Source organism: Castor canadensis, chromosome 2 (genome assembly GCF_047511655.1).
Source record: "Castor canadensis chromosome 2, mCasCan1.hap1v2, whole genome shotgun sequence".
Lineage (NCBI taxonomy): Eukaryota > Metazoa > Chordata > Mammalia > Rodentia > Castoridae > Castor > Castor canadensis.
In genome coordinates, this window is record NC_133387.1 from 89,373,431 (window position 1) to 89,516,435 (window position 143,005).

The following is a 143,005-nucleotide window of genomic DNA, read 5'->3' on the forward strand; positions in this document are numbered from 1 at the left end:
CCATGTTTATTTACAGTTCACGTGGGAAGTGGGTCTTCCCTCCTCTCCTGTGGAGTTTTCCTCCCTCTGCCACTCTCACAAGCTTTCCCGCTCCTGGTTGCTGGGCGCGCGCCCCACTCCCACCAGAGGCTCTCCTGACCGCCCGGCTTGTTTATTTACAGTCCCGGGAAGGATTCCCTTCCCCCAGTCTTCAGCACTCAGGGCACCCCACCCTCTTTCCAGCGTGTCTTAATTGTTCTTATTGCTTATTACTCAGTTTCTCTTTTTTTTCCCTGGGTGGAGGTCAGTCTGTCCAGGGGGTTATGCTGCTCTGGCCCAGGCTTGTCTGTGGGAGTACTGCAGTACCACGAAGCACACCTGGTCCGCGTCTTCCCAAGCCGTCTGGGTGGTGGCCACTGGCGGCCCCAGGGGCCCTCCTCGTTTCTCCGTTTAACTTGAGGTGGAGATTCTCTGCGCCGGCAGGAGATTGGAGATTCTCTGCGCCGGCAGGAGATGTGGAGGGGTCAAAGTTATGCCTTTTCTCAGTGATTATGCCTGCAAAGTGTGTCTCCAGCGTCTCTCCAAGATTTCACTATAGGAGGCTCGCTTTCTGCTTCCTACCTCTAGCCGCCGTCTTGGAATCTCTCCTGTTTTTTCTTTAATATCGATTTTGTCTTCAAGTTCTGAGATTCTGTCTTTCACTTATTCTAGTCTGCTGTAGTGGCTTTCCCTGTATTTTTATTTAATTTAAGAAAGTTTTTATTTCCAGGGTTTCTGGCTAACTCTTCTTTTGCTGAGGTTTTTCATATCTTTGTTAATTTCCTCTTTCATATTTTGTGTTGTCTTCTTTATTTCACATATCTCTTTTTTTATAGTCTCCTTTGTTTCACTTTGGAAAATTTGTTGAAGTTGTCTCTGAGTTCATTTAGTTTCTGTGGCTTGTCAGGTTCTTTCTTTGTGGTATCTTGATATCGAGTTCATCTTATACTTTCTGTTTAACTATGCCTTATAGCTTCTCCATTACTATCTCAATGATGTCATTCATAATTTCCTCTTTGAGAGATTTTTTTATGGACATCATTTGGCTTGTTGCTTATAATTAGCATCATTCTGTTGAGGTCAGGAACTGGATATTCATTTTCATCACTTCCCACTAAATCCTCTATTGAATTGTTGGTCTTTTGCAGGGTAAAATTTCCTGGACTTCTTCGCCCCATGCTTCTATGATGTGCTGTGCTTCTGTGCTGTTGAGTGGCTAATTGAGGATTTCACCTGTTATCTTCCCTTTGACTCAATTACTGTGCCATGACTGGCTTAGTCATTAGCTAGGTTGATGTGGTATTTCTGTTTCTTGACTAGGCAGTATAAATTAGCAATAAAAAATTCACTGATCCAATGCTGGACCAGTTATTTACAACATATGTAGGGAGCCCCTTGATGATATCATCTATAAGCCATGGAGATTGGGAGGATATTGGTGGTGTGGATAGAGGTAGATACTTAGGTATTGAAAGAGCTGGTACTGGAGAAAGGGTCAGAAAGGGGGGTATGGGATAGGATATGGGGGGAGGGGTATGAGATGTGGGAGTTCTAGGGTAGTAAGTACCTAGTGTGTGTTCAGTTGTGGAAGAAGGTGCTATTGTCAGGGATTGCTGAGGGATAGGAAGGATGGGGTAATGTGTAAAGTTGGTATAATAGACTATTCAGTGGGTGGTACATTTTGAGGAGTTTGAAGTACTGGGGGAGAGGGAGGGGAGGAAAAGAAGGGGAGGAGGGAGAAAGGAAGGGAAATAACGTGGAAAGAGATGAGAAAGAAAAAATTGGAGTAGAAACAGGAAAGTGGGGCAATAGAGGGCTGAGTGAGTTAGTGTTGGGACAGAATGGAGAAAGGAGGTAGGTAACAGTAAGATGGAAGAAAAAAAGGTAGAAAATAAATATTAAAATTAAAAATTAAAAGAAAAGATTACATTAAAAAGAAAATAAAAAGGTATATATATAATCAGTTTAAATAATGTTCTGGACTCTTTCCTCTGAATTTAGGTTGAGGTGGTGACACTTTTTTTTTTATAGGGGCTTTGGCCAAGACAGTCCCTTCTTAAGGCTGGTATGTTGAGTTGCATGGCAATGAGTGTTGCTCTTCCCTATCAGACAGCTTTGGGGGTGCTGATCTCTGGGTGCTTGCGCCCAGGCTTCCTTAGTGGAGTGAGACCTCTGGAGCAGGTGGGTTCTCAGAAGTGGTCCTGTGAGGAGTTGGTAAATGAGCAGTCACCAGCCCCTTCCACTCACAGGGCAAGCCTGTGAGTTAGAGATGAGCTGTTCTCTTGGTGAGACTCTCAGTTTCAGCTTGCTCCTGGTTTCTCCAAGACACTGCACTGCCCCGTGGCTTTTCCCATGGTGGTTGCTAAGTCGCTCCATCCCCCTACCTGCTGTTTCAGCTCCGCGTTGTGCCCCTCTCCCCCAGGCAGAGGGGATATATTCCCTCCATGTATTTCGTCACCAGTTTTGTTCAAAGGTGGTGCAATCAGCTCCCCAGCTGTGCTAGAACATGAGGTTCCCTCCCAGTGTGTTGTGCTCACCTGGTGGGTTTGCAGATTCACTTGGTTGAAAATGGATCAGCTACAGGGCAGCGCAGGCAGGTGGCAGACAGAGGTTTTGTGTCCTCTGTGTTTGGCGGGCCCCAGTCTTCCCTGATGCATGCTGCTCTGTTTGTGCAGTTCTCTGTGTTGCATTATTGTTGACAAGGTTGCAGACACACTAAGGAGGAGAGAGATCTGTGCATGCAGGCAGCAGTAAGTGGTTCTGTGTCTGTGTGTATCATGGAAGGTCCAGTTACTCCCAGATGCTTGCAGGTCTCTGTGGTTCTCTGTGTTGTGTTTTAGCTTTACTGACCCACGTGGGAGGGAATTAAGAGAAAGAGAAGAGGAAGAAGAAAAAAAAAAGAAGAAGAAGAAAAAAAATCTGACCCAGCTCCCAGTTGCTCCCAGCAGGTAAACAGACAGGCTGGCCTGGCAGTAGCTGCCTGACCCTGCACCAGGCTGTTATGTGCTTTAAAAGGTTGGTTTAAGGGTCAGTCAATGAATACTATGTGTCCCCGATGTGTTGGTAGTATATTGGTTGCCTAAAAAGTAGAATTACCCAATCTTTGCTGCCACGAAAAATCTGGAGTATTTGTTTAAAATCATGCAGGTCAAGTTCCCAGGGTCCATCAGCTATCTGCCATCTTGACAACCCCACCTTCCCCCAAAGTTGTTTCTGTCAGGTATTTTGTCACAGCAACACAAAAGTAGCTAACTGTTATGGTCAGTTGGTTACCCGGTTAATGTATATAGTTAGTGTTAATGTTATATGTAATGTTATATAACTCTGTTATCCAACTTTCTCCCTTCTCCACCATGCATGGAACATTTTTTTACTTTGTAATTCAGAAATATCTTATAGAGAGATACTTTGAGACTATATAAAGATTGCATATCTACTAGAGTTAGCATCTATTGATGATTTTTAATTGAATGAATTATTGCTATTATTCTGGTATTATTCTGGTGATTTTCTAATTCCACTGTTCTTTCCACATTCATTGGCTGACATCCAAACATGAGGAGGAGCTTTCCATTCTTCATTTATTCAGTTATATAAAACAGACTTACAGGTTTTAATTTTATTCAGCAGATTGTAATCTATCACTCTCATTACTTACTTCTGTGCACATTTTTGGCCAGTATGAGCCATTTTAAGCTGGGTAGTGCTCTTTTGACTTGTCCCCATTGTTCTTTGAGTACTTCCTTGCTGAGTCACTTTTATTTGGGGTTTTCTGTCACTCTCAAATAAACCTAGTGTTTACTAGGCCTGGGACAAAGAGAAGGGCAAGGGCTCTAGGGTTGCCTTCTTCAACTCTGTGTGCAGAAGCTTAGCATGTTTCCTGCCAGGGGCATTTGTGATCCCTGAAGCAACCAGCTCTACATCAGAGTTGAATGGGGGAGGCACCGATTGTAGCCTTTTCCAAATGAAGTTGCCTTTAGAAAGGTCCAGGCTAGGGAAACTGATAGGAAGTAAATCCTCTGATGGTCCTCAAGCACTGCCTTAACTGAAGGCAGACCACATTACCTTTAGGAAGCTGAAGTAGGGGAAGCCCCATGATCATCAGCTCAGGTGTGTGCAGCTTAGACATCCTGACCATCCTGAAGGCAAGTGCCCTAGTCAAGTCATCAAACAAGGTATCCAGGTTTTTTCAGAGCTGTGGACTAAGGGGTCAGAGAGCCAGGGACTGGTGAGAATAAGTGGTGCCCTAGGGTACCTTTGATGTCAGGGCACACAGAGAAAATGCTAATATTTATGCAGCAGTTTGAGATAATTGAAGAGATGGCTCCTGGTTGATGGCCTGGGATGCCTGGCCAGACAGGTTTCTTTGAGCTGTCATGAGGCCTCAGGAAACTGTGGTCCCAGCTCACCTGGAACCAACCTGCAGCACATCAATGTGGACACTCATTGCCTCTGGGATACTCTGGTCTAGCACAACTTGGGACGGGGGGTGGACACAGGGTGTGGAGCAACTGCTCAGAGTCTAAGTTTGCCCCAGAGAAGCTATATTTACCTAGGAAGCAACCAAGGAGCTCTGTTCAGAAACTTCCCAGGTCCATTTCTTGGGGATCGTCTAGCAAGGCAGAGAAACAGAACCAATAATGTGTGTGTGTGTGTGTGTATGTGTCTACAATTGGTGTATATATATGTACACATGTATACATTATGTACATATATATATTCAATTGGTATCTCTCTCTCTCTCTATCTATCTATCTATCTATCTTCAATTGAGTCTGTTGATTTATTTTAAGGAATAGGTTCACATAACTGTGGAGGCTGGCAAGTCTGAAATCTGCAGGGCGTTTTGGCAGGCTAGAGCCCCAGGGAAGAGTTCATGTTGTAGTTCAAGTCTGAAGGAAGTCTGCAGGGAGAATGCCTTTTTTCCTTTTGAGACCTCAGTCTTTTTTTTGAAGCTCCTCAACTGATTGGATGAGGTCTGGCCACATAATGGAGGGCAATCTACTATACTCAGAGCCTTCTATTGAGATGTTAATCTTATCTAAAAACTACAGTGACATCTAGACTGTCATTTGACCAAATAGCTGAGTATTGTGGCCTAACTCAGTTGACATATGAAATTAACCATCACCTGTGAAGAATTACACATCTCTCTTGGTTAAAGTGGACGTGTTCCCCAAACCCCATGATGCCTCTGCTTCCCTCTCACCTCTGCCTGGATGGCTTCCATGCACAGACCTACCTGTATAGACAGTGGCCCCATCACTTCTGACAGTGAGGAGGTGGGAAGTGGAAAGCTGTCCCATCTTATCCTGTAGGGGTCTGTAGGGCCTGGGACCTACTCCATCTCTAGGCTCATGTTGGTGGCCCTGTAGGTGCAGCCAAGGAGCAGAGATTGTGAGGTGGCTGGTGTGAGAGGGCCATGTGGTGAGAGTCTGGATGAGCTGGTCCTTCATGTTGCCTGGAGAGTGGTTTAGGCTGGACCCCTTGTTCTGGCCTCTGGAGATGGTAGCCAGACACCTGGGAAAGTCTGAGGGTCAAGTCACTTGCAGGACTTTCACAATGTCCTTTTAACCTAGCTGGTCCAGACATATCATAACTGTCAGCTTCATGTTTCCCATCCCCTTGGCCTTGGACAGGGCATGGCTATGGGATCAAGAGTTTATGCTTCTGTTCTCTGGAACCCCATAGCCCAGATAACTACCCAACTCTGCCTTGCCCCTCAAGGAGCCTTGGGTTGGATGGGGTCCATTCAATCAGTCCCCTCTCTAGACAAACCTGGTAGAAACCACCTTGATCCTTACCCTGTCACAAAACACCTGTCCTCAGGGTGGCAGGTCTCAACTTCCTGTTCTAAGTCTTACAACATACCTGAAACATCTTGCTGCCAGAACCAAATAGGGCCCAGATGGAATTTAGGGGGCTCTGAAAAACCCTGTGCTTAGACTCCCATAAACACAGGAGCTTACTGATTCACATGTGCACCAAGTTTCAGCCACAGAGAGAGGCCTATGATTTTATACACATGCCACTCCTCTTCTCTGAAATCTGTTACATCAAAACCTAAATTGTCTAAATTGTCTAAATTGTCCCTGTAATGTGGTGGCCATTGGATTTCTCTTTCTTCCCTCCCTTTCTTTTGATTCTTGGGGCACAGAATTAATGATATACTTTGGTTCATGACATCCTGTCATTGGTTCTGCAAGGCCATCTTTTATTAACTAGAGTTAACAGAAACAATAAAACAAATGCATGTGAAATGAATGTCCTAACAACACCAGAACACGAATAATTACTTACATTCACTTACGTGTTCTCCACTGCAACTGATCTCCTAAATCGGGTCAGCTTCATTCCCTTCCTTTTGTTTTTGAAAGCTTTACCAAAGGTATACTTTCCTGCAAATTATAATTCCCCACTTTAAGTTGCTTTTAAGTTTGCACAAAGATGTAATGTTGTCTATAGTCTTTGGGAGTTTTCACATAGAACTCCATTGCTAAGATTTGTCATATAGTCAGTCCCCTGAACTTCTGAGAAAGTGAGTGAAAATGACGCCAATGCCTTGTGAGGCCAATGTCCACCTTGGTTAGATCTGGTTTAGAGTCAATGTGTGCCATGGAGAAATTGTATTTTCTGGGTACTGGACAAGAATGCGCTATAGTTCTTATTTATTTAGCAGAGTCTATGAGTTTATCCCTGGAATCTGAAAAAGCTTTTTTCTTTTTAAATGATTATTGGTATTTATAATGATTGGGCCCTTATTGTGATGATCTTGTTGTGTTTCCAGTGTGCTTTTCATAAGAATTTGTTTAATGGGGCCCTTGACCAACACTCACACCAGGCAAGAGAGCAGGGCTTCTTTACAGTGCCCTGTAGGAGTGCTCCAGCTTAGGAACACACTGTAGAGCAGTCAAATTGACTTTCAGGGAACCTATGGAAATGAGTGGGATACCTGATGTAATCCAGTTTCTCCCTAGATTTCTGGAAGAGTGGCTTTTGGCCTTCCCATGCTAACAAGACTGGCCTTTTTACTTGGCATCTTACTTGGTTATTGTATCCCTGGAAACCAGCAGTATGTTCTGGAAGAAGCATGCATCCCTGAACTTCTCTTGCTTCAACACACACAAACACACACACACACACACACACACACACACACACACACACACACGCTGGCTTAGGGCCTTTGCACTGGCTATTTCCTTTATCTGGAGTGCTCTTCCTCCAAGCCTCTCATAGCCTTTCTTCTTCAAATTTTTGCAGAAATATTACTAAGTACTCTTGCCTAATGAACTTTAAAAAATGTGACCTCTGCCCACCAAAAGCTCTCCTATAATCCCTCTGTGCTTTTTTAAAAAATCTCTTTCAAAAATAACTACTTTGCTTAGTGTTTTTCTTATTTATTTTTGTCTGTCTCCTGATACCCATCTCTTTCCTCTTCCTCTAAGAAGGCATATATTTTACAGTGTTAAATCTGCAGTCCCTGAACACCTGGCACATGGGAAGGTGCAATACACTTATTAATGGATGAATGAATTTTTTCTCTTTCCCCCAATTTCATCTTGATCTGCCTCTATGAGGGGACAATCTCTTTCCTTAGACTCATTACACAACTCCTAATATCTGTGATAAACTGTCTTGTGTTATTCTTTTATTATTATGCACCCATTAGGGTGTCTTGTATCTGGGACACCAGATCCCTTGGACAAGGATCATGTGTTTTCTACTGCTCCCCACTCCAACCACATACTCAGTCTCATGCAGCACTCAGTGCTCAAGAGAGTCTTCTCAGAGAGCTGTGGTGGGTTAGAGAGAGGCCACCCAGAGATTATAATGTAGTCTGCCACCTTACAGTGATGTCTCTGGGAGGCTCAAAGTGCAGTAAGTGTGGCACATGGGGTCTTGGTCATGAAGTGATTTTAAGGTGAATACCTTCCTTTCTGGTTTTATATTCATTTTAATGGCTATTAGAGATTTAATAAACATATTGAACACTTGATTTTGTGAGAATACTTTTCTTCTAAAAGAAATTTAGTAACACATATGTCAGTTTAAAGGAAAAACATAGGTAAGCTGGGACCCCAAAATTCATGTTGAATTTTTAATGCCTCATAGGTCAGAATATGGTATTTGGAGATAGGTAAAGAGGTAATTGAGTTAAAATGAAGTTATTTTGGTGGGTCCTAATCCTATGTGACTGGTGACCTTATAGAGGGAAGAATTTGTAAAGGCACAGAAAGAAGATGAGCAAGGAGGGAGGACTCAAGAACCCTGACAACACCTTCATCTTGGATTTCTAGGCTCCAGACTGCTGTGATAATAACTTTGTTCTTTAAGTCACACAGTCTGTCATTCCTTGTAAATTAACACAACAGGTGAAGTGCAGAGGTGACAAAGATGAAGAAGGACGTATCCTAGTGACTGAGTATGGGGAAAACAGTACTAGGCAAAGACACAGGCTATACCAGAATACTATGGTTTCCACTTTCCAGCTGGTGGTGTTCAGAAAAATCTTCGCCTTTCTGAATCTTAGTGTCTTGTTTTAAAGAATAACAGATACTGAACACCTGGCCAGGACAGTTGTGAGGATTAAAGATGAGGAACTGTGTGCAAAGTTCTTGGTGCACACCAAGAACTGCCGTCTTCAGCTTGGAGGTGTGGTTGAAGTGGTAGAACACCCGACTAGCAAGTGCAAGGCCTTGAGTCCAAACCCCAGTACTGCATGGCAGTACTTCTCCAAGGGGGACCTTGTCATTTAACTTCAGCTCTCAAGACGCAGAGTCCAGGCCATCAAGAGCAGCACAGCACTGAGCTGAAGTGGCCTTGCAGGGCCACTTCACTGCGGCTTAGCTCTCCAGGAACAAGAAGACAGACACATTTCCTATTTTATGTGTAGGGCAAGGGAGCCTGGGATTGGAGCGATTCTTGTCCTGGGTCACCCACAGGGGACACGGCCAAGACCAGAGGTAGCCGGGTGCAGTCTGCAGGAGGCTCCGCCCACTGCTCCCGCCCGGGGGAAGGGGAGGAGTTTTCACTAGCGCCGACGCCGCCGTCGCCACGGCAACGCGGCCATACTGGGCGCAACCGACTACTGGGCCCCGGCTGTGGCCGGCGTGGCTCGTGGGCGGCGGCATGGACAACCTCTTCGTGGAGGAGGTGGCCGCCTCGCTGGTCAGGGAGTTCCTCAGCAGGAAGGTAAGGGGTCGTCCCTGGAAACCAGGCGCTGCTCCAGTCTGGGGGGCAGCCTGGGCCCTGGCGCCTTCGTGGAGAGCAGCCCTGGCCCGCTGCCTGCGCACGACTGCCGAGCGCCCCTTTTCCCTCGGGAGGGGACGGCGTGGCCACTTCCGCCGTGGGCCGGCCAGGCCTCTCAGGCTCGACCCTCGGGGTGGGCTCCAGCGGCCCACGGCCATCCCCGCCAGGCACCCCCGCCACGCGTCCCACTGGAAAGTATTCCCCTCGAGAGGCCACGGGGCCCATGGAAGTTCTTCCCATGCAAGCCTTTCGGACATTTTAGTCAGCAGTGAGACTCCCAGCTTCTTGAAGGAGAATTTTGTTAGGTTCTCCTATTGTCTTGTCCCAGGAGAGTTTGGGAAGTGTTTACAAGTTGAGGAGGACCTTAGCTCTTGCTCACCTGTGGCAGTGGACTTGGGTGAGGGAGGAGTTGGGGGTCATGGGTATGGAGCAAGGGGGTGCAACCACTGATGTTCTACACCAAGTGACTCAGGTCTGTGCGCTGTGGGTTCTGTGCTTCCATGTGATTTACTGAGCTGGGGCTGGGGCTGAGGCATTCGTTTGAGATGGAAACCCTTCCCGCCCCCTCCCCCCCACACATACACAAACACAGTGTTCTGAATGGAACAAAAAGGAAGGACTTTGAAGTTACATGGAAGTGGTTCAGCTAGCAGTGGGAGCTTGGGCACGTTACTCACTGCCTCGGTCTCCTTGTCTATAAAATGGAAAAACACCCATCCTTTGCAGATTTATGGTTGTGGTTAATAATACTATGATGGGGAGCTCCCACACATTGAATCTGTGGCACAGATACAATGTATTCATAGGTATTCAACTTTGTACCTCCTTCCCCTTCTCTGTACCTGTTTGGAAAGTGTCTTTGTGTACCTTTTCTAATTTACTTCTATTTTGAAAAAATTTAATGCGTTTAGCCTCATTGTGTCTGCTTTGATCTTCCATCATTGAGTTCTGTAGCATGTTGGATGGGAGTGACGCTCTGGAAGCTGACCACTACCATCATTTTTTAAAGTCTTGGCACTGAGCAAAACTGCCCTTCCTTTCCTGAGTACTGACATCCATGGGTTCCCTATAGCCTGCCTTTCCACTCTCATTTCTAGATTCTCCCCCATGTTGTCCCTGGTCTACGAAGGCCCATCTCAAGTCCTGTTTCTTTCAGACTTCTCATATGACTCTAGTAGGTACAGTCCTTGGCTCATGTGTTTGTTCATTGGTGCTCATGTTACAGTTAACACGTCTGCCTGTCTCACCTCTCTGACAGGGTTTCAGAGCTGACCTCTGAACTGGGTAGTACCTTGGAAATCATCTAGTTGCCTAGCCTCCTGTGCCTCCATGTTTTATTTGCACATACTGAGGCCCTGAGGGCATAATGGAATTGCCTCCAGTCACTGAAAAAGTTGTGAGAACTGGACTCATGGTCTCTGCTGAGCACACAGACTGGTGCTTCTGGCAGCACTTTGCGCAGGCAGGTCCCCAGCAGTCATGACCATAAGGGTTCCCACCCTGGTGCTAGTACCTTCTAGATGCCTAGTCATTTCCCCAAATCTTTTTAACAGTCTTGAACAAGGTATACTTGTATTATTTTCTTTTATGTAAGACTGCTGTGGGACCAGGAGGCCAAGAAACTTGCCCAGGATAAACAGACCAGATCTTGTCATCTCCCATGCTCAAAACCCTCCTCTGGCATGGTGTGGTGGTACATGTCTGTAATCTCAGCACTCTGGAGGCTGAAGCAGGAGAACTGAGAGTCTGAGGTCAGTCTGGTTTGCATAGTGAGAACTTGTCACAAACAAACAAACAAAACAACAACACAACCAAGCAAACTAGACCTTCCATTGGCTTCTCACCATCATTAGACCACAAGACTCTCTATGACCCTGCCATCCATTTTATCTGATTTTTATGCCTCCATCATCCTCAACTCTTCAGCTACATATGTTCCTTTGATCTTAATAAGCATGGCATGCTCTTAGGAGATCAAGATAGCCTTCTGGTGATATCAGGGTCCACATAGGTGACTCTTCTGGGACCCTGGCCTCCTGGGTCATGAACCCTCTCTCGCAGTGACTCATCCCCCATCTGACATCTGCCACCTTTTCCAGTGTCACCAGCACTGCACCATTTCTATCATAGCAATTCCAAGTGCCCTGTCTGTCCTCATTTGCATCTCATCCCCCTCCTTGGCCCCTCAAAATTATTCTTGAACTTTTTCTGCATCTACATACAGTCTACTGTTCTTGTCAACTTTGCATAGTGGCCTCAGCCCTACTGTAACCCCTCTCCACATCTTACTTACTCTTTATTAGAGTGTATGTGCTTGACTCCCTGGCCTTTCTTTCCCTTACCACACTCCATTATCTGGTAAAATTACTTGGCTGCCTCCATGCCTGTACCTGCGGAACTGGATGAGATTGGAGAAGAACCCTTACATGTTGACAGCATCATTACATCTATGGGCACTCACTTTGTGGTGCCTTAGGGGACCCTGTCTACCTGGTTATACCTCTCTAGCCTGTTTATACTCTCCAGTGCCGGATGACTGATCCACACCTTCTTTCTCCTCTAACCCCAAAGTTGATTTCACTGAGAAAACAGAAGCAGTCATGAGGAATGAGAAATGTCCACCAGCTCCCACTCTCACTTTCTAACCTTCCTGGGCCTGAACCATTCACTCCATCCTTCTTCATGGTCCTGTGAGTGGATTCTCCATCCTCTAGTTAAAAGGCCTGTCTCACCATGGGTCCCTATCCTGTCTTGCAGGCTCTAGGACATGGCCCTAGTTATCATCCTCACACATCCCTGCTCTGCACATCTCCCCTTCTGTGCTAAGTATTCTGTCAGAACATCTGCCTGCTTCTGTAGGATCCCACCTCAACCCCCAAGCCAAAATAGCCACTAGTCTTTCCTTCTTCCTTTTTGCAAAGTCCTATGAAAGCTGTGTGTATTCTGATTCTAACTCTGTTCCTTCTTTCTCAAACTCCTATCAGGCTTTTGTCCCCCTAACCTAGAAGACTGCTCTTGTCAAGACCATCACTGACCTCTGATTTTCACTCCTTGTCCTTCTTGATGTAGCAGTTGTATTTGTCATAATTGATTACTTTCTTCTTGTCTTCTAGTAGACCACCTACTCTTGGCTTTCTTCCTGTCTTTGTGGTGGCTCCTTTCTTGGAGTCTTTGCTGGTCTTCCCTCCTTTCCCTCACCTGTGCATGCTGGGGGGATTAAAGGTTCAGTCTGCAGCCCTCTTCTGCTCCTCTCCACTTATTCTTGAGGCATCCTAGCCAGTGTATGGGTTCCAGTACCATCTGTATGCTGACAACCACCAAATGCCTAATCTCTAGCTGACCTCTCCCTGAATTCTTGAATCCTTTCCACCTGCATGTGTTACACTTCCACTTGGTTGGAAACATGTCTCTGATAGTGTTTATATTCACACTTTGGGCACAAAATGTGTGGACTCCTCCTCCTCCCCCCAGAAAAACCCAACCAGGTCTCTTTAATTCTTTGTGTACTAGCTGGGTGTCCTATGATTCAATTCAGTTCTGACACTACCTAGAGTTAGTGCTGACTTTATAGGTAAAGGCTGGTCTCCTCTTGTGTACCTCCCATCCAGGCTATCAGCTAATCTGTTGGCTTTACCATCAGAGCATATAGAGAATGAGCTATTTCTAATGAAGACACTCCAGTCCAAGTCTCCACTATCTTTCATGCGCATTGTTCAGTGGCCTCCTAAATGGTTTCTGGTTAATCTTCTGCCTTCTACATCTATTTCCACCCTAGCAGCCACCCAATCCTTCAAAAATTTGTTAGTCACCCACACTGTTGTTTTCACATTGTCCTGTAGCCCTTCCCTCTTCACAAAAGCCAACACAGCTTTTCCATGGCTCCAGGTGACCTCTTTGACCTCATCTGCCACTTTTCCCTGGCCATGAGATTCTAGATGTACTGGCTCTTTGCACTTGCTGTTCCTTGCTTGGAACATTGTTCCCCTAGGTGTTACACGGCTCGTCCCTCACTTCTCTCCATTGTCAAATAACCACTCTTTTTAAAAAAATATTTTTTATTTATTTGTTTTTGGTGGTACTAGGGCTTGAACTCAAGGCTTCATGCTTGCTGCGCAGGTGCTCTAACACTTGAACCACTCGACTAACTCAATAAGTACCTTTTCTAAAATAGCAACCCTTCCCCATACCCTCTCTGGCTCGCTCTCTGTCTCCGTACCTTAACATATGTATATATTTCCATAGCATATTAGACTTGCTGTCTTTTCCTGTAAAGATGTAGGCCCTTTGAGAATGGGACTTTGATTTGTTCACTCATCTGCTTCTAGAAGCTGGACTAGGAGACTAGTGGTTCTCCCTAAAAGTCATAGGTGGGGAACCAGAAGACAAGACTAAGCACATGGATGATGCTCCACAAATAGCTGAATATCTACACTAGTGCTCCTGTCTTCGCATTTGCTTCCTGTTTGCATGCCATGCATATTAGCAGCTGCCAGACTGTACATTTACCCTTCATTATGGTCTGTTCCTCAACAGGATGTTAGCTCTTTTTCCTTCTGCATCTCCTGCATCAAGAACGAGAACAGAGCCTGCTACTTAGTGGGTGCAGGGCACACATTTGTTGAGAAATGAAGATTAAGCAGGCTGGATGGGACCAAGGACTGGTTGGTTCCTGAGGGCATTCCTGGATCCCTCCCCTTTGGTTTTCAAATGCTGGTATGCATCACAATAGTTGGGGGAGTTCTTAAATGTTCCAAGACTTGGTGACTGGAACTAATGACAGATATAAAGAGATGTCCATCAGAGAGGGCCCCTCATTATGGAATGTTCCATATCACTTTGATGAGCCCAGAGGAAATACAGGTGGTTGCTTTTGAGTGCCACCTCTCCTGCCAATCCACTCTCCCCAATGCATCTAGTCTGCCTTTTCTCCAACACACACATCTTTTTCTGTGCTCCTTCCCTAAAATCTTTTTCACTCTCTTCTATTCAAGGCTAGGTGCCTACCTCTTGTTTCCGAGATTGGCCTTCCTACCTAAGTTCATGACAGGCAGCTTTGGTCTTGTTTTCCTAAGCAGTTAGGGTACTTAATTCTGAGCACAAAAGGTGGAAAAGTTGACACCTCTCTAGCACTGTGGGCCTTAATGCACCTAGATGTCTTTAACACAGGCTGAGCAGTAGAGAGGTGTCTTCTCCCCTTGCAGTCATTTGGTATCATGGTGGCCAGAGAGGGGAGCAGCTGCTATGGTTGTCTTTCAAATGAAGAAAAGAACCTCAGTCATTGGACTGGACTGATGGTCAGTGGCTTTGCTGGTGACCCAGCAAACATTTACCACAGGGTGGGTGATCAGAAGCCCCTGCCATGTGACTTCTCTCTGTATCCCTGGGCAAATCAACCCTGTCTCCTGGTTTTCCCATCTGAGAAATGAATATTAGCCTTTTATTTGTATTTTTTTCTCTTGTTCATTTTTAAAGCTTCATATCCCATGACTCCAAATCTAGGGCAAATTAAGGGCAGACAAGCTGGCTTTGGGTGAGTCTGTTATGAATTTCACTCCTTATCTATAAAATGGGCTGATGAACCAGCCTTAGGGGACCCCACAAGACTGCTGGAAGAATAGGAATAATAATTGTGCAAGTGATGGCAAATTTAAAGATTATATGAAAATGACTTATTTTTTTGTGGTGATACTGAGAGCTGAACTCAGGGCCTTGTGCTTGCTAGGCATGTCCTCTGCTACCTGAGCCTCCACCATCCCTGAAAATGAATTCTTAAGATAGCTTTTCGCTCTTGCAGTTTCCTTGTAAGGAAGGCCAGGCAAAAACGAGCATAGTGAATATCAGCAGTCTCTTGTTTACACTGCGTCATAGAAGGGAAGGTTTTGATTTAAAATGGTAAACAGTGATTCAGACTTCTTCTCTCAGGGCTTAAAGAAGACATGTGTGACCATGGACCAGGAACGCCCACGCTCTGATCTCAGCATAAACAGCAGAAACGATCTCCGTAAAGTTTTGCATCTCGAATTTCTCTACAGGGAGAACAAGGTGCGTGCTTTTAAGATGTGGTGTTGAGTCCTCGCACCGAGTCTGGTTGTGCCAAAGCACTCATGGCCCTGCCAACAGTGTCAGGAGGCTTGGGGGGACTCTTGGCCAGGCCCCCGCTGCAGTGGGGAGAAACATGCATTCAAACGCCCCAGTGTGAACTGGTTCTCAGCCTCTGTCAGACCAACACTGCTCATTGGCAAGTTATGTGTGTGTGTGTGGATGCTTTATGTTCACTTTGAACCTGTGCCTATGGCTGTACCCAGCCTCTGGTAGTTTTTCATGTGTTCCCTCCTCCCATATAGGCTAATTTTAGTGAGAACTTAAGAATATAGTATTCAGCAATACTTAAAATTTCCATTCCCTGTCTGTATAAGATTCTTTTCCTGGGTTCTGAGTGATACATGGACTAAGGCGTACTGTGACTTATAATTCAGCAGAAACAGGAGCTGAGAAAGCAAATGGAACACCATTCTTCCAGTGGAGAAGGTGTGCCCTATTCTTTCGACATTCATGATACTCTGTAGCATTCTTTGCTGTTTGTCACATTTGTCAGAGTATATTTGTGTGATTGCTTAGTGTCTGCTTCTGCCACGGCCTTGGACATAGTGAAAGTCCAGAGACTGTGTCTTTTTTGTTTACTATTAATTGAATCCCCATACTTAACACACTGCTGACATAATGAGGAGTTCACACACATATATATTTGTGGAATAAATGAGTGAATGGCTGGGTGAATAAATATGTGAATGAATGAAGCCACAATTCTGACTTGGTTGCTCTTTCTGCTTAGGAAGATAGAGTCCTAATTTGATGAAAGAATGGGCTCCAACAAATGTTGCCTGTGATTGTGCCTGTTGTCAGAGTCAGGAAGAACTTGGTGATTGACCATGTAGTACCGCATTTTACCAGAAGTTAAAAAGCAAGCCAATAAAATGATATCTCATGCAGTAGTCTAATATGCTAAGCAGAAGGGAAGCACACTTTTGGAAGGAGGAGGAGAAGGCCTTCTTGGCCTTTTGGGCCAGCCACTCAGAGCCCAGTGGAACAGCTTTGCAGCCACTGATGTAATGGGATTCCATGTTGTGAACCAGAGAAGAGTGACTGTCTGAGGTCTCAACAATCAGTTACAGGATAGAAATTCTGATTCCCAATCCCATTGTAAGAGTGATGGTTAATCTTATTTTTTAATTATAACTCTTTTCAAATGAAGTCTTGGCAGATTGCATTGGTATAGAGGTGTGACCAAGCTATTTCTGAAACACCCAGTGGTATCTCCAGTCCACCTGAAAACCATTCAGATAAATATTTTATAGGTCAAGGAGGACCCTAGGCCAGGTTTCCCTCTATGAGGTGAAGGATGGGATGACCTCAACCAACTGCCCTCAAACCACAGGTGCACCATACTTGCTGTAAATTCTTGCATTCCCCCTTGAAGAGAGAGAGAGGCCATGGTAGCCAAGTGAAGTAGGACAGTTGTCCTCTGGAGCTGGGGTGACATTCAGCCCCTTGTTCCCTGTACCCCCTCATGCATGCAGTCCTGGAGAAAGAAGACTGCTGATCTGGCAGTAGATACTCTGTCTCTTTTGGTTGTTGGATTCTGAGGCAGGAGGATGGCTTGTACATTTAGGGAGATTTTCCACAGGGAGTGAGATCTTTATGGAGAAAATTCAGTGAACCATTCTGGTACATTGGGTTTTTATGTAAAATCACCTTTGCCTAATTTTCCAGAAAATTACTCAAATTATTTCTGTTTCCACTTTCCCTAAGGTAACTGTTACCTTAAGCCATTCAAGATACTTTCATTAGACCTTGATATGTACCTGATTACTTGATTTATGTAGTTATTTGCTGCGATATAATGAATTGGAGCCTATATTTTATGGAAAAATGTGCTTATTAGACTGTTTCATGATAATCTTGACATTCTTTCAGTCCAAAGCTAGCAGAATTCTAGGATAGCCCTGTAATTTAATGTTAATACTCCTAGTAACCTGTTTTTCCCCATAGATATACAGTAGATTAAAATGACAATGTAAAATTGAGCTTTTGAAAAACGATATCTTGATTCAATAAATGTTATGTATGACTATTGTGAGCCAAGTGGTGTGAAAACCTTAAGGTGTAATCCAGACAGTCCGAACTCCATATTGCTCCTATTGACAGAAAAAAACAAGAAGGCTGAAATAAATTATCTAATAGCCTTCCCTCAACTCTCTTCATTGTAAGTTTCATTTAGACTCAGACAGAAAGTTTATCTTGGCCCCATACTAAAAAAAAAAAGAGAAAAATAGATCATCCCCTGATTTTTACTATTTGATAAGGCTGCTGAAGTTTGTCATCATTCATGGGCTGTGGTCTTGGTGTGAGAGCTCTGCAGCATAGATCAGAGGAATATCAGGAGAAGGACTTAGCATGCCCGGAGGACCTACTGTGCACTAGATTCTTTGTCAGCTGCTTTGTGACTCCGACTGCAAAAATCAATGCATGCATGAATGCATACAGGGGATAAGGTGCTGAATGTGACCCCAGCCCCAAAGGACAACTGTCCTACTTCACCTGGCTGCCATGGCCTCTTTCTCCTCAAGGGGGAGCGCAAGAATTTCTAGAAAGGAGAGAGCACCTATGGGTTGATGGCAGTTGGTTGAAGTTTACAGATTTGTCTTGAAATTCCATGCTTCACTTCTTTGAGAGAAACCAGGCCTAGGGTCTTCCATGGCCTGTAATACATATCTGAGTGGTTTTCTGATAGATTGGAGGTTCCCCTGGGTGTTTCAGAAATAGCTTGATCACACCTCTATACCAATCCAATCTGCCAAGACTTCATTTGAAAAGAGTTACAATTAAAAAATAAGATTGATTGACCACCTTTTCTAATTGACCACAGCTCAGCAGGACCTTGGTGTTTCTAGGCAAGTGGGGTAGGAACTGACATATGGCCAGGTGCCTGAAGACAGCCTGTGAATCCACTTGATAACCGTGCCTGCCCAAATTACTTGAGGTTGATTTTAGGAGAAGTTAAGACTCTGATTCTTGCTTTTTGCTTTACATGGGAATCTGTATTTAAAAAAAATTTCTAAAGAGAATATTTAGTGCAGGCAGGTCTACTGACAGCACTTATTTCTACTACTGAAGAATTTCATCTACCTTTTAAATTAGGGTTAGGTATAAACTGAGTCAATCCTTATTGTCCCTCTATACTTTTCATATTAATTTTCTGCTCCAGTTGTCTCTATAATTGCTGGTGTTCAAAGTTAAATGTTGATCTTACTCAAATCAAATACTCAGGCCCCAAGTACTTAGGAATCTATAGAATTGGTGGTGTCCTACAGACTTTCTTTTTGGTGATACTGGAGTTTGAATTTAGGATTTCCTGCTTGCTGGAGCCATACCCCTAGCTCTTTTTTTGCCTTAGTTATTTTTTAGAGAGGGTCTTGCATTTTTGCCTACCCTCAGGCCTCAGTCTTTCTACATGTGCTGTCTACATAGCTGGGATTACAGGTACATTCCACCATGCCCTGCCTCAGACTTACATTTTTTAAAATGAAAGGATATATATTTTATAAAGTTGTTCCTAAGAGGAAAAAAATCCAAGAGGAGATTGCTTAGGCATTGCTCTGTTCATTTCATATTTTTTTATAATTGTTCATTGAGTTGCATGATCCATGCAGTGGGTGCCAATTCTTTTAGGATAGAGATTTTGTTATTTTTGTGTTTCTGCCCAACACAGTGCCTGGCACATAAAATATGCAACCAGTGTGTATTTGCTGAAAGCATGTATTGTGAGTGAGAAGTTGGTAAACTTATGTCAAAGAATTAGAATAGCCATCTTTTTCACCTTTATCTTGAGGCTGGACATATAATTTTTTTTTATTATTTATATGTGCATACAAGGCTTGGGTCATTTCTCCCCCCTGCTGTACATATAATTAATGATTTTTTTTCCCTTTCTCCATGATAGGCAAAGGAAAATCCTCTAAAAACAAATCTTGAACTCATTACCAGATACTTTTTGGATTACATTGGAAATATGGATAACAATTTAACTCAAGAAACCTCAATCCCTGCCCTCTCAGTTCCAAAGAAAAATAACAGATTTCCATTGAGATGCTCAGAGACAAAGCTGGTAGATATATATGACCTTTCAGATGAAGATGCAGGATGGAGAATATTGCTGTCAGAAGCAAGCAAAGCCAGGTATCTGTCTTTTCCCATTTACTCTGCATGTGAGTTTGCTGTGGTGACAAATCATTGTGTACCTAGTGGCTCTATCAGTAAGCCTTCTCCAGAGGAATAGAGCCAACATCATATACAGAGGCTCCTTCCTTGGCTTATGGTGGGGTGATGTCCTGACAAACCCATCCTCAGTTGAAACGATCCCTTCAAAATGCACTGAATTTAGTGAACTTTATAGTACCCTGGTATAGCCACACAGCACACTGTGGAGTCAATTGTTTCCTCTTATGATTATGTGACTGACTGGTAGCTGCTGCTCACTAGCACCACCGAGAATTGAGAGAGGGACAGGGAATTGCCTATCACTAGAAAGGATCAAAATTCAAACTACGGTTTCTACTGAATGCACATTATAGGCTAGGGATGTGTGTGTGTGTATGTGTATTTGTGTACGTGTATGCCAAATATATGTATATATAAAGAAATTTATTTTAAAGAGTTGGATCATCCAATTTGGGGGTTGGCAAATTATAATTATGGAGTAGGTCTGAAGGCTGAAAAGTCAGACAGGATTTCTATGTTATAATCTTGAGGAAGATTTCTTTCTTCAGAAAACCTGAGGTTTTGCTTGTAAGGCCTTTTATAGAGTGAGGCCTACCTACATCATTGAAAATAACCTGCTTTACTTAAAGTTAATTGGTTGTAAGTGCTAATCACCTTTACAAAATACCTTCCCAGAAACATCTAGACCGATATTTGACTTAATACCTAGGCATCACAACTTAGCCAGGTCAACATATGAAATTTAAACATCAGTGCTTTGAAGCAATGTACCTCTTCTGGAGGTCAGGAGTCCAGAATCAGTCCCACTAGGTCAAAGGCAGGGTGTCCTTAGGGTTAGTTCCTTTTGCAGGCATGAGGGGAGATCTACTGCCTTTCCTTTCTCAGCTTCTAGAGGCTCCCTGTGTTTCTTGGCTCATGGCTCCTTCTTCAACCTTACAGCAACGTCCCCCAAAGCTCTGCTCAAATTGTTTTATCTCCTAACTTCACCACTAACTTCGGTACTCCCGTCTCTTTCTAAGAAAGACACCTGTGATTACAGTGGACCCACCAGATAGTCTATCATACTCTTCCCACCTCAGGATTTTTAATTACATCCTCAAAGTCCCATTTACTGTGTAAGGTGACATTCGCAGATTCCAGGGGTCAGGATGTGGACATCCTTGGGGGTTATTATTAGCCAAGAGGCCACAAGAATGGACTACTTTGTGATGGAGCATACTTACAATTCAAAAGGTTTATTTTACATTCTATGATTCTTAAGGTTCATGGGCTTGTTTTGTTGGGTTTTTTTGGAAACAGGCCTGCAGTAGAGTAATCTAAAAGGCAATAAAAGACCGTAGAATGCAAAAAATCTGAGAGATAAGTTCTTTTGGAACTCTCAGGAAAAAGATGATTTCGTTTTCTTGTTTGAACCTCTGTAGTCTAGAGAGCAGTTATGTTAATTTACAACTGTCCTACCCTGCATGGGGTCACCAACAATGGGTTTAATTCACCACCATCATGCATGCATGCTGTCACCAGCAGTGGGTTTAACTTCTAAGAAGTGGGCCTTTTCTTCTGCTTGGAAGCAAAGCATTTTCTTTGTGAGGGTGGCTTAAGCTCAGGGCATGGGTGTCACATGAAGAGTGAGACCATTACAAATCCCAAGCTCAAGGCCTCAGGTGAGGGTGATGTGAAAGTGGCCCCCCTTCAAAGGCACCTGCTGCCTGGCTGCCTGGCTGCCTGGCTGCCTGGCTGGGAAAGCAAATATTTCTGGTACAGTGGAAAATGCAGCAGTGAAGCAGTTGGAGCTCCCGAGTCTCACCCAGTTCCTCAAGGCTTATACCTGGGTGTCCTCCTTCATTCCTCCTTGCCTTTTATTTTCTGCATCTTTGCATCTTGTCAGCTCTTTGTTGTTAATGACACTAGATACCCTCTCCTGCCCTGATGGCAAGGGCGTCAGTTCAATCCCCAGTCTTCTCTTCCTGTATCATTTCTGTGGGCACTGCCCTATTCCCCAGGCCTCTGGTCAACTTCTTCATGAATCCACCCTTGACCTGAGAGTATAAGCTTGCCACAGAACAAGTCTGGCTGGCTGCTCCTTGCTGAAAGGACTAGGAGAAAACTCAAAACTCCTTAAGATAACTTGAAAACCCCATCCATGACCAGCCCCCACTGCTCACCCGAACACATCGGCTTTGTAGATCTTTGTGCTCAGGCCTGGGGTGCTCCTGGGGGATCCCATGCCTACTCAGTCTCTTGATTCAATGCAGTCTTGGTTAGAGGCCCTTCCGGATGTCCCAGGTTAGCTCTGGACCCTTTCTCTGTTCGACATGCCTCAATTATAGTAAATGTAACTGCTGCCCCTCTGGACCCTGCTGTGTGATCCATGGCTTGGTGGGCTGTATGGCATAAAGTAGGTTTTAGTACCCATCTATGCCAGAGTCCAGGGGTAGGAAACAGGTAAGCTGTCAGGGGAGTGCTGGCTTCTGACTAATCCCATGTGAGGTTTCTTTTTACCTGGGTCTCTTATTCTTTCTTGGGCTCAGTCTTTGTCTTGTTCTTTATCACTCCTCACCTTCCTTCATCACCTCCCATTTTCTTTTGCTTTCTCTTTCTCTTACTACCCCTGCCTTTCCCACTGTTCCAAAGAAAAGAAGTCATTGGCATTCCTGTCTAGCTTTACTGCAACAGCAGGTTGTGCCAAGTTTGTCAGGAGTTTTCTCTACTGGTCTCAATGGTGTTGCAGCAAGACTGAGCGTCAGGGTTCTGGTTTTCCCTGATCACTCTGGTCTAGAAGACCAAGGATGCTCTTCAGTCATAAGCACTTGAGGGATCCTGTTATGGAACCACCACCTCTGATTCTGTTTGCTGGTCTTATTTTGTAGGCTGGACTTACCCTGATACCAAAGTATTTTCTGTTCCTTACCTTTTGTGACAAAACATCAACTTGTCAGGAACATCATATATTTATGAATGGGCTTGCTTTGAGTGGCCATTGAATGTGGAATTTATTATCATGTTGCTAATTCCTTCTGGGGACTCTTGTTCTAATGGAAGTATTCCTTTTTTGCAGACATGACAATCTTGATGGGGACATGCTTGATAATTTTGTATCGTCTAAAAGGCCTCTGCACAAAAGCAAGCCCTTGCCTACCAGCCCTAGTGAAAGCCCAGCTTTGGCATCCATGTGGGAGAAGATGGATCAGCTTCCCTTGTCGGAGCCTTCCATGGATGGAAAGAAGCCAGTGGACAAGACCAGGCCAAAGTCCGGCCTGATTGTCCGTGGCATGATGGCTGGACCCACCGCCAGCTCTCCACAGGTGGGGCTTCTGCTCTTTCTGTTGTTTTTAGACAGGGCAGTGGGAACTGGGCTTGGGGTACCACTTGTTCTTGTAGTGGACCTCATAGAATAGCCCCTGAAGTGGGGAATCTGTGTGGAGGGGCGGGGAGATTGTGTGCCTCTGCTAACAGTGACCCCTCGTCCTTTGGCAGGCTTCATCATCCTCTCTGCATTCATTTGTCCATCTTGTCAGTGAGATGGGTGCCATGGTTTATCTGATGAAGACATGTATTCCCGGTTGTGTTTTTGCGGTACAGGAGTGGGGACCTGTGCAAGTCTAGAGAACATCTTTTTTTTTTTTTAAACCATGGTAATTAAAAGGGAATTACTATAGTCTCCTTATAGTCTCCCAGTTGTCTCATTTGTTCTTTCAAAAATTAGCATCATTGTTTAAGGTTTCCTTTAAAGAAGGACCATGGTGTATCTCATTTGGTGGGGACTAAGCCAAGTGAGGGAGCAAGTATGAAAGGAATTTGCAAAGCAATGAACAAAGCAAAGTAAAATCAGACAGAAAACTCAGAGTGCAGTGTCAGTCACTCAGGGAGCATGAGCAAGCCTGTGATAGGTTGTCTGCGCCCACATCACCTGCCATCTCACTTAGTTTCATGTGCTGGGATGTGGACATAGATGTCAACACTGTCCTAACTCATGTGTGTCCTCTCCCTGCTTCTGCCAGGATTGTGTGGGATCTTTAGTCAAAGTTTTGATTTCTCTTGACTGTGCTCTCTTGTTAGACAGTGGTCGGAAACTCCTTTGGGCATCCGGGATTTCATTGTACTTAGTCACACATCTTGCCCAGGTGAAGGGTGTGAGTCTTCTTCCTCTGTGTGGTTCAGGTCATAGTGTGATGCCATGTCCCATCCTAGTTGTCTTATTAAAGAAGGACATTCATCAATTGGACCATGCCCAGAAGAAAGGGGATGGGAAGGCAAAGAGTTTGGAGAAAATTCTAAGTATTAGAGATGTTTAATGTGAATGAGATGTTGTGAAGAGAAATCTTGTTGGCAGAATGTGAGTGATTTCTTTAAATATGAAGGTAGGAATAGCTTAGTCCCAGGATGGCAAATATGTGGCTTTCAGACTGCCAGTCTGTGATGCTGTGCCCATGGCAGACATTACTAGTTGATCTCAGTGTTCTTTTTTATCTATGAAGCCTGCGTGTGACTTCAGAACATCCTGGGCATCTTGAATAGTTAATGTCTGTGAATAGAGCAGCATCTGAATGCAACTCAATTAGCCAACTTGGACTGAGCCTGTAAGCCTCTTGAGAGCAGGGGTCTCTGTCATGTTTGCACTTAGCATGTGTGCTTGCTGGCCTTTGCTAGATTGAGTGGTGTAGACTTGCCTGTGGGCTCCACAGGGCACAACTGGCTCCCACGTTTAGAGGTTGGTATGAGAAGCTGTCAGTCAGGGCGACCTCATCAGTGAAGTAGGCTGTTTTTGAAGGAACTAGATTAGTTGTGTTGAGGGAAAGCTTGTTACTCCATCTGCTGGGGATATGGCAGAAGGGAGCTTATCTGACTGAGAGTTGAGACTATGGCAGAGTCTCAGAATCTCTTTATGGTCTTAAATTACTGAGGAGCCCAAGAGCTTATGTTTATGTGGATTGTAACTATTGACATTTGCTACTAGAAATTAAGACTGAGAAATTGAAAAATGTTTACTTACTAAATCATTAAACTTAAAGTAGTAAGCTCATTACACTTAACAACTTATTTTTAATGAAAAAACTATTTTTATAAAACAAAAAACGAGTGAGATGAGTAACCCTGTATTTTTTTTTCCCGTGACTCTCTTCAGTATCTGGCTCAGTAGAAGACAATTCAGGTCTCACTTTTGCTTCTGCATTTAGTCAGTCTATTGCAATATGGTGATTTAATTGAAATGTATGAAGAAAATCTGGCCACAGATTAGCAGGGAAAAGGAAAATATTTTAATAGCCTTTTCAGAAATCTAGGGACATTCTTTTTTGATACTATCTTAAAACTAGACAATTTATAGTTTCTTAATTCATATCCTTAAACCATATGAATCAACTTTTTGTACTTTATCAGTTTCTGTCAGTTTGCCTCACACTTTCAATCTTTTACCCCCTCACAATTTACAACATGATGCATTCGTTATTTGGAAAATGTTGGTTGCTGAGCTATTCAGTACTTTCAAATGTGGACACATTCGTCTTTATCTGTATCACATTTGTTGGAGTCACATTGGGTGTAACCATCTAGTTCCTCAGAAGAAAAATTTAAGTACTGCAAAGCCCTCCAGCTCACAGTGGAAGATGCATTTTCCAAAATTCTGGTTTTTACCCAGCATCTTGTAATTTACCACTGACAATAATGCACCGTTTGCCTCCCTTGGCACGACAGGTTTGGTTTATTTTAAAGAAATGCCTGCCAAATACCCAAGTCTGAGTCACCATGGCTTGTCTTTCTGTGGTTCCATGAAAATAACAGCAATTCACTCATAGGTTAGGCAGTTGCAGAAGCTCTGACTCCATCCCTTACACTCAGCAGAGTGCATGTATGTACCTCCCACTTTTGTCACATGGAATATTGAGAAGGTATGTACTGTTCAGTCTCAAGTGAATAAAGTTAATGTTTATGCTTTAGCCTGGGCAATTTAAGTAAAATTAGCATTTTTATTGCAAGTGAATGGTGATGAGGAATATCTAGAATACCAGTGAAGTTTAATGTTGCTACCTTGATTCATGCTCTAGGCCAGCAGTTTTCCCCACTATTGCTTTGCATGCAAAGTCAACACTGTGGAAAAGGCAAATTGGGTCATAGTCAGCTTTCTCTTGCTGTAACAAAATACCTGACCCTGGGAAATGTGTAAAGAAAAGAGGTTTCTTTACCTCACACTTTGGAGTTTGAGAGTCCAAGATTGGGTGGCCCCATCTACTTGGCCTCTAGTGAGGACCTTCTGGCTACATCACAACGTGGCAAGTGGGTCATGACAGGAGCACATGCGAGACTGGCTGTGTGTGTGGAACAGGAATTCAAAAGAGTGGCCAGGCTCCCTTAATAATAACTCATTCTTGGAAGAACTAATCCAGTCCCATGAGACCTGCATTGATACCTTCTGAGGGTGCTGCCTCTGGACTTAATTACCTTCTGCTGGGTCTCACCTCTTTAAGATTCCACCACCTCAGGACCTCCACACTGTGGGCCAGGCTTCTAGCACATGAACCTTTGGGGGACAAATCATACCAAAACCATAGCAATTCCTACAAAGATAGTTTTGAGTTCCCTAAAAGGGTCTGAGGACTCCCACTGGGCCAGATGAATGCCTGGATCTTTTTCTGCTGTGACATTCAAATTCTTTTGTGTGTAGTTCATGAAAGTGGAGAGGGAGGTGACTTGGACCCGCCTTACTGGGCGTGGCTGCCAACTCTTCCCATTGGTAATTGTTGGGAGGTGATATCTCTCCAGGATACCCCAGTCCTACGAAGGACATTGAAGGATATGGGCTGTTGTGGAGTTTCCCCAAATTTTCTGGAGGGTGTTTTGTTCTTTAGCCCTTGCTTGTTGTGCAAGAGGAAGAAGCCAAGGTTAGTGAGGCATCTCATCAGTTTTTGCTACCATGTCAGCTCTGTACTTAAGGATGAGTTATGAGGTGGGGCTCCCCTAGGACAGAAATTTGAGTCTCCTTGGGAACGGTGACTAATGTCTTCCTTATACTGTGCAGGGGATGCCCTGGGCAGCTTTTGGAGTAGGTTTATAGTGCCTAGTAATTTCCACTAGGCCAGAACCCTGCAAAATTAGCTTTCTTTTTTCCAATCCAGGCTACCATTTGGCCCAGAACTACTTCTGGAAATGCTGAGAGGTCCTGAAATCTGAGCCAAAGGAAGCCTAGTGGCTTTATTTTTGTCCATCCACTCCGACTGCACATTTTTGATTGATTAGTGTTAGTGATTAGTGACAAGAGTGCCCATTTTCTCAGTTAATTGCTGATAGGAAGAGAGGACATTCCACTCACCTCTTTGGAACTCCTTCAATTAAAAAATGAAGCAAATCTTGAATGCTTATGAGGTAGGTATTGGCTGCTTAGCTGGGAGTTCTGTGGATACCACCATCCATTGAAGAATGACCTTCGCCATTCCTGGCCTACTGCCAGGAGCCGGCTGAGACCATCTGTAAGTGGGGGCAGGAGGCAGTGAAGGTTTGCTGACTGCTGGATGTGCCTGCTCTGTCCTAGTGCCTTACCTCATCCTTACACGAGGGCCTCATCCAAATTCTTTGGGGCAAGTGTGTTTTGGATGTAGACTGGTTTGTTTATTTTTGAATTTCAAAATTTACACAGTGCATAAGTCACATACCACATAAGCCCATAAACAAAAATTATAAACATTTCAGCAACTAAACATGAGAATATTAATAGTTTAAGAAGCTGTAGGCAACCTCTAAACAATTGAAAATAGTTTGCCACAGGATTACTAAAGAAATCCTCATTTTTTGAGGTTTGGTGACTTAGAAATGGATTGTGGATTTATTGTAGGTGAGAAAGTGAGGAACAGAGACATTAAAAAACTGCCACAGGTGACCCAGCTGGTAGGTGGAATGCAAGGATTTGAAACTAGAGTGACAACTCCTTCTGCCACCTGAAGTGTTGTGGTGAAGGGTCTGAGAAAGGCTGCAGGCACTGTGGGATCTGTGCAGTTGGGCCATCAGTGAGAGTGGCACTTGCACTCACATAGGAGTGGTGGCATAGAGTGGCACCTCCCAGAATGAGTAGTATGTTAAGGGAAGGAGTTGGAGACGGAACAGACTTTCTTACAGAAGGACCAATGTGGGCAAATGGATAAGTATTTTTCTAGCTCCCCTAGGAGGGGACCCTCACTGCCTCTGTCCTTGTCCCCTTAGGACTCTTTCTGCAAACGCTCTCTGAGGTGGTCCCCGGCCTCAAACAGCAAGACCCAAACCCCACAGGAGGAAAGGCCGAAGGTACCTGAGCTCTTGACCCGTGCCCCAGCCTGTCCAGGCCCACAGGAAGTCCTGGCTTCCAGCAGCAGGTCCATCTCCAGGAGCTCCATGAGCCAGGGGGGTGAACCAACTATGGAGAAGCGGAAAACCTCTCCCAGCAGCCGAGGGCAGCCCCAGTGGGACAGGCCCAGACCTAGGGGTCTTTCAGAGGACAGCCCAGCAGGGGATGGCCCCACAGAGGACATCAGGAAGTTGTACTTGCCTGGTGGGAATTCCAGGACCACACAGGAACGACTGGAAAGAGCCTTCAAGCGGCAGGGCAGCCAGCCCCTGTCTCTCAGGTGAGAGTGCTTTTCAAAAGAAGCATTGCCTTGCGTGTGTTGTCCAGAGCCCTGTGGCTTTCAAGGGACATTCTTGGGCTCCTTGGATTCTCATTTTGAGCTTGTTAAACAGGCAGAACAGGGTGATTATGATCAACTAGGAAGAGTGCAACCAGAGGTTACACCCTTAAATTTTTTTATTAGCCTACATTAATAGTACAAAGTGGTTTCACTGTGTAATTCCATTAGATGTGAACATTATACTTTGAACAGGTTCACTTCCTCTGTTATATTCCTTCAAACTTCCCCTCCTCCTCTCTTTTCCAAACAGTATTTTGTGGATTTCACTATGCTTTCTTCATATATATATGCAATGTACTTCATTCGATCCTCTTCACACCCTATTACACTCTCTTTTCACCCCTCCCAGCTCCCCTTGACCCACTCAGTCTCCCTTTTACATTCATGTCCCATTGTCATCGTCATCGTCATCACCACCACCCTTATCATCATGTTAGGTCTAGATTCCACATATGAGCAAAAATGATATTTGGCTTTTTGAACTTGGTTTATTTCACTTAACGTGATGATCTCCACCTCCATCCATTTTCTTGTAAACATCATAATTTCATTGTTCCTATGGCTGAATACTCCATTGTGCAAATATTATTCCACATTTTCTTTATCCATTCATTGGTTATTGGGTACTGATTCCCCAGCTTGCCTTTGTGAATAGCATTGTGATAAACATGGTATCTGCCTTGTATGTTGATGTACACTCCTTTGGATATATGCCCAAGAGTGAGATAGCAGGGTCATAAGATAGGTCTATTTTTAGTTTTTTGATGAAATTCTATACTGATTTCCATAGCATTCGCACCAGTTTATAATCCCATCAACGGTATATGAAGGTTCCTTTTCCCTCACATCCTTACCAACATTTGTTGTTTGTTTTCTTGATTGCCATTCTGACTGGTGTGAGATAGAATCTTAGTGTGGTTTTGACTTGCATTTCCTTTATGGCTAAGAATTGAACATTTCTTGTATTTATTAGCCATTTGTACTACTACTTCTGAGAACTGTCAGTTTAATTCATTTTCTCACTTGTTAATTGGATTATTTGTTGTTTTGGTGTTTAATTTTTTTGAGCTCTTTGTATATTCTGGACATTAATCCTTTATCCAGTTAATAGCTGGCAAAGATTTTCTCCCTTCTATGAGTTGTTTCTTGATTCTGATAATTGTTTCCTTTGATTTGTAGAAGCATTTTAATTTGATAAGATTATTGTTCCTATTTTCTGGACACTTGGAGTTCTATTCAGAAAAAAATGGCTATGTCTTTACCTTCCAGTGTTTTCCCTATGTTTCTGGAGCATTTTCCAAGTTTCAGATGTTACGTTAAGATCTTTGATCCATTTTAATTGATTTTTATACAAGGTAAGGGAGCGATAAGGATCTACTTTTAACCTCCTACATGTAGGTAACCAGTTTTCCCAGCACTGTTTGTTGAAGAGGGTGTCTTTTCTCCATTATATGTCAAAAATAAGAGGGGCTGTAGCTGTGTAAGTTTATTTTTGGTCTTCAGTTCAGTTGTTCTCCATGCCTGTTTTTGTGCCAGTACCACAGTTTTTGTTTCTATGACTGTAGTATAATTTGAAGTCTGATATTGTGACACTTCCAGCATTGCTCTTTTGGCTCAGGATTATTTTGCTATTCAGGCAGGGCCTTTATGTTTCCACATGAATTTTAGGAATATTTTTCTATTTCTGTGAAGAACGATGTTGGGATTTTGATGGGAATTACATTGAATCTGTAGATTGCTTTCGGTATCCTTTAATATTTGTTGAGATTTCCTTATGGTACAGTATGTATTTAAATCTTATCTAAGCAGCATGTGTTTGAAATTTTATTTTAGTTGACATTATTGCTTTTACATTTTCCTTTTTCTTAACTCCCTCTATTTGAAGGCAGTTTTAATGAGTATAGAATTATAGGTTGGTTTTTTTGGCACTTTAGGCATGATATTCCATTGCCTTCAGCTTTCACCATCACTGTTGATAAGTCAGTTGACAGTGATGCTCTTTTAAAGGTAATGTGTCTTTTTTTAAACTTCTGGCTGCTCCCTCTATCCCCAGCTTAAGGTTTTCTTCTTTGATTTCCAACAGTTTGACTATGATTCACCTAAGTGTGGTTTTCTTTGATGATGCTACTTTGGATTCATAGGCTTCCTGAAGTAGTGGCTTGATACTTATTATCAGTTTGGAAAAATTATTGTCTATTATCTTTTTAAAATACTGTTTTTGTCCCATCCCTCTCTTTTTGCCAGGACTTTGGTTACACATATAATAGATCTTTGTGCTTTATCTGTATTCTGTAGCTTTTAAATATTCTTTCCTATTTTTCCCATTATTCTCTCTCTGTACTTCCATTAGTGTTTTTTTTTTTGGTGATACTGGGATTTGAACTTAGGGTATTACGCTTGCTAGGCACGTACTGTACCACTAGTGCTGTATTCCTCATCCTTTTTTTGCTGTAGTTATTCTTTGGATAGGTCTCTCAACCTGAGCGAGCCTGTCCTTGAAACCTAACTGGAAGCGATTGGAGATGCAGAAAGGTCAAAAGATAGAAGACAAACATACAGGAAGTTGGGGTCAGGTGTGCTGGGCGCTTGGATGGAGATGCAAAACAGCCTCATTACTTCTTTTTTACTTCTCTTTTACTTTTCTTCTTTTCTCTGTTCGTTAAAACCTTACTTCTTTTCTATTCTCTAAAGTCTCAGTCCTTAGACTCACACTGTCCCATGTTTTTTTTAATCTCTCTTAAAGTGTTGGTCCTCAGACTTGCACTATCCCATGTTTCCTCTAATCTCTAGTGTAACTCCTCAAGTCTTGGTCCTTAGACTCGCAGCCACTACCAGCAGCATCTGCAGCAGCCACACCTTGCAAGCAGTCAGCAGCCAGCTAATCAATCCACCAACCTTCTTCAGCGAATTGTTTATATATGGTGGTGAACAAGGAGGTGGAGCAACAGTTCTCGGGGAGGGCTGTGACATTGTAACAGGAGAAAACTGTGACTGCTATTCTCTGAATGTAAACATCTTAGGAAAAGCAGCTGTGTTGCCTTTTGCCCTTGCGCCCTTCTGCGGCTTGGGCTATGCCAGACTCAGCCTGCAGATTATTTGACATAGCTGTGCTTATGTCAAGTTCTCAGGCTTCTCATACTCTGCCCCCCAAGATAGGGTCTTGTGTTTTTGACCAGGCTGGCCAAGATGGCGGTCTTCCTACGATGGTCTCCCGCATAGCTAGGATGACAAGTGCATTTCACCATGCCAAGCTGTTTTTTCCCCTGCTGGCCTCAAACCATATCTCTATCCCCTGAGTAGATGGGGATTCAAGGAATGAGTTACCGTGCCTGGCTGATTTTCTTTTTTTTTGAAATGGGGTGTCAGTGTGTTGCCCAGGCTGGAATCCAGCTCCTGGACTCAAGAGATCCTACTGCTTCAGCCTCCCTGCTAGCTAGCACTATAGGTGCATCACAGGGCCAGGTCCCATCTCAATATGTTCTAGTTCTGTGTTTCTTCGATCATATCTTGTATGCTGTTAAACCATCTGATACATTATTAATTTCAGTTATTTTGTTTTTCCTTTTAGAATTTTTTATGTATTTAAAAATACACTACAATCCTTTTTGAAATTCTTTTCCCTTATTTTTGAGTGTATTATTCATCATCATTTAAAGTCCACTTCTAGTACCTCCAGTATCTGAATCACCTGTGTTTGCTGCAGTTGTCTATTTTTCTTACAAAAGAAAAATCATTTCAACCATTTCTTTGCATTTCTGATAATTTTAATTGAATCCCAAACATTGTGTATGAATTATTATATTGGTTCTGGTTAAACTTACCTTCCTCAAAAGAGGATTTTATTTCCTTTCAGTAGGTACTGATCTCTTGTTTCTTTTAGACTTAAAATATCTTTTCTTTTACTTGTCTAATAACTTTGTTCATCATGTCCTTTGTTGAACAGAAATCCTTAATTCTGTAACAACTAATCCCTTGTTTGGCATATTATTTGCATTTTAAAGTCTTATTTATTAAGCTCTTTCTTGATTTTAGGTTTTAATGATAGTTTCTGTGTTTTTCTATTACATTATAGTATTAAGCTTTCCTGTTTCTGTAATTCAGTCTTCTGTATTTGCTGGAATGAAAAGATCTACTTTTATTCTTTCATCTTTCCTAGCACTGTCTACTCTACAATCTGTTTTTTTCCTAATCATTTGTGAAGCTACTGTCACTCCCCACTAAGTTCTCAGGTAGACTGTCTGTCTCTGAACGCTCTAGTCTGTTTAATTGGCCCCCTCCCTTCTTTCCCTTCTTCCTTCCTTGTTGAAGCCACGTGATTGCCCTTTCGGTTACTGTGGTCTTGTAGTTATTGCTGGGTATCTTGGTGGGGCCAGTCCTCCTCCTGTCCTTCTGTGGTTGATATAGCTGCCTGTAGGTCTTTATTCTATCTACCAGCTGATTTTGTTATTGTTGTTGTTTGTTTTGTTTCTGTCACCAAACATGTCTAGCTTGTTCCTGTAGAGGAGAACGGCTTGACCCCTTGCTGTGGAGGCCCATGCTGTCATCTATATCTTGCTTTACTGTTTCCATGGTGCCTATTTCTTTAGTTATTTACTTATCCATTATTTGTCTCCACCACAATAGATTGCAAGTTTTACGAAGGCCAGGACTTTTGTATTCCCTGTACTTACACAGAAGATTCTCAGTGAATATTTGCTTAATGCTGCCACTCCTGCTACTACAGCAATAATGGCAACACGAACATTAATGCATTTTTGATATTGGCCTACTTTGTGCAAAACACCAGTAAGCATTATATGTAAATTCTTTTGTTTCAATTCTCATAAAAGTTCAATAAGAGAAATGTCGTTCATTTAAAATATCATAACCTCCATTTTACAGATGAGGAAACTCACTCACAGGAGTTACTTTATTTGCCTTAGTTTTTTCATCTAGTAGGAGACAAAGCAGGCAATTCAAACCCAGGAAACTACCTCCAGAATATGGTGAACAAATGATGAATGGTGTTACCTTCCTTCCTGAGTGAAAATCCTCTCCATAGCCTTTGGATGGTGACCAGCTTTGTCAGGAAAGCCCCCAATGATGGAAAATACTGATCTCTACTCTCAAAGATACTTTACACTGAATAAAGAATCTCTGGTTTAACTCGGAGAGCCTTGTTTAGCTTTCCAATTCCAGAACATTTGCTTGAGGAAAAGGAAGAATGTCAAACTCAGTGGGTGGGTGTATTCTCATTGCAGCGTCAGTATGATGAGAGTGATTGCAGTACCAGGAGACCTCACTTGGTCTTCACTTTGCCCTTGGCCCCAACTTGGTGGTTTTCTTTCTGGGTGTCAGTGTCCCTGACTGTAAAAATCTAGCCACAGGGCAGATGATTTCCATGTATCCTCCCAGTTGTCATATCTTGCTACCCTAAAATGACTATTTCCAGAATTATTCTGTGCCTTTTGCACAAACCATATATTTACTGAATACCTACTGTTTACTAGGCACTTAGCACATATGACACATGGGCTCTGGAGCCTGACAACCTGGACTGGCAAGCCACCTCTGTCCTTTATAACCACTGTAGCTTTGGACTTGTTACTAAACCTCAAGAAATAGCCTGAGCCTTGCCTTCTAGAGAGACAGTGCAGGAAAAATGCTTCCATAGTCCCCTCCCCAACCATATCAGGCAGAGTGTAGCCAGCGGTGTTTAACAGTGTTGATCTTTATAGTAGTCAACATACATCTCTGTGGCCTCCTCTGTCCTCTCTATTCTTCCTCCTTCTCCTCCTTCACTTTCTTCTCCTCCCACTTACTCCCTATTTTTTTTGGCCACCATACTAAGTGCATTACATTTTCTTATTTGTTCTTCATAATGATCCAGCAAGGCAGGTATTGTTGGGGTTTGTTTTTAGGGGAGAGGTTTCCGTTAAATAACATTTTTCCACCTCCTGAGTTCTAAACAAATATACAAAACGAAGAGTAGCAGGCAGACTAGGGCTAGATAAAGTATCTGGTTATTAAAGGTGAAGACAGAAGATAGAGCAAGTCATGAGGCTGGTGAGCCCAGGGCTAGGCAGCCTTCCCTAGCTCTTGGAAGGCCAGGGTAGGCTTCCTCATGTGGCCTCATGGTGTTGGGGGGGAGCCACCCTAGAAAAGCAGCTCACTTCTGAGAGGAAAAAGGGCTGAGCTTAATGTGCCCATTAATTTATTTAACTTTATTACCAAATTTACACATCAGATAAGTTGTACTTCTTGTTTTAGGGTAGAGTGAATGAAAAGGAGGAGAATGGCCAAGAGGAGTGGGCCAATAGAGCTCTCTCCAAGGGACCTGGACCTCTCTAGGGTTACATGGGCCAATAGGTAGGAGCAGAGACTGGAATGGCCTGACAGTACTGGCAAATATTTGGTGTATTCATTTCCTACTGCTTCTGTAACAAATTATCATAAAGTTGGGTTGAAAATAACATAAATTTATGACCCTGCAGTTTTGGAAGTCAGAGGTCTAAAATGGTTTTCACTAAAATTAAGGTGTTAGCAGGGCTGCCTTGTTGTTGGAAGCTGTAGGGGAGAATCCATTTCTTTTGCCTTTTCCATATTCAAGAGGCTGCTCACATTCATTGACCAGTGGCTCCTTCCTGCATCTTCAGAGGCAGCTAGATTGGCTAGATCTTCCTTAGGCTGCCATCTCTCTGGTGTATCTCCTTTACCTCCCTCTTCTATTTGAAAGGGCCCTTGGATGTCCCAGGCTACTCTCCGTATCTCCAGGACAGTTGATTAGTAACCTTGATTTCATCTGCAACCTTAATTCCCCCTTGCCATGTCATTTAGCATGTTCAGGGGTCCTGGGATTAGGATGGGAATATTTTTAGGGAAGAGGCCATTATTTTGCCTATGACGGAAGGCATCTGTTTCTTGCAGTGTTTAAAATATTTTTTCAGTCTCATAACAGTTTTCAAAAAGTTTATCTTCTACCCACTCAGTCTTCCTTCCTACCACTTCCAAGAGAGTTTCTGTCATTTTTCACCTTTGCCAGGTATTTTCCTCTGTCTGACTGTCCTAACTAGCTCCTTTTTTTTCTGGGTCCTATGTAAGCAGGGAAACAGGAAAGCCCATAGCCAAATGATCCCTAGGGATTGCAGACCTGGCCAGATAGAGGATGTCAGGATGCCATGGTGGGGCCACTGAGCTCAGGTTAGGTATTAATTTCATGATTTTAGTGGATTTCACCTTGGGGAAAGTAGATATTTTCTCAAAATGCAAATTGGAAGTATGATAGAGTCTATGGAATGAAAGTTTCATTGGTTGTTTTCCAAAAGATTTAAAATTGAGTGTTTAAAAAAGCAGAGTGGAATAGATCCTCCTTTAGGGCCCAATTAAATTCCTGACTTCATAGACTGTTGAGGATGGAAAGGTTCTCATTTGGTGGATGGGGAAACAACCCTGGAGAGCAGAAGGGAATGAGTCAGGAACTCTTACAGGTAGAATACAGCCCTCCCGTGAGCTCTGTTTCCACTTTGTAGCATTTTAAATATGCCTGGTCTTTCCTGTACTCCTTATGCCTCCATTACAGCTGCCACTACCCACCCACATGTGATGTCCTGTTCCTCATATATTCACTCCCTTGATTTTGGGTATACTTGACTTCAGATCCTTGGTTCATATCAGGCAAGAGTGACAGGGAGGTCTGGGCACAGAGATGCTCTGTTATAAAGTAGTAGCCAGAAAAAAAACCTTCAGTGAGAGGATACCTGAGAAGAAGCCAGAAGGAAGATGGAGAACTTGCCTGCCCTTTGACCCCTGAGAGCAAAAGTAAAGGGAGAGCAGGCTCTGGGGACAGCGGGCTGCTTGTTGGAGGCTGGAGTTGGAAGGGGTAGAGAGGTAGAGAAGAGTCAGTGAGAAAAGCCAGGGCTCTGTCATAGGGCCTTGGAGGCTACTAGAAGACACCAGCAGAGGCTTGCTACGGTTTACTTATGTTTTGATGGGATCTCTGTGGTTGCTCTGTTGAGAATGGATGCAGGAGGGCTAGCATGGAGGCAGGGGACCAGTTAGGAGATGTTTGCAGTAGTCTAGAAGAGAGCTACAGGTGGCTTGGAATGGGGCAGTGGCAATAAAGGTGTTGAGACATAGGCTAGGATGTACATATACTAGGATTTTTCCATGGATTACATGCTCTGTGTTAGAAAAAGAGCAGATGAACCCAAGGCTTTTGTCTGAACAGTACAGGAAGACATTGCCTGTCCTTGAAACAAGCAAAACAAGGAACAACAGGTTTAGGCTGTGATCATGGGGCCACCACCCATACCTCTGGTCTGCATGCTACTTTATCTCAGACCAGTGGTGTTTTTTGTGCGCTGGCCTCCCTGTGGCCTGTGGGTCAGAGGCCATGTGCTTGGAGTACGTACATGTGAACAGTGAACTGTCCTGTGGGTCTCACTTTAGGTCCTGTTGCTGTTGTGACAGGACAGTTCCCTTCTGGCCTTGGGGTCTTGCTCCTTGGGGTCAACTCCTTAAGGAGGTGTCTTTTACACCATGACTATTACTAAAGCCCTAGTTAATAATTGTTCATGGCTCTTCTCTGGTGATAAGAAAAGCAGTCTCTGCTTTGTCTTTAAGCCAAGCACTGTATTTCCTGTGCCTGCAGGTTGAATTCTGTCTTGATTTTGTCTCCAGCCCTCCAGAACTCTGGGCTCCTACCTGTATGTGAAGAGGGGTTTTCTTATATTGGACACCCCCACACTCTACTTCCCTGTGATACAAGATTCACAGTTAGTCGCCTAGCCTCTGATGCTCATTGTGTGTGAAAGATGAGCACATACCTATGGCCCTGTGGTCTTGGAGCTGCTTCTAGACTGGAGGCCCCTCTAAGCTCCTATAGGTGCATGATAAAAGGATTTAAGGCTCAGCAGCCCAGATCTCCCTTAGCCAGAGTAGGAAGTCTGTCTCTGGAGGCCTGATGTCTGTTGTTCTTGGCTTCAGGGCTTTGAGGTAGAGGTAGGAGGACAGGTGACATGTTAATCCTGCCATCTTTAACCCCTTTGCTTATTACTTATTGGATGATTTCTGTCTTAGGTCAGGTTCCCAAGAACAGTGGCTCTCAAACTGATTCGTTAGTAACACAGCATCTGGGAACTTGCTAGAAACACAACTTGTTAGACCTACCAAGTCAGAACTTTGGGGATTGGGTCCAGAAATCTGTGTTTCAATAAGCTTTGCAGGTGATGTGGTACATGTTAGGGTTTGGGAACCAAGCATCAGTCAGATTTGGAAGCATTTCCTTTACTGGGGTTATGTTCTCTGAGAGAGGAGGGAAGAGAGCAAAGGGCCAGAGAAGGAACTTAGCCAGAATGTGGTCTCAGTTTGATCCCATGTACAGAAGTGGAACATGAATGGTGCCACAGTTGGTCCAACTGTTAAGCAAGGGGTGGGCTTTTTATACGTGCATCAATCATTGATTGCTGTGGGCTGCCCATTCCAAGGTTGGCAGGCAGTGTGCCCCCTCCTTGGTGAGTCTGGGGCAGGGTAACTCTCTGGAAAAGAATTTTCACAGTACTGCTGTGAGCACTCAGCAGCTGACATCGACAGCAGTCAGGGTGGGTGGTGCCCAGCCCAGAGCACCTTGACTGGGTACAGTGGGTTCACATTTGTGCTCATGACTCCTCTACACCCACCCAGCCCCAAGCCACAAAGCCTGTTTGTGGATATCACCTTTGGTGTATGGGATGTCCTAGTGAGGAAGGCCAAGCAGGGATCTTTCACAGGAGAGGTATAGGGGTAAACTGGAACGAGCCTATTTCCAAGCTCACAGCCAGCTCTTCCCATCAGGACACTTGCAGCCTCTTTGCAAGAGGGCTGAAGTTAACCCATCACTGGCTTCATGGCTGGGTCATGTCCTGGTCTATCAATCAGACAAAAGATGTCTCTTGAGTCCTTCTTGGTATTCCAGCCCTGCTGGGCACTGGGGATGTTGAAAGACAAGGCAGCTTCTTAACTCTGGAAGCCCAGGGCCCACAGTGAGGTACTGTGGTGCTAAATTCCAGCCCTTACAGAGAAGTGGGAGAGCAGCAAGCAGGGAGGGGTGCTGCTGAGGGCATAGGAAGGCCTGAGGACAGAGAGACCTATTAAAAGCAAAAGGCTTCATGGGGAAGCAACAGCACTGGGTGAGGAGTGGCTGTGAATTTAATTCCCAGAGCCAGGAGAGGCTGACTTGCCTTGTCTTTGGGGAGTCTATGCAGCCTTAAAATGCTGCCTCACACACAAACAGACGTGAAGACCAGTGGAACAGAAGACCCAGAAATGAATTCATGCAGCTATACCCATCTTATTTTTGACAAAGGCACCCAAAACATACAAAGGAGAAAAAACAGCCTCAAAAATGTTGCTGGGAAAACTGGATATACTTACATGCTGAAAACGGAAACTACATCCATGTCATTCACCCTGTACAAGTATCAACTCAAAGTGGATGAGGACCTTGATATAAAACCTGAAACTTTGAAGCTAGTACAGGAAAGACTAGGGAATACATTGGAACTTACAGGTATAGGCAATGACTTCCTAAATAGAACTCAAACTGCTCAGCAACTGAGAGAAAAGATTGACAGATGGGATTACATGAAACTAAAAAAAGCTCCTGCTCAACAAAAGAAATGGCCACCAGATTGAAGAGGCAGCCCACAGAATGGGAGAAGATCTTTGCTAACTGCACATCTGACAAGGGGTTAATAACCAGAATATACGGGGAGCTCAAAAAACTAAACTCCTCCCCACCAGTCAATGATCCAATGAAGAAATGAGCAAATGAACTAAACAGAGCCTTTTCTTTCTTTTCTTTTTTTTTTTTTTTTTTACCAATGATAGCTTTTTTATTCATATGTGCATACAAGGCTTGGGTCATTTCTCCCCCCTGCCCCACCCCCTCCCTTACCACCCACTCCGCCCCCTCCTTCTCCCCCTCACCCCCTCAATACCCAGCAGAAACTATTTTGCCCTTATTTCTAATTTTGTTGTAGAGAGAGTATAAGCTATAATAGGAAGGAACAAGGGTTTTTGCTGGTTGAGATAAGGATAGCTATACAGGGCATTGACTCACATTGATTTCCTGTGCGTGTGTGTTACCTTCTAGGTTAATTCTTTTTGATCTAACCTTTTCTCTAGTTCCTGGTCCCCTTTTCCTATTGGCCTCAGTTGCTTTTAAGGTATCTGCTTTAGTTTCTCTGTGTTGAGGGCAACAAATGCTAGCTAATTTTTTAGGTGTCTTACCTATCCTCACCCCTCCCTTGTGTGCTAAACAGAGCCTTTTCAAAGGAAGAAGTCCAAATGGCCAAAAGTCATGAGGATATGCTCACCATCCCTGGTCATAAAGGAAATACAAATCAAAACTGCATTAAGATTCTACATTACTTTTATTAGAATGGCTATCATTAAGAACACAAACAACAATGAATGTTGGTGAGGGTGTGGGGAAAAATAAACCCTCATACGCTGTTGGTGGGAATGTAAATTAGTACAACCACTATGGAAAACAGTATGGAGGGTCCTCAAAAAACTAAAAATAGAACTCCCATATGATCCAGCAATACCACTCCTAGGGGTATACTTGAAAGAATGTAAGTAAGGTTACAATAAAGACACTGCGCACCATGTTTACAGCAGCATTATTCACAATAGCTAAGCTATGGAAACAGCCAAGATGCCCCACTACTGATGAATAGATTAAGAAAATGTGGTATATTTATATACAATGGAATATTATTCTGCCAGGAAGAAGAATGAAATTTTGGCATTTGTAGGTAAATGAATGGAACTGGAGGACATCACCTTAAGTGAAGCTAGCCAGGTTTAGAAAGCCAAAGGCTATGTGTTTTCTCTTGTGGAAGATAGGCCTAATACAAGTACAAGCAATATTATAAAAAACAGGTCATGCTAAGGGGAGGTCACTAACAGGAGAGGGAGGGTAAAAGAAGGATGTTAAGGCAAATATTGTTGATGTACTTTCTATACAAGGATGAATATAGAATATTTAAACCTGTTGAAATCACCGTAAGAGTGGGTCTAAGGTAGAAAGGAGAAGAATGGAGGGGATGAACTAATTCAGGTTGTAATACATGTATACATGGAAATGTAACAATGAAACTCCCTCTATAGCTATCTTAAACAAACTAAAATGTCCTTTTCAAAAATGGAAAACAAGAAGGTAAACCAAGTCCTGTCTGGGGGTTGGTACCAGTGGGAATGGGGAAGGATATAAGGAAAGGATGTAAGGGTGAATATGGTGGAAATACTACGTGCTCATATATGAAAATGGGAAAAAAAATGAGCCTGTTGAAACTATTCAAGGAATGGGGGGAGAGTAAATAAAGGAGCATGATGGAGGGGGTGAATTCAACTATGATATAAGAACTTTTGCAAATGTAACAATGTACGCAAGTATAACAATAATATAATTTAAAAAAAGGAAAAAAAAATTCTGTCCTCAAACCCCTACCTTTGTCCACACCAGTAATCAAGTCCAGGGATTAGGCTCCTCTGGCATTGAGCTGCCTGGCAGATTTTTGGAGGTTTTAGGAGAATGGACAGTAGGTGGCAGCATTTCCCTGTCTGTCTTCATGACTCCAGCAATATCTGTTTGGTTGCTCCACTTGCATAATTTCATTCAGCATCACTCACTAGGTAGTGTCTCATAAGCACTGAGGAGTATGTGTATGTGTGTGTGTTGGGGGGGTTCGGATTGAGGACCTCCAGTCCCTCCCTAGGCCCCCAGATCAGGAATACACATACCCATAGGTGCCTGTCTGCATCCTGAGAGGGAGTGAATTCTACCAGCTGGTACTTGGCTGATGCTTAGTGGAGGATGTGGCATTTGCGGTTTATTGACCAGTGTCTTCACCTGGGCATCCCGAGTTTGACAACAGCTGTACCACATGTGATGAGTAATGGGCAGAATTCCCATCTTAATTTGTTTCTATCCATTATTTAGACTTTATACCAAACTATAGAAACTCAAACTTGGCTGCCTGTTGAGACCTGCAGATACCCAGACACTTTGCTGTATGCCCATCCTCCCACAGCACTGCAACTTTCTGGGACTCAGCCTCTCAATATAATGTGCTCTGAGGATCTCTCTGCTGTGTCCGGTTGTCTTACCACCCCTCAGCCTGGGCCACATTTAATCATCTGTGTGTGCGCAGTCCATAGTGGAGCACTATTCTGCTTCTAATGTCAGCCTTTCCAGAGTAGGTACAGGAGGCTGAGCATGAGAGACACTGCAATGCACATCACAGGCCACTCACAGCTCTCCAGAAAGGAGTGATGGCCCCTGCCCATGTGTGGTTGTTACAGCTGCCATGGCCTTTCAGTTCTAGTATCTGATGCATTTGCCAGGGGAAAGAGACTTTCTGTGACACAAAATTTCCATTGAAATCAAGAAAATGTGGCCAAAGAGTGAGAGAGTGTCCACATGTCTCCTTGGAAGGGTGAGTGATCTCATCTTGTCTATCTGTGGGTATCAGTGTGACAGCTCTGAGGTCTTCCTCTGATCAGAAGTAGGGCTTTGCCAGTTCTGCCCATGGTCCTGAGTCCTGGTATGCAGGACAGGAAGATGTTCCATGTGGAGGAAGAGGCTACTATCAGATAGAAGGAGGCTGTTGAGGTTCAGAGATGATTTTTGGGAGGTGAGTGCAGAAGAGCAGTATTATGGAGATGCTTCTTTCCTGGTGTTTTTTCCCCAAAGATTTCTGTCTGCTGACCTACCAGTCAGCTTCCTGTAGACACTAGCTATAAGAGTCCCCAAATAGAGCCCACGTAGATATCAGTGGGACCAGGATGAGGGTGAGACAAGTGAGTTAACAGGATGCAGGCTGTCACTCTGGAGGATGTTTCACTATAGCAGGGCAAGTGCCTGGGAGGGACTGCTTCCTGACATTTCATACCATAGGTTCCCTGCTTGTCTTACTCTTCTTTGGGTCTGGCCAGCAGTTTGGCTGTTTCCCTTTTGTTCTCTCAGTGTCATGAATAATCCTCAACCTAGATAGAGCAATAATTTGATAAACCATCTTTATTTCCATGAACTCCATGAGGTCTGGATGATTGCCTTGTCTTTCTCCAGTTATTTTCTGGATCTGGCAATAACAAATGTTGAGCAAATGAGAGAATATACTTAGCAAGGAGAGTGAAAAGAAAGATTATGCTTATCGGTCACCTGATTAGTGTCATAAAACTTAAGCTAATAATCTTTAATAGAATTGAAACAACTTGAACTTCATCTTTAGTTTTCTTATTATTTCATTCATTCATTTTTTTTGTCCATATATTCATTTAACCAACCAACCAAACCATTCTTCTATCCTTCTAACTGCCAACCCAACCAACCCAACCCAACCAGCCAACCAACTCAACCAGCCGACCAACCCAAGCAACCAACCACTCAATTACCCAACCAACCAACCCAACCTGCTCAACCAATCCAGCCAACTAACCAGTCCACCAACCCAACCCAACCAAACAATTGACCACCCTACCTAATGAACCAACCAGTCCAGTCCATTCAACCCACCTACCAACCAGCCCACCCAGAATTTAATGCCTCTCATTTGTCATTTGGAATGTTGCCTTCCTCAGGATAACTTCTTTCTGATTGCTTCCCCACTCCTGACTTGAACATATCACCTTTTCATATCGCTTATGACACATGCCACTCTGGAGAGAGTTGACAGACTGCCTTGCTTCTCCTCCTGGGTTGTCAGCTGCCTGACTGTGAGGGTGTGTTGTCTGGGACCCTACTTTTTCCAGTATTACTTAGAATTGTTCTAATAAATAACAATGGAGATGAGTTACTGACTTTGCTAGGAGTTGGGGGGGTGCTGAAGTGTGAGGTATTTCCCTTACTCAAGGAGGTACAGAAGAACAGGATTAGTGACTTAAATGCACAGAATAAGTACCTAAAAATGGCAGTCAGTATCTTTCCCAGGGCGGAATAAATGGTGCTAATTGAGGTGCCATAGAATCTTAGAGGAGACAGTTTCTTGGATGAGGCAGGGCTGAATGGATCCTTGAAGGCTGACTTGGGTTTGAATAGTTTGGTTGGAGGCCAATGAAAGCTCTTATTGCTGTGCCTTGATCATACTCCTCATTCTTCTCCGTCTTCCTCCAAGCCTGATGCTTTTTGAGGAAAAGTTGGCTGGTGTCCCTAAGGGTCTCATTCCTAAAGACTGAGGTGATTTTCCTGTTCATCCTCAGCCCTTTTCATTAGGACTTGCCTTTGCAGACATTTCTGGATGGTGTCAGTTATGGTTGGCCATGGAGAAGGACAGGAGCTCAAGCTCACAGCTCTCCCAAGAATTAGAAAACAGGACTGAGTACTGGTGAAAAGATGGACATCATTGTTCTTCCCTGAGTCTAATGGAGGGGTTAGATGTTTTTGGAACTGGGGTGGAGAGAGCTGAAATCTCTTCCCTGCCCAGTCCCACTCAATCTTGCTTGAGTGGACACCTTTTTTCATGGTACTCTGGTTTGTTTTTCCAATTGGTGGCCAGGGGACGGAATTCTGTGTGCCTTATTCTCCGGGCTGGTGTCCCCCTTGGAAAGATGGCCTTAGAAGCTGAATTGAGTCACAGGCACTTGGGGCACAGTTCTTCAAATCACAAAAATGACCTGCCACAGCAGCTTCCTGTGTAGACAGGTTCCGTGTGTGTGCCTCATTCCAGAAAATTGTATTTTTTTCCTGCTCATTCCACAAGAAGTCACTAAAACTATAGGATTTCTTTCATTTCCTTTGAGGCCAGTTTTGTGGCTGTGGGTCCCTCTGAGGTGGAACCTTTATAGAGTGCTTCTTGTTTGTTCAAATGGCGTTGGGGAGAGAGATGCAGAAGACAAGGTTCTTGCCCCCAGGAGGCTGAGACATTCATACACATATGTACCACAGGATTAAGAGGGGAAAAAGGATGATTGACAAGAAGAGATGATAGAGTGCCATGCAGAGAGTTGGGATTGCTTCAGGGATAATTAAGCTGTTGATGTTACTGAGTACTCACTATTTGATAGGCTCTATTGTAAGAGCTCTTTGAATATAGTACCTCATTTAATTAAGTCAGCAATACTAGGAGGGTTATTAGATCCATTTGACAGGTGGGGAAACTGAGGTGCAGAATGGCCAACAGAATGTGGAGGAGTCTCTTTTCACCATTATCCCTTGCCCCAGCTGGAGGAAGGCCTATTGAGGAGCTGGCATCAGCAAGGATGTGGAGATAACACATGCTGAGGAGATGGTATGAGCAGAAGGGCAAGGGGGCATAGTTGGAACACAGGAAGTAGTGACCAGGAGGAGAGGGGCTGGAGCACAGGACAGGTAACTTCAGAACCAGGCTTTCTACTCTAGGCAATAGAAATGGAAGAATCTCCAGTGTCTTGGTCATGTGATTTTTCATGAATTATTATTTAAGCTATAAATGTGGGATGCAGTGTAATAGTTTGATACATGTATACAGTGTGTAGTGACCAAATCAGTATTTCTGTCTCCTTAAACATTATTATTTTTTGTTTAACACATAATAATTGCATATATTTGTGGGGTTGATATTTCAATATATGTACATAGCATATACATATATTGGGTAATTAACATTTCCATCTTGTTCTCCTTACTTAGTTCTTGGAGACTTGGAGCTTTTTAACCAGGTAGAGTGTGGACAGTAGGCTGAGCATGGCTACTGGCAGCAGGGCCTAGCCTGGAAGGCAGGTGGACTCAGACTAGGGGTCCAGAAGGGTGAGGATGGGGATGGGAATGGGGGAAGCCATAGAATGTAGGGTGCAAGACAGGTTGTGGGCCTGGAGGATGGGGTGGGGGTAGACAGGGATGGAGACCAGAAAGGGGAAGCGCTGGGTGATCAGGAAATGGGAAGTCTGTTTCTGGACACTTCCAGTAGAACTTGCATTTCCACAGTGGGCAGAAATGCAGGTCCTAGAGAGCTTCTGTTGTGAGGATGCAGGGAAGGACCACTAGGGAGGGTCTGGCTGATGAAGTGCCATGAGTGACTGATAAGGGCATCAAAGTCAGAATTATGCCAGACATTCCTGGGGTGGGGCAAGGAAAGGGGCCATTAGAGTAGAAGGAAGACCAGACCAGGTGAGGGAAAAGATAGTCTCCAGGAGTCAGAAGTTGGCAGCTTTGGACTCTGAGGAGAGGTTGGCAAGGTCTGGTGACAGGATGGGGTGGGTGGACTCCTTGGGTCCCTTTGGAGAGAGCACTCTGAGCAGAGTGCTGGGTGGGGGGCAGAAGGTTCACTGTCAATTGGTGAGGAATAGGAGGGTGAGGCCACTCCTCTTCCGGGAGAATTAGGAGCTCTTCTGAAAGAAGTTGCTAGGTGTAGGGAATTGTAGGGACCAGGTGGCAGCTGGAGGTGGTGAAGAGTTGAAGAATAGGGACTGTTGTTTTTTAAGTTGGCTGAGATATGACTGTGTTTGCAAGCCAGAGGCTGGGCACCAGCAGCACAGAGGAGAAATACATCATTTGCAGAGCTCTGAGGAGGCTGGGTGTGCTGGGGTGGGGTCTCTAGGGGGCAGTGCCTGCAATACCTGATTCATTTCCTGCCATGCTCCATAATGATAATCGATGTCTGCAGTGATGGCCCTGGGCATTACAAGTTCCCAAAGTGTTTTTTAAATCCCCAGTGAAAGAGCTGATTCTCCTCAGTAGAGTTTTTGAGTTACTTGAAATTCATTTCAATTAAGCAGAACTTTGTTAAGTCAAGTTGTAGAGGACTGCTATTTGGGGAACACTGCGTTTTATTGTATTGTGAGACTTTGAAACTCAGCTTGTCAACTTTAACATATTTAGTGACTCTTAGCATGTCGAGGTTGAAAGGGCGTTGGCTTTAGAGCTGAGTAGATTTCGGTTCAAATCCTAACTCTGCCACTTATTAACAGGGTAACCTGGGGCAATTTTTTGAAACCTCTTTGTAGCTTCTTTTCTTCATCTAAAATACCTACCTTTATAGGATCATTATTGTTATGAGGGAAAAAAAAGTAATGTATGTAAAATGTATGGTCTACAGTGTTTAATAAATATTAGTGCTCCCTCCCCCCCAATTTGATTAGTTGCAATACCTTTTTTTGAGGAGACGGATGTATTACTGAATAAATAGGAATTTTGTGAGAGGGGTAAGAGGTAAGGTTGGTGTTATGTTATGGAAAGTTGTACTGGCCAGAGGGAGGTGTTAGATTCCTTATGTGGGCTGTGGGTAAAGGAAGGTGAGAGGCTTTATTTCTGGGTCACTGTAACTCTGGGCAAGTCGCTTCCAAGGGTTCAGTCACTCAGTAGGGCTTCTGGACACATTTCTGGATTAAATGGGTTTGCTTTTCAGGGAGGTCATTTCCTCCCTTTACTGTGAAGGTCAAGGGCAAGCAGAATCCTCTTGAAAGCTCTGGAGGCTGGCACAGATGCAGATGGCTAGGCCACAGCTAGGCCACGACTGGCACAGTGAATGGCCCCTGCTGAGCCCAAAAGGCCGTGGTCTTCTGTCTCCCCTCACTGCTCTGCCTTGGTCAGGACAAATGGAGTTTTTGAGAGAAGGATGCTTTCCTATCTCCTTGTGGTCCCAGGGTCACCTTTAAACAAAATTTCCTTTGAATGAAAAGGCAATAAGCACTGTAAAAGACATCATCGGTAGAAGGCTAGACCCAGTACTCTGCCTCTGTCTGAGGCCTGGAGGCTGTTTTACAAGGCTTCTTAGTTCACATCCACCTCCTCAGGGAGCAGTGCTATCAGGAGGGCAAGTGACCCTATATAGGTATCTTAAGCAAACAAAAATGTCTTTTCAAAAACAGAGAAGAAGAAGGTAAAACAGGTCCTGTCTGGAGGATTAGTTCCAGTGGGAGGGGGAGGATATTAGGAAAGGGTGTAGGAGGATGATTGTAGTAGAAATACTAAGTACTCACATACGAAAATGGAAAAATGAGACCTGTTGAAAGTATTCCAGGAATGGGGGGAGCGGGGATAAAGGAGAATGATGGGAGGGGGTGAATTCAACTATGATAAGAACTTTTATAAATGTCTCAATGTGCCCCTAGTATAACAATAATATGATAATTATAAAAAACAAGGAGGGTAAGTAAACTTATTACGCCATTTTGATAGGTGTTCAAGAGCCACCCCTGGAGCTGCCGAGGAAATCCATTCACACCACAGACTTTTCTACCCACCAAGTGCACCTCTGCCCCCATAAAGCTCCCCAGCAAATCTCAAGTCACTTTGCAGCCTAGACGTGAGCAATCAGAGGTCCTTAAAAGCCAGCACTTTCCAGGAGAGAATTAGAAGAAAAGTGAAGTTGAAAGTTTCCATTTACATAAAAAACAAAAGAAGACCTAGCCCATTTAATATTTAATAAAGACATTATAACTAATTATTAGTCTTCTTTTTGAAGAAAGTAAGTCCAAAAGGGCACATGTCCCAGATGCAGGGCTCTAGGAGTGCTGAGGCAAGGATCCTGGTTTTAAAAAGTATCATCATACAAATAAAGCCCACAGAGATTATGTAGGACATCCTTGTTTTTAGGAGAGGCTGCCTGAAGTACTTAGAGGTGGTGTGTCATGATGTTACAACTTGCTTTCAAATGGTTCAGCAAAGACCAAAAAAAAAAAAAAAACAACAAACAAACAACAAGGGTTTGTGTGTCTTCCTGTACATACGTGTATTGAGAGAGAATGCAATGCTAATGTTGACTATCATTATGAGTGAAGGGTGTACTGGTGTTCGTTGTATTATTCTTCCAATTTTCCTTGTGATTTAATAGTTTTCAAGTAAAGGAAAACTCAAAACACGTGGAACAGGTAGGGAAAAAGGAACAGTTAATGGAATCTTATCTCTGGGTAAAGATTGTAAAAGAAGTGTAACAAGGTCATAGTGTGTGTCATGAAATGCTGGAATCTGGGTGAGGTCATGGCATAAAACAGGCTAGAAACCTGAGGGAACACCCCAGTGCAGCTGATGAGCAAGAGTATGGTAGCCCCTTCCTTAATCACATGTGGGTATCCTGAAGCCCTCTGATATCCAAGGCACCTCCAAGCTGTTACAGAAGCCACAGATGGATGTACCAGCTTATTCAGTATTTCCTGGTGGGCACTGGGCAGCTGGTTCCCACACACCCTCCACAGCTCCCTCACCTCCTACCCACCCTGCCAGGACTGGAATCCTCTCCCTACCCAATGGATGTTTTCCAAGCCCCCTTATCCTTTGATTACACCCACATCATGAGGCTCAATGTGACATTTCCAAAAGCGGACTGCCCGACGTGGTTCTAGCTACTTCAGATGGCTTTCTATTTGTTCTGGAAAGAGTTCCAGATACCTTTGGTTAAAGCTCTTCCTGTTGGCTGTTTAGCTGGGACCGTTTTTCACCCACACAGTGGATACAGAAGGGGCTGTGGTCGGGGTCCTTGTTTGCTGGCCTCACTGGGGGAGGGTGTGGATGGAGAAGCAAGGACTCTCACGGTTTGGAGAGGAGCTATGCTTTCAGCCTCATGCCCCATTACTTAGATTCAGACCCCCAGGAGCCAGGGAGATTGGAACCTTGCCAAAGGGCTTCATTCTGCTTCTATGGAAGTTTCACTATTAAGGAAAAGAGACTGTGTTGCTTAGATTTTTTTCCCCTCCGCCCTCTTAGACACTCTTGTGGAATATGTTACTTCCCAGGGACCTGAGGGGAAAACTTGCCTGTGCTAAAACTTTAAATCCACATGGCCTGACCTCGTCATGAGGCAGGCCTTGTGTTCACCTGCTTTGGGGCTCATGGAAAGTTTCAGCACCGATGCCTCTCCTCTCAGTGGCTAGATTCTCAGCCAAGTCCCAGCTCCTCAGTGAATACCCCAGCTGCTGGACTCCCTACCCATGAGCTATAGAGACTGAGTAGCTGAGAAAACCCTCATTAGAAGCAGGAAGCTGGCAACCCCAGAGGAGCAGACCCCCAGACTGGTCCCAAAGGACACTCATACTCCATTTCATGTGAAAACAGCTTCCAGAAGAGGCACAGGAGGTGGCCTAGCTGGCTCAGGGACACATCTAATTTTAGCCCAGGGTGTGTTGGTCCCAAGTTGGGACTGGCTCACTCATGGAAATTCCACAGCTCTTTGACTTACGTGTATGAGTGGTGTAATGCTTAAAGTTTGCAAAGCTGAATTGGGTTTAAAGCAATGTGTTTGTCTCTCCTCCTTCTAAGAAATGCCTCTGTGCTTTGGGAGTAGGTTAAAGTTTTCCTGGAGATTTCCACAAAGCGATCAGTGTGGGGTAGAAGGAAGAGTAGCTTTAAGAGCCAGTCTTGGCATGGCTTTTCTCTGTCCAAACTAGGGCAAGATGGAGAATCTCAGGAGACTTTGGATCACCCACCTAGTGCAGTGAGTCATAGACTCTGGGGACTCATGGGTTAGTGAAATAAATTAATTAAAAAACTACTGGAAGACTCAGGTCTTGATCTGAAGCTGATTCAGATCTTGTGGGCCTGAAACTTGCATAACTAGATAGCCTCTTTCAGAGAAAGGATGAGAAAGTATCTCATTTTTCAAATTTTCCAAAAATACAACCATGTGAACACATTTCTAGGGCCTCTTAGAAGAGGGTCCTTAGAAATTAAGCCCTGTTATCATTAAGTGGTAAAGCAGACACTATTCAGGGTATTTATTGTTATTTTTATTCTACAAAGAAAGAACATTTAAAAAAATTACCTAAACTTTCAAATAGTTGGATAGATAGTATTCTTGAAATAAAAGGCCAATCTTTAAAGTGAGCAAATTAAGCTTTGTGAAATATTTCACTGTGTTGCTTTTCATTTTCCTCATGTCATGGATCTGGGTATTGTAGACTTTTTGTGGTGGACAGTTGACAGTCTTCTGAGCCTCAGAGTCCGTATTTCTAAACATAGGGCTAAAAAAGCTGCTCTGCTGCTTTCCACACAGGACTTTTGTGCTTTACAGGTGCCCAGGAAAGTAGAAGGTGCTTTCCGGATAAGCAATGGCTGCTCTAAGGGCAAGGCTATAGTACATTTAGAACCCCAGAGTGTCATAGGAAGGAAACTGAGGGCCAGAGAAGGTAAATGTATGCTAAGGTCGCCTGGGAAAAGACCTGAGCTCCAAAGATAAGTATTGTTTACATGCAAGGGTCTTTGCCTTTCTAAAGCAAACGGACCCACATTCTCTTTCTGACAGCCATAGAGTCTGCTCTGGCTGAGACTGCTGTCTTTCAGACATGCTACTCATGGCTCTTTGGTGAATGATCATGGCAGGGAGTATTTTGTGAGTTAAAAATGAAAATGCTTTATCCCAAAAGTTGTTTTATGCTGCCCTTTGGTATATTTAACCAAACAGAACCTGAGTGGATTGAGTGTCGGATGGGACTGGGAGAAGGTTGGTCTCTGCTTGGCATGGCTCACCTTCCCAGATGTTTGCTGGCTTTTATTGGGGCAGTAAAGGGGAAGATTGGTGTCCCAAACTGGATTCTCCTTGCAGCTAAGCACACATTCCAAACAGCCTTCCAGTCCACTGTGGCAACTTTTGTGTAATGCCCTATCAGAACCTTCCCTTTTGTAACTGTAAGGATGACATTAAACTCCAAGGTTTCAGATAGTTCTTTCCATGAGGCTTTCATCCAGCTTTGGGGAGGTGGTGCTGGGAACATTTGCTTCTAGTAGAGCCATCTCCTCTGGTGCTCACTCACTGGGGAAGAAGTAAGTGAAGGCTACCCTAGTCAGAGGCAGCCTTCATGGTCCTAAGGCTGCTGTGCAGGCAGGACTCTTCTTATACCTGCGATCCCAGTGATATGAGCGAGGCTTCCTATCACATCTTTAGTACCAACCCTGCTCCTAGGGTTCATCCATCCTCTCACAGTGGGTGGACTTGGTCAAGCCTGGCAACCCAGGCAGTGGCTAGCCCACATGGGCTGGCACCATTGTGCTTGGTGAGCTGCCCTGTCTTAGTTGGAAGAATGGCCATGTTTCAGGGATGAATTCTGTAAAGAAGAGGCATTTTTCCTTGGAATAACATCACCCATATACACCTTTTCAGTACATGTTGGGCGAGTCTTGCCTACAGCACCAGCCACCTAGTGGAGCAGAACTCATCTATACTCAGGCAACTTTAGCTCTAAACAAGGCCAGGAAGAAATAAGAACCATAAAATCCTGCTGGTTTGCCCCCTTATCCCCCAGGAAAGAGCAGTGTCCTAATGTATTTTGGGTCTTAGAAAATGTAATCAGAGTATTTAACATCCAGAAGGGGATACATGAAAATGAACCGAGTTCAGGGTCTGCAGCCTAAAATTCTACATGTGGCTTTGCTTGCTACCCAGGGGGCCTTGGGAAAAACTCTTATTTCCTCTTCCCCTGTCAACTACAGGGCTGCTAGGTTGGACTAGAGGGTCTGGATTAGCCTTCTAGCTGGATGTGCTGTATCCAGGTGAACTCTGAGAGCTCCTCAGGTTCCAGGGGGAGCATCCATTAAATACCAGTTGTATGCCTAGGCCTTGAGCCAAACTGGAAGAATGGGAGAATAATATTAAGGAAGGTCATATCTAGTACAGTGTTGTTTTGCAAACTGTGTGCCCTTGAAGGAACTCTGTGAATGTTAGACTAGGTTAATTTCTTCTCTCTTCCTGGAATGTTCCAGAATCCAACCTGACTCATGGAGTAGATATACAGGAAGGAGAAATGTTGGACTTGATTTCAGATCTTGCACGGCCTCCACATACTTCTTGTCAAGGATAATGTGCCAAGGCATGTCAGGAGGGACACATACGGAAAGAGAGTTAAGCTGAGAAATCATCACCCGAAGAACAATGGTTCAGGAGGCCAGAGAACAGCATGTGTTCCCTCCAGCCAAACAGCCCGGCCCAATGGCTTTTCCAGAAGGATGCAGCGCCATCAATGTCCCCACCCCCAATCTGTCCTCACCGGTGATGCCTATCTTTGTCTAACCTTTGTCATGGACCCGGATGAGGAAGACCTAGATATGCAGCCTAATTCCCAATTAGGGATTTTTCACTAATTTCAGGAAGATCATTTATTTTGTTGAATTGTTAAGGCAGATTGTTTTCTCAGTGTTCTCCTGTAAGAGAGCTTCTCTTACAGGAAATATCAGATGAGGCCGTTATAGTCAGGTTTTTCCACATCCTTAAAAGCAAAGGAAAGAGAGGAAGAGGAGAGAGGGAGGGGGGGGGGAGGGAGTAAGGGAGAGAGAGAGAGATTGATTCTCTTTATATGTCTCAAACCAACAATTGGAAAACTAGTGAATGCAGGGCATAAAACTGATCTGTTGAAGTCACTACGCATTGTGTTAGGGCACACAATGACTTCTCGATAACCTGGTCCCTCCTGAGACCTCATGTTCTTTATGGCTTAATTTTAAAAACACCTGTTGATCTGGTGGCCGAGGGAGGTGGAGGAAGCCCCTTTAGGAGCCTGGATGCCTCCTATCTGTCAGACTGGCTATTAGAGGTGAAGATGTGGGAAAACACCCTTCCTCTCCCAGAACTCATCACTAACCCCAAAGGTTAGGCCAGGTGACCTTTCAGCCCCATCCAGGTCTAACCAGTGTTCTGTACTTTGTCTTTCCTTGGGAGGGTGGAGGTGGAGGTTTGATTGGGGCTTCAATGGAAGCCAAAGAGAAATGGCTAACAGGAAAGTTCTTCTGTGAAGAACTTAGAGCACCTACCTAAAAAAGTAAAAACTTCTATCACTTGAGCCACTCTGCCAGCCCAGTTTTTGTGTTGGGTATTTTAAAGATAGGGTCTCACAAACTGTTTGCCTGAGCTGGCTTCAAACCACAATCCTCCTGATCTCTGCCTCCTGAGTAGCTAGGATTATAGGCGTGAGCCACCAGCACCCAGAGAGGAGCTATCTCTTTACTATCTAATTCTTCTTTAATTTTTTTGTGATTAAAAATACAGTTTGTAATTTTCTGAGATATGATTTGTGGCTTTCTATATGATCAATATTTATGTGTATGCCGTGTATACGTGTCAAAAATATGTAACTTAATAATTGGGTGTATTAGATCATGTATTTTATTTTGATGTTCAAATATTCTTTACCCTTATTCATGTTTTCTTAGGCTTGATCTATTTTTTGCTAAGAAGGATGTGCTAAGATTTCCTATCATGCTCTTGGATTGATCAGTCTCTTTTTTGTCCTGCTGCTTTTGGCCATATATTTTGAGATCACTGTTACAGATTCATGGTGTAAAATGTTCCTGTTAAAATTTTTCTTTTGTTATTCTGTAATAAATAGGTTTATCACTAATAATGTTTAAATTCCAATAATTTTTTATGTGATAATATTTAGCTACATGAACTTTTAAATGACTAGTATATCAGTGGTACATTTTTTTGTATACTTTACTGTTAAGCTTTTGTGTCATGTCTCTCTTGAAACAGCACATAGTTAATTAGAAAAAAAAATCAGTCTGAGTCTCTGTCTTTTAACTGAAAGTTTGATTTGCTGTTATTATTGATATAGCGGAATTTATTTGCCCTGTTTTATTTTATATTTTCATTTCTTTTTCTCCTTTTCTTTTTAATTGACCATTTAAAATGAACAACTACAATGTTTTATAACTACCACCTGTATGTAGTTCTAAAACATCTTTCCAAACTAAGATCTCTTACTCTTCAGGCAGTTCTGACTCATTCCTCTCTTCCCTCCAGCTCCTGGCAAGTAACAGTCTGTGATATTTCACATGAATGTAATCATATAATAATGTGATCATATAATCATGCAATATGTGATATTTTGTGTCTGGCTTCTTTCCTGTAGCATAATGTGTTTGAGGTTCCTTACATTGTAACACAAAACAGTATCATTCCTCTGTGTGGCAAAATACTATTCCATTGTGTGGATATATAACGTTTTGTTTATTCACTCAGCTATTGTTAGACATTTGGGGTGTTTTTCACCTTTTGTCTGAGAATAGTGTTGCTGTGAACATTTTTGGACATGTATTTGTTTTAATCCCTGTTTTCAGTTCTTTGGGTCTACATACCCACAAGTGCGATTACAGAATCAGATAGTGGTGCTAGCTTTCTAAAGAACTGCCAAGCTGTTTTCCCTTGTCTCTTCCTTATGAATTACCTGATAATGTATTTTTCCTTCTGAAAAGAAGAGATTCTGATTTGGAAATCACACATTTTTTTACACTCTTAGTGGTTACTCTTAAGTTTTTAATCATAATTGGCTTAAATTGATTAATTTCTCTACCCCCTCAAATGCAAGGATTTTAGAAAGCTTTAATTCTAAAATGATCATTCTCCTTCCTATATTCTCTGTTTATTGTCTCTCATTTTAGTTTCACTTTGTTTTTACCTATATCCAAGTTAGTTGCTGTTGTTATTTTTTATTGTTAGTTTTCATTTAGTTTATTTAAATGTTTGCCAGTTTTCTTCCACACCATTGTTCTTTTCCTACTCTTTCCTCTAAGTTCCCCTTCCCTCTTCCTGAAATAAGCTCTTTCGAAGTTGACTCAGTGAAGGTCTGTGAGGGTTAATGTTTTAAGTTTTGCCCCCAAACATCTTCACTCTAGTGATATTTTAGCTGGGGATTTCCAAGTTAGCAGTTATTTTTTCTCATCATTCTGAATATGATATTTTAGTGTCTTACAGCCTTTATTAGTTACTACTTTTGAGAAGTCTGCTATTGAAGTCCTTGTTATTTTTAGGTAATTTTCCTTTGCTCTAAGACTGTTCTAACTCTCTTTGGTATTCAGTGTGACATGTTGAGGAGTGCATTTATTATTACATTTCTCATTAAGGCTTGTTATGTTTCTGTGAGGATTCATACTTGGAAAGTTCTTAGAAACTGTCTTTTCAGTGTTCTCCTTTCCCACATTCTCTTTACTTTTTCCTTTTATAACTCCTTATAAATGTACATTGGACTTCAGCATTTTTCTTCCATGTCTTTTATTTGCTCTTTCATGTATTTTCTCTCTCCTGATTGAATCGTTTTCTGGATGATGGTGTCTGCTAGTTCTTTGTAGTCAGTTCTCTCTTCATTGTAGCAATCTACTGTTTAAGCTTATCATAAGCTTTTTCCTAGCTTAAAAAATGTTCAGACCTGTAGCTAAAGTTGAAAGAATAGTACATTGAGCACCTGTGTACCCTTCACCTAAATCCAGCAGTTGCTAAGACTTTGTCAAGTTTGTTTTCTCTCCTTTCTGCCTCCCCAAAATATATTACATGTGTCTATATATGTGCACATTTTTGATGATCCATATGAAAGTAACATTGAGTATCATAGCATTTCACTCCTAAACAACTCACCTTGCATCTCCTAAGGACAAGACCATTCTTCTGTACAGCAGTAGTACCATTATCATACCCAAGTAATTTCATATTGGATTCAGTAACATCCTTTAACACAAAGTCCCTGATATCCTTCAGGTGTTCTTTTAAGCTTTATTTTTTGAAATCTGGATCCATTCAAGGTTCACTCATTATATTGGTTGATGTGCCTCATTAATCTATTTTAATTTCAAGCAGTTTTAGTTTTTGAGTTTTTCATGAAGAGTGTAGACTTGTTGTTTTAAGAATGCCCACATTCTAGATTTGTAGGTTTGTTTCATTATTTGATTTATGTTAAGCATTTTGTTTTTGCAAAGACAATGCATATATTTGATGTTGAGTCTTTTCCGTTATGTCATATGGGGACATTTAATGTCAGTTTGTTTTATTTTTGTGATACTAAATTGAATTATTTCATTAAACTGGCATATGTCAATTATTCCATTACCATAAAGGTAATTTTCCCCTTTATAATTAATAAGTAATCCATAACTTTCATACCATGTAAATATCCTGTTCTAAAAACCTTTCATCTGGTGTTACTAGCATCAGCTCTTTTCCCATGTAAATGATTAAATTGGTATTAAGTGGTGATTGTCTAATTGTAGTTTTCCTTTTACACTTAGTTGGCGGTGTTCTGTAGAGAAGAATTTTTGCATCTGTCCTGCATTTTCTTGTTCTTTCCTCTTCTTTTTCTCTCCCTCTGTCAGGAGCAGACTCATGCATTTTTTCAATATTTAGTGTACTGTCATTCATTATATGACCACAAGTTTCTTATTGCAGTGACTACATTTATTCTTCAAAGCTGCTCATTTGTTCTTCATAGTAGTTTACTTTTTTATGATTTCTATTCCTTTAAAAATTTTTCCCCTGAAAAAGTAACACTTATGTGCTTTTGGTAGGAATATAAGTTAGTGCAATAACTATGGAAATCAGTGTGGAGGTTCCTCAAAAAAAAAACTAGATAGTACTAGAACTCCCACATGATCCTGCTGTACTACTCCTGGACACATATCTGAAGGAATGTAAGTCAGCATACAGTAGTGACACCTGTACACCCATGTTTATAGCACTGTTCACTATAGTGAAATTATGGAATCAGCCTAGGTGCCCATCAACTTCTGAATGAATAAAGAATATGTGATACATATACACAATGGAGACCATAAAATAGAATAAATGTCGTTTTCAGGAAAATGATGGAACTAGAGACCCATCATGTTAAGTGAAATAAGTCAGACTAAGAAAGGCAAATATTGCTTGTTTTCTCTCATATGCAGAATCTAGACCTTAAAAATGAATGATGGAGTGTAAAACCACACTGTTTGTGGATAGAAACTACCAGGAGAGGGGAAGGTGAAAGGAGAAGTTAAAAGGGGGGTGAATATGATAGAAGTATTTCATATACATACATGAAAATATAATATTGAAACCTTTTTAAATTGGTTAGAAGGGGAAAGAGGAAATAAGAGTAGAAGAAGGGCTAATTTGACCAAAGAGCATTATGTACATGTATGGAAATACTGTAATGAAACTCCTTTGTACAATTAATACACACAAGTAAAAAAGAAAACCATTTACCCTAATCTCTCTAATTTACAATATCTCTTAGATTTTTCTTTCATTATCTCTAGTTCTTGGGAGTCCTGTTTGCTGTGTATGCTGGTTTTCACTCATGCTGTATTACTTCCTCATGTGTTTTAGAACTTTTTAAAAGCATATTTTCTGTAGGACTTAAAAAATTTACATTGCTTGTGTTAGGTGTTCTGGGATATCTTTGACTTAGGAAACTTTTGTATTTCTTACATTCTAGATTTTTATGCCACATTATTGGGGTTATTCTGAACTCTACTAACACTGGGTTCTGATATTTCATCAATGATAATAGTCAGTGACCAATACCTTTACTTTCACAAGACACCTTTCTTTTGGAATCCAGTGAAGTTTCCAGCCAAGTATCCAGTAGCAGATGCAGAGGAATTAGGTACCATCTCCTGTCTGTATTGTGTCGAGAGCTAAAGAATTACTGCTGATGGTGTTGGGGTGCTAGGGCAGTAAAGTATCTTTCCAGAAGACTATGACCAGGGCATGGCAGTCCTTCAGACCCCTATACTTGGCCATGTCCCAAAGTGAGTATAGACACTCAAGTTTCCTCCATGGTATGGATGAGGAAAATGTGGCCGTCAGAGGGCAAGGGACTTGCCTGAGGCCACATAGAGTAGGGGAGAGCAGGGCAAGATCCCAGGTCTCCTGGTGGTTCTTTGTATTGAGCCAAAGATTTGGTCAGTCAGGGTTTGAATCCTGGTCCTGTGTTCCCTGACCACAGTGCCTTGACCTTGGCCTCTCTCCACAGGGTGCAAAGAATGCTGGAGTGGGATGTGGAGACCTCATACAAAGCAGGCAAACTGAATGTCTGCTGCCCAGCCCTCTTGGATTTATTAGACACACACTTTGACATGTCTCTGGGTCATCTAAACAATGGCACTTTGAAATAGCATTTTAAAGCCCTCGATTTATCTTTTCAGCATTGTTGTTCATAGTAGTTTTCACTCAAAGGCAAGAACATGCTTTTAAATTGACCTTTTAAACTTTGCATTGCTTATGCCACAAAGGGACACATGAAAGGAACAATTGCACATTCTCCATGTGTGTGCGTACCGAGGTGTCCTTTGGTGAGATCTCTGTGTATCAGGCACAAAACTTCTAAGCTGCTCCTGCAGCTGATGGATGGCTCCCTGGGGGGAAGTCCCATGACCAGGGAGAGACCTTGCTGTTCCCTACCCAGAGGGCACACCATCTCCACCCTTTCACCATGGCTTACCGCCACCCGCCTGCCCTCAGAAGCCAAAGGGAATACTTGGTTGGGGACTTGACTTTGTCCAATGGTTCCCAGGAAGTCATGAAGGTTTCTGGACAAGAGGAAATACGCAAATTAGAGGAAAGGGCAAAGTAAAGCATTTAAAACCTGTGGCCTGGCACTGCTACTTCCAAGTTGTGCAACCTTGTATAAGTCTCCTAGCTTCTGTGAGAGTTACTCTAGTGTTTAGCACCCACTTACAGAGCACTGGTTCATGCTGGATGATGAGACTCTGGAGACCATGCAAATTCTGCAGTTCTTTCTTCCTCCTTGGTTACAGCTTTTAGCATATGTATTACTTTTCCCTTGATGTTATAGCAAATCACCAAACTCAGTGGCCTAACGCAACAAGAATTTATTATCTCACAGCTCTGGAGTCTTCTCACAGTCTTCTCTTGAAGACTGAAATCAGTCCCATCAGGCTACAGCCACAGTGGGGGCTCCTGCTTTCTGGAGGCTGCTGGGTACTGTGTGCTTTTTTACCCTTCAGTACCCACCCGTATTCCTTGACTGTGAGCCCTCCTCCACCAGCAGTATGCCACTCTAGTCTTTGCTTTTCTCATCACATCTCCTTTTCTGGGTCAAATCTCCTTTGCCTTCCTCTTAATAAGGACTGTCATGACTACACTGGCCCCGCCTGGAGGGTCCAGGATACTCTCCTCATGTCAGGACCCTTAACTTCATCCCATTTGCAAAACCCCTTTTGTCATGTAACATGACAGCTGCAGGTTTTGGGAACTAGGACACGGATATCTTTGATGGGCAGCCCACCACACCATATCTTTTAATTTATGTCCGTTCATTTTACATGGGGGAGATAGGGCTGGGAGACATAGACTGCTAGATATCTCTTGAGTGTGCTGGGTGAGTGAAGAGATGAATAAAGGTCTGCTTTGGAATTGAGGTGGAAGGGACATTCCAGTTGGGCTTCAGGGGATTAGTATGAGTTTGTCAAAGGGGATTCTAAATGGAGGAACGGCTTATGAAAAGGTGTAGGGACTTAGCAGTAGATATTCATTGTGGAGGAAACATAAGTGAAGTATGATGGCCCAAAGTGAGAGAAGGCTGAGCACTAGGTGTTTAGGTTATGGACAGACTGTGGGGCAGCCTAATGGGCTGACATTTATTTTATAAGGAAGCTATGTGTGATGGTTATTGCCATTATCTTTGGAGTCATTGCTTGAGTTTAAATTCCTGTGCTGCCACTTACTTGCTGTATAACCCTGGGGCAATTGCTCAACCTCTCTGAGACTCTGTGAAATAACTGCTTCATAGGCTATTCCAAGAAGCAGATGATTTTTAAGATTTGCAAAGCATGTAGCACAGTGCCTGGAATAGTTAGGCAGCCAGAAAGAATTTGTTGTTGTTATTGTTTTCATAAATGTGGTATGTTGTTGCTAATGGTGATGATGGGGTTGACTGGGGCCTTTGAAAAATTGCAACCAGGCAGTAGTATCACAGTCAGACTTACCATGTAGAAAGATGACCTGTGAAGGTCCAGGGGGCCAAGGGTGGATAATCTTGGAGGTCAGGAAAGCATAAGGGGGCTATTAAGATATTCTAGGCAGAGGAGAAGTGGTTCCTGAGGGACATTGGCAGACTCAGGGTCTTCCCAAGATGTCTTGGCTTCTGCTGTTCTCTGCCTGAAATGGTTCAGAGAGACCTGGAGGCCTATTGCCAGTACCTGGTCCTTCCTGTTCCAACAGTGGCAGTGAGGCACAGCAGGAAAAAGGTGCCTTGCCTTAGCTTTCAGACAAGACAGTGACAGAGTGACAGACGGGAGCCCAGGTTCTCAGTCTTTGCTTTGGAGCAGGTGGGCTGGGAGGAGGCTTCTGGAGAAGGTACAGCTCAGTTCTTCCTTGTAGTGTGTGTGTGTGTGTGTGTGTGTGTGTGTGTGTGTGTGTGTGTGTGTGTGTGTGTGTGTGTGTTGCTCTACAGAGACCACCCCTTCATTCCCTTCTCCCGTGTATCCTTCCACCGTTTGGTTTTGAATGGAGGAAAGTAGCTTGACTCAGTGGGGAGGACATGAGGAGGAGGAAGAGGAGGAGGAGGAGGAGTGGGAGGGAAGTGTGGGTGCTTTGTGTTCTAGAGCCAGCAGACAAAGTCAGAGTCTGAATAGGTAAATGTTCCCAGGTTGAATACTGCACATCCTCCACCATCTTCCACTCATATCCTTCATACATCCTCAGGAGGAAACCAATTCAATGGAGTGTACTGTAACAAGTCTACGATTGTTATTTCAATCATATCTTGCTCTGCAATGGTGTTGGAGGAAAATATATTTCAATGCCACGTTCAAAAGAGCTGTCACTTTTTGACATAGTAAATTGGTTTATTGAGAGTGATATAATATTGTTATTTTTAATAACATTCTTTTAAAAATGATTTTCCTTTGGTTCAGATTGATGCATACTGAAGGAAAATAAAATCTAAGGGGAACTCCATATAGGTGGACCATTTTAAGAAAGCTCTTTGTGCACACACCTGAATTTACAAATCAGAATCACAGGGCCCTTTTTCAGGTAATGGGAAAATATGGGACAGATTCCTTTAAACACATTATTGCATTTCCCACGTCTCTTATAAATGGCTACTGATGGCTTTATAAGGAAGCTGGAAGAGTAAACGAACAAACGAACTGAGAACTTGTGGAGATGAGATGGAAAGATTCTATGCAGTGATTCTGAGGACTTCATCTCTTTGTACAGTGTGTGTCTCCCTGCACTGCTGCAGTCACTGTGAGATGGGTTGGCATTTCAGTGCATGGCTAGTGTCAAGCCACAGGGTTTTCCACACTGTATTGGCTGGTGTGTGTGCCTGTTTATGAGAACACAGCATTACAGGCACCTTGAAGTCCACTTGGTCCCATCCTCTCCAGGGCTATCACTGGGAAGAACTCGACTCCTGACCCTCACTCAGAGCTCCTCCAGCCTCCCATGCTATTTGTGTTTCTGTTTTCTTCCTGGTACACTGACATTTTCCTTTTTTTTTTTTTTTCCTTCCAGGAAAAATCATTTGGCATCTGATAAAGTGGATGATGAGCTGACTGCCCTGCGGCTAGGTAGGTGTGAGTCCATCAGGGTGGGGGTGAAGGATTCCTGCTGGCTGGGGCGGGAGCTCCTTTCCTCCCACTGACTTTAGGAAGTAGGGCAGGCCTCTCTGTTCATGTTGTCTCCACTACCTGCCTCACTCTCTTAGACAAATCCTGTGAGAAGGATTGGTCTTTTCTGAATCCCCACTGGTAAGCCAGAGGAGTCCTTTCTGAATTTGGAGTTTCTTTTAGGGCCATTTAGAACCTATTGAGGTTCTCAGGAGACAGTTCTAGATTACACTATTAGTATTGCTTTGTCTAAGGAGGTCCATCTATTTTAAAAGTTTATAAACATGATTGAGGTATAAAATACACAGAGTGAAGTGTGCATATTCACATACCCTCCATGTTCAGCTCTGCATTTCACGTGTGGATACAACTGTGTAAATGCTCTCTAAGATAAAGGCTGAGAACTTGTTTCTCTACTCCAGTTTTGAAGCAATTTTTCTTTCCCTGTAATCCTCTGCTTCTAGAAGACAGGGCAAAAACAGCTGCAGAACTGAGAGTGACAGCCAAGGGTTGGGTGTGAGAGGCTGCACTTGAGTGTTCTTGACATTTGCTCCTTTTCTGGAAGTCAGCCATTTATCTGTTGGCCTTTGTGGCATATGGGAGTGTTCACATACTTTTCTTCTTCCTTTAAGCATTCCCTTTTAAGCTGTAGGAAGAGAGCAGTGCCCCCCTAAAAGTCCCTTATGTGAGACGTGCAGCCTGGCAGTCTGCTTTGATCAACTTGAAAGCCAGGGCAGAACTCTGCATGTGGAGGCAGAGGTTTGTTTATGCTGCTTAACTTACTTCAGAAGTGGCAGAGCCTCAGAGTCTTAATCACCAGAAATGGCTGGCAGGGGTCATCTGGCCCTTCCCAGGAAGGGAAGGTTTTTGTACATGGCAGTGCAGAGTGAAGGATGGAGCCAGGAAGCCCTGGCATCCAAGGCCTTCTGGGAGGTGCTGCACTTGAAGATTTTCCGTTGAAAGGCATTTGTGTTTGGATACAAAGGAAAGCAGTTCCTGGTCTTTTAGAACCCAGAGAGATTCTCTTGGAAGGAAGGCTTTTAGCAATTCTCAGAAGCTAGCTGTTTGAAGTGCACGTGCATATTTTCTAGAAGGAGAGAAACTCCTCTTGCTAGTGGCTCAGCTAACGATTTAGAAAAGGAAAAGGAGACAGGACAAGAGAGAATGCACCAAATCAGTTGAATGAAGAGCGAAAAGTAAAGAAGTCTTATGGGGAGGGATGCAGTGGTGACTCAGAAATAAGGCATCAGATTTGGTGAGAGGAACTGCATTTCCTTGGCCACCCCAGTTCACTTACCTTTAGGTCAGTTCAGTGGGCTTTGTTAGCATCTCCCTGCCAGGCATAGGTGGCTGTATTGAAGACAGACAACAAGGTAAGGGAGGCCACTTGCCTTCTTGGAGGGCAGGGTTCATGGGATAGCATTCTCCCCTAGTAGTGCATGAAACACACAACCAGTGTCTTAACTGCTTCAGAAGACACAGAAGCACAGTTTTGTAGTGGATTCTGAAAGTTTCCACAGCAAGGTGGCATTTAGGCTGGACTTTGAAGGATGGGCAAGGTCTTGCCAAAGAGAGATGTAGAAGGAACTGCACAGGCAGAGGCCTGCAGTGAGAGTGAGAAAGGGGGGCTGGAAGAAAGTAGCCTGCTGGGAAGCAGGAACCTGGGGGATGAGACTGGAGTCAAGGCTGCGAGGTAGAAAGATTCTGAGTGCTGTGTTAAAGATGGACTGAATCATTGGGCAGCACGGAATCCTGGAAGATCTGTGCTATGGGTCAGGGGTATGTCCTGAGGCCTGTATCTGGACTTGAGTATAGGATGGATTTTAGGGTAAGGGCCCAGGCATTGGAGACTGGTGAGAGGCTCTTGAGAGAGTCCAGAGAAGAGTGATGAGTTACTTCTTGTTCCCAGGTGTTTCAGGACCTACTTAAATACCATGTCTGTGGGAAGTTTCGCTGGCTTTTAAGACAGAATTTATTGCTTCCCCCTCTGTCCTTAAAACCTTTGCCCTGGCTCCCATTTGAGTAGTCACAGTATTGTGTGTTCACTGTATAGTTCTGGTGTCTCCTCCACCCAGGGGTGATGCCTTTGTAATGTCTGGACCTCCTCTGTCCCCTTCTGTCCCTGTATATCAACTGTGGGTGGGTGCTCCATAAAGTGCTTGATGAGCAATAGAAAAATGCTGACACATTCATGTAACAGTGGAGAGAGGAAGGCAGGAAAATGCAGAGGCCGGAGCAGCAGTGGGTGGGAGAGGGCTGAGAAGAGCAGGATGCCCGCACATCAGTGACCAGAGCATAATGCTATGGCTGAACTGACTTTCCTGGACCTTGGGGGAGGAGAAACGGGGCCCTTATCAAATCCCAAGACTGGAGGGGTACTGAGTGTCTGGTGTTGGGGTTCTTCCGGGAGATATCGTAAAGTCATTGGGAAATACTCTCACTAATACAGATAGAGTATTCAAATGGCTCATAAGAGAAAGCTAACAGGCCATGGAATCCATAGAGTGAATATCATTTTCCTTGCTTTCTTTGACTCTTGCTTCAGATGAAGTGCAGTTACTGTATAATGCTTTTTCCTTTCAAAGGGTACAAACCCCTTGATTCTTCTCAACCAGACATTTATACAAGGGCCTTAAAAATAGCATTCTCAAACCACTGTCATTTGCAGACAGTTTTGTCTCCTTGACCAACATGTCTTTCCAGAGTGTTTTGTTTTTCCCTTGCATGGCAGTCTTGCCACAACTGGGCCTGAGCCCTGCTCTATGGTCCTGATGCAGCTCCCTGTACTCTACCAGGTACTTCCTGCAGAAGCCAAGGGAAGCTGCCTGTTCCCAGGAGCTCTTCCCTCCCCTCCCTGCCTGGGTGTCACTGGCTCCATCCTGCATCCCAGACTCATTTCATGACTGGGCAGAGCATGTTGCAGATTTGGCTTCCCCTGACAACATCAAACTAAACAGAGGCCTCCAAGTAGGCTTAAATACTGTACCTCTGCAAATCCAGAGACATTCTGGCCCCAGGCATTACAGGGAGACCTCAGGCCTGGTGGCATCTCTCAGGTTGCTCTGCCCCTCTTTTTGGGTCGTCAGGGTGTCCAGGATGGAATTACTCACACAGCTCTTCTTCCAGCTAACATTCTCAGTGTGAATCTTTGCAAAGCCTGCCTGTCAACTTTCCTTCTTGCCCTTTCTCATTTCTCTTTACCTCTCTACCCTCCTTTGTCCCCCAAGCTCCATAAGCTACCGTTCTTTTAGGCATAAACTATATCTTTTTGCTTGTGCCACTTCCCACACAAGGTGTAGTGTGGTTTCATGTGCATGTATTTTTTACTCAGTATCAATACTATTGTGTTACATACTTCAGTTGATTTCTTACTTTCTCTGCCCAGTGTATGTTTTAAGGTCTGTTCATGTTGTGGGGGGAACATCTGGTTTCCATTTCAGGTTACTTGTTATAAAATCATGGTCACTGGGTAACGTTTTCAGAGAGTCTAAGAAAGATTCTGTACTTCGAAAGCTGTTGAATAATAGGTAGAGAAAGAGAGTAATACAAGGGTTAATCCGATTAAAGTACAATATATGTGTGAAATACCATGGTGAAAAGCTTTTGAACAATGAATATACACTTAAAAAAATGAAGGACAGGAATGTAAAATAGGTCCTGTTGGGGCGTGGGTACTAGTGGGTGGGGGAAGGGTGAACAAAGAGTGAAGGAGGGTGTTTATGGTTGATGTACTGTATATACTTGTATAAAAATAGAACAATGCAACTCACAGAAATTGTTTTAAGAAGGGGAAGTGGGATTGAGGGAGAATGATAGTGGGGTGATTCTAATCAAGTTACATTGTAAGCATATGTGGAAATGTCACAGTGAAAACCACCATGTACAACTAATATATGCTAATACATTGTTTTTTTTTTTTTTTAAGAGAAAGGTTCTCATTTAAATTCAGGTTCTTATTTAAATTCTTTTTTTTTTTCTATTCCAAAGATAGAATCTTTCCTCTCATTCATTGGACTGAGTTTCTGGGAATTTGCTTTGTGCTGTGGCTAGTTCTCCCCAAGAGAGACAAGGAGGCTTTAGAATAAGATACAAGGTGTGACCTGTTGAACCCCACGCCCTGGCAACTACTGTAGGAGCTGCATTTACAGAGCTATAGCCTTAGCCACCCTCTGGAGCCCCACTCTGCTTGCCTTTATTTTGGGATTGTTTTTCCTTGGGTTCTTTATCTATGTGCTCTGGGAAATTCAGTGGCAGAAGGTGAAAGGACAAGAGGGAGCCTCAGACAGATGGGAAGTTGTAGGCTGGTGCCATTGAAGACTCTGGCAGGACTATAAGAGTATATGGTTCTGTATTCCTTCTGGCTGGGGCTTCAGAAGAGGCAGGGTGACCAAGTGATTCGCAGTTGATGCTGTTTATATTGTCTCTGTCACTTCACCTTTGCCTCATGGGAGCCAGTTATTTATCTTATCTGAACCTCAGTGTCAGCTGAAAGTGGCATGGTAGTAACTGTGCTTATAGGGCTGCTGTGGACATCAGTGGCACAACCCAAGGGGTCAGTGTCAGTCCCAATAGTGTGAATCTACTACTGTTATTTTTTTCAGAAATGGTTACATGTCCTTCCCTAGTTCTGTCCTCTTCACATTTGTCCTCAGGTGATATACTTGTGCATCCTGCCCACCTTTTGTAAGGAATGGCTTTGGGCCTGGCTCCATGGCTTAGGTCTTTGGCGCTTGGTTCACTCTTATGTCCACATGTGGCACTTTTGTTTTTCCTTATCTTTTATTAGTGTATATTAAAAATACAAGGGGATTTCATTATGATAATTCCATAGATGCATACAGTGTACTTTGAGCAAGTTCACCTCCTTTCTCCTCCTTTTTTTTCAAATAGTATTTGGTGGATTTTGCATGTACTGTACTCTATATACATATATAGCATATTTCGGTTCTCTTCACACCACAGTACCCTCTTCTTTCCCTTTGCCCTGCTCCCGGTGATTTCCTCCCAGACAGTGCCTCTTTTACACTCATCCCATTATCATTAGCAATAGTATTAGTATTCTCATTTTAGGTCTAGATTCCACATATGAACAAAAAATGTGATATTTGAGTTTTTGATCATGGCTTATGCTGAACATGATGATGTCTAATTCCATCCACTTTCCTGAAAATGATATAATTGCATTCTTTTTTGTGGATGAATAATACTCTAATGTGTATATATACCACAGTTTTCTTTATCCATTCATCAGTTGTTGAGCACCTATGTTGATTCCGCAGCTCCGCTATTGTGAACATTGTTGCAATAAACCTGGGCATGTGGGATCTCTCTTAAATGTTGATGTACACTCCTTTGGATATATGCCCACGAGTGATATAGCAGGGTCATAAGGTAGGTCTATGTTTAGTCTTTTGATGAACCTCCAAGTTGATTTCCTTAGTGGTTTCACTAGTGTTCGTCTCCACTAGTGGTGTATGGAGGTTCATTTCCCTCCAAATCCCTGGCAGTCATTGTTGTTTGTTTTCTTCATGACAGTCATTCTGACTGGGGTGAGGTAGAATCTTGGGGTTGTTTTGATTTGCGTTTCCTTTTGGCTAAAGATGTTGAACATTTCTTCATATATTTATTATCCATTTGTACTACTTCTTCTGAGAACTATCTAATTCATTTGCCCATTTATTAATTGAATTATTAGTTCTTTTTGTGTTTAATTTTTGAGTTCTTTGTATGTACTGAATATTAATCCTTTATCCAATGAATAGCTGGCAAAGGTTTTTTCCCATTTTTTGGGTTGTGTCTTGATTCTGGTCATTGTTTCCTTTGATGTGCAGAAGCTTTTTAATTTGATGCAGTTCCATTTGTCAATTCTTGCCCTTATTTCATGGGAAATTGAGTCCTAGTCAGAAAATAATCGCCTATGCCTACATCTTCCAATGTTTTCCCATAGTAGTTTCAGAGTTTCAGATCTTACATTAAGATCTCTGATCCCATTCTGAATTGATTTTGTACAGGGTAAGAAATAAGAGGTCTAGTTTCAGCCTTCTGCATGGAGATAACCAGTTTTTCCAGCACTGTTTGTTAAAGAGGATGTCTTTTCGCCAATGTATGTTTTTGACTCCTTTGTCGAAAATCAGATGACTGTAGCTGTGTGGGTTTATTTCTGAGTCTTCTGTTCCATTGGTCTTTGTATCTGTTTTGTGTCAGAACCATGCTGTTTTTGTTACTATGGCTCTGTAGTAGAATTTGAAGTTGGGTATTGTGATACCACCAGTATTGCTCTTTTTTACTCAGGATTACTTTTGTTGTTTGGGGATCTTTTATGTTTCCATATGAATTTTAGTATTGATTTTTCTATTTCTGCAAAGAATGACATTGAAATTTTGATGAGAGTTGATACACTTTTGATAGTATAGCCATTTTCACAACATTCTTTCAATCCACGAACAAGGAAGGTCTTTCCATATGCTGGTGTCTTTCATTTTTTTTCTTTAAGGTTTTACAGTTTCATTACAGAGGTTTTGCATATCCTTAGTTAAGTTTATTTCTGCATATTTTTTTAGGCTATTGTGAATGGAATTGTTTTCTTATCTGTTCAGTGCTGTTATATAGAAAAGTACTGATTTATGTATGTTAATTTTATATTCACTGGAAGTGTTTATCACAACTAGGAATTTGGCAGAGTCTTTGCAGTCTTTTAAGTATATAAGCAAATCATCTGCAAGTAGGGATAATTTGACTTCTTTCTTTCCTATTTGAATCCCTTTTATTTCTTTTTTGCTTTATTGCTCTTGCTAGAAATTCCAGTACTATAATGAATAAGAGAGGGAAGAGTGGACGCTCTTGTCTCATTCCTGACTTTACAGGAAATGATCTCGATTTTTCTCCATTTAGTATGATATTGGCTGTTGGTTTGTCTTATATAGCTTTTATTCTGTTGAGGGTACATTCCTTCTGTTGCTAGTTTCTTCAGATTTTTTATCATGAAAGGATGTTGAATTTTGTCAAAGGCTTTTTCTGATCAATTGAAATGATCTTGTGATTTTTTTTGTCCTTGATTTTATGTTCAGCTGAGTTTTTAGATTTGGGTTATGGAGCTTTTCATTTCCAGAATTTCAAGTTGATTTTTTTTCAAAAGTTCTATGTCTCTATTAAGTTCCTCTTTCATACCCTGCATTACCTTCCTTATTTCATTCAGCCATTTATTTGAATTTTCTTTGAGTCCATTGAGCTGTTTATTTTTTTTGTTGAATTCTTTGAGATGCTTATACATATTTTCTTTAATTTTGTTTATCCTATGTATCTTTATCTTTTTTAGTTCATTGTTTGAAATTTCATCTGCTTTGCTATTGTCCAGTCCTTTATTGTGGGATTACTAACTTTTGAAGGGGACATGTTGCTTTGTTTTTATATAACTTGTGTTTGTTTGTTGGGATTTATGCAATTCAGGCCAAGTTGTTGGTTGGCAGCTTTAGTCACTTATAATATTTTAGTTGAAATAGTCTCAGTGTTCAGGCAGGACAATGTAGTGGCCCAGTTGAGATGCTTTTTATGACCACTGGACTTGGGGGTATGGGTCAGTAGCCAAGCATTCGCCCTTGTGCTCAGGTCACTGGCTGTGTTTCCCAGCACAGCTCAGATTTGGGGTAGACTAACTGGAGTCTCTTGTGGAAGAGTTAGTTGTTCATTTCTAGGTGGCTTTTGTTATAGAAGCTTCCCTTTCTTTTGTACTAGGAGCTGCTGTTGGCTGCAGGAAGCTTTATAGCCTATGGGCTGAGAAGATTTCCACTTGTTCCATATGCCTATCAGTTTGTGTACCCAGGGGCAGCAAGTGTTCAAGACTTATGGTGACCCCAAATGCATCAGGGAGTCACGGGGAGTAAACAGAGCACTGAGCTCTGTGCTGGCTGGGGAAGACCTGAGAGACCTAGTCTCTCTACCTGCTAGTCTCAGTTCTTACAGACCCATCCATCACTTCACCTTCCTGTGTGTAAGGATGGGGTAGGTGGGGGCTTTAGGTATTTTGTGATTCATAGGGTCTGGGCCCAGGACTCTGACCCCCCTATTGGACAACACATGCAGCCAGGAGGCAGGCCCTGCCTGCCTATACTTTATGGCTTATACTCAGGTGATAGGATTCATTCCTGGCCAGGGAGAGTGAGTCCTCCAACCATCATGGTGCCCTTCGCTGCTAGTGAAGTTTTCTGCTGCTTGAACTTCTCTGAGGGATCACATTAGACCCTTTCTGTCTCTCTGACCACCTCTTGTGGCCGTCTCCCACCCAGACATTGTGGCAGGGTGTCCTAAGGCTCCTTTATCGGTGAGTGTCACTTGTTTTCAGGCCCCTAGAGTATTTTAGTCTCAAGCAATAGGCCCTCTCACAAGATGGCACCTTTCTATTGCCCTCCAAGATAAGAGGAGCAACAGGACGTCTTTCTTCACAGAGGCTAGCTTTCCACACCAGTGGAGTTACTATCTCACAAATCTCCTCACTGGGTTTAACACTTGTAGGAGTTATGGGCTTGTCTTACAGCTAGAATTGCCAGTTTGTTGCCATGGCTGGCTGTATTACCTTGTGATGGTGTCTGCAGCTTGCCCCCCTCCTCCTGGGAAGCCTGGGACAGGCTTGGAACTATTTTCTGCTTTTCTCTGTGCTTTTCTGCCTTCCTCCTACTTCTTCCCTAATTCCTTATGCTCTTCTTTTATTTCTCTCTTCAGAGTATAGTTTCTTCTGTGTTATCTGACTCTACTCACTCATAGAATAAAAATGATGGATGTTTTTAATCTATCTTGCCCCACCTACATGTGGCATTTTTTAGTAGACCAGCATTTTCTAGTAGACCAACCACCTGTGACACAACAGTGGGGAAGGAGTTGTGATGAGGAACAATGTCCTTCTTGGTCTGTTTTCTCTCCTTCTGGTGGAGCCTTGGTTGCCCCCAGAGCAGAGGCTGGAATGGAGAGTGAAGATGTCCTCCTCTCACTCAAACTTCTTCAAGTTTCTTGGTGTCTATGGTGTTAATGTCTTCCTGTTTCATTCTCTGGAGCCATACCATAATCATGGTTTTCTTTCAGAGGACGTAGAAGATGAATTGATGAGGGAAGAAGTCATCTTGTCCCCAGGCCCATCAATGCTCAGATTGCAAGTAACATCAAAGCCAGTTGACCTCCTGGTAGCAAAGGTAGGTGTCAACTCAGAAGTATAAGAATTCTGCATTAAATACCTCCTGATTTGGATGACATGACTTTGCTATTTTTAGCCCAGTCCTTCCATTGTAATCTCTTGGTCACTGTTGAAATGGAAATTTGGGTGCGATGTAGAAGAAAACCTAAATTGAGGGTCAGGAAGCTGTTCTAGTCCTGGCTGCTCCCTCTCCTCCCCAGGATGAAGGGTGAGGGAGGAGGCTTGCCTTCACCAGACACTGCAGGACCCCAGTACTGTTGTGGCTCAGAGCTGCTGCACCACAGTCCTAATGCACACTGCCAGCATGCAATAGGAGCAGGATAGTTGTCCTAAGAGGACGGGTCTCCCCTGTGCTAGTCTTCTGGGCTGGCTCCAGACAGTTGAAATGAGGGAAGGACAGGGAAATTAGCAGTTCTTCAACACTATCCAGGTCATATCTATGGCCCTCTGAAGGAGCCCATGGCCACAGGACATGGGGAATGGGTTCCCAGCCCTAAGCAGCCTCCTCAGTAGAGGGCTTTTGGATTTATCACTATCTTCAGTGGCCAGGGTGTCTTCCTTTCAACCATGGCCTGAGGTTCTTATAGGTTGGAGTGTCATTCTTGCTGTCCTCTACTGGCCTTTCATCCAGGATTCAGGAGAACATGTGGAAGTTCCTGAAGACACAGCTGACCTCCTTCTCCCACTTACTATGTACTTACTTAGCAAACATATCAAACAGGGCAAGGTTTTTTCTAGAGGTTTTGTCCTTTCCTCCCCCTTCTCCATTTTCTGTTTTTTTTCCTTTTTGTGAAGCCACAGAGGTCAGGCAACATTTAAGGGGCCCCAAAGCTGGGAGTATGTGTTCTGGCCATCTGGAGACACAGGGCTGTGGCTTTTTGCAGACAGCACTTCTATTTGGTGATGGGTCCTTGGGGGCTTCTAGAGACCACCCAGCAAAAGCATGTTCAAAATCAATGGGAGAAAGTGAGGCCCACAGAAAGAGGAGGGCCAGGGCCCAGGGCATCCAAGGCAAGGAGAGCCCTTGTTTCCAGGCTCTTAAACGCACTGTGCCTAGTTTAGAGCTGTTAGTCTGCAAGTAAGAGAACAGAGAAGAGGTTCATCCAGAAAATCCAAGTTTCAGTTTCTAGACTCTTGGGAAATGCATTTCAGACAGATGCGTAATTATAGTTGGTACAAGAGGAGAAATGAACCCTCACAGATGAATTCACATATCCAGTGTAACGCTGACTCACATTTAATGACATCAGAGATTTTCTCATACTCAAAGAAAAGAAAAAGAAAAAAAACCAATTCTAAATGGACAGTAACCCAGCTCTATATACAGGAAAGTCCTGACCATGAGAGTGGGTCCAGGTGAGAAGGGCTTTAGAATCTACCTGTTCATTCTAGGGCTCACTTGAGGCTTCATAGTCTCCTCAGATGTATACTCAGGACCAAAGTGGTTGTGTGGCCTATCATGGGGGAGCTGGTGGAGAAGTCTTCCTGAGTGAGGGCCTGGCAGTGGGGAGGGGTTGGTGTTCTTGGGGCTCTGGATGGTGGTGCTTGGATTGGTGGGAGATGAATAGCTAGCTTAGTATCACCTGAAAGTCCAGAGAAGACAGTGTTCTGGAAGACTGGAGGAGGTGCCTTGGGAGGTGGTGGGAGCCTCGCTTTGGGTGGTAGGGTGGTCTGGCAGAGTTCATGGGGTCACTCACAGATGTCTTTGTAGAAGAACTTTTTTTTTTTCTGCACACGGCTAGACAGTATACTTTTGACTTTGCTCACTCTATTTTCTATTGCAACTATTCATCTCTGCTGTTGTGATATGAAAGCAGCTGTGAATAAAATGTAAATAAATGGACACTACTATGTGCTAATAAGACTTTGTTTTTAAAAACAGGTAGTGGCCAGATTTGTCTCATGGGCCGCAGTTTGCCACATGGTTCCAGAGCACTGGTTTTCAAACCTGGCTGTGAAGTGGAATCACCTGGAGCAGTTTTAAAACTACTGGTACTGGGGCTGCGAATGTAGCTCAGTGATCAAGTGCTTGCCTAGCATCTGTAAGGCACTGGGTTTGATCCTCAGTGCCACAAAAAAATCCAGAATAAACAAAACTGCTGATAACAGTGCCCCACCCTCAGGAATTCAGATTTAATTGGTCTGGCCTGTGGTCTGAATATCAGGATTCTTTTTAAGAGCTCCCTAGGTGATTCTAATGTGAAGTCAGGTTTAAAAACTTCCAGGCTTTCTGATGGAACACCAGGGGACCGCTAAGATTCTTTGAAAAACCAAAGTTTTGCGTTTCAAGGTCTCTGTAAATAACCTACAGAGATTTTTTGGCCCATGTCAGTACAGCTGGTTTGGTTTACAGATGTTCCAGAGGTAAGACCTTCAGGGTCCAGTTTCTCTTCCCTCAAATATGGGAAGAATGGACTTGCAAAACAAAAAGAGAAGAGACAACCCTGTCAAAAAATGCATGGCCCTATTAGAACTTGGGTCCAGCCTCCTGCAGGGCTGTATTTCACAAGCATCCTAGTGTTGTTTGTTTAAACAGCCAATAAAACTCTTTTCTTTCCACAGGAAGTCAAGATCCTTCTGTTTGGTTCTACTTTTTGCTGCTTCAATGAAGAGTGGAAGCTTCAGAGTTTTTCCTTTAGTGACACTGCCTCATTAAAATATGGCATTGTGCAGAAGAAGGCAGGTTGCTCTTAGGGCCCCCAGGGGCCTTATGTTGTGCTGTCATGTGTAGGTCTGGGGGTTGCTGCCCAGTTGTGAATACCACAAGTGTCAATGGGGCTGTCAAGGGCCAGCAGCCACACATTTGCTGAATTGTCAGCATGGGCACTTCATGTGGGACTGGTGGAACAACAGTGGGGCTGAAACTTTGCTTTGGAGATATTCTAATGGAACCCCTACTTGCTGCGAGCAGGAAAGACTGGTGGGCTCTTGATGAATGTGCACTTAGCTGAAGGTGGCCCTGCATGTGCACTGAGGGCACTATGAGCTGACCTTGGGAGGAGTCTGAGATTCAGCAGGTGGGGCTGGGTACTTTAGGCAGGGTGGTGGCATGAGTGAGGAGGGTTGCAGGGAAAGACCTAGGTGTTGGGTGCTCAATGCAGGAACATAAAGAGGGTATGGTAGAAGCTAGAGAGCCACAGGTAGGAGGTGGGGAACTGTGCTCATAGCCTGGATATACTTTCCAGGATAGACTTACAAATAGCTTGAAGATTCACCAACTCTGGGGTCAAGAAGCCACTGGATGGAGCAGGGCAGCCCCACCAGGTTCATTGCTAACATCCTTGGGCCTCCCTGCCCCATGCTGCTCAAGGAAGAGCTCAAGACTACTGGTTTCTGCCCTCCCTCAGGTGCCCAGCTTAGCCCCTCCTCTTGCACTGCCTCACAGAGGGCTCTACTGTCTTTGCTGCTCAGTTCTAGGGGCCTTTACTGATGGACCCTGAGGGGGGGTGTGCAGCAGGGCAGGCCCTGTGCTAAGCCCCATGATGTCTACAGGGAGGAACTCTTCAAAGATAAGGGCCCTTTCTGTTACAGGGCGGGAGGGGACACAAACACCTAGCGGGGTACTGAGGTTGGCCTACAAGCCAGATCAGAGCAAGAGAGAAAATGTTCCCATTGCTCTGGAAGAATCCCCTGCCCCTGTCCCTATGTAATCAGATGCTGCCAAGATAATCAAGAAAAGCTTCCTGGAGGAGGGGGCCTTTAAGATGGGTCTCATGGTTTGGGTAAACAATAACCTCAGCTTGTGTACACTGAAAATTTCTCTGGGTAACAGGAAACCTATGATATCACTGACTTCATTTTCCTCCCTTGATGCATTGCAGACTGACCCCTTCCTTTAGGGGTGAGAACTGGGGTCTTGTTACCTGTCTCCATGGTTCAGGGTCAACCCAGTAGAGTCAGAGTCTCCATGGCAGAGGGCCCTGTGGGTTAGGGAGCAAGGTGGTGGGGCCCTGTGCTGTGACTTTGGTTGGAGGCAGGTGGGTGGATCAGAGCTCAGCCTGGTCGGTGTGCACTGCTAGTGACGAATGTTGTCTTCTGCAGGGTGGTCCCTGTGGGGTGTTGGCAGCTGTCCAAGGCTGTGTGCTGCAGAAACTCCTGTTTGAAGGGGAGATTGGAGCTGACTGCCCTCAGTAAGTTGGTGCTTACTCTTAGTGTCTTCCTTCCCAAGGTTTCTCTGGAGAGTCCAGGACAAAGATCTAAGTAAGCAAATGTTTGCATTCCCTCATGTTTCCCGTCTCCTGAGGTCAAGAAAGAAAAGGGTCATGACACGCCAGGAGGGCCTGCTCTGACTTCTGTTACATGAACAGTTGAGTGGGTTTTGTCTCTGGGGGCTTGGAGGACTGGTGAGTGGAGTTTCACATGGCAGAGGATAGCACCGCAACCAAGTCTGCCTCCTCAGAAGGCATCAGGCAGCAGGGTGGTCCCTTCCACACCCACGTCTATCTGCTGGCCCTTTGATAAATTCCAGAGCTCCCTGCCTTCCCACTACCTCCCCTCTACCAGTAGCCAGAACCACACATTCCAGCCAGTCCACAGTACATGGCTTCTTCCCTCTGTGGCCACGTACATTCCATTTCACATGTTAAGTGTTTGCCCCGGATGCCCACACTCATTCTCATTGATCCAGTGCACATTGCAGGAACACTCCTGCACCTGCACAGGGGATGTAGGAAATCAGACACATTCTCTCCCAAGAGGCACTCGGTAAGGTTGAGGGACCGACAGAAAGCCATGACCCTACACCTCAATTGGTGCACAAGATGGGCGCCAACCTAAGAAGGCAGCCGTCTTACCTTGTCCCCCTCAAGGCTCCATTGACTAGCTTGTACTGTGTTGTCCTAGGAACTACACAATTCTGGCACTTTCATTTTTTTTTTTTTTAATTTGGGAAAAAACCCAAAAAACAAAATCATGTACCCATGACCAGTCACCCAGACCAAGAGAGAAAATATTCGCAGCATTCCAGAAGTATCTCCATATGCCTAGTAGGTACCCCTATCCTCCTTCCAAATGATTCTAAAACCATAGCCTAGTTTTGCCAGTTCCTGGACTTCACTGAAAGTCACTTGTTCTTTGAAATAAGCATTTCAGAGCCTTTTACAAAAAGAGCCTCCATGTCGTCAAGACAATGAGGCCCACTCCGTCCCCTTCATTTACATCCAAGTGCCTGGGAGAGATGCAGTTTACTGGAAGGGACAGACAACTATTTTCAATAGTCAAATAAGATATTTTCCCAGCATGGATGATTTTGCCTTAGGATCTAAGTGAAGTTGGCTTTTCATGCTTGACATCTTACAGTTTTTCTAGTACTTTTTCAAGATAATCAAGTTGCTTTACTCAAACCAAAAGCACAGCAGTGTAACATTTCTACCACTCTCGCCTCATTTGTCTCTTTGCTTACCATTCTGGGTCTGTCCATAGTTGCTCCTGTCTGTACAGGATCATGCCCACTGTCTGCTGTGAAAATCTGGCTCAGCAAAGAGCTCAGAGGCCAACACAGTCCTCTGTGCCCAGGAATGCACCTGGTGGGGTAGCACAGGAAATCTGAATACTTTTGGCAAAAAAGTATGCAGTATGTACTCACCAGGTGCTCAACAGTGCTATGAGTCTGACCAAGACAAAGGTAGCCTGCTTGTCATGGCTTTTAGAATTTAATGGGAGACAAATGGACAGATGATAACTGGGGACATACAGGCTCCTAAGGATTTGCCCTGACACCAAGGGGCACATTTGACTCTTACTGATATCTGCAGGAGGAATAGCCACCCCCATGTACCTTCACATATCCGTACACACTCTTTTTCCTGCCTCAATGTTCTTTCCCTCCTGTCCAGGCCCATAGGCCTGTGTGCTCAGGAGCTGTACCCACTGGCCCCTCTCTCACTGCACATCTTCATGGAGGCCTTCCCTAACACCCCTGGGTCGATAATCCCAGGCCTGCCTCTAATGACTCCACCACCGATGGCTGCCTCTAGTTTAGAGGCAGCTACCTCCATGTCTGCTTCTCTCTTACCAACAGAACTTAAGCCCCTTGAAAACAGTGACCTTCCCAGCCTGCCTGGTCGGCAGCTTGCATCCCTGGCATCCAGCCTAGCAACTGATCCACAGGAGAGGACCTTGGGATTTTTGTTGAATGAGCACATAGACAAATGATTGAGTTGTCCAGACAAAGAGGGAGGGGAGGCAGAATGGCATTCCGGTAAAGAGAATAAGATGTGCAATGCCCCTAGGGCAGGGAGAAGAGCAGAGTGTTGCCTGGAGTGGCCAGTGCAGTGTTTGGAGGGTCAGGGTGTGACCTGGGGCCAGGGATGTGTAGGGTCAGGCTGCCAGCAGGGCCTCTGGGCCCTTGGGACCACCAGCTATTTGGAGTAAACCTTGGCCTTGGCCAAGTGAAAGATGTTTCATGACTCACTTCAGCCCAAAGCCCCTTCAGAGTTGCTTTTGAATTTGAGCTTCTGGGGGAAGTTGTGGATGGCTTCCCAGCAGTCAGGATGTAGTGCTTAAGTTGGTTCCAGGAAGGGCTGATGCTGCCCATGACATAAGGCTGGCTTGGTTGCTTGTATCCCACCACCCCACCTCCATAAGGGTTGTAAGAGCTTTTATATCCCCCATCACACATCCTAGGGGGTAGATCTCTGCTTTCCATACCAGAGAGGGAACCAAGGCTTGGCTTGGAAGGGAGAAGGTCATCCAGGTTGGGGGTCAAATGGAGCTCCTGGTGTAAAGAATACCTTGCCAAACTGTGGGTGGCTGGCCTGACAGCTGCCGCACCAATTTAGACTGGGGCCTACATATATATCCGCAGGGTGTATTTGTGAGCCTACCAGATGGACAGCTTTCCTGTGGGTGTGCAGGGGAAGGATCAGGAGGGAATGTAGCCTTGGCCCAGGGCTTCCTGTCTGTTGGAACCTAGAAAAAAGAGGCGGGATAGCTAGAGTAGAAGCTCCAGGGGCCAGGGCTGCTGTATCTGTGGCTGGGCTGGGCACTGAGGCTCAAGGATGCACAGGGACAAGGATGGAAATTGCTGCTGGGGCTTACAATATAAGTAAGGGTAGTGTCCTGTGGGGTATTATGTTATGCATGGGGTATTATGTGTGGGATTTGTGTTATGTTGGGGTTTGTTATTTGTGGGTTGTTATACATATCAGGATTGTGTTGTGCATGGGGCTGTGTAGAGAATATATTTGAGTAATTGTGTGTCTGGATTCTGTTGTGTGGGGGCTGTGTTATGTGTGTGGACATGGTGTTGCATGTATATATAAGTTGTGTGCTTGAGTTATTTTGTATATGGGTTGTATTATGCATGTGGGCATTGTTTGACTTCTGTTGTTTGGGGGGATTGTGTTTTATGTGAGTTGTGTTGTACGGAGTAATTGTGTTCTGTGTGCAAATTATGTGTGGGGGTTGTACTGTATGTAGAGTTGTCTTGTGGGGGGTTGTGTGTAGAGTTGTGTTGTATGTGGGGTTGTGTGTAGGTTCTGTGGGGTTGTGTTGTGTATGTGGGGTTGTGTAGAAGACTATTGTGTGGGGTTGTATGTGGGTTATGTTGTGTGGGGTTGCATTATATGTGAAGTGTGTTGTATGTAGGGTGTGTTGAATAGGAGGTGTATTGTTTATGGAGAGTATGTTGTGTGGGGTTGTATTGTATATGAGGTTGTGTTGTGTCAGTGTGTGTTATACATGGAGGTTGTGCGGGAGTTGTGTTATATGCGGAGGTTGTATTGGGTTGTTTTATAGGGTATGTGGTTGTATTGTGGGGGTGTGTTGTGTGTGGTTGCATTGTGCGGGCAGGTGTTATGTGATGATCTGTTGTTGGGGGTTATATTATGGTGTGATGGGGTGTGTTGTGTGGGTCATTTTGGGGGCTTTGTGTTAGGTGGTGTTGAGGGGTGGGAAGGAACTGGCTTGGTGGGAGGGCTGCCTGGCTGGACTGAACAAGGCCAGCAACCAAGAGAGCTCGCCTGTTGGTGGCCTTCTGGTGATCCTTGTTATAGAGATGACCTCCCCTTCCTTTTGGGTCCTGAAGCTTTGGATATTGCTCTAATCCTCTCTGCACCTCCAATCCCTGCCACCCCAGGCCACACTGACAGGGTTCAGTCACCAGCTCTTTCAGAAGCCTGAGGAGGGGACTCAGGAAGAGGTGTCAGAGGGCCAGCTGCTTCTCTGTGACCCAGCAAGGACCTCTCCCCCAGTAACCTGTAGCCCAAGTTGAAGTCAATTAAAAAATGTAAACAGAGCCCCTGCAAAGCTTCAGGAGTTGTGCAAGTGAGTAGGACTATCATACTCGGCTGGGACCCAGAGAGGGACAGATGTTAGCTCAGAGTCAGACTTGACACCATGATAGAAATAAGCAAGACTGGCAGGTGGTGCTTATCTGCCATGTCATGTCATACTGCTGTGCCCTGGAAGCATTGGGAGTCAGAGAGGGCAGGGTGGTGGAGGCTGGTCACTGAGCACCCTCCAGGCTCTTGGAGACTCGGGGTGGCTCTATTTGTGAAGGGCTTCTTTCATCAGCAGTGCCTCCCCTTGCCCTAATTTAGAAAAAGCCAGCACAAACAGATAGTAAGTAATACAACAGACATGGAATCTCCTGTGTCGTGGTAGTGAAGGGTGACACTGGGCCAGTGGGCATAAACTTCTCTCCATTGCAGCTCCTCAGTGTTCACTGAGCATGGGTACAACTTTTCCATTGACTGATGGATCACCAGGGTTCCTGCCCAGGCTGTGTGCCGGGCTAGCTTTGAGGCTTTAGTCTCCCTCTTTTTACTCTGAAACTCTAGGATTTCAGAAATGGTCCAGCTTTAGAAAAAGGAGGAGAGGAGGGTAGGAAGGTTCCTCTGTATTTTCAGAAACACCAGGATGCTCCACTGGCTGGAGGACCTGCCACGCTGTACACCAGCATCTTGTGAGCTCCAGGGCTCTGCCTTTTGCTTTCTGCACTCAGTGACCACAAGCTTTGGTGACAGGGACATGGTTCTGTGAAAGCAGAGCAGAGGGTGGATGGTACTCTCTAGGGAAGCCATGCGGAAGTAAAGGCTGCTTGGCAAGCCTGGTGTTTTTTCTGTGTGACTGTCTGGCCTCATTAAGACTCAGCTCATCAGGCTGGCAGCCGTCCTCTCCTCAGTCGGCAGAACAAAACCAGGTGGCAGGACATGGGGTTTTTCCACTGGAGCAAGGGCCATTTAGCTCAGTCCACCCCCTGCAGGCCCTAAGAGAGAGGAAGGGCCTTCAGTGTTGGTGCAAATGAGGAGTTCCCAGGAATGTCATCCTCTTACTCCATTTCCTTTCTGAGTTCAGGAAACTCAAGGCCAAGAGAAGGAGGGCACTTTATACCAGCTCCTCAGGGCATCAGTGGTAGAACCATGCTTGCAGCCCAGGCCCTGCAGCCCCAGGCCAGCTGTCCTTCTGTCCCTCCCTCCAATAGCTCTTGACTTTAAGAGGAAGCAGAGAGGAGGGAGCCATGGCCTGCCTGCACACACCTGCCAGCTTTCTCCAGAACTTTCTACATGGGCATGTCTGAGTGGACATGTGAGGCAGTCTTGAGATAATTAGGGTAGAAACATCTCTTTATTTTGACACACTTGAGCAAATGTAGAATGTATTATCCCCACCTTCCCCTGCTCACCTCTCCCTAGACAAATACCTTCATCCTGCACTTCTGAGAGGAATTAGGTGCTTGAAGAAACTTCTGATGTAAGAGCCTGGCCAAGTGCCAGATTCCTGGTGAGAGTGTGGCAGATGTATGTCTGATGGCTAGGCAGTACAGGACCTTCATAGGCACCCAGGGGTAACCAGTAAGGGCTGCCCTTGAATTGTCTGAAGGGCAAGTCCAGGTGATGAAGGAAGATGCAGGTGACTCCTTCCCATGTTGTCACCTGTAGGACAAGCACTCAGGCATGCACACTCAAGTGTGACAACTCTGGGCAGGTTAGACGACAGACTAGCAAGACTTCAGTGATGTCAGGGGCATCAGTCAGGGAGGACATGAGGTCCCCCACACCTGTGAGCCAGGATCAGTCCCAGGTCTCTTGCCTGCCTGAAACTGTACGTTTCTAGCTCCACTGTTGTGTTATCTGAAAAGCCATCTCTCAAAATGCCATGTCTCAGAAAGATGCAGAAGGCTGGGCCAGTGGGGCAGGGAAGGAGATGTGGGAGACTAGAGAAGCTACTAAATGGAAGCAGATGGACAGAACCAGGACTATGTATAGACACAGGTAGGCTCTGAGGGCCACAGGCAGAGCACATAGACAGAACAGGGGATGGCCTAGCTCAGGAGTAAGATCTCTAGGTTATCTTGCATGGTACTGGCAAGATGGGTTCAAAGGCAAAGGGACATTGGTTCTTAAAATCAAGTGCCAGGGTTGGGAATATAGCTTATAGGTGGAATAGCTGCCTAGTATGAACAAAGCTTTGGGTTCTGTCCTCAGCACTGTAAAAAACAAAACAGTGAAACCAAGTACCCAATGCAGTTGCTTCTGCTTTCCCACACTCTTCTTCAGTGTTTCCCCCAGTTTTTACTAACAACATGACCTTGGATAAATCACTTAGTCTCTGCATCTCAGTTTCCCCATCTTAAAAAGAGGATAATAATAGCGCCTAACTCCTATGGTTGCTTTAATGATTTGATGAAATAATACATTTAACGTGCTTATTAGCAGTGCCTGGCACATGGCAAGAACTCAACACACATTGGCTTTTAAATCTTATTTTCCCTTTACTGAGAAGCTAGCTGAGGAGTCTGTTAGCTGCACTCTGGCTTAGTGCAAAGTGCCATGTTTGGAAGACATCATCCACCTTGGTTCCAGGTGTGGAAACTTGGCAGCACAGGTGTTCTAGACACTATATATACTTAGGAAGCTGGCCCAGCGCCCAGTGTGGTCAGAGCTGGACGGGGGAGCATTGGTGTATCAGGAGTGCTGTATTTGGGGATACAGCACCCATCTGGGGAGCGTGTACCCTGGAGACTGGAGGGGCATAAATGCTGAGGACAGGGTCTGGAAGAGGATAGGTGTGAGACTCAGGTAGTGCAATTGGCAGGATATGACCATCACTTGGAGGAGGGCAAGGCATAGAACAGGAGGTGAGGGGTACGATGGAGTCTATGTTTGTGGGTTCTGAATCCTAAGAGGTAAACATCCAGACCTTTGTCCTTTGTCTGACAAACTCTGTTGTCCAGGCCCCTTCTGTCTTTTGTGTAGCCTTGCCCAAAACCTAGAGCAGTGTTTTCTCAATGTTGTTTTCCTAGTTAGCAGTGACCTGGGCCAGTACTGCTGACAGCTCAGGCTGTCCGGTTTGGTGATGGTGTGCTTACTATTTCCTGTGAGGAGCATGGCAGGCTTCCTGAGCCTGAAGCAGCAGTAGGCTGCCTCAGGTTTTGTTCCTGCACACTTGAGTGCTTGCTACGGAGCTTGCTTCAGCTACAGGATTGCCAGCACCAGGTGCTGGGTGCCAGGTTCACATCAGATGTTGGGTGCCCCCATCTCTGTGGCCTCACCCAAGTGGGGTCCTAAAGTTTTCACAAATAGTAGTGATAGGAGCAGGCACCGGGCCCTTGCTTCACAGGCATTGTCTTGTTTAAGGCTCCCAGTGCTGTGAGGGAGGGCTTTACCATGGCCAGTTTCTGCACAGGAACTGAAGGGCCACTGTGTCTCTCCCTTTACTACTTATTTTAAAGTGAGGGACCCACAGCGGCCTGGCTGTAGGTCCCTGACTCTGTGTTCCAGCATTAGGCAGTAACCACTTGTTACCAAGTATGGTAGCTGTGTCCTGGTATCGTGGGCAGGTGAAGGGACAAATCCCATTCTTACCCTTTTACACCTTTGTGTGGAGTTCAGGCATTTTTTTGGTGATTGAAAACCTGGAGTCGGGGTCCACGTTCCTTTGCCTCCCTCTCCCCAGCAGGGTTTTCATCAGCCCTTTTATTTGTTAGGAAGAAAGACCCACTCAGGCTGGCTTTTTCACGAATTTTGGAAAAGTTCACAGAATGCGGGGGAAGGCAAGAAGCCCAGCTCTAATGAGCCTGGGGAAATGTCAAATGGAAAGAAACGTCTATATTTGGCTGTTGGCCTTCCTCTCTCTCATTCTTTCTGGGCACCAGGAACCTCTTAGTCACCATTTTTATTGCAGGAGAGCTCAGTCTCTTGGTGGTACTGACTGCCTGCTGTGCATGAGACTTGTCTCCTAGACCATGACCCTCTCCTTGGCTCTTCCTCCTTGGCCTCCTGATGCCCTGGAGGCCTGTCCTTGGCCACTGTCCCTGCCCATCCTCACTCTTTCTGGGAAATCTGTGCCCCCACCTCTCTCCTATGCTTTCAGTGGGTCTGGAAGCTTTTCTCAGCGTCCACTGGACCCTCAGTGAGTCTGAGGTTGTCTGGACCCCCTCCTCAGCTGCCCCCGTCCCAGCTACATGCTCTGTATTTTAATTGGCAGCACAACTGTGGATCCTTACAGCCATAGGGTCATCCTCTAATACTTCCTCCTCCTTTCATCCCACACACCATGTCTAAGCATCCAGCCAATCAGGCTGTTGTCCCCTTGCCACCCGTGGCCTCAGATTCTGTTGCAGGGAAAGCTTGGAGCACTTGCTTGCACATGCTGTGTCTCCAGAGCCAAGATGTCGGATGGGCCAAGGCCAGGGCAGGCAGTGCCTCCCGTCTGCCTGAGGTGGCAGCGATTCCAAAGCATGCCTGTCCTGGACTCCTGGTCTCTGGCCCACTGAAGCCCCCCCTTCGCTCCTTCTTCTCCTGCAGCCCCTTTACCCTATCCCTCCCTGAAAGCTACTCCTGTGACTCTACTCCACAGAGAGACTTTCTCCCTAGGCTAGGCTCAGCCTGGAGTCCCTGGACTGCAGGTGACACCTTGTGGGGTGGGGGATGAGGAGCCATTTGCAGAAGGGGCCACCTACCCTGCGCCAACAGGGTTGCACTGTCTCAGCTGTGTCCCATGAGCATAAATGTATTCCCTTTCTTGTCCTCAGGCGGCTGCAGCCTTCAGAGGCCCAGAGGACACACTGTCTCACCCTGGCCATCGCAGACATCTTGTGGCGGGCTGGGGGCCACAAGCAAGCCGTGGTTACACTGTGAGTGATTCTGAGGGCCACTCAGTCTGTGCTGACACAGCTGCTCTTGTCCTCAGTGAGAGGACTGTGTGTGCTGGGCAGCCCAGGCTGAGCAGGGGCTGGGCCCTCAGCATGACTTCCTGTCTGCTGCACTTTCCTGGGGATGCTCCTCTGAGGAAGCCTGTGGCCCTGGCAGCCAATTGCTCTCTGTCCATTCCTGATCCAGAGGCTTCAAGAAACAGTACCTCAGGATGGCTCAGCTCTGCCATTCACAGTCCCCAAAGCATGGTCCTGCCTGCTGTCACTTGAGTCCCACTTTCTGGAGGAGGAGGAGTCAGAGAGGTGGCAGTTAAGGTGGAGCCAGGTCCTGGACTCTGTTTCCCTGACCCACCATCCACTTTTCTCTGCCTCTGTCCTTCTCCCCACAGTCCCCATGGGTAGTCGGTAGGCTTTTCGGCCTGACCCCTCAGAGAGGAGACATCACTTTGTCCAAACTGTGTGGCTAAGCTTTAGAAAAGGGGGATCTTTGAGGGCCAGGGACTACCAGCTGGTCACGGTAACATAGCAGTTAAGGGAGGAAGAGTCTCAAAAGCTGTTGCTTACTGGTTGTGTAATTGTGCACAGTTGATGTAACCTTTCTGTGCCTCATCTGTTTACTTAGGTAGAAACGGGGATGATTATAATGATTATTTAATAGGGTGATTGTGAGAACTAAATGACTCAGTATAATGAATGGCATGAATATATAAATGTTATTAGTTTGAATCATTTATCAATATAAAAAGATGATAAATGGTAAATGTGAAGTACTTAGAATACTGGCACAAACTAAGCTTCATTTAAGCCATGGGTAGATATTATCACTAATGCTGTTGCAGTTACTTTTATTGTTACTATTACCTGTCTCTAGTATCATGTTCCAGGTAGCTTATTAACCTTGGCACTTTAGATCTATGAGGCAGTCTCCTAAGGGCTGATGGAGCAGGAACTGGATTTTTCCCTGTTTTAGAGGTTAAGACACAAAAACCTAGAGAGGGAAGGTGGTGGGTCCAAAGTTACACAGCAGCTGCTGGCACAGTGGCCCTGAACTCAAATTCTGCATGTAGTTGGTTCTGTGCTGGCTGTATACCTCTTGTGACTGCAGAGGGGGTTTCCTTGGGGGGCCTCAGGGTCAGTATCAGCCACCAGGCCAGACCTAAGCAGACATATTTGCCAGCTGTGGATGAGAGTCAGACTTCTGCTTGCTGGGGCTCAGGTTTGGTTATTCCAAGCTCACCCTCTGCTCTCTTTTTTCCACTTTTTTTTTTCCCTTGCTAGTGAGTACTCTGGGCCCAGACAAGTGGGTGAGTTCAAAGCAGGGGAAAACCAGAAACCCTGGCCCTGTTCTCTCCACTGGAGCCACCTTTTCATTTGTACTCATTTAATGACATACGGTTTTGTCCTGGCTGGAGGACCCGTCTTCTCTTCTGGCAGAGGACTCATGCACCTTCTTTTCCTTTTTAGGGCTTCGGGAACACAGCAGTTCAGTCCAACAGGGAAATACAAAGCAGATGGAGTCTTAGAAACAGTACGACTTTCTGGAAAATTATCACGCAACCTTTGGCTTTGTTTGGGGACTGTCTTCTTTCATATAAGTAAATCCTCCCCAGCTGGGGCTGGCTGGACCTTTCCACAGCCCAGGTCACAGACTCCTGTCTGGGATTGAGTGTGGGGCTGAGATGGGTGGCTGTGAGTTGACTCTGTGGCCAAAAGGCCCGGGGCTCCCTGCTACCTGGGGGATATCCAGGGTGAGGTTCCCCCCATAGTCTCCATGCAGCCCTGGCCTTCTCAGCTCTCTTCCTACTTCCTCAGCATCTTCTCTAGGATTCTTATAGGAGGGAGAGTGGGGGCAGCCCAGAGAGGGAGAGGAAGTTTGGAAGCGGGGAATGGCTTAGAGCATCAGCCACAAGGCCGGACCTAAGCAAGGTGAGGTGAGAGTAAAATGAGAGATGTACATTTTTGCATTTCGCAAACAGTAACACAGTGAAATTTTCGAAACTTGCCACCTTTTCACTGAGAACTTTTGTTATAACAAATTGGTTTCATTTGATTTTACTATGGGCACATGTGACCCTGGGACCCTCATGGAAAGCCTCACTTTGTTGAATGTTGTCTTTAAAAGTTTCTTCCTGACCTACTGAGCAAGCAAAGGGGCCCCACAAGTGCTGCTTCCCATGAACTCAGAACCTGTCCTGGCTTTTGAGATTTGACATGGTACCCTCATCTCCCCTTCTCAAATACTGTGACTCACCTGATGCTGGATCCCATGCCTTAGTCCCATGATGCTGGGAGTCCTGGGGGCTCTGAGTGCAGGCCAGGGCTGCTATGGGGCTGACTGGCTTTGGAACCCCAGCTGCACTGGGCATCCCTAAGTTGCTTAGGTACTGGGGCACCCCTCTCTGCTTGGTGACAGGTCCCATGGGGTTGGTAGCAACTGAAGGCAGCTGCTGAGGCTGACCCTGGGTAGGGTATGTATCTCACCTTGTGTGTGTTTCTTCTCAGCTCATGCTTTACAGTTTGACCTGCTTTGAGGATCTGGTGACTTTTCTCCAACATAGTGTTCAACAGGTATGAACAGTGTTTTAGCTTTGTGGCATGGACATCATTAAGCCTTCTAATTTCATTGTAGAAGATGCCCTGTGAATTGGACTTGTCCTTCCTGTTTCCCCCACCCAGGGAGGGATGGCAAAGAAACTGGGCTGGACCCCATCTAGCCCTTGGATGGCAAGGTTGAGGGAGATGGGTGATGTGGGCTAGTGTAGAGTGGACTGGTTCAGGGTCCCTAGATTCCCCATGGTGTCCTGTGGGCTAATAATAATCAGTAGCAGGGAACACCTGCAACTGGGGACTGCAGTGAGCAGGTCTGAGGTCAAAAAGAAGGGAAATGGCTGCAAGGCTTTCCCTCTGTCCAAGGGCAGGCAGCTGCCTCAGGAGGTCCAACTCTTGAGTCAGGGAGTGGGTTGAGAACCTGCTGGAAGGTGAAGAGGCTTCCTGGGTGGAGCTGGAGGCCAGGCATTGCTGATGGGGACCTTGCATGGCATAGTACCTTCCCAGTGTTCTGGGGAGGCTGGGTTGGTCTCCCCAAGATACTGTGCTCCAAGAGACTGAACAGCCATGGCTGGTAGAGAGATGGGTACAGGGCAGCCAGAGGGCTCTGGGAATCCCCAGTGGGGCTGCAGCTTGCTGGCTTTTTGGAGGAGAGGTGCATATCCTAGGAACAAAGGACTTGGTCTCTGGAGCCAGTCAGCCTGGCTTTGGGTCCAGGTTACACCTTCAGTAGCTCTGCAACCCTGGGCAATGTTCTGAACCCCTCTATCTCAGTTTCTTCATCTGTCTGACATATGCGATAATAGCCATACCTGCCTCAGGGTAGCACATAGGGCCCAGAGTACCTGGGCTGGAGCGGTGTCTACATTATGGTTCACACCTGTTGATGTTGCGGTCACCATTGCATAATGATCTAGGGCAACCTTGGGGTGAACTGGTTGTTGGTGTGTGAAAATAAGAGGGAAACATTACATAGGGAGGATTCAGTGAAGGCCAGGGCCAGCCTCATGGTCCTGACTTCTGTGGAACAGGATGGGAGGAAAGCAGGAACGGTAAGCCTTCCCTTCTGGTGTACAGGCAGCTCTCAGATTCCCTTCGGCTGCCTCTCAGCCCTCTGACTGTGGGATCTGCTCTGTCCAGGGAAGGAGTATTAGCTGTGAGCAGGGAGGGTGGGAGAACTTGTTGGAAGAGGGACCAGGCTTGAAACTCCTGCTGTTAGATGCCCTCCCCAGCACTTCTCCCCGAAGGTCTGGGCACAACCTGGGAGGGATCCTGGTCCAGCAGTACCATATACTCCCTTGGGGAGAAAGCAGGCTGCTCTTGAGAATAGGGACGCAGGTGTGGGGGTTCATGTGAAGTCCTTCCATCCCAGAGCTGTGACCTGATAGGTAAGGGCCTGTGCAGGTGCCCAGATTGGGGTAGCTTCATTTCAGACTGAGCCTTCCTATGAGGTTTGGGAGAGGGAATGTGGCCCAGGAGTTGGGAGACCTGGGCTGGCTGTCACTTGTTCCCCGCCCATCACCTCTGGTTCTTCCTTGGAAGCCAGAGGGCTTTCTGCAGATGCTACATGTTCCCCACTTCCCCAGAGCAAAGGGAAGGCCTGGCACAAAGACCTGAGATCTTTCTGCTACTGCTGAGTCACAGGTAGCCTTGGGAAAGGCTCGGGGCCTCAATTTTCTCCTCTGGCAAATGGAAGATGCACAGTTGTCAGATATCTTCTGGTTCTAATGATGGTTCTCAAAGAAGAGCCTCGATGCTGCAGAAGATGTTTTCCCAGTCTAGTACACACAGCTGCTGACTAAGCAGCAAGAGTATTAAATCCAGTGTTGTGAGACTGCAGCAAGCACCCCTGAAGGCAGAGCTGAGTCTGATGGCCATTGCATGGGGGTTTCACCAGGGTAACCAGGATGGAGGGTAGGGTGAGCACGAGCTACTCAGGATGGGAGGGAAAGTGATCAGTGAGGCTCCTGGACACCCAGGAGGGACCTTGGGGCAAACACTCAAATGGGCTTTTGGCTCTAAGGCCTCTTCACTGCCCCTGGTGGTGGGCCAGGCCTCTGTGTCCTTGGGCAATGCCCCAGAGTTTCCACAAATCCTAAGCATGATAATAACCAAGAAAGGGATTCAGGAAGTGGGGCTGCTGGTGGTTTTGGGCCCTTCCTCCAGTGCTCCACTGTACCAGGCATCCCACCTCCTTGCCGGTGCTGGCCCTTGGTGCACAGGGCCGGTCCATTGGCCTGCGTACCTCTGGTAGGCAGCATTTCCTTTGCAGCTTAGTTTATGTTTTTGCTGGATGTGGCAGAGCTGCCTCAGCACTGGGCTCACCAAATCCATTTTTCATGGACTGGGCCCAAGAGGGCCTCCTCTGCCAGGCCTGGAAATGTACACCAAGCCATCAATGTCCAAAGTAAATAGCTTGCTTTTCATTACCTCTTAGCTCTGGCCAAGCTAGGGGTGCCACTTCCCTGCCTCCCATTGGAGCCCTGTGCTGGGCCCAGGTCTCCCAGGGCTGCAGAGCCATATGGGGAGAGTGACCCTTTCTTCCTGAATGGTACCAGACATCATCCAACCCTAGCCATGGTTTCCGGCCTAGCCGCCTGCTGAACTCGCCTGTCAAGCCACATGTTGCTCTCCCAAGTCTTGGCAGCTTGAGTTTGATGAGATAATTTTAATAAATGTTTTAAAAAGCAAGATGGAAAATGGGAGCCAGTTAGTTGTGTTCCAATGGGGACAAGAAGACCAAGCAGGGTCCATTTCCCCACCCTGTACAGGGGACTCAGGGCAAGCCGCCTTGAGGTGGTTCGAGGACTGGGGATACCAGAATGAGCAGCATTGATAGCCTTGTGTCTGCCAGCAAGTTCGATGTACAATAGGCCGCTGTCTTTGTTGCTTCACTGTGGCCCTGCAGATCAGCAAGCACTGTGGGCGTGACCAAGGGGAGACAGACCCAGAGAGCTCTGAGGTTTCCCAAGACTGCGGAAGGAGACTGGCATTCCAGAAAGGGATGCAGAGATGAGAGGGTTCTGTGACTTCCCTGAGGCCCTGTGCAAACCTGCAGACAAGCTGTGACACATGGTCTGCAGCTTCGCGTCCTGCTGTGTGTGTGTACCCTGGGTGGGGTGCAGTGTTACTCTGCAGTCACCAGACCTACACAGACACCGTGTCACAATGTGCACCATGACCTAGGGAAATAGGCAAGGGTCATTATCTTCATTTTGCAAATGGGAAAACTGAGGGCAGCAGAAATACATGACTGGCTTGAGATTGCAGTTGACTTAAGATTGTTGTAGGTTCATTTATTTCACTTGTGTTTCTCAAATACAATTTGAGGTTGTTTATAAAATAGGATGTCCTTGGGGCTCCTTTCTGCTTCAGCATAGTAAACTTGTCCTCTGGCCTCTGGGCCTTTGCATAGGCTTTTCTTTCCTGAAGAGGTTTTCACTTCTGCTTCCTACTCTTTGTAGTTCTGTTTAGATGTCACTCCAGAGGCCTTTTCCTTCGCTACCCTCCATCCCCAAGCGCAGCGTTGTGTGAAGGCCCTCCTGTGTGTGTTTCTGGAGAAGCTTGCCTTTCCATCTTGACTGAACTCCTTCTCCACCCTTTCCAAGATGCTTGCTGTTCTTTCTTCCTTGAGTCACATCCCTGACAGAGGAGATCATGTCTACCTGTTTCACAAGTGAAGCCTTAGCAGGGGGCATCCTCTTGGCACAAAAATTTCACTTAGTGGCTTTTTAAAACAATGACTGATTAGCTGACTAATTAAATTACTGGATGAAAATAAAGACTAAATTTTGAGGAAAAGATAATTGGCTTGAGCTGCAATAATTACCAAATAATATTTGGTTCCTGAGCCTCCTGGTAGCCAATGCAAAAAAGTGGAAATATGATAAATTATATAATTTTCATTGGCTGTTCTAGGAGAAACAGGCTTTTTTCCCCCTTCTGTTATTAAGTCCCAAAAGAAATTGATCACATATAAAGAATACTGAGTATTGTAATAGGTAGCATCTTCAACCACAGTTCATGTCTCCAAAATGGGATGAGCAATACCTTCATACTGACTTGCAGCTGCAGAATAGGGACTCTCCAGGGAGCAAAGATGTCCATAGTCCATTGCAGTTGACTGGCCTCCTGGGCTTGCTGTACAGGTGGGCAAGGAAGAGCCAGCATCATACAGCCAATACCACCAGTGCCAGCCCTGTTGGTTCACTCCTCACAGCCCTTGCTGAAGGTGGATGTGATGATTATTATTCCTGTTTTATCTGGAGAAGACTGGGGAAGAGGAGGTAGGAAATATCCCCATGGTCACAGAGCCAGGCGTCTCAGGGCCAGGGTTTAAACCCAGGTATCCAGGCCCCAGTACATGGCTCTAAACCAGGGGCTGAAGAGAAGGACGCTTGCTTTAGGTGCAAATTTAAAGGGGTGCAGTAACCTCAGAAGACAGCATGAACATTTTGAAAACATCAAAATCGATCAGAAAATCCACAGTGAACAAAATGTCAAAAATGTGATATTTTAAACATACCGAAATTTATAAAAAGAGCTGCACTCTTATGGCTCACCTCCCTCAACCCTGACCCCAACCTCTGCTGCTGTCTGCCAGGTCCATTGCTTCCACATGGGGAGCTGGCAGTAGGTGGAGCCCCGGCTTTCTTTGTACTGTACTGATTAGCTGCGTGACCTTGGCAAGTTGCTCAGTCTCTGACCTGGAAGAAGTCAGTAATAACAGTTCATATCCCAGTCTGTCAGGGGATCAAATGTGACAGTGGCTTTGAGATACTTGGCACTGGAATGAAGCCTGCTGTCACTGCTGCTGTCTAGTGGGCTTCAGGGTCTCCAAGGTCATGGATGTGTTCCATGGCAACCTGTGTACCATCTCTGCTTTGCTCCCGTTTTTGCTCAGGCTGGGGCACCCCTGTCTTTTAGGGGGTCTGTCGTGTGACCACCACCCAACCTCTAGGGCCAGGTTAAGGCCATGGGCCTGAGGCAGGCTGTTCACTGGGTAAGGTCCTGCAGAATGGTTGGGCAGAGAGGGTGAAGTATTTGACGGGTCCTCACTCTATTCTTCTCCCCCAGTTTGAAGCAGGCCCATACGGCTGCATCCTGCTTACCCTGTCTGCCATCCTGTCCAGGTCCCCAAAGCTGTGAGTATATACTTCCCCTCCTCCTGAGGTGGGTGGGGCTGGGCCTCCCTGCTGCTCCTGGTGCTTGACGCATAGTGAGTTCCATGGAGGTTGTTGAAAGGATATGTGAAGCTGTGAGGAGTCAACTGGTAGAGGAGCAGGGCAGTCTTCTTTGTGACTTCTCCATATGTACGGGGACAACTGGAGGACCCCCTCCCTCTCTCCCAGAGTTTGCATGAGATTATAATATGTGCATACTTAGGCCCTCACAAGGAAGAACTCCCTGCCAAATGTACATGGGGTGGACAGTGGAGGCTGAGCCCAAGGAGATGACTCAGACCTCCCAAGAGCTCAGAGTAGAGGTCTCACTGTCAGCAAAGTCAAGGCTGGTACCCAGGGCCAGTGTCTAAGCAGGTAAATGAGTGGGTGCAGGAAGGGACCCTGTCTGGCAGAGTCCCACTTGTGTATCCTGATCCTCGGTGGCCCCCTAAACTGCCCCACAGCTGAGCTCCTCCATGCAGCTTGTTCCCCAAGAGCTTTCTAGGCACTCTTGTCTAGCTGTCACCTGGGCATTCTGGCACTAGGAACACAGCAGATTAATAACACATGAATAGTGTTGTGATGCACAATTGATTGCCCTATTTCTTCCAAGCCGAGGCAGATCCAAAGGGCCCTGGAGCTCTGGGGAGGGGATCTGACTTTGGGGGGAGGCTGGCAGGGAGGGTTTGGGAGCAGCTCTTGGCAGGTTTGGGGCAAGTAGTTCCTAAATGGCTCTCTGAGGTGTACAGGCAGGGGAGCATGGCAGAAGGAGATGTTTGCTCCCTGTTGTAGCCCAGCCTGTCAACCTGCTACTCCCCTGGGTCTCTGCTGCAGGCGGAAGGGTGCGGGGCTCTGCAGCCTCATGTGTTGGCCTGCCTGCTGCTTGCTGCTACTGACCTTATTAAATTGCTGTGTGCACAGCCCTTTCTAATGGCATTTTCTTCTAATCCTGCCATAATGATATGATTTATTCCTGATGTGGGCTCACGTGCATGGAGACCATAAGCCGCTCCACCTTCTCCTAGGCCTGGCTTGCCAACCCCTAGGCAGGCGGGGCAGGTGAGGGTCTTCTGGTCTCACCAAGGGAAGCGATGGTCTTGGGGCCAGGCCCGGTGGTGCTGACCTTAGCTTTAACATCTCTGTAGGGGTCTCTGGCCTTGAGGCCCAGGGCTCCATGCTTGAGGGATCACCGAGAAGGAGCAGTCTTCCTGGTGGCACTCGTGTTTCCCCTCTGGAGGGAACCTTGGGTTCATCTACCCAGGTTACTTCACAATGGCCAGAGATGGAGGATTCAGGCTGCTGCTGCTGCCCCTCCCTGTCCCATCCAACCCAGTCCAGAAATGATTGGACCCTGTCCAGGCTGTGGCACTTCTGGCATCGGTTGATGTGGGAAAGGCGGCCCCACTGGATGGACCTGCACAGTTTCCTGCTGTTGGGCTTGAGGTTCCAGACCTGCCAACACACACACATGTCCACACATAACACAGAGATAACACAGTCATACACAGACATAGACACATGTACACAGATAAACACAGACACATGCACACAGATACACCCAGACACAGAGACATATGCAGGTACACAAAGACATATGCAGACACATACACAGAGACACGTAAACACATACACCGATACACACAGATGTAGACACACAGAGATGCATGCAGACAGGTACACTGATACATACAGACACAGAGACACATGGAAACATGCATAGATACACAGACACACACAGATACACAGACACATAGAGACACATGCAAACACAGACACCCAAGACACCCAGATACATTCAAATACACAGATACTAGACACAGACACACGTAGACACCTACCCAGAGATACACAAATGTGCACACATACCCAGAGACACATGCAGAAACATATACACAGATACATAGACATATGACAGCACACAAAAACACACCGAAACCCATGCAGACACGCATACACAGAAACATGGGATATATACTGACACCCACACAGAGACACATATGTACACACACAGACATGTATAGACATGCACACACAAAGGCACAGTCCAGCTGTACCCATTGCCCCTGCACATATTCCCTGGGTCCTTCAGGCAGATGTCTTGAGGCCTCTGGCACAGGATGGGATGGCTTGGGTCTCTGTTTTCTCAAGGACCCAAACAAAAGCTTGCTGTGGTGTTGGCCCCAGATATTGGGTTTTGTCTCACCCCTGGGATCTCTCTCGACCCATTATCCTTAGAAGACAATGTAGAGGACAGGCCAGTCAACAGTGAGATTAAAGCTGGGCACCAGTGGCTCACGCCTGTAATCCTAGGTACTTAGGAGGCAGAGATCAGGAGGATCATGGTGTGAAGCCATCTGAGGCAAATAATTTGAGAGACCATGTCTTGAAAATACTCAACACAAAACAGGGCTGGTGGAGTGGCTCAAGTGGTAAAGCACCTGCTTAGCAAGCGTGAGGCCCTGAATTCAAACCCTAGTACTGCAAAACAAACAAATAAAAAACAGTGAGATTGAAGGCAGCCAGCATGCTATGCAGCATCCTGTGTGCCTGATCCTTTGTCTTGACATCCATTCAGGAACCTATCATGTGTGTCTGTGGTCACTGTGGCCGAGTTTGATGAGTGGTCTGCCCAAGGTTATGCAGTGAGTACAACTGGCAGCTAGGACTCCCTCAGCAGGCTGGCCCAGCCAACTTTTTTTGTTTATATTTCTGACCTTGGGAGTAAGATAGACCTGGTGTCAGGCCCAGCTGCTCTTCTGGGCCAGAGCTTCTGTCTCTGGGAGGTGGGCTAAGGACTCTTGCCTTGTGAGATGGGCTGTGCTCAGCATGGCTCTTGCTAAGTCTCTTGGTAGGTGTCAGCTTCAAGCAGCGGCTTTTGCCAGCACCAGGCCTCTCTGTCCCTCTCTGCTTCAGGCTTGTCTTGGTGCCTAGGTGGGAGATCACAAAGCCTCCTCAGTAGACATAGCTTCGGGGATGTCCTGAACTCACAAAGGTCACTCTGTGGGGACACTCATATTTGACAGGCCCTTCCTGAGCAGTGGTGAGCCCTGAGCACTGAGTGCTGTTGTCTGGAGGGACCCGAAAAGGGCCAGGTGGGGACTCAGGCCCTAACTGGGTTGTGCAGGGGAGAGATGACTCTGAGGAGACACCATCATTTTCTAACCTGTTCACTAGTCAAAAAACATTTAATTAGACTAAAGGTTGGAGAGAATCAGGATGGCTCTTGGGCAGCCTGGGCTACCTGTGGGGCTACTCCAGGTCCATTGTGTATGCCCTCATGGGACTGCCTGAGGTATGAAGTCCTAGGAGGGTCCTGGGAAGGAAAGACAGGAGTGACAATGTGGACAGGAGCAGCTGGGGCAGCCCCAGTGCTGCTTGGATCCTGAGGAAGTCACACTGAAATGACTTTTTGTGGCATGGTGGCATTCCTGGCACTTGCCCAGGCCCCATGAAGAATGTACTCTCTTGCCTTCCAAAGTGGTGCCCCTGGAAGTCTCCCTTCTCACTGCCCCTGCCACCAGCATCATGTTGTACTATAAGGGGGCATCCTTTGGCTCCTTTCCCAATATCTTGCCTTGACTCTCAGGTGAGACCTGGCTTTGCTGACTGTTAGCTGTGGTCCATTGGGCAGTGGTCCTAGGACTCGGAAATGACACCTTCCATCTGCTACCTTGGGGGTTAGCATATGGCAAAGGCCTTTCTTTATGGACTTGGACATGCAGGTGCAGATGTCATGCAGCTCAGTTACCGTCACTGGCTTTCGCAGGGAGGCCTGACAGGGTGACCAGTCCCCTTCTCAGCCTGCTGCCCACAAGCCAGGCTGACCCAACGTGTGTCTTGGGTGCTTTATTCCAGGAGGCTGAGGAGTGGGGGCTAGTATGTTTTAAACTTTCACTGTAGTGAAACTAAATCTCATTCGTTTTTCCAAAAATCTGGAAGCTTTCTGTGTGAAACAGATGTAGTAGGATGACTGTCTAGAATGGTAGGGTGGGTGTGGGTCCTGGCCCTGCTCCCTGCCATATCCTGGAGACCCCTCTTTGGAGAAGCCCCATCTCTGCAGACTTTGTACAAAAACCTTGGGTACAGATGATGGCTGAAAGCCTGCCTGTTCTGGTTCTAAGTCAGCTTTGCTAGAGCATCCTTTGATGGTTTCAGGGCCATCTGATACCATTTTGGGGAATCATCAAAAATGGAAGCCTAAGAGATAACAGTGTCTCACATTAAATGCTGATTGACCAGGACATGCAGAGTGCTGGGCAGGGAGGATTCATCCATTGTGTTCCAAACACAGTGTGTGTGTGTGTGCACGCGCGTGTGCGTTTGGGAGACATAGGTGGGTGTTGGTGTCTGAAGTTGTGCAAAGGATGAAATGATTGTGTGTGATTGTGAGCATAAGAGAAAGAGGGCAAGTTGTCTTTTCCTTCTGACCGTGGGTGTATCCTGAGGGCCAGAAGCCACCCTTACACCAATGTCCCTATGTCATTCCTAACCCAGAGCAGAGACAGGTTGGAGCGCCATGGGCTGGGCAGATACAAACATATCCACTGGTCACAGCCCAACCACTCCAAAGAACAGTCATAAAACGGCTTTTGAGGTTTGTTTTCCCTAGGCTGTGTGCAGAGCCTTGCGGAGGTTCTTTTTATCCACTTGATTTCAAGCTGCTTGTTTTCTTTCTTAAGATCTCCAGTTGCTTACAGTAAATCTGCTGGATTTCACGCTCTCCTAGCTCTCCCAGCTCTGTTGCTCAGTTGGATTCAAGTGGCCACAGTCTCCTCAGGGTGCTCTACAGGCCTTAGGGGTACTCACGGCCTGACCTGCACAACCCAGTGCAAGAGGGCAGTGCAAGCCTGGCTCAAAATTTGGCAACACTGTGCCAGCAGCTTGGGTAGGAAGGTGGGGATGACAGCTTGGGAAAAATCCTCTTCATGCCCTGGACCCTTGGCATTCATGGCAGCAGCAACTTCAGTAGCCCAAAGGTAAGCTTGTATGTCAAATGAGATATACCTTGTCCCTGACTGAAGTAACTTTTAAAAAGTCACTGTGGCTCCCCAAACTCTCCAGTAGATTAAAAACAGCAGTGACAAAAAGACTTTTTTTTTTCTTTGAGAAAATCTCCCCGAAATGAAAGCCAGCCATGAGCATTGGCTGAAAAGGCTATGGACAGAAGCTCAATTCCAGACAAAGGTAGCAGAAACCAAAGCTACTAATCCTTTTATATTAAAGCTGGGCTTCAGGAGTGGTTGGATCCAGGAACTATGTACTGCCTCTGGGACTTGCATCTCTCTTCTGCTTTCTCACCCCTCTTCCGGGTCACAGCCATGTTCCTAGGAAGGCCTCTCACTTGGAAGGGAAGGGCCCACCTTCCACAGCCAAAGATGCAGCCATGCTCAGGGTACACTGGGGTTAGTGGCAGAGCTGCTCCCCCACACCGCCGACTCCCAGGCTATGTGCATGTACTAGCTCTGTCCACTTAGCTGAGGACTATACTTTATTATTCCACGAATGGCTCAAGTGCCTGTATGAAGAAGATAGGCCTTGGGAAGAGAAGAGGTACTTAACCTTCTGGAAGGGTTTTCTGTACCGGGTCAGCCTTGACGGGGGTGGGCTGCTCACCCTTCTGCCTCTGCATGCCTCCCAGGGTTCAGGCTTTCCTTGCTCACAGCATCTTCCAGGATGGTGTGGGCAGCTCATGCACTTTGTGTGGGAGGGAGAGGGCGGTGTTTCTGTGAACCTGCAGGGTCTAGAGCCTGGATCTGGGGACCAGGGGACCAGGCAGATACTACATGATCTGGTTTTGAAAGTTCTTGTTTTCAAAGAAAGTTCAGCCTAGAGGGCTAAGGTAGACATACAGTTAGTATGCACCCTTGGGATAGGGAGGACCAAGGAGAGGAGAGATGGGGGCAAGGGAGACCTCTTTCTGGAGGAGGGCACATTTAGTAGGGCTCTGATGTTTTGGCAGGAGTGAGGTTTATGGGGATCAGCTAACTGGCCAAGGTCTAGCTGGAAGGATGATATAGGAGCAGGGAAGGGAGTGGTGGATAGTGAGGCAAAAGGCAGCCTAGTTTGGCCAGTGGTTAAGAACTTGAACACCTCTGCTTTCTCTTCCCTCCTTCAGGCAGGTCCCTCTGTCCACTCTGCAAAACCTTCCACTAAGTTCTCCCTACCTCCTAGCCATCCGGCCTCTTCTTCTTACTGCCTGGAGATGGGAGTGGCCCCAAACCCTCTACCTGTGGAGCTCTCTACAGTTTGCAAGGCCTTTCCATAGTCCATTCCTTCATGACAGTAATCCTGTTAGGGGGTCCAAGGCTCAGAGATAGAAAGCCATTTGCAGAAGGTTACAATGCACAGGTGGCAAAGGAGGCTTGACATCTGCCTAAGTCTCTGACTCATTGTCCCCTCTCTTTTGACCTTCCTGGGAAACATCTACCCTACCCAAGTACTTTTCAGATACAGCTATGTTTCAACCTCTTCGAGGTCTTGATTTATCCTGAGTTCTTGGCTGTGACATGAATGGTTGAGGTCGCAGGAATCGTGACCTCTTGGTCATTGTTTTTTTGTTTTTATTATTGTTATTGTAGGAAAAAGGAAGTGACATTTACAAATGCCAGATGCTTTATATAGTTTGTTTCACTCTGTTCTCACAGCAACTTATAATAGAAAGAGGCATTGTCATACCCATATTGCCAGTGGGGAAACTGAGGCTGGGGGTAGCAACCAATAAGTGGCAGCACTTGGATTTGAGCCTGGGGCTATCTGACTTCAGAGCCCAGGTTCTCAGCTACACACAGCTGCCTTTTCCACTACTAAGTGTCCTTAACAGTCAACAAACACCCCACCCTAAGGGTGGAGGATACAGCTAGAGGCACAGCCTTTGGGAAGATCAGGCAGGAGTTGGCCCAGTGAGACATGGTTTCTTGGGGCCGGTGTCCTAGTGGTCAGGTGAACAAGGGGTGACTGGCTAGGTCCTCTTGGGTTCATTACTGCTTGCATGAGGTGATGTTTTTGAAGATCAGAGTCTGAGAAGCAACTTGCTCCCATCCCAGCAGGTCCCTCAGCAATCCTTCTTCCCAGGCCTTGGGTTTTATAAGTGAAGACTCAGGCTGAAAGGTAGAAGTCACTGGGCTAGTCAGAGGCTGAGGGGCTAGTAACATGCCCATGGACATGTATTTTAGGTGAATAGTTGTAACTGCACACTTTGACCATTTCTCTAGGCCAATTGGATCTGTTTTCCTTTTTATTCAGAAACTTATGCCATGTTTACATGGGAAGACTTTTAGATAAAGGGATAAGCTGGCTGAAGCCATGCGTGGTGAACCATGTGTGGAGCTTCGGGGCTTGGGCCTGACTGTTGCTAGCTGGCCAGGCTGACTCTTCTGTACTTCAGACCACAGTGGAACACTGTGTGATGTTGGTGCTGTGGACCCAGTCCTGACCCTGCTTACTGTGTGACCATGAAACCACAAGGTTTCCTCTCCTCTTGGGCTTCCATTTCTGTATCAGTAAAACAGCTGCGGTTCTTACCCTCCTGGCCTCACAAGGCTCTTGAGAGAAGGATGTATTTGGAAGGGTCTGAGACTGCAGGCCCAAGGCTCTTAAATTGTCAGCCTCCTCCATAGTAGAAGTTCTGAGATGTGTGAAAAAGGGCAGGTGGAGAAGGGCAACAGAGGCCCAGGCTTTAAATCTGGGCCAATGCCCGTCACTAGCTCGGACCAGTGATCTTCTCCCTCTGGGCCTTTATCTTCCCATCTGCAAAATGCTGAGCCCTGAAGCCTCTCCCAGCCTTGATGCCCCCTGGTTCTGTTTATTGGCACAGTGCACTGGCTTTGGCCTCCTTGATGGTAGGCAGAGTTGAAAGGATCTGTCCTTGCTGGCCTCCTGGGCAGAGCTCTCTGTTGCCCTCCTGTCACTGAGTGATCCAGATGCCCACAGACCCGGCCAGCACCTGGACTGTTAGTCCAGGGGTGTTGCCCTTTGTTCCCAGATGTTATGGAGGTTGTCAGTGGGACATCTAGGGTCATGCACCTCTTATAAGTTTCCATGCCCAGGCCAAGGTCATTTAGGCTTCCCTCCTGCTGTGCCTCTTAGACTTATAATCCAAGCAAGTTCTATTCCCAGGGTACTCCAGTGAGGATGGCTTCCAAGACTCAGGTGCAGGCAGCCCCCACCTCCTGGGATGCCTGGTCCCTCAGGGTATACAGGGGTATCCTAGGCCTGGGGGTGTGCACCCCCAGAGAGAGCTGCAGAAAGGACAAACTGCCCACTAGACTTGGTAGAGTCCCTCAAAGGGCCACAAGGGCTGGTGGAAGAGGAAAGAATGGGCAAGCCCATCACTGCCTTCAGAGCAGCTCTGCCCTTGGTTATATAAAATGAACTTCTGCACACAAGAATTCATTTAAAGCAATGATGTTGGATCCACTTGTTCTAGTGTCCCAGGCCTGCCATAACAAAGCCTCACAGACTTAAATGCAGAGCCTTACTTCTCACAGTTCTGGAGGCTTGGAAGTCTAAGATCAAAGTGCCTCCTTCTGAGGCCTCTGATTTGGGTGTACAGGTGACCACTGTGTTGCTGTCCTCACATGGTCTGTCCTCTGGGCATGAGCATCCCTGGTGTCCCTTTGAGGTCCTTTGGTGGTCTTATAAAGACACCTGTCAGATTGGATTAGGGCCCAGCCTCACTTTAATTAATTGCCTCTTTAAAGGCTCTTTCTTCAAATGCACATAATGAATGAGGTCTGGAACTTAAGACTTCAGCATATGAATTTTTGGAGGACCCAGTTCAGTCCAGTACACCTTTCATCTTGTCCAAGACCCTTTTGTTCCTGAATAGGCAAGTGATTTGCAGGTCCACAGCAGGCCAGGGCTGGAACTTGGGTCTGGTGCTGTGTGAGAGCTGACTTTTGTCTGGGCAGAGCAAAGGCCGTGTTTCTCTGCCCAAGGACTCCTCACTCTTGGCCCCAAGGGACCTCCCCTGGGTTAGGCCCAAAGTTGTAAATCTCTTAAGCCATAAGCTGCTCCTTGGCGTCTCCCGAGTGCCCTAATGTGAAATACAGATGTTCCTCCTTTTTAAGATCTAAGCATACTGTTAAGTTTCCCATCGTGTTTGCACCTAAGGATGCAATTACCATTTCCCCCCATTGTCCTTTCAGCCTGTCCCTCTGCTCCCAGCTGACGCAGGCTCTCGAGCCTGCTGGGTGAACACGGCGGCTGTGAGCTTATGAAGATCGGACGGCTTCTGAAAGCTTCAAGTGGCCCGTGGCCAGCGATGGTTATCAGTCCCTTCAGGGCTCCTTTGAGGTTATTTTCTTCTCATCAGAAGATGCTTGTATATGCCATGGTGAATGTTTCCATCAGTTCTTCTGTCTCAGCTAGCACCAGCTAAATGCTGTGCTGGACCATGAGTCACCCTTCTGGCTTCTACCCAGACCTCCTGGGCTGTCTCTGGTTACTGAACCCTGCAGAACTTCTCAGAGATCCCAAGCCTTCAAATGGTACCTGCAGCCCATCTCATGAAGACTGTAAACGTTCCTCATTTGACCCTAGTTATCATCAATATGAGAAAATGTTTTCCTTGCAAGTGTTACAGAGCTTGAGTTTCTCGCTTTGTTTGGAGGGTACAGGACCAGGGTGTGTGTTTTAGGTTTGTGAGCATATGGCAGGCCTTGGATTTAAAGCATGAATTGAGACCAGCTTCCTCTTCTCTTCCACCAAAAAGAAAAATAAGCATTCAGTTCTGAGCCCTTGGTATCCCTGGGCACCATGCCACATGGGTGGTGTGCTCCCCAGGGCATGTGCTCCCCAGGCCACATTCTGCTGTGCAGGAGACAGGCTCTCTGGTCTCACTTGCCTCTCTTTCCTCCACACCCCCTTCCCTCCACTGACACCCACCTCTCTGAGTTTCTCTCCACCTCTGTAAAATAGAGATAGTAACTCCCAGCTCACTGGGAGCCTGGAGACTGAAATTGCCATCGTCATGCACGGTCAGTGGTTAGGAGCTCTTTAGTATTTGCTGGTTAGATGGCTCTGTTACTTTGGGGTGTCTGAGAGGAGTAGTGTCCTAAAGATAGACTTTGTAGCATAGTGACAAGTGACAAGTTGGCACGGAGGGTAAGAGACTCAGGGAAGGCTTCTTGCTTCCTTATGCTTAGCTCTCACTTCACCCTTCTCACGTAATAAGCTCCCATTGACCAGGACATCCTGAATCATTCTGTCCCTAGCCCTGCTCAGCCCTAAAACCCATTTCTTTTGGTTTGAGGAATGTCTATAGGGGCTTTTCACTTTGTGCTACTTGAAGCCTCCCTTTTAAGGATGGAGCTACAGTAGTAAAATGGTTGGGGTGGGGGGAAAACCAGGCCTTGGAAACTGGCTGTCAGGGTCTCCCATGAGCCAAGCACCCTTGGCAAGCAAGTCCTTCTTTGAGCTGGGGTTTCTCCCAGGGTTTTAGAGAATAATGGTTGCTTGATGTCTGGGCAGGAGCTGTGCTCCAGAGGCAGAGGCTATTGTTTTAGACCTCAAAGAAGCTGTATCAATCTGTTTTCTGTTGCCAGTAACACCACTGGCAACATTGCAAACTGGGTAAGTTTTAATAGAAAGAAGTTTATTTTGGTTCACAGTTCTGAATATCCAAGGTTGAGAGCTCGTATCTGGTGATGGTCTTCTTGCTGGCAGAGTTCTACGGAGATATAGGGCATCACACATCAAGAGTCAGGGAACCACATGTGTGTCTCTTCCTCCTCCTTTTCTCTCTCTCTCTCGTTTTCTCCCTCCCTCCTTCCCTCGCTCCCTCTCCTTATTAAGCCTACAGAATTCAGTCTTGGAGCTCCACCACAACAACCTTACTCCATCTCTGAACACTATGGGTCTGGTCAGATTAAGTCTTTTACCATCTCCTATTCCCTCACAATGAAATTCAGTTTTGACACTTGTTGGACCCCTGGGAAACACACTTGGGTCCCATCTAAACTAGCAGCGGCATTATAGTCCATTTCCCCCATTTCTAAGACTGGCAGACTGAGACCAAAGAAGTGGCAGAGTGCCCCACCCCCACTGTTAGTGGCTGTGGTTGGGATGTGGATTCGGGATGTTTTATTTCCAGCCCAATTGTCTTCTTCTTCATGCTCACTCACGGTCCCCTGGAGTGGTCAGAAGCCTGGGATGGCCAAAATGGAGGTCATTGCCCCGGGAATACTGTAATTTCAGCTCAAACAGGTGTGGGTTTGATCCCTGATCTCTGGGCTGGAAGCCTCCTCCACAGTGGGCTTAGAACACAGAATGCTTAGGTTCCCACCGAATCTGGAGTCCTCTGCTGAGGGGAAGACCTGGTCACCCAGAGAGGTTTTCCCCAGGTGGCCTGGGTCAGGCAGAGATATGCTAATACTGCTTCTTCTTGTGTTTTCTAGTGTCAGTCAGGACTTTGATGTCCCCACCAGCCACTTGATTGGAGCACATGGATACTGCACACAGGTCAGAGGATGCTATGGAGTCCATATAGGGAAAGCTGGGTGATTCTTTCACTTCCTCTGTCCCTTCCTTTGTTCTGTGCCCCTGCCAACACCCACTGGCAGCTTCCATGGGCCTACCATGTGACCACCTCTGCTGGGCTTCACTGCCTCAGAGATCTAGAAAGATAACTGAAGTGCTTGTGGTACACTTTCTAGTGTGCTTGGAGCCACAGGGGATACAGAAGAGGAAGAATGCAGAACCAAGTGCTGTACTATGTGGGGCCCTCACTGCAGGGACAGGTTCCCAGGATGACTGGGGACTGTGTCCAGCTGGGGAGATAGCAGTTATGGACCCTTTATATTTGGACAAGGTGTTGTCTTTATAGCCACCCTCCCTCTGCATCTTTATAAAGGGAGCCAAGGGCCTTGTTGGGGCTAGAAGAAACCTTGAGCATGGTGGCTTGTCACCTATCCTCCCTGTCACTCAGGTGATGTCAAGATGCATTGTAGTGAGCATCAAGCCCAGGAGCTAAATCCCACCCTGTGTTCTTTCACTGCTTAGTAAGGCCTCCCATAGTCCCATGTGGGCCACAGACTGACTCTTCTGGCTGCCTGTCTGTTCCACAGGAGTTTCACTTTGTGGAGGGTGGAAAGGGATGCCCAGGGTAGGTGGCAGTCAGGCAGTGGGGCAGAAGATGCCAGACCAGGCTGGTATCAGGTTGAGTTCAGATACTGTTCTCTGCTGTACTCACAGAATAAGCCGAGGCATCTTTTCTCCTCCCTGAACTTCAGGTTCCTCATTTGTAGACAAGACATTTGGAGCAGACCATGGCTGCTTGAGTTTCCGTGTGAACACAAATCCCCAGGGAACATTTTGAAGAGCAGGCTCAGATTCAGGGAGTCTGGACTGGGGCCTAAGAGACATCCCCCAACCTCCCATCGCCAGGAGGGAGATGCCACTGGTCCACATACCACACTTTGGTAGCAAGGAACTAGATGATGGCTAAGCTTTGCCACTGTGTGATTTTTTTGTGTTTAGGGGCAGGACATGCCTGGTGCCCCTTCTCCCACCTCCAGAAGACTTCCTTCTGGGAGGAAGGTTCAGGACACATCCCAGATGGAGAAGCAGGACCTTTTTTCTGTTGAAAACCAGATGGAAAGACTTCCTGGCTGAAAAAGACTGTATCTTTCTTAGTAGCCACTGCCCCTGAGGCTCAGTAGCTTAGATATTTCCTCCAACTTCTTTATATCATTTCCTCTTCAAGAACACAATGAGGCCCCTTCAGTATCTCCTTCCAACGGGGGGGGGTCCCTCGGTGGCCATCAAAAGAGGTCTCTTTTACTGTCACTGGGGCAGGGGTGTTGGTGTTAACAGAAGAATTTATTAATCCTGGACGTTGTTTTCACAGTTTAAGGAAAAACACTTCCATGAACCTTTCCCTGCAGGGTGTGGGCTGACTATGGCCATTCCCGTGGGCTGGGGAGAGCTGCGTGCCTGCTTGCTTCATGGCAGTGCCAGGGTGGGTGACGCAGAGGGACCTGTCTGCCTCAATGCTATGGCTAGGCTCACTGGAATTCTTCCCTGGGGACAGTGGGTCCTTGTAGGACACCACCCTTAAACTTGATCTTTATCCAGGCAGTTGTTGCCATGAGGGTAACGGGATGGGGACAGATAATTTGGAGCCAGAAAATGTGGGTTGAGATTCATATTGTATACTCACCAGCTGTGTGGCTTGGACAAGTCCTTTATCATATGAGGCTCTTTCTCCTTTCCTAACAAAAGGTTGGACCAGGACTTCCTACATACAAAGGGACCCTTCCAGCCTCAGTGGACCACCCTGGTTCAGGCTGCATGGGCTAAAGAAGGAAAACCATGCTCTACATGGTGCCGGCTCCTAGTTCAGGTCTCACATATGTTGCCTTGCCCATGTGTGGCATGAGCCACAGGGCCACTAAATGCCTACTACCTAATCTAGCTAATCAAGATGAAGATGGTCTTCTGGCCTCTCTCCCTGCTTCTGATCTTTCTGGCCCTGCCCTCCTACCCCCACTAACCACCCCCGTCCATGTGAGACCCCATGGCCTGGGCCTGGAGTGCAGTCCTTCGTGTTCCAGGGTTGGTGGGTCAGCTTCCTGGCTGTGAGGACCTGCTTGATCCTGTGAGATGTTATCATTGGGGGAAGCTGGGTGAAGGGTATACAGGAACTCTGCACTATTTTTACAACTTCTATTGATTAAAGTCATTTCAAGATATAAAAGCTTATTTAAAGACTACCATCCTGTAAGACTCATGTCACTGCTCCACAAAGCAGCTCTCACTTGGTTGTGTGTTCTTGGCCTTGTGTCCATCTGGGCCCCAGAGTCCTTGTGTGCACATTTTTATAGCCCCCAGTTAACATCCTGCATTGGGCTTGGACCACACAGGCACATACCTGACCCTCCAGTCTGCACCTGAGGATCTACTCCCAAAGGTCCCTCCAACAACCCAGGACCAAGGATAGGGTCTGGTAGAGTTGATGCTTAATGAATGCTTTTATTGAGTTTATTGAGTGACTGGAGTTGCTTTGATGAGAGAAGTTGGTAGCTTTCCCCTCAAGGCCTGTGGGAAAATTGAGTCTCAACTGCTTCTAATTTCTGTCTCTTTCTTTCCTTCCCCACCCTCTTTGCTTGTTCCCAGTGTCCTCTCCACCCTCTCACAGCTGATTCAGAGACCTTACACAGCTTCCCTTTCTCTCATCAACAGGAACTTGTCAATCTGCTCCTGACCGGCAGGGCTGTGTCTAATGTTTTCAACGACATTGTAGAGCTGGACTCTGGGGATGGGAACATCACGCTTCTCCGAGGCATTGCTGCACGCAGCGACATTGGCTTCTTATCTCTCTTTGAGCACTACAACGTGTGCCAGGTATCCACATGTTCATGCTCTCCAGCACCCCAGGAGCCCAGCTCCCCAGGACCCACAAGATTAGGGGGGTACAGGGGGCCAGGGAAGGTGAACTCCACTTCCCAGAGCTGGCTGGAGTTCAGATCCAGCTTGAATGCAGAGGGCCTGGGGAGAAATATAGCTTCCCTCCTGATGGGTACAGCCACTTGATTCAGACCCAGATTTGATAGCGGCCTGGGAAGGATTGTCCAAAGGGGATTTCTAGGGGTTTACATTGTGACTGCAGGTCAGAGTGGAGTGTCTGTGTGTGTGTGTGTGTGTGTGTGACTTTCTGTCTGTCTGTCTGTCTGTGGAGGGGTGTCTTCTCCAGGCACAGGAACTTGGAGTCCTGGCATTATACTACTTTCTAATTAGAATGGGCTGCAACAAAATGCCACAGACCAGGTGGCATTCAGTACAACAGAAATGTACTTGGTCAAATTCTGAATGCTGGAAGTCTTGAGTTCAAGTTGCCAGTAGAACCCACAGGGAGAACCCTTCCTATCTTGTGTGTTCCTTGGCTATAGAGGCATCATCTAATTCCTTGCCTCTCTGTCACGTGAATGTTCCCTCCCTGCATGTCTTCCTTTCTTATTAAGGACCTCAGTTGCATTAAGAGCCCACTCTTCTCCAGGATCACTTCATCTGAGCACATCTGCAATGACCCTATCCAAACAAGGTCCCATTCTGAGGGACCTGATGCTTACATATGTTTTGGGGGAACATAATTCAACCCACACAGCTTCACTTGATCTGTTTTCTGGGTTATGGTCCCTCTGCCTCCTCTCTCACTATAACCAGGGTCTTAGAAAGGGCTTAGCCCTTCAGGTGAAGCTGGCAGGGCACAGGTGACCACACCTCTGGGGAGCATGGGCAGGAGCTGAGATGGGCCGCCTGCTACTCCAGCTGCCACATAATATTCTCAGAGCCTTTTCTTGGAGGCCTCAGAGTGTTTTCTGGCTGACTGTATGGAAAGCATTGTTCTGAGGGGTGGCAGAAGCTCTTTGTATGGTGACTGCCCATGCTCAGACTTTTGGAGGTCTTGGACAAGGCTTCCTTCAGTGTGTTTCCCATGGCCAGAACATAGACTCACCTGGTGGAGACCCCAGAGAGCACTAGGTGAATGGCTTTGCAGATTGAGGAGGGACCAGGATTTTCATCCCTTCCTTCCTGCGTGACCATGTGGTCATACATGCTGTCCCTTGTGAATGGGCCACATAGTAGGGCCTCACCCTAAATTTAGTCACAGAACACAGTTCACAGAACACAGACTTAAGGGTTCTGAAGACTCAGGGAGAAAAGAACAAGGGTGGCACCTTCCTGGCTGTGCTGGTGTCAGGAAGGAGCACAGGAATGTGGCCACGTGGCCAGCAAAGAGTGCCAGGACTCTTGAGCATGAGACTCTGGGCAGGATCTGAAAGTCTTCAGCCTGAAATTCCATTGGTGGAGAAAGGTAACCTAGGCAGGGCTCCCCATGCTCATCACGAGCCCTGATTTTGTTCTTGGGTCTAGGGCATTGGTCAAAAAATTATTTTTATTTGGGCAATGGGGGGGAACCAATGTGAAAATCAGTCCAGGTAATCCTTCCTTTGGCATAAAATGACTTGAAGAAATTCAGGCCCATAGTTGTCCTCACAGGTGCCTAGGAATGTTGTCTCCCTGCAGCAGGACACTTTCCTCTTTCCTGTTTACCACTCTAGGAAAGAGCTCTCCTGCCTCCCCTGGAGGCTGAACCTAGGCCTTCCCTTCCCCTAAAGACTCAAGCAGAGCCTGACAGCTCAGCAAAATGTCTCCTTAACACCACCTGTCCTCCCTTCTACCTCTTGAGACCCAGGGCCATATGGGAATAGCCACACTAAACCCAGGAGTCCCAGAGAGTTTCAGCACTGAAGCCCAGACCTGGACTCAGAACCAGGTCCCTGCTCTGGCCTGGTCTATCCTCTTCCACTGGGTAACACAGAAATGACCATGGGGAAGATACAGTGTTTGAGACAGCCTGAATCCTGTTGTCCACAGCAGGGCAATTAGAAGGCTGGAGGGCTCACATACAGCAGAGACCCCAGGCCTGTCTCCAGGCTTCTCACTGCAGCCTCTGGCTAGAAGCTGGGAATATGGGACCCTCATGAGAATGTGGGAATAGAGTGGTGGGAGGGCCTACCTACAGATGAGCTTCTCAGATGACCCATACTCGGGGCATGCCTGGGGGTAGAACAAAGTTCTGGGCTAGAGAAATGTGCCTTGCAGTAAGAAATCTTCCTACCCCAGCCTGGCTGTGGCCCACAGGTCCCCCACAGGCTGTACATTGACTCTACTGGGCTAATGTGAGAATTCCACCTCACTCCCTGTACCCCAAAGGGGTACACCAAAGTTGGCCCAAGGCAAGGCTCTCCTGAGGGCTGGGCAGCATTGCAGGCTGCAGTTGGAAGGTCTAGTCCTCCAGGCCCATGGTGGTGATGGGGACCAACAGACCAGTGTGCTTACTCTTCCCAGTAACCTGTAGGGCATGTCCATTGCTCTCTTCATAAAGGGATCCCAAGGAATACTAGCTTGGTGGGGTTCTGAATGCTCATCTTCTTCCCATTTTCTCCAGCCCAGTGAGCAGCCCCATCTACCTGGTTACACAGACCTGGAGGTGTCCACTCCACCAGGAGGGTATGCAGCTCCCTTCCTGACTTGTTTCTTTCTTTTTTTGTGGTACTGGAGTTTGAACTCAGGCCTACACCTTGAGCTACTCTACCAGTCCTTTTTCATGATGGGTTTTTTTGAGATAGGGTCTTGCAAACTATTTGCCTGGGCTGGTTTTGAACTGTGATCCTCCTGATCTCTGCCTCCTGGGTCACTAGGATTATAGGCATGAGCCACCAGCACCCAGCCCGACTTGTTCCATAAATCTGTCCATTTTCCTCCTAGTCCAAGCTACTCTGGTTACCTGTGACATCCCAGCTGATTTCAGCTCCTGTCCCCACCCCTTCCCATCCTGTCCCTCCACTGAGACCAGCGTGATCTTTAAAAATGCAGATGTAGTTGTATCATTCCTTTGCTGACAGTGGTTCCCAATCCTCTGAGAATGTTTAACTACACTGCGTCCCTCTAAAATTCCTATGTGAATCCTAACCTCCAGTACCTCCAAGTGCACCTACGTTGAAAATGGGGTATTTAATCACGAAGGTGATTAGGTTAGAATGAGGTCACTAGGATGGCCCTAATCCAAGTGACTGGTGTCATCATAAGAACAGGAGATTAGGCCACAAACACAGAGGGAAGACCTTGTGAAGACACAGGGAGAAGATGGTGTCTGCAAGCCAGGGAGAGAGACCTTAGGAAATAACTTCAACAATATCTTGACCTCAGACTTTTCCAGAAGTGTGAGAAAATAGATTTCTGTTGTATAAGTCACCCAGTTGGTGGTATTTGTTATGGTGGCCCCAGAAAACTGATACAGAGACTAAAATCCCAAACATCCCATGACCTACGAGGCCTGTCCAGACCTGTGCCTGCCTTCTCTCAGCTCACCCCTCCTGCTGTCTCCCTAAGGCACCTCCTGCCTCCTCCAGTTATTTCCCACCTCTAGGTCTTTGCAGATGCTCTATTCCCCATTCCACCCCCATGCCCAGCTTTCCCCACTTTTCAAGTTTTGGCTTAAATATTATTTCAGAAAAGGGAGGCCTTTCCTGCTGTCATCATCCTGCTAACTAACAAGGGGTCTCTTGCCATAGTCCCACCACCCTATCACTCGCCCTCAAAGCACTTTCTTGATTGAAGCATCATGTTTCATCACTGTTGGGATTGAGCATTTCTGATGTGTGGTGCATTATCCCAGTTGACAGTGTTGGGCTTCGTCAGCCTTCTCTTTCTTAGTGATGCAAAAAATGGTCATAAATCTGAGGGCATCATAGATTCAGGGAGGTGCAGCACAAATGTACTTATTTCCCTCAGCACTGTGTCTCTGTTACCTGTTGTGATGCTGGGGACGAAAGTGTTAATTACATTGAAGGAACATCACCCTGACAGATAACAGGCTATACCTCTGCCTGCAGCCAGCCATTGGTCCTGCAAACAAGTGCTTCAAACCTGGTGGTCCACGCCAGCCATTGGTTATCCCCTACCTCTGTACCATTTACAAGCAACCCCTGGCCATGGTGCATGGCACTGCCAGGAGAAGCCTGGCCTGTGCTGGGTGAGGGAATGTGGCCCCTGACCCCCTCGCCCTAGGCCTTTGGTTAAGAATCCAAAGGGAGTGAATTTCATCTCTGGAAAATGTCACCCACTTAGAAGAGGCTCCTGAATGAGAACACTCATTTCTAAACTCTCCAGGCAGCTTTTTTCTCTTAAAATTTGACTATTGTTTGTATGAGGCAAACTGTCCTTTTGTGGGTGCTGTGCACAAGCCTGTCCTCAGTTGGTCTGAACACTTTTCCTGCTAATTTTGACTGAATTTGGATCAAGGCTCCCTGTTGCAGGCAGTGCCTCCCTAGAAAAGCCCCTTCTGAATCTAGAATGGAAGCCAAGTTTGAGTGATGGTTTCAGCACATCCACCCATATGTTTTCAGATATCTAATGCCCCACTCCTCACAAGGAACTGGCCCTGTAGTCACCCTTGAATGTCACACAAGACTGGGCTGAGGGCTCTGGTGGCAAGGGGGAAAGGGGCATATGGACAATAAAACAGTGATGAGTACTGAGTACATGAAGATGGTCCCTCTAGCTTCTGGGGAAGATCATGATAATGGGCAAGTCTGAGCACAGCCCCTCTGTCTCAGGACCTCTACCCCAGAGTCACCTCTGAGGTGGGAGCTGCCCAGCCACTCTTCTGTGGCAGGCCTGCAGAAAGTATGCCCTTCTCCCCACTGGGAAAATAATTCCCATTCTTTCCTTAATCCACAGGCAGTAGCTGTAAATACCTGAGCATGCAAACATCTCCCTGGTGGGGATTAGGCACGAATCAGCCTGGCCCGCTGCACGTACATAGCTGAATAACCAGGCCCCTGGTCGGGAGAGGTGTTGCCCAAGGGACTTGCAGGGGCAGGGAGAGAATGCATAGAGGTGGCCAAGCCTGAGCGGGGGAGGGGTAAGCATTCAGGAGCCCTGGGTCAGTCATCTCCCCTTGCAAGCAGAACAGTTGGCAACACGCTGAGGGCCGTGGTGCCTAGTTTGCCGCAGCTGTCTTCCCCAAACACCCTTCTTCCTGAGACTCCCTGGCTCCAGACACTTCAGACTCCTCCTCAGGAGGAAGTCCTCTGTTTCTGGTTCTGGCACTGCCTCTTGTCTTCCCCACTCCCTTGCTGAGCACAGCCCGCTGTGCCCTGAATTTCTCAGCCAGGCATTCCTACATCACCCCCAGATCACTCACCCAGACCCTTCCCTCCCAGCTCCCATGCTCCCATTCCTACCTACCTTCAAGGCACAGTTATAGGTCAAGCCCCACTTCATTCCTGAGGACTGTTTGTCACTGTTTACTTAAACCATGGGCTCTTGGTGCTGGGGTCATTGTCTGGGGTCACAAGGCAGGTGATGCACTTTGATGTGGGATCAAGGGGCAGTTGCCAAGAGATATGAGCCCCAGGTAGCTGAAAGGAGGAAGCCATCCCTGCCCCCTGAATGGGTGATGTGGGTGATGCAGCTCTCCAAGGGGAGGGACAGGTAATGCAAAGACTGAGGGCTCAGTGAGCCAATTAGTGTGAGTTGCTGGCCAGAGTGAATTAGCTTATTGCCACAGTCCAGGTGAGAGGCATGAGCATACCTGATATGAGAGGAAGAGTGAGGGCATCCCCAGGAACATGGGGGGAGCATGGGCATGGGGGAAGGGAAGGGGTGATGCCTGTGATCTGGGAGCACCACACAACAGAGCCTCTTGGGAGTTCAGCTCTGCCTTGGGTTGGACAGCAGATGCCCCAACTCCTTTCCCTAGGAATGACATGTTGTATTGGGTCTCTCCCTGCTCTAGGTCGGCTGCTTCCTGAAGACCCCAAGGTTCCCCATCTGGGTGGTGTGCAGCGAGAGCCACTTCAGCATCCTCTTCAGCCTACAGCCAGAGCTCCTGTCTGACTGGAGAGCTGAGCGGCTCTTTGACCTGTATTACTATGATGGCCTGGCCAACCAGCAGGAGCAGATCCGGCTAACTGTTGGTGCGACAGCCCCAGTCAGTCTCCTCAGGGAGCCTCCAGGCTGCTCACAGAAACTAGCCTTAACACTCCCTCTCAGGATGGTCAGAGTGCAATGTAGACTTGAGTGTTAGGATTGGGCAATCAGAGTAGATGTTAGCAAGGGCCCTGGCGGGAGGGGTCCAAGGATGGACCTTGAGCACTTGATGGCAGTAAGGGTATAAGGTGAAATTAAGACCATATGACAAGATTCCTGAATACTTTGCTGATAAGTTTGAATTTATTCTTCAGGCAGTAGGGGGCCCTGGGATGATGTGTGCCTCTCTCCCTCCTCCCCAGATACCACCCAGGCCATCCCTGAGGACAACCATAATGACCTTGTACCTCCCCTGGATCTCTGCATCAGAACCAAGTGAGTAAGGCCCATCTTGGGCTCTCCCACCTTGCCCTTAATGTGTGGGAGTGTGGTGGTAGGGGTGCTAGACCTGAAGGAAGGACAGGCTCCTGGTGCCCAACCTAGGGGGTGGCATCTGGGTAAGACCCTTTGTGGGGTCCTTGTATAGCATAAGCAGATTTCTCCACTTGTTCCCAAGGCCCAAGTGGAGGCATGTGTGGCCTGCAGCTTCTGAAGATGTCCCCAGGTACACTGCAGGAACAACTTCAGGTGTGCTGAGCACTGTCCGGCTCAAAGGAGGAGGGACAGCCATGTTAACTTGGCAGGTTCTGGCGGCCAGAGCAGGACTGGAAGGTGGGAGGGGCTAGCCAGCCTTGGTATGGCAAGAGGTGGCTGCCTATAGAAGCAGCATCATGGCCCTAGCCACCCAGAACACAGAGCAGAGGAGTTTCAGAGGCCATGGGGATTCTTGTCTCCCTACCCAGTCCTTTTGCATTTAAGAGGAGGGGACACCAGGTTGTGAGGGGGAGCTCTCTGTCCCCGAGGGAGTCAGCTCACTTCCCTCCTGAGTTCTTGGTAAGCCCCAGAGCTGGGACCATGCAGTGGAGGCGGCGGGGGGCATGCAGTGTATTGTCACTGTCAGGAACCTCAGTGTGCTCTGGCAGGCCCTTCTCAGAGCTTGGAGGTCATGACCAGGAGGCCTCAGCATATAGGGGGGGAAAAGCCAAAGAGGGAGACCTGGATTCTAGTTCCTTCTTCCAGGGAAACAATAGAAGTTGTAGCAGTTAAGAGCACAGATTCTGGAGCCAGGATGCCTGGATCTAAGTCCTGGCTCTGCCACTTTTGGCTCTGAGCCATTGGACTTCACCTTTCTGTACCTCACTTTGTCATCAGTAAAATGGAGATGATGGCAGGTCTTTACCTATGCAGATCTTGGGACAAGTGCTGGGATATTTACTAAGTGCTCTGTAAGGTTAACTCTCCTTATTAATCTTAGTCACTCATGTTCCATATGGCCTTAGGCAGAATCTTCATTTCCTTGTCTGTGAAATAGGTGGGGCTGGGGTGAACAGTTGTGGGTGACAGCCCAGGCCCTGACCTTCTGACTGCTTGAGATTCAGGTGGCACATCTTGGCACCTAGGGTCACTGCCCACCTACAAGCAAAAGAGCCCTTGGATAGGGCTGAGGAAGAGGTGAGGAGAATGCTATGTGCACCGTGGAAATGGCAGGAAGGGGAAGTGGAGTGAATGCTGGGACATCCTCAGTATGCCCATCCATCTGACCCCTGTCTTCCCCCAGAGAAGGAGCACAGCATTCCTGCAGGGCCATGTGCTGGGCTCCTTTCATCAGAGGATTAAGAGCACATGCAGGTCGCTGTCCTTTCATGTACAAAGAGCCACTCATTCCAGGTGATGAGCGAAGGGCTGCTGTGGGGAAAGGAGGTGACCCTAGCCTTGGCACCTTATGCAGGACAGCATGAGAGGAAGGCATCCTTCAGGGGAAGGGCTCCAGCTGCACCTTGGGTGGAGCCTCTGCCACCTCCAGACTCCTGTGGCCCTTGCTGAGGCTTCCATATGACTCTCTGTAGCCCTCCCAGAGGACAGACCCCCAGTTCTTCCCCGGCCCTTTCTGGGTAAGGAACTCCTCTTTCGACAAAACACCATTCCACTGAAAGACTAACCAGATTGAATGAATAGAACCAAATTGAATGAATAGGCCCAAATTGAACTTCCTGGGCTCAACCCTAATTGGCAGTTGTTTGAAAATGGCTCAGGGTTCTGGCCTGTCCCTGGGGCAGCCCCTGAGCAGAACTGGCATAACACAGACCTTACAGCAGACTCATATTGCAGAGACCTGGGCCTCTTCTCCTCTGCCTCTGTCTCCCAGGACTTACTTTGACACCCTCACCATGCCTCACTGAGGGAAGCTGACAGGCTACTTGTGGAAGGAGGACCTGGGCCTGGGATAGAGGGTCTCTTCTGGGCCCTGCCTTTTCCTGCCCTTACCTCTACTAACTGTCCTGGTCTGGGACAAGGCCAAGCCTGGCCTCCCATTGCTTGTCACAGAGGGAAAGTAGCTCTGTTCATGCAGCACACAGACCTGGAAACTCTAGTTGTCCCACCCTATCCAGTTCCCTGATGGTTGGGGACCATCTCCATTCATGGATCACCTTCTGAGAGGTCTTGTCACAGAGCCAGGATCCTTGGGCTTCAGGGCATGAGCATCCTCTGGAGAATGCATTGTGTTAGAACATGGACCTCTGGACCTCCAGGGCTTCTGATGCAGCAGGTCCAGGGTGGGCTGAGAAGGTGCATTTCCAAGAGCTTCCCAGGAGCTGCTCATTCTGCAGCTCTAGGACCACACTTTGAGAGGTGCTGTTCTAGTGACTGATGAAGCCCACTTCCCTTCCCCCCATCTGCCTTGTGAGACTCTGCTACCCAGTGAGACACTGACCCTCCGGTGTGCAGCCTGCATGACACCTTGGGCCAGGGGCACCTTCTGCTTGTTCTCCTTCCCAATCACACCCTGCCACAGTAGGTCCACCTGGCCAGTTAACATGGGGAGACTTTTTCAGTGCCATTCCCAGAGAAGCTGAGCGGGTGAGCGAGAGTGGGATCACTGGGTATGGACCCATCAGATAACATACCGCCCTAATGGGGACCAGCAGGCCGGCCTCCCAGAACCCTATTCCAAGGGATTGAATTACAAAGGCTTTGTGTTTTGCTTTCATCCCAGACTCTCAAACAGCTCAAAGGAGAACTTGGGAAAGTGGCTTCCAAGGTCATCATGAGGACCTGCTAGAATGGGTCTTGTCTCTGGGGGTTGGGGGGTTGTGGTAAGTCCTGCTGCTAGTAGACAGACCTGCCTATGGGGAAGGGGAAGCACATACCATGGTTTATCTTCAGGACATTTCCAGTCAGATTCCAGGAGCCTTGTGAGATAAGCTGGGTGCTTATAGCTATTCTGTACATCTGTGGTACTGGGTAGGTTGGGGGACTGGGTAGACTACCTGGTGGGCAGGTGGGGTTTCTCTCTTATCATACCAACTCTCACAGAGATTTTAGGCTGGAGTTCATGAAAGAACCATCTGGATTAGAATTGGGTCCTATTCCCAGAGAGTTCACAATCAAATGAAAGTTAGGTTCAGAAAAAATCTTGTTCTAATCCAGGGTATGGTGTACTTCCTGCCCTTAAGCCCAGCTCTGCTTAAGGGCAGAGCTGACTTACACCAGGAAGCCTGACTTACACCTCTCCCAGTGCAGGACACACCACACACTTGCTCATCTGGCATCTTGCTTGGGTCCACAGAAAGATCCTGGGCCACCCCCCAATCTATCCCCTTCTTTCACAGATGGACAGATAGTGGTCTCCAGAATGGTGTGCTCCAGCCGCACCTCCAGTTACAAGCAGCTTAGGCCTTCATTTTTCCAGCCCAGTGGAAGGTCACCAAGTGGGCAGTGTGACTTCCTGCCACCTGGCTTTGTTGCCACAGAGACATTGCACAAGCCAACTGGGTTTTGCCTCAGAAGAGCATCCTAATTGGAACCATCCCTGGGTCCCTGCCTTTGTTGCTCTCTGATGTGGTGCACGTCTCAGCCTTAGAGTCTCCTGTTACTTTTGCTGGGTCAGGAATGTGGGGTCTCTTTCCCCACCTCGCCCGCCCCCACTGTTCTGTAACCATGTCAGCAAAAACAGACTCTTTTAGGGTCATTTCCAAACAAGGGACACACCGTGACCTCTCTCATGCTTCTACTCTTGTTGGAGTGAGAGAAAATGCAACAATTGTCAACAGTCCAGAGAGAAGAGGAAAGAACTCATAACCGGGCCTGGGGCTAGGGCCAGATGTTTCTGTTTGGAGGCTCAGACGAGATTGAAAATGTCATTCCAGTTGGGATCAGTGCCTTTGAGGACCTGGGGCAGAGACCCGTCTTTCCTCAGTGGCAGCCCTCTTCCCCTTGCTCCCTTGCATTTGCAGGGGCACTCCCTGACTGTCCACTGCCTCTTGTCCACACTAAGCATGCTCTTCTGATGCACTGCTGCCCACACACCATACACTCCTTCACTACTCTGGCCTGTCATATTGCGTGGTGTCACTTCTGACGCAGTTTCCCCACCTGTTAATCAGGTGTCACGATTCTTCCCTGGCCTGTGGTGATAGACGGATGCAATATCCTCTCCTTGGAGACCACAGAAGAATCAGGTGGTGACACCTAGGGCAAAGGCCAGGAGGAAGCAGAAAGTTGGGGACAAGAGACAGCAGCAGTGGCCATGGCAGGACTTTGTGAACACTGGAGTCAAAGGAAAGGAGAGTGAAGTCTGAACAAAGGCCCAGGTTTTCCTAATGGGAACCTGAGGGGGCATGCTGGCCCCAGAGCAAGTGTTTCTGGGGAGAAGCTGCTGTGAAGAGGCATCCATATGCCACTGAAGCCCTGGCCTGGGTGCTGAGGGCTCCCCAGGCAGCCTAGCGGCCAGAGATCACTTCTGCAGGGGAATCCTGGGATCTGATCCTAAAAGAGGATAGGCCAATGCCGTGGATAGAGGTAACCCATGTGGCTCCTTCTAGAGCCACCCCCGGCTCCAAGTGACTGTTGCATAGGGACAGAAACTTGCACAGAGACAGGCTTATCTGTCTAGGGATTCAAAATGAACAAGAGGAATCCCTGGATACCTCTTCCAGTCAGGAGCTTTGAAACAAGGCCTGCCCTCTCCTGCTGCTGTGAGCTCTGTCAGTATCTTCCCTATGCTCGCCCTATGAAATTCACCAGATCCATCAACATTCTGAATCTCTTGCAGCCAGGAGCCAGCTAAAGTTGCAGTGTGGGGAAGGACCGCATTTGCAGCCCTTTGTTGGAGTAGAATTTGAGCTCCAAGGGCCACGGTATTTCCACCAGGTTTAACCTCCAAAACAGTGGTCTTCAGTGGGTGATTTTGTTTCTGTGAGGTTATTTGACAATCTTGTTACATTTTCAGTTCTCACAATAGGGACAGAGTGCCAAACATCTTATGGTGTATAGGACAGCCTCCATAACAAAGAATTATCCAGCCCCAGATGCCAAAGGTACCAAAATTGAGAGCCCCTGCACTAAACTGTCACCTGTCAGTTACCTCTTGAGTTAAAGTTAATGATGAGCCTGGGCATCAGCTCCCAACTTGAATTATGATGCCTTTACATTTCATCCCCCCCCTTTCTCTGATGGCCCTAACTGCTGCTGGTAGCATATGTAGAGCTCTTCTTATTCATACTTGTTATTGACTTAGACATTCAGATCAGTATCTGTCATATTTCAGCCCTTTCAATTTGTGAAATGTCTCTTGATTTTCCACCATCATCAGAAAATGCTCCATGTTGCATCTTCCTGCCTTTGCACTGCTTCCCAGGACAGGAGGGTTAGTTACCTCTGTAAGTGGCCTCAATAACAATCACAAACTCAACAGCCGGACAGTAAGACTTTGTGGCTAGGGTGTGACACACATGTCTAGCTGCAAATGAGTACAACTCACCCCTACACCATGGCCAAACCCCATTTTGCCAAAATCCTAGAGGTTTGTCTATTGGGAGCCCATGGGATTTCTCTGATAGACAAATCCAAGGGAGGGAAAAGGCTGGGAGGGATGGAGAAGGACAGCAGAGAGGGCCTTGGGGACTAGGCTGAGAACAGGAATGTCACTTTCCTTTGTGTCCCCCTTTTATCACTAAGGATGTATTCTTGGTGCTCAGGGCTTCAGTGTTTCCCTACAAATCTTAATAGAACAATAAAAGCTTTTTAATGATAATGCTTCCAAATTGCAAAGATAATGAGCAGAAAGAAAGTTGAAAATCTCAAAAGCTTGGCAGAATTCATTATAGCCAGCTTTAGGTTGCTACAGAAGGCTAAAGTACCCAGGAGCTGCAATAGATCAGCCTCACCCTTGGGAACCATGTATTGGCATGATCCCTTCCCAAGTGGTGTTACCTCCTGTACCTGCTTAGTTGTGCAAGTCAGAACAGTGGCCATTTTCTGTGCTCATGGGGGAGCCATATTTAGTTCCCTTAGAACATCATCAGACTCCAGGCCCAAATCGTAACAACAGTGAGCACAAGCCTCATCAGGTGGTCTCCAAGTACAGTCCTGGTGTCATTTAGGCAGTGAAGATGAGTGCTATGAGATGGATACGTTCCATCAAAGTGGCCCGCCCAACACAAAGCCATCTAATAGAATCCTCTCAATCTGCCTGACACTTAGAAACTTAGGAAATATTCTAGACCACCTGGAGATCAATCAAAATTCCTCCACGCCCAGTAGAATGAATGAGACTGACCTTTCTGATTCATGTCATGACTGATGATGAAGGGGAGATAGGATCTGTATTGAGCACAAGTTACCGTGCATCTCTTGTCACAGGTCAGACCAGGAATGGATCTTACAAAGGTGGTTCCTCCAATATTTATCTTGAAAGAAGATCTCCTTTTTTAAATGTATGCAGGTAGTTTTCCATGTCCAGATCTATTTCTGAGCCCTTGTGTCTAGAATAATCACAGGAACCAAATGCCTGTCCTGCAGGAAGGAAAAGATCAATTGCCAAAAAGCTATCTGACCCCATTTAGGGTACAGTATCACGGGACAGCACTGTATGACACTGAGACAGTTTTGGGAACAGTTCCCCAAACATGACATTCATGGCTGACAGGTTTTCCACCATCCACCTGTAACAGCCTTTGCACAGAGTATTTTTAGGAAGAAGATACAAGTCAGTGTTCTTGTAGAACAATCCAGACCTCTTGGGATGTTGACTGTGGTGAACAACATAGGACACGGCTGTGCCTTGTGTCTAGACTGTGATGACCGCTACATTCTCACATTCTCAGTGGTTACAGAAGCTGTGACTTGTCCTTGTGGTGTGCTGGGTGGAGCTAGGAGAAGAACATGGTATTAATTATTTCCAAATGAGCTCAATGCAAGTATCTTGTACTCCAAGGCTTTCTACAGGAGTAAGAAACAGAATTCTACCAGGAATTTTTTTTCTCTAAATGAGAAGAAATCTGTTTGCTCCTTTGAAGGGAAATGGAATGGTGCAACAGAAGGAAAATACAGTTTTTATAGCTACCAAGAAGCTTCCTATAGGCAGCAGGAAAGTGAATTGGAAGATCAAAGTGAGAATGAACCCTGTTGCCTCTGAAGGGTGCCACTCCAAGCCTAAAAATCAGAGACATGAGTTCGCCATTGAAGCAGTGCACAGAGATGAAGAAAGACAAAAAGCAGGTGCATGAGAGAGGAAGAAGGGACTTTAATGGAAGACTAAGTGATGGGATGAAAGTGGAAAGTTTGAGGTCTGTGATGAATCATCCCAGTTGTCCCCTGATATGATCTTTGGTGGTACTGGAGTTTGAACTCAGGGCCTGGTGCTTGCTAGACAGGTTCTCTACCCTTGTTCCTCAGTATGTATAGGGACTTGGTCCTAGAAGCCCTTCAGAAACCCCAAATCTGAGAATTCTCATGTGCCTTCTATAAAATTGTGTACTATTTGCATCTTGCCTACACACATCTTGTATTCTTTAAATCATCTCTAGACTATTTATATTACCTAATATAAATGCTCTTTGTAAATACCTGTTATACTGTTTACAGACTAATGATGAAGAGAAATAGTCTGTACATGCTCATTATGGATGCAATTTTTTTTGTATTCGTGAGCCCCTTTTGGTTGAGTGTGTGAATGCAGAACCTGTAGATATGGAGGACCAACTACCCATGCTTCTTGGTGCTCCCTGGCACTCTGTAGGGAAATACATCAGTGTTACTTTGGGAGAGTTTTTGCTCCCCATTTGCACCTCCAGTCTCAAATATGCTAGACTTCCCCAGATAGATGTAGAATTAAGGTAAGAGTAGCTTCCTATGTTTCTTCCTTTTGTGGCAGCTGGGATTTTGATTTTACTTGCAAAAAAGGGAGATACCATCTCCCTTTCCAAGCCCAGCACTTTGGAAAACAGTTTTGTAAAGTCCCAGTCTCCAATTTTGCATGATAGCTTGCTGTTGAGATATGCAGTATCTGTGTCATATGGTCTTAGGATCTAGGTAATTGTAGAATATATCTACTGCCAGATTTTGCATAAATTCTTCATCTGCTGTAAATGTAATTCTTTTGAGTTGTTTTGGAAAATCAGTGCCATGTATTAAAATCAAGTGTTAAGAAATTTCATGGTCTTACCTACAATGGCTTTTATGTTGGACCTGAACTGTGTTTGTGTATCTCACCCTGAACTGCCATTTAAATCAAAAAGAAAATTCCCCCCAAAACCTATCATATTCCTGTGGTGCTCATAGCCCTTCACTAGCTTCCTGTTGCCCTTAGAGAGAACTCCAGAATCCTTTCAAGGCCCTTCCAGCTCCTTGGCCCCCTCTCACACCTCATTCACATCTTTCTGAACTCCAGCCACTGGACCTCCTCCTGTATTTTGAACACCCAAGGATATTTTACCTAGTCTTGTACATGTGCCTCTAAAGGGCCACCATCAGGCATCTCTAGAAAGCAGCTGGGTCCAGATGTACATGGATCATTCACATCAGCAGAGGGCCCAGAGTGCCAGGCACAGAGTCACTGGGGCATGAATGAGCAAATCACCTGTGCCTGTCTTCTCCACTGTTCTCCAGGGCCCTGGGCATATTTGTGCTTAATAAGGTGTTTGGGTTGGGTGTGGGTGGGAAGGGCAAGATGGGCAGGGTGGAGTTTCCAAAGCTTTTGAGACGAAGCTTCTGGTAAGTAACGGCAAGCAAGGGCCCATGCAGCCCTAACTCTTTTCTCTATCACTCTGCTCTTAGGTGGAAGGGAGCTTCTGTGAACTGGAATGGCTCAGACCCCATCCTGTGACCCTTTGATTCAGCTAAGCTCTGGCTCCACTGCTCATCACTGGGGTGACCCCTGAACCCCAGGCCTCCGGGACAAGACTCTGAGAAGAGTCACCCCCACCTGGGTCAATATGGCCACAGAAGCATACAGAGCCTCCCTGCCCCTTCTGTGAAGGGCCTACCCAGGACCGTGGGTGCCCAATGTGCTGCTGAGGTTCCCACCTAGCTGAGCTGTGACTGCCAAAGACAGGAAGAAGGCCACGAGGGACTCAGCTGCCTTCTGTCTGCATCCCTCCCTTGCTCCCCCTGGGTCGTCCACTCACCAAGACCTCCGATGTGGTTGGCTTTGGGGACCCAGGCACTTGTTATTCGTCTTTCTATAAAGCAAGAGTCAAACCCATGCCAAGGGTTGAGATTCCTTTCTTCTACCATTGCAAAAGGAGCACCAGGTCTGCTCTGAGCATGCTGGGATGTGATGGAGATGGTGGAAAGCCCCCAGAACCCCAGGATAACAGTGGGTGAGGATACCTCCTAGGAAGGGCCCCTGGGATAACCAAGGCTCTCTGCCCCAAGCTGTCTCTGGCTGGGATCCCTGGTCTCTTCTTTATCCCACTTGACCAGCACGTGTCTTAAGCTACCAGGTTACATGAGCAGTGCTCAAGACCCCAGGGAACCTGTCTTGGTAGAGCTGGATCGCTTGTGAGGCCCCATAAGGATGGGGTGGGGCTGGAGGGAGGCTTGGCCCTGCTGTGTGGATGTGGGGAAGAGCTATCCAGGAGGAGGTCTGTTAGCCAGGGAGGCTGATAGGATGAGGACACAGGAGGTACAAGGGGAAAGGATTACTGCAGATGTGGGTGGGCAGAGTAAGAAAGAGAGACTGGCATGGGAAGAAGGCCACAATTGCTGGTGAAGGGAAAATAGGGGCACTGCCTGAGCCTCACTTACTGCACTCATTTGTGTCCTCTGAGTTTTCAAGCAAGAATATGGAAGGAAAAAAAGGAATGGCAGTGTGCGGATGGGGGCAGGTGCTGGGAAGGGGCACAAGGGAGAGAGAGTGCGTTGTGTCAAAACCAGAGTCCCACAAGACTGGGATGGAGCAGAGGGATCCAGAGGAGGAGCACAGTCCCTGGAATCAACTCACATGGCTGTCTGTATGAGGAGCTAGGAATGAGATAATGGCAAAGCCCACAGGAACTGCCACCCCTGTGGCTGACCTTGTCTGTACCCAGTGAGTGCCTTGACTATGACTTGGGGGCCATGCAGAAGTGGAAAATCACATGTGGGAACCAAGAGGTGCATTCCTACTGTGTCCTCCACCTTGGCCAGAGAGAGGCCTAGGAAAGTCACAAATATTGGAGAGCAACTCCCTATGCCCTAATGTGACTGAGAACACAAGCCACATTAGGGTTGTGTCCCTTCTCAGTGCTGGCTAAAAGAGGCCCCTTGCTTTTGGGAGCCAGGCACAGAGGGGAACTGGATTCGATGGTGATTGTCTTGTGTGCCTGTGTATAGGGCACGTGCAGTGACCTGACTGCCATTCCTTGAGGAGGAGCTGGAAATGCCTGGGAGAAATGGGGATGGGAAGTGTGTGGGGCAGGGGGGCCGGGGGTGTGTGTGTGTGTGTGTGGCGGGGCAGGGGGGCCGGGTGTGTGTGTGTGTGTGGCGGGGCAGGGGGGCCAGGGGAGTACTACTCTGCCTTGCTGTACTGAGACCCAGGTGGATTGTGCTATGTAAACTTCAGCGGCAATTCACCGCAGGGTTCCAGCCTAACCGCTTCCTATATCTCCCCTGAAATGTTTATGCATTTGTTTTCTTTGGCCAGGGATGGGCCACTCCAGCTGAGGGCCTGGGCGAGAAAGTCAGCTTCCCTGCAGTGGCCTTGTTTATCAACTTGGGGAGGAAGAGTGTCTTTTCAATGAAACTTACTTGGCCTCCTGGCCAGTGGCTCTTTGGCATGGCTAGAGAAAACAAACTATTCCCAGCATTGCTCCAAAAAGCTATTTCCAACAAAGCACAGAGCACTGGTTCTTCTAGAAACCCAGAGGCAGGTTTGCAGGGTGTGATGTGGTATGGATGGCTGGTGAGCACTGCTGAGAGCTCACTGCCTGCTCTGAGGACATGATGGTACATGAACCTTCTGTATGGCCTGCTGTAGGAAGGAAATGCAGGCCTCACTTCCTCATGTGGAGCATTCTCTTATCTGGATGCATTGTTTTCTAGGAGCACTGTGGATAGATTTTGGAGGGTCTATCAAATTGTATTAAAGTCTTTTGTGTTCGTGTACATATGTGTTAATGGTCCATGGCTCCATTGTGGCCTTGAACTTGGAATAACCCCCTGCAGCTTCCCTCCGGAAAAGTTAAGAACCACATCCTAACATTGATTGACTTCCCAAGCGCCAGGCCTGGGCTCAGCTCCTACAAGTTTATTGAGGAAACAGACCTCTGTGGCATATGACCAGAGGGCAGCTGTATTGTGCCTCATTGCTTCCCATTCCCTCTCTCTTCACACTTCCTTGGTCTCTGAATGGACGAGTAGGCCAAGACATTGTTTCTCTTCTGGTGTTATGAGCAATCAGAGAGCAGCCTAATGGTTCCTGGACTCCAAGCATCTCCTCTTGTGGTGTTCATTTGGGAAAGGATTTATGGTCAGTTTGTGTTCCCCTTCCTGTCTTGCCCCAGATGACCCTCTACCCCCAGCTGTCTTTGACTCCTCGGAAGGAGGGTGGGACAGAAAAGTCTTATGTGTGATGTAACTGTGCTGAGGGCAGTGCTGTGCCTGAGATAATGGCAAAGCCCACAGGAACTGCCACCCCTGTGGCTGACCTTGTCTGTACCCAGTGAGTGCCTTGACTATGACTTGGGGGCCATGCAGAAGTGGAAAATCACATGTGGGAACCAAGAGGTGCATTCCTACTGTGTCCTCCACCTTGGCCAGAGAGAGGCCTAGGAAAGTCACAAATATTGGAGAGCAAACCAGTCCCAGCCTCCCTATGCCCTAATGTGACTAAGAACACAAGCCACATTAGGGCTGTGTCCCTTCTCAGTGCTGGCTAAAAGAGGCCCCTTACTTTTGGGAGCCGGGCACAGAGGGGGCATAACTGGATTCGATGGTGACAACCACAGAAATTGTCTTGTGTGCCTGTGTACAGGGCACGTGTAGTGACCTGACTGTGTGTGGGGCGGGGAGGGGGGAGTACTACTTTGCCTTGCTGAAAGTGCTGGTTCCTTCTCTCCTAAGGGGATCTCTCATGCCAGGGATCTCTCTTGAGTCAGGGTATCATCTGCCACCTGCTGCTGTGGCAGCTCTCATCTCCTTTGCTGCAGTCCCGTTGTGGAACATCAGAGACTTCCTTCTACAGGATCCACATTCAAACTACTGAGTGCACCAGTATATCTTTGCTCCCTGCTTAGCCCTGGTTTCTCACCTTGCTCTTCCCCAGGTGAGTCCACTTCCATTCCTGCGATCACAACCCACACTCCAGGGACACATGGCAAGCTTTCGAGCAGTTTTCTCCAAGTCTCCCTAAATTGGCTTTAGGAGCAGTGATGCATCTCCTCCTATTCCCATAGCTGAAACTTCTATCCAAAGACATATCTTTGCTAGCCACAGCCCTCTTCACATGTCAGTTCTGGTCTGGCCCAACATTGTCTCCACCTTCACTCATGGCCAGGAGAGCAGTGACAGGCCAGAGTGGCAGACCACCTGTACTGCTATGCAAATTCCACATGGAGGCAGGTAACAGAAGTCGTTTCCAGAAGGACTGCCAGGGTTCCCGAGGGGTCAGAGTTTGGCCAGAGATTAGAGGTCCTGAGACAAGGTTACATTCATACTCTACCTGACTGCTCCACAAGGTCTCCATGCCTGGGCCCAAGCGGAAGACAGGGATGGAGGCAGAACCCAGCCCATCCAAAACACCATGCTGGGAGACTGGCAGCAGGGTCCTGAGCCTCCTGTGAGGGCTACTAGTAAATGACCTGAGCCATCACATGCCCTGGGCTCTGCTAAGCAGTGATGGCAACAGAGGATTTTTCTACCCTGCTCTGGATCCTGGCTTCACTACTCAAAGGTCAGGTTCTTAGACTAGCAACATCTGTAGAAAGGCAGAACCTCAGGCTCTGCCCCAGGCCCACCAAATCAGATTCTGTGTTTTCACCAAATCAGTTGAATCAGAGTTCCAGTTTGAAAAGCTGTGCTCTAGAGAGCTTGTGATTTCCATGAATTACAGAGGGACATGCATGGTGGAAGCATTTGAGGAATAAACTTCATCAGATCTGATGGCCCAAGGTCAGCCTGACCCACTGCTTCCTAGATGTGTGGCCTGGAGGACTTGACCGAAGCTCTCTGGGCCTCAGTTGCCTCATCTGTAAAATTGCAACCTCACAGTGTTGTGAAGGTGCAGTGCTTAGAAGAGGGCCTAGCACATTACAAGAATTCAATAAATGTTTGCTGTCAGCCTTTCCAAAATGGGTAGACGAAGCTCTTTGGAGGAGGCAACATCTAGTCTGGGCTTTGACGAACAAGGGGAGAATTAAATGGGTGATCATTCCAGCCAAAAGGAACAGTGAGAGCAGACAGGTCATAATGTTCATGATGTCTGTCTTATTTTGGATGACCAGAAAGTGGAGCCCTGAATGGCCTGGAGCAGAGTGGGAGGCAGAACAAAGAACCTAGATGGTGGGTAAGGAGAAGAGATCTCCTTGCGAGAAGAGCTCTGTTCAGATCTCCCTCCCTACAGGGGAGGGGTTTGTAGGGCAGAGGCAGTGAGTGAGTGGAGGGGCTACCATGTACTACTACAGAAGGCTGTGCAGGGGGCAGGTGAGCATGGGATGTAAGGGAAAGTTGGCTGATAGCTTTTGTTCCCGCAGGCCCTGTGGATGGTCCTTACATGGCTACCAAGCCCTCCAGGGATCCTGAAAATTGCAGGAGGCGATCAGGCTGCCAACTCTCTTCACAGGTATTTCTCTCCACCTACCAGAATACTCCCTACTCCCTACTCATGCCCCAGTCCTCATGGGGATGTGGGAGGTGTAATTACCAGACAAAAATGCCAGGCATTTGTGATAATAGAGATTGCTTAATGCAAACTCCAGGATTGGGGGTGGGCTGACAGGTTGCTCATGGTCAAGCAGAATGCTGCCAGGGCCTGTGTGCAGGGTAGGGATGTGTGCTCCTAGCAGCCCCATGAGGCACAGAGAAGGATCAGAACCCCACGGGGCAGGTCAGGGGCTCAGTGGTCACTGAAGCTTGCAGTGGCTTTTCTTTTACCTGTCTCCTGGCCCACATTCCCACAAAAACCCACTTTGTTCCTCCAACGACATCACTGAAAGCCTTCTCTGGCTCTACAGATAGGAAAACTGAGGTCCGAGCAGGAATTCTTACTTTCGAGCCCTTTTGGGGCATTTCTTTCCTTGTGTTGGAAGGATAAAATCTGCTGGAGTGAGTCCAGCTGGCCTCCACTCTGCCTCCCATCCAGCCCCAGGTGGGCTCCACCCACCCTAAATCACAGCAGTGGCTTCCCCGGGTATTCTCCATTCCCTGCTCTCTGCTCCAGTGTCATCTGTCAAGTCTTACTCATCCCTCCAAGCCCTTCCAAGTCCACTCCTTTGGGAATCCCTCTCCTTTGGGAAGCCTCTGGAACACCCAGAGGAAGGAAAAACCTTACCCCAGGAGCCCCCACCACTTGGCCATAGGTCCTGGTTAGCAGGCACTGGCCAACAGCATCTCCCTCCCAATTGTCACGTATACACATGTACATGTGTGCACACATGCAAAGGCACATACCTCTGCACAGCACTGTGTTTCCTTCTCTCTGGGCCCAGAGCCCAGATACCTATCCCAGCTCAAGGTTCCTGTTGGGCTTTGAGGAAGCCTTACCCTGTGTACTGGGCCACCTGGCCCTACCCCAGGCTGACAGCCTGGGCCACTGAAGGGTGGGAAGTGCTGTCTGAGGTGTCTAAACCGTTGGTTTGGGGTGTGGTTCTGAGATTAAACCTGGCGCCTTTCCTGTGACCCTTGATAAGGCTGATCCTGGGTGCTTATCTGGCATTTTCCGTTTTAGGGCCTTTTGATGTCTATGAGGTTCAGCAAAGTCCCTTCTCTTTGCAAAGCCTCAGAGCCCTTGGTGATAAGCACAGTGCGCAGCCACCCGCCTGAGGCCAGTTCACTTTCAGCCACTTGAGACACTTGCTGTCAACACCATCCCTGGGCCCTGCTCCTCTCTGGCCCAGCACTGGACAGAACTTGGGGATGCTGTTAATAATTACACCGGGACCATTGTGTAAACAGCCACTGCTGTGCGTGGGAACCTTGGTCTAAGTACGAACTGTTGGAGTATTGATCGATCTCCCAGCACCCTGCCCCACAAGCCCCCAAGCTTAGGACCTTCTTAGATTTCATTTAGGGCACAGAGGAGGAGCCCCTGTGTGGACTAGGAGCAATCAGGGAGGCTTCCTAGAGGAGGGAGGATTGAAGCTGAACTCTAGGAGAGAGATGGGAGGAGTGGCAGAGGACACCGAATGGGAGAGGTAGGGGCATGCTGTCAGGGGAAGGGGGTCTGAGTTTGGGAGTGGTGGGAAAGTTAAGAATGTCAGTTGTAGATCCTGAAAGGCTTTGATTATCAGGCTAAAGAGCTCCCTCCTGTGAGTACTGGGAAGCCATAGAGGGCTTTAGAGCAGGGAAGTAGTGTGTCTAAGCTGTGTTCAGGAGACTGGAATGGCAACAATGTAGAGGTAGATCAGAGGGAAGATGCCAGCTTCTGAGCTGGGGTCATGGAGAGGAGTCACAAGTGGAAGACAGCTTGCATTTCGGCAATCCAGCCTGGAGAGCAAGGTGTGTGGAGGGGGTCATGCATTGGACTCAAGTCCCATCTGTCTTCCCTGCTTCTAGGCTGGCAGAGCTCGTCATTAAGCAGCTGCTCCCTCTGCTTTTCCGTTGGCTGTGGCGGCTGCAGCTCTCCGGGGAACAGACTGCAAAACATCCCTGCCCACAACGAAGGCTTCCTCTGTCTGCCTGCCTGCCTTGGCAAACCATGAAGGTGGGGGCCTCAATGTGAGGAAGTGCCAGGTCTTTGTTCTGGCTCCGGCCATGGCTGGACCCACTGCCCATTGTTTTCCATGCTGTCGGTGACCTTGGCCAGCTGGATTGGACTGCCTGGCTCCATTGGGGCCAGCCACCTCCAAGTGCACTGTGGAAGACAGCCAGGCTGGCAGGACAGTTTTCAGCCCACTGGGGGCTTTAGTCAGGGCCTGTTCCTATGGGGAGACTCTGTCCCCACCTGTGTTCTCAGGGTCGGGAACCCCCAATTTGTCCATTTAGGGGTTTCAGTGGCCTGTGTGGAAAGCTCTCATCTCCTGAGGACCCAGAATCTCCATCAGGGTGAAGAGCCAGCTTTCAGTCCTGGAATTGAGACCTCTGCTGTTGCCAGGGCCCTGGCCCTCGTGAACTTGTGGGTCAGAGACTCAAGTCAGTTTGTCTGCTGTTGTTACTCTGAGTTTGGGGGACCCTTGTGCTCTGAGACCAAGGGAAGTAGGTAGGATGACAGAGTGGTTTCAAGTTTGCACCTGGAATTTGACCACCTGGGTTTAGATCTTAGCTCCAACCTTTCGGTTGTGTCTCCTGAGTGAAGTTACAAAATAGCCAAGACAAATAACATCGCTGGGCCTCAGTTTCCCAACCCATAAAAGTGCGATCGTGACAGCACACAGCTCATGGGGCTGGCGTGAGGATGGAGCTTAGAGTGGTTGGAATAGGGCGGAGCACCCAGAGAGTGTCCAGGAGCAGTTGGCTGTTGTCCAAGAGCTGGATGAGGGTGAGGCCAGGGGCCGGGGGCCTTACTGAAATCCAAGTGCAACCGCACGGGATGCCGTGGCATAGTCCCTGCTTACTGACCCCTGAAGATGGGTTCCTGTCCCAGCCCTCCCCACATGGCCAGCCCCTCCCCCTTCCCCACTCTCCCCAGACCCATGGCTGCTCCTGGACCAGCTGGAGAAATGGCTTGTTTTCTGTTGGCCCAGAAATGAGGTGATTGAACATTTTTTCAACTGGGCTCACATCCTTAGCAGTGACCGATATGGACATCGAGACTGAGGGCAACAGTGGCCATACATCATGTTCAGCCTCTGACAGACCTGGCACTCTTTCCTCGTGATAGGTAAGGAAACTGAGTCTCAGCCTAGGTAACTTGCCTGGGGTCCAAGACAACAGGTGGCAGATGCCCAGTCCTTCCTCCTTGCTCCCTGCCTCCCAGAGGACCTGCTGAGATTCTGGAAGGCCACTCACAGATGGAAGAGAAGGTGGGGCTTCCTGCAGCCCTTCTCTCCTATCTCCTCTGGTTTCCTAAGGCTTTGGGGGCTCTGGAATATCTGTGAGTGTCCTGACTTTACACCCTGAGCTATTGTGTGGGAGTCCAGCCTTTCCTTCAATTCAGCCCTCTCCCTGAGGGTGAATAGTGCAAAGAGAGGGATGGATCAGCAGCCGGCCAGCTTAGAAGGAAGCCAGCCAGCCAAGGTGGGCACAGCCATCAGCCTGTCATTGCCTGTAAATCCTGCTTCCTATCGCGCCCAAGCCGTCACAGAATACCGAGTGCTTTCCCTTCTTTCCGGCCACAGCAGGCACATCTCGGGTTTATTTGTCTAATGATTTTCCATTTCCTTTTCTGGAAAATCATCATCAGGGTCTTGCACATTGCTTTCACCAAAGGGAAGGCTGGAGAGAGAAGAGTATGTCCTCAGGAAGACATGACAAGGAAGGCTGAGGACTCAGGACCCATGGGACCCATTTGTGCTTACCCCGACACCCCCTCGGGCCACTTGTGATGGCTCATCATCAGAATGAACCAGTTTACAAGGGAAGAAGCCTGGGCTGGGGCAGTGACCTACCCAAGGCCTCTCAGCACAGAGCTTCCCAGGCCTCTCCTCTCCCCATCCTGCTTAGCTGTGCCCATAGTCACCAGACACTGAACACAATTCTTGTTCAGCTCCAGCTCCTGTTTAAACTGGCCTGGCAGATGTGGGGCTCCCTGAGTTCAGTCTACAACATCTCCATCTCTGCATGCCCAGGCCGGATGCTCCTGAGGCAGGTTCAGGCCTCCTCATGTGCACAGACCGGGGAGGGGGAAGCAGAGACCCCCCCCCCATTACATTGATTCATCTGTGGAGAGTAGACAGGCTTACATGGGGACATCCTGGGGGACATGAGATGGCAAGAGGGCATGTCAACTCATCTCTCCCTTCCCCTTTCTGAGGGTCAGACCCAGCCATGAGAGAGAGGCCCAGTGGGAAACTCCCTTTCCCTGCCCGGGGTAGAAGCATAACCCTTATTCCCCTTTCTGCTTGGACCTTCCTCTCCCTAACCACCTCCCTTCCTTTACATAAACAGATTTGTGCATTCCCTCTTCCAGGGAGCCTTTCCTGATTACTGAGAAGAGGCGGGGCTTTTCCGCTGCCCACAGACCCACCTCTTCCCGTGCTGTAGGCCTGGGTCCCAGCTGCCCTCCCCTAAACTCCTTGGCTGCATGGTGGAGCATCAAGGGTGAGTCTCCATCCCATGGCAGGGGTGCCCAAGCCAGTACGCACTAGGACACAGTGGGAAGATGGTCCTTTGGGCACAGACCACATTGGTGGCCCAGGCTGGGTACCAAGGGCACTGTGTCGTCTGAACCATGACTCTGTACCAGCTATTCACCCTACTAACATGCCTAGTCAGAGTCCTTTCCATAGAAAGCACTGTTATACTGCTAACCACTGACTACTTTCCAATTCTAATGGTAGGATCTGTTTGATCAATTCCCTTGGCAGCCAGAATCAGGGAAAGGCCTTTCTATTGATAACAGGCAGCTGACTCTTTTTATCTTGGAGTAGGAGTTAGCAATCAGTTCTTTCCATTCTCGCTATGGCTTTCAGTGAGTTCAGAAGGAAACTCATGCTCAGGCCAGTCTCTCTCTGACTGTGAGCAGTTCCCTTTCTCTCTTTGGTTTTGTTTTCACTAGACTATGATTAGGTAATTCAGCTCCTTACTACTCATGGTCCGGTCCAGGGATCAGCAGCATCAGCATTACCTGAGAGCTCCTTAGAAATGTAGACTTCTTAGGTCCTATGGGGTCAGGGTTGGGGCTCATCTGTTTTTGGAATAGGAATGTCCATGTGATAAGACCTATGATGTGTTCTCTCTTTCCTCTTCTCCCTTCCCATCCTGAGGCTTCCAGGCAGCCCTGCCCAGGCCTGAACCCATCATTAAAAACAGCCCTTGCACTGACAGGGTCCCTCAGTCCTGCCCTCTGGCAGGGTCAGCTTCCTGAGGATGGGGGGCTCAGTGTACTCTGTGCCATTCTCTGTAGGATGACACATGCCCCTTCAGCAACTATCAGTCCTCTAAAGAACCAAAGTTGCCTTCCTGGACTCTCCACAGTAGCAGGTACAATCATGGTGTCATCATGTCTGGTTCCCACACACACTACTACCAGGATGAGGCAGGGGGTCCCCAGGACCTTGTGGTGGGATCTGCCTGAGAAGATGCAACCCAAGAAGGCTCGAGCCCCTGCTTTTGTGTCAAAGAGTTGCCACTGCAGAACACACCTAGCCCGTGGCTCTGAAGGGAATCACTGGGAAAGTGACTGTGTTATTAAGAAGTAACAACTCTAGCCATTGGAGCTGCCCTGTGATGGGATAGGCTGCCTGAGAAGAAAAGGACATTTCAGTCAGGAAAAGTACCTTGCAGGGGGTCAGGGCCCTTGGCAAGGATTTATTAACTTGCTTGCTGGATCTGACCATGTACAAGAGCCCTTCAGACCTCAGGATTCTGTGGTTCAAGACCTACCTCTTCCATGAAGGCCTCTGTAATTTCTGTCCCACCAACCAGCCTGGCCCCAGTCAGGAACTGCCTGTTTTGCCCTGGGCTCTTCTCTGGTAGCTTTATATTTGTGGATTGGGGACCCCACTCGCCTGGGTCTCCTGTTATGACCATCTGTCCTCAGACTGGCAGGTTAGGGGTGGGTGGGTTACAAGAGCAGGTAGGTGATGCCAGCTGGGGGGCCCATCTCTTCTGGCTAGCTCTGGAATTGACCACTTAAAGGGCTCTGGCTCTTAGGGACCAAGGAGGTCTTGGGGAAGGTCTCTCACCTGGCCCAGGCTCCTGCCAGTGTCACTGTTTTCATCAGGCCTGGCAGGCACCTGGGCTTCCTGAGTCCCAGACCCCTCAGCCCCATCCTGCCATGCCTGGTTATCCAAAGGTCCTAGTGACATCAGCCCAAAGTAGGGGTACACAGGGAGGAAAGGGGTTAGCCCCCTTCACCATACAGCAGGTCTTTCCCAGTGTGCTGAATTGTCTTCTGGGTGCTGTTCTGTCAGAGACTGGAGGGTGGTCGGTTGAGACTGGCTCCCTGTGTACGACATTGAGAAGTCACTTCAGCCCCACAGCCTTGGTTTACCTTGGTCTTATTGACCTGAAGGTCCTGCTAACTTAATGTTCTAATACCCTGAACATTCAGAGGCACTCAACACAGGTGACAGGAGGGCCCTGGTGAGGGTGGGGAACCCCTCAAGGTGACTTCTTAGGACCTGTGAGCTGAGCTGTAGAGCTCAAATGCCACAAAGCAGGAGGTGTATGTACTGGGGGCTGGGCCCAGGGACCATAGCAGGGGGCCATGTCATCATTTTCTCATTAGTTGAGACAGCAATCTACCTGTGTGAGATGATCTTACTGGCCCCGTGGGTTCCAGGAATGTTGGCTTCACATGAATAGAATCCCCAGAGGGACACTGAAGGAGGGGGTCTTGGGTGGATGGGGCAGGGACCGGCCTTGCTCACTCTCCCTCCCATCCCTGAGCATGTACCCCACCAGCTCTACCCACAGTTCTACTTGAGAAGACAAAAGAGTGACAAAGGGTGGTCCCACCAGCGGCCCTGCACTGTACCTGTCACACCAGCTGCCTGGCAGATGGTTGGTTCCATTCAGCCTTGATAACTTTTCTGAGCTCCATGTCCTCTGAGCAGAGAGCCAAAGAGCTATGAGCAGGCATCTGGGTCAGGCGCAGTCCCCAGGATGTAGGGGACTGTCCAGAGATGAAGAGAGACTAGCACACACATGGCAAATAGAGTCCCCAAGAAAGGGAGCATGAATCAATGTGGCCCCAAGCAGTGCCCACTGCTGCACTCTTCTTGGCCACAGTCCCTCCCTTCACCATTTAAATTCAGCTCCATGAAAGAGATGAGGTGGGGGAGGTCCCTGCTTTATGAGCACAGGTGGCAGTAGCTGTGAGCCCTCAGGGCATGAGGTAGGGTATAAGTTTAGGGATCAGGGCTTCAGGTAGCAGGAGTCACAGTGTCCATGGCAGGTTTCTGAAGTGGCAGGGGGTTAGTGACTATGACATGTATCTTTATTCTTATGTGTGTATGTGATTAAGCTTGTTTGTGCACTCATGCCTTTGCATGTGTGCCTACATGTGACATGCATGTATACACACAAGATGTGAAATTTATATCCGTGTATATGCATATTTGTACTCACATGTGTTGTCTATACATGTGTACATGAATGTGAAAGCATGTGTCCTATGTGTGCAGCCCATGCACAGGCAGGAGGAGAAAGGAACAGAGAGGCCTCTATTGTGGCTCATGGAGCCAATGTTGTGACATAGGTGGGCACTAGGTACTGAGGTGCGTCCTGCAGGAAGCAAGGGTGGAGGGAATGAGCTCCTCTGAGGAGCTAGTTGGAGGGTTGCCAAACCCAGCTGGAGCAGGCCCATCTCCAGGCTGCCCTGTGCCTTCCCAGCTCTCAGTGGTCAGGGCTGCATTGCCACTTTTGTGGACCTCAGTTTCTGTGGCCTTCATGGGCTCTTTCCATGAAAACATTACAAATGAAAATTTATGACTGCATTGACCTGAAGGTGAGTCTGTTAATCCTGGTGGTGAGGTATGAGAATAGCCACAAGTACAGCTCAGAGGAACGTCACCAAGGCTGTGGTAGGTTGTGTTGCTGTGGGGAGAGAATGTGAAGTTCTCCTTGGAAGACAATCTGCTCCTCTGTTGGAACCCACTGGGGTTTGCAAGCTGGAAACACTGAAGAAGCCAGAGAGGCTTTGGTCCTGGAAAATCTCTGGATTGCTCCATCAGCAGGACCCCCAAAAGGCTCCAGAAGATATGACTGGGCCAAACGGCCCAGGAGCAGCGTCCAGTGCCAATGGCAGGTCTTAGGAGGGGACAGAGCTGAAGAAGAAGTAGTGAAAAGTGGCAGAGCCAACCAGACCCCAAGAGAGGGTGCAGCCCAATGTGAAGGCCAGAGGTCAGGGCGTGGTGGCATCCAGGAGAGGGGTTCAGCAGGTGAGGGAGACATTGCCAGAGGCCCAGAGGCCCTGCCTGCTAGCCTGGCTTTCAGCACCTGGACACCCCCTGTGGGGACAGCAGTAATGGGTAGGGTGGGGGTAAGGGCAGGGGAACAGAACCTTAAAAGGCAAGCAGATAGCCTGGAGCCATTGGGGTGGAATTCCCCAACTCTTGAAGAACTGCAGGGCCAAGGAAGGTGTGGACAGCCTCTGCACTTAGGCAAGCTCTGCTCAGAGACCAGCATGTCAGGTCCTGGGGCTGTGGGGGGAGGGCGCTTTTTTGAATCCTCACTGGAGTGTGAGGAGGAGACAGCCTCTGCTCAAGCACAGCAGGGAAAAGGAGGAGGCTGAGTATGGCTAGCAGACCAGACCAGGGACTGGATCCCCACTCCAGTCCACCGTGATCTGTACCTCTCCTGTCTGAGCCTCAGTTTCCCCATGTGCAAATGAGGGCATCAGAGTGAATACCATCTGACTTCCCTCTCCCAATCTCGATACTTTATAATATAACAAGGCAGAAAGGAGATTTTGAGAGAGGCAGGGCAAGGGGGAACAAGAAGAGTGGCTGTAGCTGGTCCAGGGGGAGGAGGAACCCAGGATGAAGAAGAGCTCAAAATCACACACATGGCACTTTCTTCCAGGACCCCACAGAGCAGCGGCTGCTCCCAGCAGAGCCCCTGTCCTGTCCTGCCCCTCAGCAAGGGTGTGGCCTGGTCGCCTGGCACAAATGCCACCAGCAGTGTTTTCTGCAAGCGAGAGATGCCTGCCCAACTGAGCCAGCAGGGATTCCTACTTGCAGGCAGGGCTTAGGAAAATGTGACTTCACTCCTTTGTGGAGATCTTCACCAGCCCCAAGTGGGTTAGGGTGGAGGCGTGAGCCGTCCTGTTTCCTCAGACACCCTCACTAGAACTTAGCCTGCTCTCCAACCTCTGTTTTTGTCCCTGGACATACATGAAACCTATGTCCCAGACCTGTCTCCTTGGCTTGTCCTCTGTGATATCCAGCAGGAGCCATTGCTGGAGAGTTCCTAGAGAATAACAGAGAGCTCCACTTCCCAGAAATAGTGTGATATTCCCCCCACCAAAGGACGATAAACCTGGCTATCAGGCTGTGAGGCGGGGAGGCAGACAAGGGCGGGAACGAGGGCAGGGAGGGTCTATGTGAATGAGAGGCCATAGCCTAGAAAATTATTAAATTGTTCCATCTCTGATGAATCACTGGTGGCCCGCTAAATCCGTTTTTGATTTAAGAGAGATCACATGATGCCTGGATGTTTAGAAGCTATCTATCAGACAGGGAGGAACTCTCAGACTTAGATGGCAGGTGCCTGCTATACAAGATAGCCAGGGGCAGATGCTTCTGGATCACCCCATCATGTCCAGCCCTGTGCCCAGGTACCCTGGCAGATGCTGTGGGCAGGGCAGGAGAGGTCCCTTTAGGGCCTCACCCCACGGGCAACTTGGGATAGCCTAGATGGGCTGAGAGCTTGGCCTTCATTGAGGGGGTGGGCATGGCAGAGGGTCAGTGGCTCTAGGGCCCCTGGGAAGGAGGAGGGGCAGGGTGCTGTGGTAGAGGAGGAATATGAGCACCCACACCAGGCATGATGAGCTGGAGGAGGCAGGATCACAGCCCCAGTGTACAGCAGAGAAGGGTGGGTGCAGGGCAGTGCTGGGCACCTGCTGAATGAGAAACTGAGCTCCAGAGGCCCTGGGGGAAAGCTTGGCTCCTTTCAGGTTCCTGTGCTCTGGGCCTGAGCCCCACCTGCTCCTTCATGCTCAGAGGGTGCTGGCCTTGCCTCGCAAGAAGGATAACTTCAGACTGGTGCCCTGTTCCTGCTCTGGCCATGGCCTCCTAAAGGGACAGGTCTGTCTGGGTGGCCAGAAAGCCATGGTCCATAGGTCCTGGATGAAATTCCATGGAGGACTACAGCCGGCACCCTGAGGAGGTTTTCAGACAGAGCTGGGAGTACTGGGGGGTTGAGGGAGATTCTCTGGGAGGGGGCAATTCTGACTTTGACCACCCTCTCTCTGGGTCCCTTAGGGACTGTCCTGTCTTCCCACCCTCCCTTACTGTTCTCTGTTCCAATTTAGGAGAGCTCATCCGAGTTGTTGGTGAGCTGATGGTGACTGGGATGGTCACATAGTCTGTTGTCCAAGTCCCCTCCTACCCCAAACTGCATCTTCCTGGTGGTCTCCTACCGGGAATGAAGTCACTAATTTCCTTGACACAGGAGAAGGTTCATCTTCCTTGGCCCCTCTACCCTGTACTCAGCAGAGGCTTTGAGGTCATGAGAGCTGGGCCACACCCAGGGGTGTCTTCTTTCCACATAGCCCGAGGTCCCAACCCTTAACTAGCACCCAAGGCTCTGTTCAACCCTTGCAGGGCACAGGCTGACATTCTTTCACTGGAGATGGGGCCCAGACCATCCTGGGAACAGCCAACTCCGACTGGGACGTGGGGCTCACTGGGCATGTCAGGAATGAGGCACATCTGGAAAAGCTATTGCCGACGAGACCGTTGCTGCCAGCAGGGTCTTTGAGGCCTCAAGCCCCGCCTGGAGCTCAGGGCAGGGCAGAGGGCATCCGCCTTATTTACCTTGGCTTTGTCCTGTGGGTTCTGTCCAAGGGAAGGACTTAGGAATCAGCAAGGGCCAGGGGACACATTGGAGGAGGAGTTGAGGAGACAGTACCCTGCCTCAGAGCCCGAGCTTCCAGGGCCGGCTGGGACTGCACGGTGGCTCTGGTCACTCTCTCACTCCTCTGTGTGGTAGACCAATGGTGCCTTCCCCACACCACCTCCCACCCCCACCCCAGTTGTGCAGGGAAGGTGAAGCTGCCCCACACCCCCACTCTACCCACCCTAGAGCCTCCTGTGACTTGCGGCCTTGGCCTTGTACTTTGTCCTGGGTCAACAGACGTTGGCAGGATAACCAGTGCCATTAGGGCCCTTCCTCACAGGAGTGGGAGGGGATTAGGTGGTCATGTGTTCTAATCCTGGCTCCATCCTTCCTTGAAAAATCATTTACAGTCACTCACAAGCCTTCCAGGGTCTCAGCAAGGTACTGTTTCCTTTCTTCCTGACTTCTCTCGCTGGCCTGGATTTATGATAGACAAAGGGAAAGGAGGTGGAGAGGTTTGTGGCCTTCCTGAGTCTGAGACTCCAGCCACAAACCTTCCCCATTCCCATCCAAATGATCAAGAAATGCCACAGAGGCCACTTGGCATTCTGGGATGTGGTAAGGAATGAGGTCCACATTAGCATTTCTTCCAATGCCAGCATCCTGATGGTGCCTCCTGGTGTCAGGAGCTATTATGGTGATACTAGGGCAGAGACCAAGGGGAGAGGGCAAAGATGCAGGCGGTGGCAAGAGTTCTACCCTGTGGACTCTCATTTTGTCCTGATATTAGCGGGCACATCAGTGAGATTGGTATAAAACCTGCCTGGACAAAAGTGCTTTGCCTAACCTGTCACTGTGGATTCCCTACTTCTCTGGTGTAAAGCAAGCCCTGCTGGGGAGGTGTGTGTGTGTGTGTGTGCGTGCACGTGCACACACGTGCACGCATGCCTGCACATGTACACTCACTCTCTCCATGGTCACCAGCTCAGTCAGCCATAGGTCCACCCAGAGCCTATGAGCTCACATGGCAGCTAGAGGAAGCTTTCAGAAAGCAGTGAGGATAAGGAGCTGGCTGGCATGGTCTTTAGCTATCTCCGTATTACCCAGGACAGTGTCTGGTATGTTATCTGTGCTAAGGAAATGCCCGTGGGATGCATTTGTAAGTCCCAGAGACTCTCACCCACATGCACAGGAACACATCCCAAACCTTCAGCTATGTGGCTCTGGACCTGGCCTGTGGAATGTGTCATAGAGTCCTGGGGAACACACAGGTCCATGCAGGCTCATATTCCTGACTGGATGGCTCTACCATTCAGCCACATCAGCTTCTGGGTGCAGGGCTAGCTCTGTGCTCTGCCTCCCTCAAGTCCTCTTGGCTAGGAGCATCAGATCTTAGCCCTACACCAAGCAGAGGAGGGCAGGGACAGCTGTGGGTCCTGTCAAGGGCCAGGAAGCTAAGAGAGAGGAGGAGGCAGTATGTATGTCCCTCAGTGGACATGGTCTGAAGGAGATATCCCAAGAGTCTTGGCCTAAAGGGAAATGGCCCAATTCCAGAAGAGCCTGGCCGTGAGGGGTACTATAGCCCTGCCTGCAGGAGCCTGCCTTAAAGGGGGATCAGGGCTGTCCTCAAAACCTCTGTGTGAGAGAATCCCAGCCCTGCAGAGAGCTGTGGTCAGAAGCCCCTGGAAATGACAAGAGAGCTCCTCTTGCCAGTGGGATCATTGCCAAGACACAGGACCAGGGCCAGGGGGCACTGAGGAACCTCCCAGGGTATGGAATAATGAGTGAGCCAGGGCTGCCCAGAGTAAAAGATGTGGAGGAGGTTCCAGGAAGTGACGCAGTGGGCTTGCTCCCTCTCTGAGAGGGTTAATAAGCCTTTGATTACCTCTGGCTGCCCAGGCTGTCTGAACAGACAGAGCCTACCAGCCTCCTCACTGATATCCTGTCTGGGGCTACTTCCTCTAGGTCTTATAGGAACTCAGGTACATGTGGCTGAACATAGCTACCAGCCAGCAACTTGTTCCCAGCAAATACCATGCCAGTCCCTGACAGCTCACCTCAAGTGCCAGAGCTGCAGCTGGGCAGAGGGATGGCCAGTGGGGGCCATTGTCATTCTCTGAAGAAAACCCTGGACAGAAGGCACATGACCCATATGTTCATTCTTCCCTGCCACTGGTGCACCAAAATTGCTCAGAGAAAACCTTCCCCTTACTGGGCCTCAGTTTCCCACCTATAAATGGGTAGAAGCCAATGTGCCTGATTAGGACTATGGTGGGCAGGCAGGAGGTGGGAGTAAAGGGGCCAGAATCATCTCAATCCTTTCCTGATGGCTAAAGAGAGACCCTTCCCTCTGGAGCTGGTTCACCTTCCAACACACTGACTTGCAGCAGCCAAGTGGGCTGGGCTAGGGTTTCCTGAAGTCCAGACTGTTGCTCAGTCTGTTGGCTGCCACTGGGCTTCCAGGCTGGGGATTCAGAGGGTACAAGCTGAACTATGGGGTCTGTAACATGGCCTCTTTTCCTTCTGCTTTTGGGGCTCGTCCGGCCTCTCCCCTGCCTTCCCATTCCTTACTCTCTCCCCATTTTTGTGTTCCCCCATCTTCCTTTGTTTAGTTTGTCTCCTTACCCTTTGTGCTGCCTTTCTCTGTCTCTGAGCCCCAGCCTGTCTCTCTGTCTCTGGCTGGGGAATCTTCCTTTTTCTCTCACTTTACTCTTGCTCAGATTCTATTCCCCGTTGCTCTTTTGTCCTATCTGTCTGCCTCTGTCTCATCTCGTCCCCTAGCCTGTGTCTTTCTCCTTTTCTCTCCTCTCCTTTCTCAATCTCCCCAGTGTCTTGCCAGCTCAATTGCCTATGAGGGGAAAATCCAAAACTGTCCCCATCTCCTACCGTCTGCCCTCAAATCACTGGTTCAAATTGTTCCTTGGTGTGAGGGCTCCCATAGTGTGGGTTTCTCAACAGCCTTATCTGTCTCACTCAGGCCTGCCCTTGACCACAGCATGGGGGTGGGAGTGGACAACTTCTTTGCACCTTCTGATGGCCCCATGACCCCATCAGTGGAGGCCTGGCTGGTGGAGAGCTATCCCTAATGTGAAGCAGCAGCTGTGTGCAAGAGGCCAGACTGCCCCCTAGATCCTGGAGCTGCTGGCTTTAGATTAATATGCTGCTCAGGGTGGGATGGGGATTTGAGGCAAGCAGAATTGAGTGCCCACTTCCAGGGAAGGCAATGTCCACCCCAGTCCAACCTGCCAGCCACACCTCCTTCAGAGCTCTGGGCTCTGCCCTCAGGCACCCCAGAGCTTTCCACACTGGGCGGGGACACCTGGATTTCTCTGGCCCCCTAAGTGGGGCCAGTTTGGAGGAATTTCCCAAAGCCTATTAGAGCAACGGCTGCCTCCTGCCTGCCTCCTCTTGCTGGGCAGAGCTGAGGGCTGAGGGTGGAGGGAGAGAGGGAGGGAGAGTGGAGGAAGAAAAAAAAGTTGGCAGGCCGACAGGAGAGCTGTGTCTGCATCCATCGCTGAGAGAAGGCCCGTGCAGTACGGGGCGGGCCAGGAGCAAGGAGAGGCCTTCCTCCCTTTGTGCTCCCCCCGCCCCCCAGCCCTATAAATAGGCCCAGCCCAGGCTGAGGCTCAGCCCTTGGAGGGAGTTGAGCACCAGGCAGTGAGCAGCCTCCAGCCAAGACCCTGCAAGCATGGCCAGTGAGTTCAAGAAGAAACTCTTCTGGAGGGCTGTGGTGGCCGAGTTCCTGGCCATGACCCTCTTCGTCTTCATCAGCATCGGTTCTGCCCTGGGCTTTAATTACCCATTGGGGGGAAACCAGACAGCGGTTCAGGACAACGTAAAGGTGTCACTGGCATTCGGACTGAGCATTGCCACGCTGGCCCAGAGTGTGGGCCACATCAGCGGTGCCCATCTCAACCCAGCGGTCACTCTGGGGCTATTGCTCAGCTGCCAGATCAGCATCCTTCGGGCAGTCATGTACATTATTGCCCAGTGTGTGGGGGCCATCGTTGCCACCGCCATCCTCTCAGGCATCACCTCCTCCCTGCCCATGAACTCACTCGGCCGCAATGACGTGAGTAGGGTGTCCTAGACTTGGGGCGGGGGGATGGCTTCTGAAATGGTGCAGAGAGGGCACTGGTTCCATCCTCTGCCCATTCTGCAGATAGGGACACTGAGGAACAGAGAGGGTGAGGGGTTGCTGGAGGTCACAGAGTTGGGGCTGGAACTCAGCTATGCTGCAGCCCAGGTCCTGTTTTCTGCCAGGCACTGGGGAATGGGAAAACCAGAGCATAATGATTGTGCCAATGTCCCCTGTGGAGCATCCGTGGTGGGGAATAAGCTCTGGAGGCAACTAACTTTGGGCCAGGAATGCCTCACAGAAACTCTATGGAGTTTCTTGGCCCTCAGCAGCCCTGCCTGGGCTGCCAGCCTCTCCTCTGCAGCCCTGCTCCCTGGCCAAGCTCTACCTGCTGTTGCCAGCCATGCTGCACCAGATGCCCTGCATTTGCAGCCAATTCTGCAAGAGTCTGGGCAGGACTCCCTTGGGGAGCCACCTGGACCCCCAGGTAGTCCCCCATATTCACAAGGGAGTCAGGGAAAGAGCTTCACTCCCTCATCTGCCCTGGAAATGAAAGCTAAGGGAGCAAAACACCTTTCTGCACTGTTGGGGATAGTTTTCCTGGACAACAGTGGAGGTAGAAGGGCCACAGTTCCTGGGCGCTCAGTGGTATAGCACGTGTGTTTGTGTGTGTAGAGGTGGAGGTGTGCACACGTTTGCAAGCGAGCTTGTGTAAACTGTATGCACATTTGTGCTGAGGTGTGAGGGCAAGTGTATAACTACTTATGCCCACTGCTTCTGACTTGAATGTCAAGCAGATGTTGGTGACTGGGTGGCATCTGCTGAAAATAATCGCTGTTTAACACCACTAAGTGGCCATTGGTGGTGGCTGCCTGGGCTTTTCCAGCTCCTTAGCCAAAGAGCAACCCATGTGCACTTGGGGGGCAGTTTGGCTTGAGGCACTGAGTAAGACTGGAGGGTATCATAGAGGTGAACAGGGTTGAGGCATCCTCACTGTTGGCAGAAAGGCCAAGAGGACAGAGGGAGGACTAGAGCTACAGAAATGAGGCTGGCAGGGCTCAGTCAAGGCAGGTGGGTGTGGAGACAGTAAGAGAACTGACCCAGGCTCTTCAGAAACAGCAGCAGGTGATTACCGTCTTTTTGTTTCCCAGGTAAAGTTCAGCTCCTAGAGATGGCCACCTGGAAGGTGAGGTGAAAGTCTGGCATGTAGGGTAACTAGCTTGGCCCTGTTACAGGGATGAGCATGTCTATGTCACGGTGACACCTCCCTCACCAGCCCTTTTGAGCCCAGGATTGAAGATTAGCTCTGTGGCTGGAGCTTAGACTTTAGTCAGGGGAGACGTGGCTATGTCCCTTCAGACCTCAGTCTCTCCAGTGGAAGCAGAGCTAAGTGACCTCAGAAAATTCCAGTGGGTAGGGTCAAGTTCACACTGGGGCTTGGCTGGGTAGGATGGAGGTGTGGGGAAGGGGCTGAGACTTCCAGGCCTTCTGGCCCCCTCTTGTCCCTCCCAACTTAAGGAACAGGCAGGGCCCAAATACCTGCTTGCAAAGGCTTCGCCCTCTCTAGTGTGGCTGTCCACTGAGGAGGCAGAAAGCAGGGGGGGTGGGCCCTTTTCGTGCCATCTGGATCTGGGAGCCACACCCTGATCTGGCTTCTAACCCCTCTCTGGCCTCCATTTTCCAGAATCGTCCCAATATTTGGGCCAGGCGAGGTATAGATAGAGGAGTAGACTAGTTTGGGGCATCCTTGGGCTGGAAGGCAGGTGCTTGGGTTCAAGTCCTGTCTGCTACTAACTGGTTGAGTTTTCTTGCTGAAGATCCTGAGGCTGAAGAGGGTACCTAGGACTGGTGACATCTCTCAGTTACACCCATACTGA

General features: G+C 47.2%; 2 protein-coding genes across 9 annotated transcripts in view; both read left to right on the top strand.

Annotated features, from left to right (window-relative positions):
- The first annotated feature begins 9,072 nt into the window (after positions 1–9,072).
- Mindy4 (MINDY lysine 48 deubiquitinase 4) lies at positions 9,073–121,514 on the top strand. Of its 8 annotated transcripts, XM_074065242.1 has the most exons (18): positions 9,073–9,213; positions 15,193–15,312; positions 19,271–19,506; positions 22,604–22,850; positions 27,736–28,136; positions 61,352–61,407; positions 70,519–70,625; positions 73,190–73,306; positions 74,669–74,757; positions 83,604–83,705; positions 85,188–85,251; positions 86,226–86,291; positions 91,347–91,414; positions 102,829–102,892; positions 105,614–105,775; positions 111,738–111,918; positions 112,234–112,306; positions 121,088–121,514. In XM_074065242.1, exons 1-18 carry the CDS (start codon positions 9,151–9,153, stop codon positions 121,134–121,136), a joined length of 2,265 nt encoding a protein of 754 aa, XP_073921343.1. In that variant the 5' UTR covers positions 9,073–9,150; the 3' UTR covers positions 121,137–121,514. The 8 variants fall into 8 exon arrangements, 6 of the variants coding, with proteins under 6 accessions (XP_073921343.1, XP_073921345.1, XP_073921344.1 ...); XM_074065244.1 differs by lacking the exon at positions 111,738–111,918; XM_074065243.1 differs by lacking the exon at positions 83,604–83,705.
- A 19,146-nt stretch (positions 121,515–140,660) lies between these two features.
- Aqp1 (aquaporin 1 (Colton blood group)) overlaps positions 140,661–143,005 on the top strand; it is a 12,258-nt gene continuing 9,913 nt past the window's right edge. Inside the window, exon 1 of the mRNA XM_020180353.2 lies at positions 140,661–141,122. Coding sequence (XP_020035942.1) covers positions 140,739–141,122 — 384 coding nt within the window. The 5' untranslated portion in view covers positions 140,661–140,738. The remainder of the gene's footprint in view (positions 141,123–143,005) is intronic.

Bases quoted from the DNA above. Each gene is read 5' to 3' on its own strand.
- Mindy4 (XM_074065242.1), top strand. From the start codon at position 9,151: ATGGACAACCTCTTCGTGGAGGAGGTGGCCGCCTCGCTGGTCAGGGAG. The intron at 22,851-27,735 runs GTGGGGCTTCTG...TTGTCCCCTTAG, and splicing joins CCACCGCCAGCTCTCCACAG to GACTCTTTCTGCAAACGCTC. The intron at 86,292-91,346 runs GTATGAACAGTG...CTTCTCCCCCAG, and splicing joins TCCAACATAGTGTTCAACAG to TTTGAAGCAGGCCCATACGG.